Here is a 144,179-nt window from a genome sequence, read left to right as displayed (position 1 = left end):
AGTAGTATAAATATACCTATGTTGCCAATGAAAGTGATTGTACTACTTGAAAAAAAAAAGTTTTATCCCTTCACGCACCATATGCAAATGAGCTTTGGAGTATCCGGTAAGCCAGGATGTATCGTAAACTGTCCCCATTCCTTCCCCATCTGCTGTTGATTGTTTTTTGCCTGGGAATTATGTCTAACAATGAGTGAAGTATTTTGGAATTTCTTTTCTTTCGTTTTGGGCCACCGGACAGCCTCTTTAAAGGGTTTGAATAGTTTAGAGAACCCATTTTCATCTACCCAATTAGGGAATTGAGTTAATAGAGAGGGTCCTCGGTTTAGGATCTACATATCTTGACTAGAGTAGAGTGCGCTTTCAAAGAGTGTCTCTCGCTCTGGAGGATCTGCCCTGTTCTGTATTACACAGCCAACTTATTGATTCATTTCCCCCGTGGTGGTGCTATAGGGAAATCGTACTCTTGCTGTCTGGTTTTCCTGCAGCTGATCACTGGACACAGAACAGCCCACAGGTCAGCAAACCCCTCCTGCCACTGCAGGATATTTTGAAGCTTTTGAGACTAAGGTCCAGACCTTAATCCCATCGAAAACTTATGGAGGGAGCTGAAGATCCGAGTTGCCAAGCGACAGCCTTGAAATCTTAATGATTTACAGATGATCTGCAAAGAGGAGTGGGCCAAAATTCCATCTAACATGTGTGCAAACCTCATCATCAACTACAAAAAAGTCTGACTGCTGTGCTTGCCAACAAGGGTTTTGCCACCAAGTATTAAGTCTCGTTTTCCAAAGGGATCAAATACTTATTTCTCTGTGCACGATGCAAATAAATAAATATAATTTTGACTATGTGATTTTCTTTTTTTTTTTATATATAATCTATCTCTCACTGGTAAAATTAACCTAGCCTAAAAATTCTAGACTGTTCATGTCTTTGACAGTGGGCAAACTTACAAAATCAGCACGGGATCAAATACTTATTTCCTTCACTGTAAGTGTTTATTATCATTTGTGGTATATTAAAGTTTTTTTTTAGAGATGAGTGTAAATTACATTTTAGATATTTACATGTATTACTGATTTATGGTAAATGGTTTGTAATTCATGTTAATCAAATCGACAATAGTTACCTACGACGGTAGCAGTGCTCCCAGATTGATTGTTTTTTGTGCTGTATGCAGTCACTGTCAACACGTGCTCTGTCCTTGCCTCAAAGTCCAAAGGCTTTAAGTTGGAGATACTACCAGACTCTTCTCCAATGTAAAACAAGTCAGAGACTTCATTGAAGGAATATAAAATGGCAGCATTGGGCCCAGTGTCTACATCTATTGCAGAAACAGTTAACATCTAAATAAAACAGCAATAAATGACACATTTTAGAACATTTGTATTACTGTAGATCATTATGTGTGTGTATATATAAGAACACACTTTAAAGCAGAATAAATTTGGAAAACTTGTTACCATCGACTCAAAAAATATTATTAAAATATATCTTTCAGCTTTATGTATCTCCTGAAAGATATAGAGGCAGTTATCGTCTAAAGGAAAATCTAAGCACCTGACTTTAAATTAGATTTATTGTTTATGCGTATGCAGTTATGCAACTTTCTATCATACTTTATATCTAAATTCCTAAACATTTTCAGGCTGAAATCTGAATAAGTTCTGCTCGCAGCTGAGTGTTTGTCACATTGTATCAGTTGGATTAATCCTCTGTAAGCTAAACACACTCTTACGTCGTGACCAGACTGCTGAGTCTTGCCTACACTGATACATTGTATCAACCTGCAGCTGTGTGATAGTATAATTGTACCATATTTCAGCCAGTGTATGAAAACAAATTTGTTTTCATTCACTGACAACAATAAAAGTGTTTTGTGGTGTTTAACATTGATGGCCTAATCTTAGGATAGTCAGGCAATGTGCGACCGGTGGGATGGAACCAATCAGCAGGACAAAGGGGCAATGTAGCTCGCTGGAGTACTGTGGCTTATTCACTGCAGTATCCACAATGTCCATGCAGCGGCGTCTGCTACTACAGCTTAGCCCCAATTCATTAATTATACAATTCTGGAACAACCCTTTAAGCTTTATTTACATTGCACCAAACAACTCTTTAAGATGATTTTACACCTGCTATGGTATTTCAAATAATGTTTTGATAGAAGATGTATTTAATAAAAAAAAAATTGTATTTATCATCTCATTTAATTCCAAATATATCCTGGAGAAACTGCCAATATTTCTACTTATAATATGTATTTATAATAATGTATTACCGCATGAGGAGGTTGGTTCTCTTTGACTGTAATATTGTATGGATTCCTTTTGAAAATTGGACTATTATCATCAACATCCTGAACCTCAACATGGATCACTGCTGTAGAAGACAATGGTGGGGTCCCAGAATCCTGAGCCTGTAAAGACATAAACTAAGTAAATATCAGTTCTCCTCACAAGTGCATGTAAATATATATTTTATATTATAACTCTCCATCTATAAATTATCTATTTGTAAAATAATTTAATTATACATTAGGCATTGTCATTAAAGGGGTTAATTTGTGGGGGTTCTACCGGTGCTAGGAACGCAGAATACCACATAGTCTCCTGGGCCACATGGTCTGTCAATAATAGTCAATGGCTAACTACCATGTCTGGAGAAAGTCAAGTGCAGTCAATAGATTAAGTGACGTTGAGCTTTTCTAGCACTGCTGCCATTTCGTTCCAGCGATCAGCGAGGGTCACAGCAGTCGGACCCCCGCTTATTGGATATTGGTGGCATATTCTAGTGATATGTGTCTTCCTGAGATAATCCCTTGAAGATTTATTCAGTGTAAAAAGTAATTAAGAAATAAAATATGCACTAGCAGCTGGGCACATCCCAACACTTTAGTCATTTTGTCATCTAGCATGGCCCTTCTCTGCTATAATGTATACAAGAATACACCCTGAGCATTTAGTACTCACTATTACTGTAAGATCATAGCTATCAGTTTTATCTGCATCCAATGGCTTTATATTCATTAATATCCCAGTAGAACTGTTAATATAGAATGTTTTATTAAAGTCATTTTCCAAAGAATATGTTATGGCACTGTTTTTTCCAGCGTCCAGGTCAGTAGCAGTAGTATTGGCCAAAACCAGGAATTTCCGGTTTTCTAGACATGTGACATTTGAGATTATGAGTGGTGAAAAAACTGGTAAGTTATCATTCATGTCCATTACGTTGATTGTGACCTGGGAAGTAAGAGAACAGAAATTAGAAATTAATTATAAAATGAAATATATATTGAAAACGATATTTTAAAAGCATATTAGTTCTTCAAACGACCTCCTACACCTCCCCCATTAGAGCTAAATGGGCTATGTCCTCATGTTTTTTTGGGGAATAAATCTTTACTTTATGAAAATGTGTCAATATGAATTTGGAGGATTCTTGTTCCAAGAAGTGGTAAAGTGAAGTTAGGCAACGGGTTATTCTGGGTCATACATTTGAGGTTTCCATAATGATACTTCCGCAGACACACTGTAATTGCCGCGGACTGCCGCCTCCCCTTATCGGCTGACGGCCGCGACAGCAGACCTCCCCCTGTGGAAGACGTCTCCTTCCCCGGAGAAGTCAGCGCATCTGGCCGCTCTGTCCTGTAATGTCCGCTGGGGGCGCGCACATATGTAATTAATTAATTATTTCCCAGATCACCTGGGCTATAAAAAGGGCCCTGCCCTTTCACTCCTTGCCTGAGCGTTGGTGTTAGCTATCCATGTTCGTATTGCAAATGGTCCCTTAGTTGTATCCTGCTCCCAGTGTTCCCGTACCCTGCTAATTGTATCCTGTATCCCATGATGTGTTTGTCCCTGTGCCTTTCTAGTGTTGGAGTCGTGTTGTGTTGCCGCCACGCCTGCTGTTATACACCACATCTGGTGTCACCTGCCACGCCTGCTATTACACCACATCTGGTGCCATCTGCCACTCCAGGTATCATCCGCCACGTCTGCGCTACTTGCCACGTCAAGTCCCATCAGTACCAAAGCCTCTGCTACCTTCTGGACTATCTCAGGTACCCTTGTGCTACGAACTTTGTATAGACTTTGCATAGACTTTGATTGGTCAGCTGCCATTCCGCTATGGCGGAACGGCCTAGTGGGTCCACATACCCCTGGATCATGACACACACACAAAATCATTCCCACTCTTCCTTAACTTATTCCACATTGTAACGGTCTTCTTCTGTTTTCTTCAAAGCAACGTATAACTTTCTGTTTAGGATGGAATAGTGCAGCTTTTGTTTGCCACCTTGATTTCCAGAAATGACTGTCAGTTGAGTAGCTCTGGTAACTACATGGCTCATAATGCCATGCCCTGGCATCACAAAGGTTGTTGTTTCCATATCTCATATAGCAGAAGCTATACACAAACAGATTGTCTAAAATGTTAAACATGAAGCAGGTCTAAAGCCTAGGAAAAGCACAGGAGAGGCAGCAGGCTGTGCCCTATGCAGCACCATGCATGTTACAGGCAGTAGCAAACTGCCCACTGCGTAGATGGGCAAAGGCGACTGGCTGGCAGGAGCCTTACATCATGCACAGTAAATAGCACGCAGCCTAGTGTAGATTCAGTGACAACAGTAAAATACACAGAGCTATATGGATTTTCCGTTTTCACCCTATGCATTGATGAATTGTTGTTATGCAACAGCCCAGGCATGTTCTGCCTTACATTTTATTACGCAAAAGCCTACAAGGAGACTGCAAAGGCATCAGACATCATGATACAGGTAAGGCTCCTCATGTGAAACTATTATTTTCACTGGAGCTTCCTTTTAATTTCACTGGAGCTTCCTATTAATTTCACTGGAGCTTCCTTTTAATTTCACTGGAGCTTCCTTTTAAGTTTTACGTTTCCAGTGTATCAGATGAACACTATTTCTGCATTGGGTGGAACTAAGAATTCCACTATTATTTCATAAATGTATTCTCTGAGTAATTTCTGAAGATTTCTGTAATAAAATCTCACTCCTAGGGTTGACAATTGCACCAACATCTGCAATAAGATGTTTCATTCTAGCACAAGAACATATAGATTGTCAATAATAATAAAATACCTCTTACCTCTGTAGCGGTTGTATTAGGAGGATCCTGTGAGTCCACAGCCGTCACAATAATATTATAACTGTCTTGTTCCTCTCTGTCTAATATGACACGTGTAATAATTGTACCTTTCTCTGTAATGGAGAATACTGCTGTATATGTTTGAACAAAATACATTAGTGTCACATGTGGTCCAGCAGTGACCTCAACAGAGCCAACTTCACTGCCTTCTGGCATCCCTTCAAGAAGACTGAAACTATAGTTGGAATTCACAAACTCTGTTTGGCCTTCTGAAATTCTGATAAGTACAGCAGCTATAATGAAAAAAAATTCAAGAATATTTACAGTATTTTAAGTCATTGATGGAATATAGCATGGTTGGCACATTATAGCGAAATGCCAACCATGCGACCTCTGAGAAAAGACTGATGGAGGCAAAGGGGCCCGGTGCATCCCAAGTACGGCTACATAGGCGAGGGACACAGCAGTTGGACCCCACTGATCGGACACTGATGGCATATCTTAGCAATGTCTTAAGTGAAAAAAAGGCCATTTTATCAGCAATATTATAAATCTAAAACAAATCTAGTGCTTACCAACCGCATCTCTACGTCTAAACATATTTTTATGTTTACACAGATATAAAATGTACATATAAGGTTTATAAACTGAGCAAGTAAATCGATTTATAAATTTGAAAGCCAACAACTAGGTTATGCGGATGGGAATTCTGCATTGTTTTCTTGCCTTCCAACAGTTTAAAGGTTGGTGATTGAACTGGTCAATAAGACCTGTGGGTGGTTCTCACTTTGGGGGTAGGAAGAACCTTTTTCACCACATTATAGGAAGGTAATCTTTAGTATTAATTGCAGGCAGCCACCCACTCTGTCCCTTATGACTAAGGTTAGAAGAAAAGAACAGAACACAAAAAAAATACACTGGCAATGGATGCTCAGGCGTGTCAAGGAAATACATCATGTAAAATTTCAGAACTGTATGTATTTCCATTACTGTTGGTGTGACGCCAGAATTCTGGCCTAGGTTACACCTTCTTTTTGACACAAATGATTTTAAACAAATTCATTAATGAGATGCGGCAAAAAAGTGGACTAAAATAAGCCAACCAAGAGGTGGTATAAAGTTAGGCAATAGCGTCTAAAGGTGCACCAAATTTATCATCCAGCATGGCCCAGTTGGTGCATCCAGACTAATTCTAAGCTGTCTGAATTTAAGACAGTATTAATAAATCTACCCCAATGAAATACCATTTTAGTAAAAATTGGGAATAACTTACCAGTAGATGACAAAGCCGGTACACCATGATCAGTTGCAATCACAGCAATTTCAATATTCGTTTCCATATTAATATTGAATGCATTACTTGTCAAAAAGATGTCTCCATTTTTTGCATTAATATCAAATCCTCTTTGAGAGTGCGCAAACCTGAAAGTATTTTCACAACTTCATTCATATGTTAACTATAACTAAAAGAAGGCAATGATAATAAAAATGACACTAAACCCAATTTAATTTAGATAGAGGAATGTAAAGTGCTTTAATAGCCTTACCTGTAAGAAATTTGTGAATTATTCCCAATATCCGGGTCAGTAGCCGATACTGACATAATTGTATCTCCTGCTTTTACTTTATTTAAGATGAGATCCACAGAGTATTCTTCTTTTGTGAAAGTTGGGACATTATCATTAATGTCCTCTACGACAATCACAGCATCTGCAAAGCTCTATGGAAGTAAATCAATAACATGTTGGTTTCTATAAAACAATGTTAAAAGATGTGTACTTTTGCAAGTATTTTTTTTTCTTTTGTTCCAATGAATAAAATAAAAAGTAGTGCAGCTTCACAGGTGTACAGAGTAGAAGGGGGAAAACACAATGGGGTTTAGAGGTTGTCACGGAGCGTACCACGGCATCTTAAGGCACATGGTTTCGCAATTTAAGTGCGTGTGGCTTGATGTCAACAAGAGGTGTCTCTCTCAGTCAGCACTTGGCAAAAGTCATGTGAGTGCGAGAGACTGGTATGTAATTTAACATCATGTGTGTGTGAGGTCCTGTGTATGATTGGCCTGTGTGCAAGATGTGTCCTATGTGTGAGTGTCCCGTGGGCAGCATGTGAGTGGAGCAGATGTGGCACGTGTCCTAGGTGTAAGTGGAACATGTATGGTATGTGTCTGACTGGTGAGTGGTCCATGTGTAGCACACTTCCTATGTATAAGTGGTAAGTGTCTGGCATATGGCCAGCATGTGAGTGATACAAGTGTGTGACATGTGTCCAATGTGTAAGTAGCGAGTGTGCGGCATGTGTCCAGTGTGTGGAAGGCACTTGTGTGGCATGTGGCTCAGTTTACTTATGGCCTTGACTTTTATGCAGGGAGCCAAAGCGGGGAACTAGAGGAGAACTGTTAATGAAGACATGTACGTGTACTGTGCTAGTGCTATTGAATGAATAGGTCCCATGACCTCCCCATGTGACCCATGTACATGATGTCACTATGGACAACACGTGACAGGTCATTTGATTTCTGCAGGTGCCACAGAGGAGACCATGGAGAAAACTATTAATAAATACATATGGGTGAGTGGACTCATTTTATACAGCACAATTATGAGTAAATAAAAAAAAATTGATTTCTGGGAAATCCCGCTTACAGTTTTAACCATTTATTAGACTATGGTAAATATATACTTCTACATATGTACTGAATACTAATGAATTTCTGTATATACTTTTCTCTACATTTTAAATTAGGTGCATAAATACATTTCATGAAGGTAGACAGAACACATCAATTTCCAATGTGAGGCAACAAAGATATTGACATTATTATATTATTACAACTATTAATGTGTACAAACTAGAAATCTTATATGAGTGCAGTGTTTTCCTACCAGGTTGCTGCAGAACAATAGGGTTCCCTGAAGGGACATGCATGGAGTTGAGATAGCCCCATATCAAAAATAGGGACACTTTCTTGTTCTGGATAACATATGGGACAGTAGGACTTGGTTTTGTGGACATATTTAGGGATTATGGAGTGGGGGGGGGGGTCCAGGCAAAGGTTCTCACCACCCATTAAACTACGGATGCTGCCAACCTGGATTGGGTCCCTCTCTCCAGGGGCCCTATAACAGCCACATGAGCTGCCTCTATGGTACATAAACCCTTAGTTCCCTGGACAGCAACAGCAAGAGTTATATATTTTACAACAGGGATGGGGTAGCTGTGGGGGGTTCCAAAGGAGGGACAATTTTTCCTGAATTACGAGCATGCAATGCTTTGAAAATATTCGGAAGGTTGCTCTTAACATCTTTTACATATAATATTCACAATACCTGTCTGGGTGGACTTCCTTTATCTGATGCTATTAAAAACATTACATATTTATCCTTCACTTCTCTGTCCAGCGATCCTTGAACAAAAATCTTCCCGTTCTACAATACAAATTGCAAGGTTGAATCAAATGTGGAAAACAAAGCATCATATATCATATCAGGTCATGCTCAGTTTGTAATAAATATTTTGTTAATAATAGCTACTATAATTTTTAATAAAGGAGAAATTTGTGACGCTCAGTTGATGGTACTGTCATTAGTCCTCACAAACTTTCTAACAGGTTCCTTCTTTATCATAGTTTATTTATTGATTATAAATACTGTTAATAGCAAAACTAAACTAATACTAAACATATAAGGGTTTACATATATAAATACATAATAATCAGTCAATACTGATATCCTGATACCTCCTCAGTCACTGTCTGCATATCCATGCCAATGATGGGACAAGCATGACACACATAGTAGAAACAATGTCTGCTGAAAGAGTCCAATTTGCACTGAAAAATTTCTTGAAAATCAGATATACAGCCAACGAGAAATACAGCCAATAAGAAATCATACAACATAGACCATAAAACAGATGGGAAAAGAAACCCTTTGCTTTTGCCCCTTTTATCCAAAAGCAAATAAAATCGCAGCAATGCAGGAGGCAAAAAAAACCTTTCACAGCATATATATATATATATATATGCATATATATATATATATATATATATATATATATATATATATATACACACTACCGTTCAAAAGTTTGGGGTCACCCAGACAATTTTGAGTTTTCCATGAAAATTCACACTTATATTTATCAAATGAGTTGCAAAATGACTAGAAAATATAGTCAAGACATTGACAAGGTTAGAAATAATGATTTTTAGTTGAAATAATAATTTTCTCCTTCAAACTTTGCTTTCGTCTTGGAATGCTCCATTTGCAGCAATTACAGCATTGCAGACCTTTGGCATTCTGGCTGTTAATTTGCTGATGTAATCGGGAGAAATTTCACCCCATGCTTCCAGAACGCCCTCCCACAAGTTGGATTGGCTTGATGGGCACTTCTTGGGTACCATACAATCAAGCTGCTCCCACAACAGCTCTATGGGGTTGAGATCTGGTGACTGCGCTGGCCACTCCATTACAGATCGAATACCAGCTGCCTGCTTCTTCCCTAAATAGTTCTTGCATAATTTGTAGGTGTGCTTTGGGTCATTGTCCTGTTGTAGGATGAAATTGGCTCCAATCAAGCGCTGTCCACAGGGTATGGCATGGCGTTGCAAAATGGAGTGATAGCCTTCCTTATTCAAAATCCCTTTTACCTTGTACAAATTTCCCACTTTATCAGCACCAAAGCAACCCCAGACCATCACATTACCTCCACCATGCGTGACAGATGGCGTCAGGCACTCTTCCAGCATCTTTTCAGTTGTTCTGCGTCTCACAAATGTTCGTTTGTGTGATCCAAACACCTCAAACTTCGATTCGTCTGTCCATAACACTTTTTTCCAATCTTCCTCTGTCCAATGTCTGTGTGCTTTTGCCCATATTAATCTTTTCCTTTTATTAGCCAGTCTCAGATATGGCTTTTTCTTTTCCACTCTGCCCTAAAGGCCAGCATCCCGGAGTCGCCTCTTCACTGTAGACGTTGACACTGGCGTTTTGCGGGTACTATTTAATGAAGCTGCCAGTTGAGGACCTGTGAGGCGTCTATTTCTCAAACTAGAGACTCTAATGTACTTGTCTTGTTGCTCAGTTGTGCAGCGGGGCCTCCCACTTATCTTTCTACTCTGGTTAGAGCCTGTTTGTGCTGTCCTCTGAAGGGAGTAGTACACACAGTTGTAGGAAATCTTCAGTTTCTTGGAAATTTCTCGCATGGAATAGTCTTCATTTCTAAGAACAAGAATAGACTGTCGAATTTCACATGAAAGCTCTCTTTTTCTAGCCATTTTGAGAGTTTAATCGAACCCACAAATATAATGCTCCAGATTCTCAACTAGATTAAAGGAAGGTCAGTTTTATAGCTCCTCTAAACAGAAAAACTATTTACAGCGGTGCTAACATAATTGCACAAGGGTTTTCAAGTGTTTTCTAATCATCCATTAGCATTCTAACACAGTTAGCAAACACAATGTACCATTAGAACACTGGAGTGATGGTTGCTGGAAATGGGCCTCTATACACCTATGTAGATATTGCATTTAAAACCAGACGTTTGCAGCTAGAATAGTCTTTTAGCACATTAACAATGTACAGAGTGTATTTCTGATTAATTTAATGTTATCTTCATTGAAAAAAAACTGTGCTTTTCTTTCAAAAATAAGGAAATTTCTAAGTGACCCTAAACTTTTGAACAGTAGTGTATATATATATATATATATATATATATATATATATACATATATCTATATATATATATACATATATATATATATATATATATATATAAAATATTCAATATACATACAAATATGCACTGATATGCAAACATCAAAGAGAGGAGCAGTTATTGGCTATGGCTCCATGAGGATAAGAGGACCCTATGCGTATCGCTGGACTACTGGCTTTGTCAGGGGTTTACATCATCAGAACTAGAGTAACATGACTGAAAAAAACATTGTGTAATATGTATTGCGCCACCACTGTAATCCCTCTATTTAACACATGCATATATGTCATAATTTAATATTAGGTTAATGCAGTGATACCCATAGCAATCAACACACATTTTTTTATTTTCTAAAGTGCTACAGAGAATTGGGACATGGTCTCTAAATGGTTGCTATGGGCAACAAGGACTTTTTTTGACAGTTTTGATACACAAGGCTCACTGGTGTGACATCAAAGGATGACATCACAATAGTGCAGCTTGTGTCCTATAATATGATGTCCTATATAATTTGGAGTATTATGGGATCACAGGTCAGATCAGGAGCTTGGACTATAAGAAATTAATTTCTCTAGCAGAAGCCATACGAGAAAAATTATTGCATAACTACCCTGTATGCAAATGGAGCACAACTTCCCTGGACACATATTAAGTAAAGCCACACCGCATGCAAATTGAAGCTTAGCCACCATGGATGCATGAGTCACAGCTGCCCTGGACACAAAGTGCAGCCCTCTTTGATGGCCATAATTTATATCTAACCTGGATTCAGAGAGCTGCACTGCCAACAATGCTATCCATTATATTCAATATCAGGTGAATTAACACTATAACAGAACACAATACAATCATCAATAATACCATCAATAACATAAACATTAATGCCACACAGCTCTATACAACCCTTATACAAAGCCGTTACAAAAACACCAAGGGCAGTATTATGATTTTCTGAAACTATGGGTGAGTACACACTGTAGATTTGGTGCAAATTTGTACTGTGAATTCTTCTTAAAAAACATGCATCAAAGTATAGTAACTTTATGTAGCTAACATGACTTGTGTATTTTTCTACAGACTTCACCTATTGTAAAAATTTGCATATAAATCTACATTTTAATACATATGGACTTACATGTAGATTTATATGCAAAAATATTGGAAGAAAAAAGCTACCGATATTTTCTGTACTTGGGGAATGTGGCCTAATACATTAACCTGAATAAACCTTAGTGCTGTATAAAAATGCACAACAATATTGTGCAATATCTTATAATATTAAAATGATCATACAAAAGGATTTGTAGAAGCAGCCGTGGATAATTTCTACACGTGCACCTGTAACAAGGAGCCTCACCGTGCTCCTATCATATACACAGTCCAATAATCAGATTTGTAGCAGGATATGCACAATAACAAGTAATAAAAAGACGTACTCACAATTGCAAGTCTTTTCAATAGGACAAATTCCAGTCCTTTTTTAATTTTTCGATGTACAAAGCCGAGAACGCTGGGATCCCACGTCTCATGCTTCCTCACCTTGCCACAACGTTTCGAGAGGCCAAGCCCCCTTACTCATGTGTGAACACATAAGGGGGCGTGGTCTCTCGAAACGTTGTGGCAATTTGTCCTTTTGAAGCGACTAACAGCGGGAAACAGAGCAGGGGACTATTACATCCATATACCCTTATAGCGCATGCGAATATGGGTTGTCATATCAAATTAATTTTATTGCTGCTTAACCAGTTCAGGTCTGGGCTATTTTGAGCCTTCAGGACCAGACACGTTTAGGCCTTTTTAGCACGTGTTAGTTAAACAGCTATAACTTTTTTATTTGTTGGGCTAGCGATGTGGTTTTTGTGATGCATTCAGCGCTGTGTAAAAGTGATGAGAGAATATAGAAGCAGCGACTGCTAGAGACCCGATATTCAGCTGCCCGACCGCTTGGGCAGCAAGCTAAAACCTGCGCCGTAAATAGTATAGGGCGCGGGTTTTAAGGACACTGACCGCTGTCCATAAATACACAGCCGGCAGTCGGGAACCAGTTCATAAAATGATAATATTTCAATTTAAAATAAGCAATAATAGCCAATGAAATGAAGGCTAAGATCTAGTAATAAACTGACCCCCTAATGATGTACAATGAAATTAGAACATTAAAAAGGTTGTCTCTCACTTTTAAAAAAGAGGTCAGCCACACATTTTCCCTGTAGCGGCCACTAGAGCACAAATTAATGACCTCCCATGTAATAAAAGGATGCGTAGATTTCGCCAGAGTACATAGAGGGGGTCTCAGGCCAGGGACCCCCTGCATTTGACGTATACGGCCTATTAGGGAATATGGACAGGGGTTGTCTTGATGGGACAACCCCTTTTTTTCAGAGCAAAACAAAATAAGCTTTACTACCATACAGTACTAATACCGGGTAAAATAATGGTCAAAAATTGTCATTATTCATATACCATGAAATGTACAATAATGCTGCATAAAAAAAATAGCATTGTATTTAAATGATGAATGCACAATAATGTATAACACTAGTATACATAAGAACATTAACATTATTAATAATTAGAGGGGTTGTCCCATCAAGGCAATCTCTTTTCTAAATGTAATCACACTGGAAATCAGATGATCACTTTTGGTCCAGTAGATAAAAACTTTCGGCTGTCCCCACTTTTCTCTTGCAGACTAAATCTAGTGTAATTCAATGAATGGGCAACAATGTAATACGCGGTCACCTCCAGATCAGGAGTTTTTCGCAGCGGCTCTCCACTGTAGCTAATTGAGAGGATCCTGAGCAGAGAAACCACTGACATTGTTTATTAAAGATTGATTAGGAATAAAAATGATAATAAAATATATAACTTGTGTTGCCTAATACAATTGCAGTTAAAACACATAATAACATTAATATCGCTTATTAAAATTAGATAATAGATAATAGCACTAATACCACATGATTAAATATAATACTGCAAAATAAGATGAACATTGAACCCAATGGCATGTTATTGCTCACTAATACTACATAATAAATGAAATCTTAATACCAAATCAAACATGAATCACGTTTATTTAGACATTTACTAAAATATTAGCAAAAATACATAAAATGATCACTAATACATTGTGTAATTATGTAAACATTAATATTGCTCTCTAAAATGAACACCGACACCGTGCAATTCAATTAACATGAATACCTAATAATCTAGCTGTATTACATAATAAAATACACTAATAATGTACAAAACATCAGTATTATATCAGTCAACTTTACACGTATACAGAAAAATAAAATAAGGATTAATCCACAATAATAACATCATAATAAAAACCACTCACCAACACCTAATAATCTAGCCTTACCATATAATAAAATGCACTAAAAACTTGCAAAACAATTCTATCAATATTGCACAATAGAATTGAACAGCAAACAAAATTAATATCAATTCACCATAACATGATCATCAATGATGAGCAATATAATATACATTAAAGCAAAACATTGAAATAAAGGTGTATAATAATACGTTTTCAGCAAAAAAAAATGCAGTAAAATAAACTCTAATAGCACATAATAAATTGAGACTAGTACACATTAATAAAGAATGCAATTACTGTATAATAAAATGAATCATAACTCTAAACTCTAAAACCAACATTAGAATATTATAACAAAATAAACAGAACAGTCAAACATTAAAAAGTAATAATACTGTTAAAAAAGATAGACACTAAAACAGATAAGAAAGGGCCGGAGCCATTGCATCCCGGACCCTAATGGTGACCAGTGGAATTCATTGAGTTTATTGGGTTCTGTTGGGTTTCCGTGAGGGTGTCATCGTATTACCAGAAGAAATAGTGCAGCATGCTCTGCTATTTCTTCCAGCATTTTTCACTGGAACTGTGATGTGAACAGAGCTTCAATGAGCTAATAAACCTAACAATAATAACCAGTAATAAAATATATAGTAACACTGCGCTAAATGTATTAATATAATAGAAAACAGGCATAAAGAGACCAATAATAGAGTGTAACAATATAGACAACAGTAACAGTAATAAAATGTACACTAATATTGAGTAATAAAACAAACACAACTATAATATTAATAGCGCAAAATAACGCATCAAATGTAAACTAATATCACTTATTAGTATAAGCATTAATACTCACAATGTAATAGTCATGAAAATGACTAAGGCATTAAAATATGAAAAATAAACTTTATTAACACTTAAAGGGGTATTTCCATATAAGACATTTATGGCATATCCATGGGATATGCCATAAATGTCTGATAGATGCTGATCCCAACTCTGGGCCCGCACCTATCTCAAGAATTGCGGTCACTCGACGGCGTAATAAAATAAACACCTATACTATGGGATAAAATAATACCACCTAGGCTGAGTTCCCATATATCCGTCAATTTGGCAGATTCCCTCCAGCTTGGTACAGAAACCCCTGAGTGAAATGGATGCCAGAACTAATCCCATGCTTTCCTATGTCCGGCTATAGTCCGGCTATGAACGCCTGACCCGTGCACAAAGTGCACAAAAATGTCATCAGTTGTGTCCGGCTAAGGGAAAAACAACTAGCTGAGCGCAGCTGATATATGTGAACCCAGTCTTATACCACATCATATAATAAACACTAATACAACCTAATTAAATAAACACTAATATCACGTTATATAATAAACACTAATACCACGAAACATAATAAACATTTATACCACATAATATAATAAACACTAATACCAGATAATATAGTAACAATTTTCTTATCTTGTCATTTTCATTTCCTCGAATCCAAGGCAGCACAACAGGGATATTTTGCTCCTCAATGCCCATATTAGGACTGCACACCTAGCAAAAACAAACTAAAAAAACAGCCATTAGCTCATTGATTGTATTCACAGGAAGTATAAGAGACAGGCACGCCCAGCACTACATGTGTAATAAAATAGTCCGAATTCAATGTACAAATGTGAAAATTTATTGGGAGGGTTATCTGTGCTGCCTTGGACTCGAAGAAATGAAAATTTCGGAAACACAACAGGGAATCTGAATAGCAGAACCTAATGGAGGGTTTAACTTTTAAGCACGGATTTGAGAACTTCTGTGCCGAAGACTGAATCTCTGGATGCTGAGACATCAAGCCCGTAACACTTTGCAAATGTAGAGGATGATAAACAGGGGGGCAAAACTTGCGTCTTATCTGCCCAAAAAGTGGATTTTGATCTAGTAGAATGGGCTCTTAAAGAAAATGAGGAGGCAGATATTCCAACTTATATGCTTATGTGATAGTCATTCTTATGCATCTTGCAAGATATTCTCTAGATGTAACACAACCCTTTCTGGATCCGGAAAGATTGAAGAGGTTTTCAGAGTGTCGGTAATCTTCTGTTCTGGACAATTTACAGCCCTTTTAAATGTGGTTGGTTAAGGGCTTCCTCTTATTCGTTAGCTGGATGAGGGAAGAACACCGGCATGAAGACTTTTGTTGATATTTTCTGTTGAAGCCACTTTGGGGACAAAGGAAGGGACTGTCCTAACAAGAAGACTATCAGGCACCATCTTCAGAAAAAAAGAAGATAAAGCTTGCAGCTTTCCCACTCTTTTGTCTGATGTAATTGCGACCAGAAAAAGGACTTTAAAAATGAGAGCCACTTGTTCTCTACGTCTTCCAATGGTTCAAAGAGGGACAGGGTTAATCTGTTTAATACTAGACACAAGTCCCAGGTAGCCACTGGATTTCTGATACTAGGTCTAAGATTTCTCAGAGCCTTAGGCTGGGTTCACACGTGGCGGAATTTGACTTGAATTCCGCTGCGGACACTCCGCAGCGTTAATCCGCAGCGGAGCCGTTTCTCCATTGACTTCCACTTCTATTTAGAAGTGTTCGTTTAGACGATGCGTAAAATTCCGCTGCGGAGCATAGGCTGCGGAGCGGAATTTGGTGTCCGTAGCATGCTCTGTCTGTTGCGGACCAGTGGCGGACTGGTTGCGAACTCATGGCGGAATTTCTCCATTGACTTCAATGGAGATTCTAAATTCCGCAATGAAGTCCGCAGCTTTCATGCACATGTTATGTGTGCTGCGGATGCGTCTTGCTTTTTTGCCATGACATTTCTTCATTCTGGCTGGACCTATGTATTTCTAGGTCTACAGCCAGACTGAGGAAGTCAATGGGGCTCCCGGAATTACGGGAGCGTTGCTAGGAGACGTCAGTAAATAGTCACTGTCCAGGGTGCTGAAAGAGTTAAGCGATCGGCAGTAACTGTTTCTGCACCCTGGACAGTGACTACCGATCCCAATATACAGCAACCTGTCAAAAAAATAGAAGTTCATACTTACCGAGAACTCCCTGCTTCTGTCTCCAGTCCGGCTTCCCAGGATGACGTTTCAGTCTAAGTGACGGCTGCAGCCAATCACAGGCTGCAGCGGTCACATGGACTGCCGCGTCATCCAGGGAGGTCGGGCTGGATGCCGAAAGAGGGACGCGTCACCAAGACAACGGCCGGTAAATATGAAATTCGTTTATTTTCACTAGGGAAAGTGCTGTCCCTTCTCTCTATCCTGCACTGATAGAGAGAAGGGAAGCACTTTTCCCGCAGTCCGCAGCAGCTAGTCCGCATCAATTTACTGCACATTTTGGGCAGATCCGCCGCAGAATCTGCAACGCAGATTCTGTGTGGCATTGATGCGGACAGCTGCGGAGGAAATGCGCCACGTCTGGCCGTGCCCTAAAAGAATCTTGCAATTAGATGCTGGTAATGAAAACTTCCTGTAGGGGGGAAGGAATTTATGGCAGTCATATGGACTCTCAAGGTGTTTGCTTTGTGGCAGGAAGAATGCTGTAGCCAAGAAGAAAACGTACTCCAGATTCTTGAATAGAGCGAATTAATGGAAAGTTTTCTGGCTACAAGAAAGATAGAGAACTGTTTCTAAAAACCCTTTCTCTTCAGATACCAGGCCGTCAGATGTAGTCTGTCCAGGAACAGACCTCTCTAACAATAGATCATTGTTTAGGGGCATTCTCCATTATTCTACCCTCGAAACACGTAACAAAATGGAAAAAAACAGACCCTTCAGGGCCGGAAAGGAGCCAGTAAAATTGGAGTTGACTGCTCGAACATATCTTGGCCCAAATTCTGTTTAGAAGACACACCGGAAGAAAAATGTAGTGATAGTAGTTCTTCCTGCTGACTGAGAACGCATCTATTAGGCCTGGAGTCGGATCTGCTCAGGTAGCAAAAGTATTCTAATTTTAAATTAGACCTGGTGGCCATCAGATCTATCTGAGGAATGTCCCATTTGTGCGTCAACTGCAGAAAATTCTTCATGTTCAACTCCCTTTCTCCAGGACTTAGTGTTTTCCAAAGCAGAACATTCAGAGTTCCCCTGATGTACAGAGCACCCAGATCTAGAAATTTCAGTATCTTCTTGCACTCATTCAAAAATGATGAAGAGCCAATTTAATGGTCTTCAGCTCCTTCAGGTTGGAAGAGGGTCATTTGTTCTTGTAATGAGTCCCCGAGCGCCACTGGAGGCATCCGTAGTGAGGACAACTTGGTCCAACATTATAAAGCATCTCTCTATGACAGAATTTTTTGTCTATTAACCACCATTGATGAGTATCTTGAATACAGGAACTTATCTGGAGCCTTTTATGGAGGTTGAGAGGGTTGCGATCCCAAACTGATAGGATCTCTTGCTAGAGTTCCCACATGTAAGCCCTTTGCCCAAGGCACGGCCTCAAGAGATGCTGAAAAATTCCCTAGCACTCTCATAGGGGGCTCTGATCAGGTGAATAATTACCTCTTTGATTGTGGCCATTTTGTCTGATGAAAGAAAAAGTGTCTGACTTACAGCATTTTATGACACCTGACCAAGGACTCCTCTAGTAGTGTGCGCCATAGTGGTATTTATTTGCATATAACATACCTGACTAGAGACACCTCTGGAACTGCGACATTCTCCAGTACTGTATGGCATAAGGCAAACTTGACCAAAGACACCTCAGGTACTGTGCGACATTCTTCAGTACTGTGCGGCATATGGCAAACTTGACCAGAGACATCCGTCTGGAATTGAGATCCATTAGGTAAGAAGGCCATCTCTAGGAACCCCATCTTGGATGTCATTTTAAAAGAAAATTTTCTTCAGACACCGGCGTCTCGGCCTCGGAGAAGATCACTTCACCCTCCAATAATTCAGTGTCAGATACAAAGGGGGTGGGGTACAAGTCATAGTCTCTGTTTACAGCTATGTTTTACCTCCTTAGATGTAGATGGCTTCACTTGTGTCTTGAGCCATGAAAAAACTTATTAGCTTCATATCTCTTGGCTGCATCACTGCCATGAAAAGAACAATCAGCACAGATCTTAGTCAAAACCATCAGGCAGTGGCTGAATACAACGGATGCATAAACTGAGCTTGGACTTGTGGTTCTTCTTATGACTCTTTGAGGGGAGGCTTCAAACTGAGACATGCACAGATCACAGGTTTCCTCAGGTAAATCAACAGCAGAGGCTGAATACAACTGATGCATAAACTGCGCTTCTCCTTTTTGAAAAAACTAAGGTGGGCAAGCAGTCGAGTAACACTGCACCTGCCAGAATGAGGACAAAATAAAACACATGTAGTACTGGGCGTGCCTGTCCTTTATACTTCCTGTGAATGCAATCAATGAGCTAATGGCTGTTTTTTTAGTTTGTTTTTGCTAGGTGGGCATTCCTAATATGGAGATTAACGAACAAAATATCCCTGTGGTGCTGCCGTAGGACGAAGCGGAAAATAAACACTAATGCCACATAATAAACACTAATACCACATAATATAATAAACACTGATACCACATAATTTAACACTAATACCACATAATTTAATAAACACTTATACAACACTAATACCACATAATAACCACATAATATAATACTAATACCACATAATATAATAAACACGAATACCACATAATATAATAAACACTTATACAACACTAATACCACGTAATAATCTCATAATATAATAAATACTAATACCACATAATGCAATAAACACTAATAAAATAGTATGAAACACATTCATTATTGAATAAAGAGATTGTCCAGTTGGCAGTCTGCTGTAATCGCCAGGCAAAGCATGGGCTACCTTGAGCTGCTCTTTACAGCAGATCTCCACTCTAATTAGTTGAGGGGAACCCCTCTATGACATCTATATGCTCCCTAATAGAATAAATGGACGTGGATTGTACTAAATGGACAATGCCTTTCATAATAACACTACTTAGTAAAATGAACATGAAGAAAACACATACAAAACGTTCATTTATAGTGATTAATAAGAACACTAACACTGATCAATAACATAAACATTAAGACTTTTTAATAATAGGAACATCAATCCTGTGCAATGAAATAACCAATAATAGGAACGTGCAATAAAATGATGCAGAGTAGTTATATCAAATCCTATATGTGAAAGAAAATGTACAGATTGCAAAATAAAATTAAAGCTAATACTGTACAATCTGTAACTTGTACTGACAGTTTGATCCAGGGTTTTAGAACTGTTCGCCTTTCCTGGGGTCAAGAAGGAATTTTTTCCCTCATGACACAAAATATACAAAGGTGTCCAGGTGTTTTTTTTTTTACCTTCTTCTGGATCAACTGCTTTAGGCATGTGGATGTCATGTACATCAATAAAATATATCTCATTAAATATCACGATTCTCTTGTGTTTTATCTTATTTCTGGATAGATTTTAACGTCCAATGTACAGTGTTATGTATAGGTTTTATGCAAGAGTTCAAAAGGCGACCCTAGGTGGGTGGTAGGGAATATTTAAATATTGAGGTACATATTCCTCACAAGCTAACTTAAAACATATATTTTATTGCATACATTTAAAATTCAAAAAAATTCCCTGTACCATATTGTGGTGTTGAAAATGTGCTGTCCCTGCCTGTCCAAAATGATACTACTGGTATTGTTCAATATAGTTATATTTAAAAACTCTGTAACTAAGCAGCGCTATGATAAATATTTGGTCCCTGTTAGTGCGGTGTCTGTAGTACACACTAACACCTATAGATTAGTATTTAGTACATTAGAGGACAGCTAGGACGCATTGTTGAAACAGTTGACTAACCAAGCTCCCCCTATGTATACGTTTTAGGCACTGTTCACATCTGCATTCGAGTCTCCTCCACCACAGATTCCATCACATTTGCCAGAAAAAAGATTGCAAATAAAAGATTATAATTAAATAGGGGTCCATCATGGGCCGTTGGTGTCCATCCTGCAACGGATCTGGCACTCTTATACAGACAGCGAGCCTACAGAAATAAGAGGGTACCGTCATCAACACACAGGGAGGAGGGAAAGCTCCTTCTCCTGAAGTCTGTGTCAAAGAGTCATAGCAACAAAGGCAGCTCCGAACTTCCGGGTCCACGCCACAAAGACAGAAAACTTGCAATCCGTGCAGGTTTGAAAACTAAAGTATATTAGAAAGTTTCTATATTTTACAAAAGCAAAATGTATAATGTTTGATGACAAACACCATGACAGAACCCGACGGGACCCTGTCATAAGTCAATGGGTCCATCGGGCGCTGGTGGTATCCGTTGAATAACGGATCAGGCATATCGTTGTGGCTTCTATCATGAATGGAAGTTACAACGCAAGTGTGAAGATAGCCTAAATACTGCACACTCTCTCTTCATTATCAGTGTGTATCTGTGCATAAAAGTAACTGTTTCAGAGTCAGCCACAGTGTCAGATGTCACACCCCCATGAAACAAGCAGTCACAATGTACCCATAACTCTGTGTTTTCTTAGGGAGACTTTGTCACTATGACATACATATTAAAACAAGGAGACCAGCATGATAATGGAGTGATACTAGTGGTTACAATTCCATCCACTAAACCCCCCTCCCCCCAAAGTGCCACACAGAGGGACTGAAAAGAAGAGTACTGTCTGGTTCTATGAAGATGTATCACATGATCCCTCTCAGACAATCATTAGCCCAAAGTGGGGTACTCGCAACCGCTATCCCCACAATTGTTTAGGGGTTTACAAAGGTGTAAAGGATATTATGTACTAGTTAGAACAGGTAATGGATCAAACTTATGGGATGTAAGGATAAACGGGTAACAGTGATGGAATTAGTTCTTAACATCAATGAGACCCTGCTCTTGGACTCCTAACCAATGTGACTTTTATGACACATTTTATTGTCATAAAAGTCTTTGATTAGAAAAACCATTTAAGTGAAAGTCCACTTTTTATTATTGAGTTCAATGTATAAACAGTATGGAGTAAACTCCCAAGCTCCCCCTAGTATAGTAGATATTCACTTTAAATAGTTAAAAATAAATTATATATAGTATTTCCACAATTACAACAACTCATAGAAAAAAAGAGCTTGTAATTTAAACCACATTGTGCATGGTGTTAAAAAACGCCAAAAAATAGCTTTTTTATCCCCGATTCCCACTACATAAAAAAAGATAATAAAAGTAAAACAATAAATTACATGCACCCCAAAATGATGCAAAAAAAAAAGTGTCAAATACTACTCATCCCACTAATAACAATCCTTCATATGTTGGTAGAAGAATTAAAAAGTTAGAAGTCTCAGAAAGTTATGTCCCAGATATATTTTTTTCCCATGAAATATGCTTTCTATTCAGCAAAGTACCGTAATAAAAAAGGGGGAAAAAACTATGTAAATTTGGTATCATCATAATCATACATACTTATGGAATAAATTACATGTTATAAAAGTAAATCAATAAATTATATGTACCTTAAAATGGTGGCAATAAAAAATGACAACTTATAGTTACAAATTATAGTTTTTGGAATGCGTTGATGAAAGAATGAAAAAAAAAATCGCTTGGTCCTAAAAGCCTAAAGTAGACTGGTCCTTAAGTGGTTAACCCCTTACCGCTATGTGACATAATAGTCCGTTACAGGCGTTGTGCTGTTAACGCAAACTGATGGACTATTACGTCAGAGCATTAACAGGGTACTATGTCTGCCGGCTCCAGGTTTATGTGGGCCCTTGGGCGACACAGACTTAGTAAGCTCCTTTGCGTGGGAACTCACGGCGACAGTAAAATGGCATGAAATGTCACTTTGTACCCCCATATAGACGTTAGGCCCTGTTTATGCCCCCATATAAAGGTTAGGCCCCCAGTTTGTACCCTCATAAATTTAGTGCCCTCTGTAGATAGTGCCACACAGCACCCTCCTCCCAGGTAGTGCTACACAGCCCCCTCCTCCCAGGTAATGCCACACAGCCCCCTCCCTGGTAGTGCCACTTAACCACCCTCCCTAGTAGTACCACCACATAGCCACCCTCCCTGGTAGTACCACCACATAGCCACCCGTAGAGCCTTTGGGGTTCCCTCTAGGAGTGGAATCCCCAGCCAGAGCATTGCAATTGCTCTGGCTGGGGATTCCGCTAGAGCAGAAACCCCTGACGCCACTGTCCATATATGGATAGTTTTGTCAAGGGCAACCACAGAGCCATAGTCCCAGGCAGAGCACTACTAGTACTCTGTCCGGACTCCTGCTCTGCTCCTGACATCACTGTCCATATATGGATAGTGATGTCTGGAGCAGAGTTGAAGTCCCAGGCAGAAAGCTAGGAAAGTCTCTGCTCCGGTACTCCTGCTCTGGGGAAGCCCCTGACGCCGGCCCTGGTCTGCAGACACAGCTTTAAAGCAGTGATAACTTAACGCTATCACTTCCTCAAGGCCAGGACCTGAGCTAGCCTCCGATCCGGCCGATTAACCCCTTAGATGCAGCGCTCAATAGCGAGCGCTGCATCTATGGTGTTTACAAGCAGATCGGAACCCCACAATGAAATAGCGGGGTTCCAATGACTGCCCGGGAGACTGGAGTCCTAAAAATGGCCTTCAGTCTGCCAAGTATGGAAGCCTGCTAGGTCCCGCCCAGAGGCGGGGTCTAAAAGGTGTCCGGCCGCGGTAACAAATGGCGCAGGCTCAAAAGCTGAGCCTGCGACATTAGCCGCTGGTGTCAGCTGTACTTTACAGCTGACACCTTGCTGTAGCGGCAGGTAATGTAGCTAGCTCCAATCCCTGTCATTAACCTCTTAGATGCCGCAATCAAAATCGATCGCAGCATCAAAGTGGTTTGTAGCAATCGGCATCGACGCGATGCGATCGTGAGGGTGCCGATCGTTGCTATGGTAACCAGAGGCCTAACAATGGCCTCCAGTTCTGCCACGTACGATAGCCTAATAGGCTCCACCCACAGACAGGACCTTATAGGCTTGCTGTGAGTGAATGACTGACAGCTCTAATGCATTGCACTACGTGCCAACTAGTCCACGTCCTTAAGAGGTTAAAAAAAAATTATATATTTTTATTTTATTACATTATATTGAACGTTTTTTTCTCTTTGTCCCACTAGGGGACAAGAAGATGCGATCCTTTGATCGCTTACATAATGCTTAGTATTCCAAAGTTTTATTGCCTGTCAGTGTAAAACTTGACATGGCCTAATAGGCATACGCCTCTGGCTGATCTGGGGGCATTTGTCAGGCTCCCCACTGTCATTGAAATGTATCCGCACCCCGCAATCTAGTAGTGAGGTGCCAATAGACTGATAGAGAGAGAGACCCTCCCTCTATCAAGCTTGTTAGATGCCGTGGTAACTATTGTCAGCATCTAAGGGGTAACCAAGCAGATCAATTATGTCCACTCCGCTCATTTTCTGCCACTGTGTCCGTATTTGCAGCTGGGAGTGAGCAGGATGAGAGAAAACCAGGAACTGCTCCCCATGGGGCACCAAAGTACCCTTATTTACGCCCTAATGGAAAGTGGCCTTGGGCGCCCATAACCCTGTCGTCAGTTTACCGGTTGTCTTTCCTTGGACCACTTTTGCTATGTACTAACCACTGCATAACATGTACACCCCACAAGATCTGCTGTTTTGGAGATGCTCTGACCCAGTCGTCTAGTATTTACAATTTGGCCCATGTCAATTTGGCCCAGATCCTTATGCTTGCCCATTTTTCCTGCTTCCAACACATCTGTTTTGCGCCAAAATTGTGACCTTTTTTTTATCTTACGCTGCTCTCAAGGCTGTCTTAAAAAGTGAGTGTGGCTTAGAAGAAGGGGACAAGACCACGCACAGGCTGACAAATTTACTATAACTTACACTAGAAATTGGCAGAAATTATTGTGGAAATCTACGCCAGCTCGAAGCTGGCGTAGATTTCAGTTTTTGGTGCACAGACAGCCCAAGATGCACAAAATCTATTAAGAGGAGTGTGCCTCTTAATACATTTAGTGCATCTCACTCCAGCGAGTTTCTATTTAAGGTAAAGTTCCCCATAATGTCTGACCCAAGAAATTATCGTAATGAAGAAATCATCTTACTTCTTGCACTCTGAAAGGCTTGTCTCCGTTTTCAGCATCTGCAGTAATTGTAACATCTCCATTCAATCCTGTATCCAAGTCAGTTACATTTAATATAGCCAGTAGGACGGGTGTTGTGCCTGTGTAGTCCCCTTCAGGCACCTTATAATGGAGAGGCAGGTTATGAAATTCTGGGTTGTTATCATTGACATCAGTAATGTTTATGATGACCTCTGCACTAGAATTCAGGCCACCTGACATTGCATCAAACACCCAGACCTGAAAGACATGCCATAGATTCTTATACTAACAAACAAACAAACAAATATTGGGAAATTGTTGTAATGTCACAATAAACATTTGTAGGTAAATGTCTAGTGTAATGGTCGAAATATTTTCATAATATTTAGCTGAATTTGTCATACGAGGATAAATGTATGTGAACTGTGACCAAACTGCAATGGTAAGACCAGTGATGAAAAAACCTCAAGGTGCCCAAGGCAAAGTAGGCGAAGCATTGACTAATTGTCATGGTTTCTGCCAGTTCTGTAATAACCCAGGGAGCAGTGTTCAGTCCTTCTTGGTCCAGTGAAGCACTGTCTAGTCCCTGGTGATCCAATGGGGCAATATCCAAGCACTAGTCCCACAGTGCAGTTGTATATCTTTCCTATCCATATTGGCAGAGTTCCTGGCTACTCAATAGTTTGCTGTCCAATTCCTGTTAACCCCTCTTTAGTTACTGGGAGCTAGTATTACTATGTTCAGTCCCTAGTGAATTACACCTCTATTATCCAGAGTAGAAAGCCACTGCAAAGAGTGGTTACGACTCTGAAGGACATGGCCCAAACGTGTATTACATAGTCACCCATTAATTTCAATGGGCACCATTTAATACTACATTTCCACTCTGATGGCTGTCAGCACATTCCTTTTACTATAATTGTAAACACATGAAATGTTATGTTTATGAGACTGTATGCTGCGAGAGGGGAAGAGGAGCAGCAAGGGGCAGACACATCATAGTGATGTGTACAACCGTAACTTTAAACTAGAAAGTGCTACTAGTATAATCAAAAACTTACCTGGACATGAATTCTTGGAGTTAATTCTCTGTCAAGCTCGCCATGAACAAAATACATCACCCCATTTTTGTCAACAGTGAACAAGGTATTATTAGTACGGAAATATCCCTTAGATAGTCCATCCTAAAAATGAAAGTTGTTGTTAGATAGTGAAGGTTTATTCCTAAAAACGTACTTGTTATTAGAACACAGGAAGGGAGAATGGGGTCTTTGTCAACGATTGAAGAATCATTATGATAATGAAGGATATATTTGTTGGGACTTTTCTGTATCAGATCCTCCAATGACTATTTTATAGTAAGGTCCTTTGAAATATTATCTCTACCTAATCAATATACGATTTACTATTCAGTGTATGGGATGCAGACTTACACACTGCAACAATAGAAACATTAAAACCTTAAGTACAGTGTATTTTTTTTCCCCATCTTTTGCATACCTGCATTCCGAGAGCCATAACTTTTCCAATCGCCAAAATGTATGAGGGCTTGTTTTTTGCCAGATAACTTTGTATTTTTAAAGCACCCATTTTGGAGTACATATAATATATTGATCAACATTCATAAACTATTTTTTGGGGGACATTGGAGAAAAAAACAGGGGGTCCTGTTTTGGGTGTCCACCAGCTATGACCTTAACTGATACCAAGAAAAGACTGGTTTCTATTCCTCTATATACAGTTGGCCATGCATGCTTGATTCCTTTCCATTAAAATGAGTGGGAGTTATGAACACCTATAGAGAGCACATGTAGGTTTCCTTAAATGGAATATGTCCCCTTGACAAACCCTTATGTCATCCAGTAGATGCTACTGCACCACTGGGGCTCTGCAACCAAATTAACCCTGTATGTATGAGAGAGATAATTGTACCTTGTCCTTGTCACTGGCCTTAAGAACAAGAATCATTGATCCAGGGGGTGAGTTTTCAGGTAAAAATGCTTTATAGACGGATTGTGAAAACTGTGGTGTGTTGTCGTTTTCATCCAGAATGGTTATGATCACCACAGAATCTGCACTTTTAAGATGGTTATTTTCTTGAACAGCCTAAGGCAAATGATAAAGTCATTATGTATTCATGCTTCAAGCCAGGAGAGAACAAAGAAATCACAGGGCCCCATAGCAGAATTCACATTTGCCCCCTGCCCAAATAAAAAGTCAAGTCACAGACTCATGTTTGAAAACTTCACCGATTGTAGTCATTTGCTTTATTTGCTCTACATCTGCCCCAGATCTTCATCAAGGCTTCTTCCAACTTCTGCCTGATGCTCCCCCTGTTATTGCTCGTGCTACTGCCCCATTGCACCTGCTGTCTTACCCTAGTACCCTCTAACACTGCACCCAATGTACTGCCCCAGGTACCCTAATAGAGAATCTGCTGTGCTGTCCCAGGTGCCCCTAATATTGCACCGGCTGTGCACCCTTGTACGGTCTGCTGTGCCCCCTTGCATTGTGTCTCCTGTGCCCTCTTGTACTGTGTCTGTTGTGTCCCTTGTAATTTGACTCCTTGTACTGTGCCTACTGTGCTCCTTATACAGTGGCCCCATGTACTGTGCCTACTGTGTCCCATGTATTGTGCCTGCTGTGCCCACTTGTATATTTCCTGCTGTTATGCCTACTGTGCCCAGATGTATTGTGCCTGCGGTCCCATTGCACTGTGCTTGGTTTTATGATAATTTCTACTGTTTTAAGATATTATTGGATATTTATCGTTAAGAAAAATACATTACCTTAATTTCCACTGTGAGAAGGCTGACATTTTCTCTGTCTATTTCCTTATTAAGAGAAATAATTCCTCTTGAACTGTCAATGGAAATAACATTTCTAAACTCGGTAGGGTAAACTGCAATAGAAAAACAAATATTGTATCATGTGAATGTTTACTGTCTATCCCATGTGAAAATCACATTGTGTTATAAGATGTGGAGATGCAGTCTTCAAATCATGAGAAATGTCTGGAAGTCGATTGTAACTGATTCGCTTTGCCTACTTAAGAAAGTTCTATAACAGTGGACGGACTTTAGTTGCATGATAACTCTGCCTAGAAGACTGCTCATAAGGGTAGAGGCTATGTAAGGAAATTGACCACCAATATTGGTGTGTCCTTAGGTTGAGACTGTAAAAGAGAGCAAGCTTTGGCACTGAATTGTGGAAAGAGCAAAGGCAGAAGATTTACGTGCTGCGTTCTTACAGAGACTTAAGGACCTTTTACATCTGCCGATATTCGGCCGGGGCAGCGAGTGCTGATCAACAAGACATCGTTGATCGGCGCTCGTTTGCTCCTGTCACACGAAGCTATGGATGGGGACGAGTGGTCGTTACACCGATCGCTTGTCCCCATACATTATTATCGTGTCGGCAGCATGTCTCCCTGTTTACACACGGAGATGTGCTGCCGACAACGATAATATTTTACTTTTTTTAAATTATATGACCAGCAGATGATCAAGCATTTGCTCATTCATCTGCTGATCGTTGCCCTTTTTACGCAGGGTAATTATCGTCAACGAGCGTTCTATGAACTCTTGTCTGCACAATAATTGCCCTTTAGTATGGACACAACACAGCCATAGAGTTAATTCAATAACACTACGGCTAGGGCTCCACATAATATAGCACTGCACGCAAGTTGCCATAAAATTGCAGCATTACCGCGTCTAACATTGCAAGTTTAATCTTTTCTTATGGAAAAAAAAAACGACAAAAGCGACCTTATCAACATTGCAAATGGGTGTCAGGTTGGTGTCCTGCTGCTGGGTACTCAACAATCAGCTTTAATTTGAATGACAACTTGGCAGCAAGTGTTCGATTTCATTCAGCATAGCCATGGAAGATATTAACCACTACATGGTGATAATACAAATCAATGGGCTGTCTGAGTAAAGCACGGACAGGCCATATTCTCTACAAAGAGGGAGACTCTCTGTAAAACTGCTCTCCAGTCAAGGTAATTGATGGAGGTCCAGACTGAAGGACACCTTTCTATTAACTCTGAATGCCCCATAAGGGTAATTGAAAATTGGTTTTCTTAAAGAGGATCTCACCAGATTATAAGTGCCCTATCTCCTACATAATCTGATCGCTGCTGTAATGTAGATAACAACAGTGGTTTTTATTTTGAAAAACAATCAATTTTGAGAAAGTTATGAGCAATTTTAGATTTATGCTAATTCGTTTCTTAATAGACAACTGGGCGTGTTTTAACAACTGGGCGTTGTAAAGAGAAGTGTAAGACGCTGACCAATCAGCGTGATTTCGCGAGATCATGTTGTGCTGTCATTCACAGCAAGATTTGGCTCTGCTGTAAGTCCCACAGAAACTTTACCGAAGTGTCGGGAGTGTGAATAGACATTGCGTCCTGGCTGGAGGCGATGTCTATTCACTCTCAAGACACTTCGGTAAAGTTAATGTGTGAGTAGGTCACAGCACAGCATGATCTCGCTGTGTGTGCTGTGAATGAAGCTGGGCTGGAACGATGAGAAGTGTATGTCACTGATTGGTCAGCGTCATACACTCCTCTTTACAACGCCCAGTTGGTAAAACGTTAAAAAACGCCCAGTTGTCTATTAAGAAAGTAATTAGCATAAATCTAAAATTGTTCATAACGTGCTCAAAATTAATCGTTTTTTTAAATCTGGTGACTGAGCCTCTTTAACCAGACAACCCCTTTGTTTTTATCAGCGGCAAGGTTATTGTACATCTCTGAGAACACTTACCCCTGCTGATAGAGTAGTATACAGTCTCATTCAGACCAAGATCACCATCAACAGCTTTTATTTCTTCTGGGCGGGTAGATAAGTTGCCTCTCTAGAAATAAGAGATGATCAATAATTTTATGAAAAAGGTATGAGAAATATATTTGTTGAGAAAAATAATGTCTCACCTGATTTTCTGGAATTGAGGCTTCATATATAGGAAAAATAAAATGAGGATTCATAGTATCCACATCTTCTATGTCTATAATCACTGGCACAATGCTGGAAAAGCCCATTGAATCCTAATTAAATATAGATAGTATAATTATAAATAAATGTACACTTAAAATGTGTGATAAATATTGATATAACTTATCATTATTATATATGGGATAACATAACCCCCGGTTTTATGCTTCATCTCTGTATAAATGAAAAGTTTTACAACTTTTACTAAAACGGTCTTAAATTTAGACAACTTGGAAATAATCAAAATTGAAATTAATCAAAGTTGCTCATGCTGGATAATAAATTTGGCGCATCTTTAGAAACTTTTATCTAACTTTATACCACCTCTTGGTTGGCTTACTGTAGACCTATTTCATGCACTAAAATTTTGGCACAATTTAATTCCAAATGACCACGTTCCTTTTCAGCCACACACCCCTTGTCAGATTAGTCGTAAAAAAGTGTCTAAGACACTTTATAAATGTAGCACACAGCATGTGCACCAGAATTCTGGCGCTTTATTAATAAATCTGCCCCTTTGTGTTACAATTCTTCGTCATATTCAACATATTTGTTAGCCTTGAGTAAATAAAAACACTCTTATTTACATTCAGAGGCAGCAAACTTATACATACAATTGTATCCAGTCTAGGCAATGCTCTGTGAGCTAAATAACCAGAAGGTCAGACTGATACATTGTAGCAAACTAAAAATAAGATTTGTGCAGCTGTTACTATTGTGTTTGGCTCACAGAGCATTGCCAAAATTGGATACAATTGTCCACTATCTTGAAAATGCTTTATTTATATAGTGATTAAGCTTTATTTACATGAAAAAGAAAACCCTTTAATTTGAAGAATATTAGAAGCCCCATGGAATACACGCTATCGTTACATCTGTGGATATCTTACCTCCGCACTAGCACTAAGCTTGTATCTGTTAATTCTGTTGTATTCCAACTCTTTGGCCAATGTTATGACTCCATTCAGTGGATTCATATGGAAATACTCATTGTTTGGTCCCTGTAGTAAAGAAAGAAATATTCTAAGCATGGTTGACCATGATTTGGATCACAAATGCTTCAATTATTTGAACAGACCCCTATTAACCAGCCTCTGCCCACCTGCTACACGGAGTACACTGTACTAATGTCCAGGATTAGGTGCCAGCACAGCCTCGCGGAGGAGGCTTAGACTATGCTATTCCCTTTATGGTCCATGGTCCATGCAAAGTGGTAGCCTTTAGCCACTAGTGCGATGTGACTGAAGATTTTTTTTCATACAGCCGACTAATAAAAGCTAATCAATACATTACACGTACCCCAAAATGGTACCATTATAATATAACTTGTCCTACAAAAAAGTCCTCATACAACTATGTCGACCGAAACATTCAGCTTAAAGAGGCTCTGTCACCAGATTTTGCAACCCCTATCTGCTATTGCAGCAGATAGGCGCTGCAATGTAGATTACAGTAACGTTTTTATTTTAAAAAAACAAGCATTTTTGGCCAAGTTATGACCATTTTCGTATTTATGCAAATGAGGCTTGCTAAAGTCCAAGTGGGTGTGTTGAAAAGTAAAAGTACAACTGGGCGTGTATTATGTGCGTACATCGGGGCGTGTTTACTACTTTTACTAGCTGGGCGTTGTGTATAGAAGTATCATCCACTTCTCTTCACAACGCCCAGGTCCTGCATCGTGTCGGCACCAGAGGCTACAGTTGATTCTGCAGTAGCATCAGCGTTTGCAGGTAAGTAGCTACATTGACTTACCTGCAAACGCCGATGCTGCTGCAGAATCATCTGTAGCCTCTGGTGTCGATGTGTCCTCGCTCGTCTGACACGATGCAGGACCTGTGAGTGACGACACAGCGTGATCTCTGGAGAACACGGCTGTGTCTGCACTGCCAGAAGCTGGGCGTTCTGAAGAGAAGTAAATGATACTTCTCGTCAGAACGCCCAGCTAGTAAAAGTAGTAAAAACGCCCCGATGTACGCACATAATACACGCCCAGTTGTAATTTTACTTTTCAACACGCCCAGTTGTACTTTTGCAAGCCTCATTTGCATAAATACGAAAATGGTCATAACTTGGCCAAAAATGCTCGTTTTTTAAAAATAAAAACGTTACTGTAATCTACATTGCAGCGCCGATCTGCTGCAATAGCAGATAGGGGTTGCAAAATCTGGTGACAGAGCCTCTTTAAGAAAGGCCATTTAGCCGATAAATTTCTTATATTTGTTGCTTGCCGCATACAACAAGAAAATAAAGGCTTAAAGGAACCTGCTATCTTAGTACTACTTGTTTGTTCGATATTGCCACGTCATTCATGGACTGCCGGTTCCAAAGTACGCAGGAATTGAGTTGGGGTGGTGCTGAGTAACTGGTGTTTGTTTCGACAGAAACATTGTCTCTCAGAATGTCCTGAAGACCCAAAATAGTCTGCGTCCTTAAATGGTTAAGGGGGTTATCTGGGATATCAAATTAAGGGCCAATCTATAGTATTGGCCCTCAATGTACGATTGTGAGAGTCTAACGTAAGCAACACCTATGAATGGATGAAAAGGGTAAAATCTGCTGCGAAAATCAGCTGCAAATCTGCAACACATTAGGTATACTATGGATTTAAATATTTGTGGCATAGCCTCATATCTGCAGCTGAAGAATCTGCTACATGTGAATGGGGTTTTGGAAACAGATACACGCCCCTGTTGGTGCCCATTGTTTATACGTTAGAAACCTAAAGGGTAACTAAACTTTCAACAAAATTCTGACATGTCATAGTGACATGTTAGAAGTTCTGATCGGTGGGGGTCCGAGTACTGAGACCCCCACTGATCGCTGGAACGAAGCGGCAGAAGCACTTTTTTGGAAAGCCTATGTAGCGGTGTACGGGCTCAATAGTAAGTCCATGAGCCCGTACACTGCTACATTGGCTTTCCCGAAAAAGCCGTTCAGAAACTAAGCGGCTCAGCGCTCATCCAAGCGCTTCTGCCGCTTTGTTCTAGCGTTCGGTGGGGGTCTCAGTGCTCGGACCCCCACCGATCAGAACTTCTGACATGTCACTATGACATGTCAGAAGTTTGTTGAAAGTTTAGTTACCCTTTAACATGTTTGCGTTAAAGCAATGTAATATATAGCTCTGTAAAATGTTCTATATGTTATAATAGGAGTATGTGACCAGCACACTGTAGACTGGAGATGATGTAAGTACTTTTCCCACTTTGCTTTCTAAAACAGATTTGGTTTATTGGTTGATACCAACACATTTCTGAATGATCTACATGTACAGTGTAATTCAGAAATTTGCCATGGATTTGGTGCAGTTTCATGCCCAGTGAGAAGGTCTAGACAGGATAGTATTATCTAACATTCACTAGACTGCTAATAATAATAATGGAGAACTAAATACTATACAATTACTATGGTTGTAGGGGTTTTCCTATCTGCATTTATGGCATATTTCTGGAATAAGCCATAAATGTATGGTCCAATAGGTAAAACAAAAACGGCCGCAGCGGCCCTCCAAGAGCCAAGTTGCTTCTGTTCCCATCAGTTGAGCTCGGCTTCCCTCAGGATACACATGAACTACCCATAGTATATAATGGGCTAACCATGTGCCTACCTGAGAAAAGCTAAGCACAGCAAACAGGAGCTGAATAGGCTTAGCGCTCAAACAAATGCCACTGTGCCTTCATTTTAGCGATCTGTGAGATCTCCTTGGTTGGACCACTACCAATCATATATTTAAAACGTCCTAATGATATGCTCATATGTACCTGGCTGGATAACCCTGAAATATTTGACATGTTTGCCTATTATCTGAATGACCCATTCATAAATATTTTACAATACAATTATTATAATACAGATAAAAGACTTACCGAGAGACTGTACTTAATGAGAGATGTAGGTTTGTCTTTGGCCTCTACTTTGAGTACTGTAGAATTTAATTCACAGGTCTGTAAATAAAACAAATAGTAACTAATATTTTACCTATTAAAGATTTCATTTTGGTTTCAGCAAATACATAATATTCTTTGTAAAATGAAAAATTATAACATTTTCTCTATCAATTAGTCACAGTTTTCCTCTGTCATTCAATAGGGTTCCAGCCAGGGAATACAAAATCTGTCCAGGTCCTGTGATGGACACAAGCTCCTCGTTTTGTTATCAGACACAGTTCTGATAACAGCCTCAGTGTCTCCATCACATGATTAGGACAGATTTGTATCCACCCGAAATGAATAAGGAAAGTTCCTATTGAATAACTGCAAGCAGAGATCTTAAAAACTGTGAGAAGTTGATGCAAAAAGTATATTTGAAAATTATTTAAAAAAAATTATTATACAAAAAGAAAATACATTTTTCTAAAAAGACGAATATTTCTTTAACTGGAAAATAATTTATAGGAAAATGGATTCTTCATAGGGTATTGGTGAAAACTAGAATGAACATATTTGGACCTATTTTCTATTACATATTGGACTCATCTCCTGGCCTCATCTTGGTAACTTGTAAGTTCTTTTACTAATTATTGCCGAAACGAACAGTTTTTGAGTGAGCATGTTTGGAACACTAATCCCCAGCTGCATAACGATGTGCTAATGGTTTAGTGGCTACAAACCTAGTGACAGGTTCCCTTTAAGTCTCCTAGAAAGACATACTTTGTTTTTTAGGTGATATTACGCCTAAAACGGGTCGTCTCATAAAGACAACCTCTTTTTTTATGCCCTATAGAGGGGATCCCCGCTTGTGTCCCCACTCTTTGAGCCAGAGTTGAGGGCCGCTTAGAGATCAGTAGCCATTATAGGATAATGTATAGGTGGCTGCAGTTTTCCCGGCGATTACACCTGATCGCCAGGATTTTATGAAGCCAGATGAAGCCAGTGATCAGGTGATCGCTAGGCCAACATCAATTTATAAAGGATAGTTCATCAATATCAAATCGGTGGGGGTTCAAAATACGGCAAACCCGCGATCAGCTGACTGAAAGGGCTGCGGCATTCGTCGCCATGGCCTCCTCAGTGTTTATCAGGCACAGAACCCAGAGGCGTAACTAGGTACTCCTGCACCCGGGGCAAAGATTCTGCTTGGTGCCCTCCCCCCCAAACTCTTTCCCGACATCTCCTTCCCACTCAAATGTTTGCTTTCTCTACAAATCAATGAGGTGTAACTTTTTTTTCACTTTTATTTTAATGTAACTGAAGCATAAAGCCATTTGTACATTTTACAAGCAGTATAGTTCTATGTGCGGTCCTTGTTTCGCGGATCCGTGATATGCAGCCGTATAAATGGCAATGGATGTGTACTTGAGGTCTTAGGCCTCATGCCCACTTCAGTTTTTTTCGTCAGGGTGCTATCCGTTGTTTGAACTGATAGCACCATGACACATTCATTTCAATGGGGCCATGCACACTTCCGTTGTTTTAACTGAACAGTGCCGCTGTTCCCTCAAAAATAGGGCAGGTCCTACTCCTGTCCGTTTTTGACAGAACAGTCTCGGCCTTTGCATTGATTTGGTCCGTGAAACAACGGACTGCACATGGAAACCATCCGTGTGCGGTCCGTGATTCACGGAACCGTCATTAGCGGCCATGCCACGGCCGACGGAAGTGTGCATGAGGCCATACAGTCAAATCCTTTATCCCCACAAAAACAATTTATACAGAATCCCCTCACACTACACATAATATTTACAGTCAAGTCCCCCCTCCCACACAAAAACAATTTATAAAGAACACAAACACACACACACACACACATGAGGGGTCACACGTTGCAGGCAGGAGGAGAGCTGTGTAAGACTGCTCCTCCCCAGCCCTCTCTTCCTCCATCCTCCCTGCCTGTCTGCTAGCTGGGGCTGAACACTTCACTGGTGTTCTCCTCACAGGCAGAGTGTATGGCCGGCTGCATTATATGACATCACATGTTATAAAGCAGCCGCCCGGAGCACACACGCTCTGCCTGTGCAGGAGAACATCGTGCATTACATTACACAGCTCCCGCTCCTGTCCCATGCCCTGCCCCAGCTTTTTAATAAATTTAACAGCAATGGGTGACCATGGCATTAAACGTCTATGGGGGTACCGGCCAAGAGGGCACATGCCTCCACTCCCCTGGATGGAGCCCCCCCTTCCTTCCCTTGTAGTTGCACTCAGGGCACATGCCCCCCCTAGCTACGCCCCTGCGGAACCGTACAAATCCGTAGTGGCTGTGCCTGGGCTTGCAGCTTTTTGCAGCTTATCCCAGGCACAGCCACTATGGATGTGTACGGCGCTGTGCCTGTAAACTGTAAAAACGCAGCAGCACCATCAATCAGCGGTAGAGGTGTGTCGGGAGTTGGACCCTTACCGATCTGATATTGATCACCAATCCTAGGGATAGGCCGTCAATATAAAATGCCCAGAGAACCCATCTTATAATGAGGCAAAAAAGCTGATATAAAAGATAAATTAGTTGACAAACTATTTTTATAGAAAAAAAACTAAATTACATACCTCTAGAATGGACGTTCTGTAACTGTGCTGAACAAATATGGGCACTTCATCATGAGTATCCTCGATGCTTACATTCTGAATCTTGATAATGTTAAGAAAATAAGATGTGGTTAAATTTTGATCACATTTTCAAATACTTGAGCATAATACAACAAATACGTTTGTAAATGACTTTTTCTCATAAAGTGATCTTCTAAAAGGAAGGAAACTTTCTCTACAGCTCCATTTGAAGATACATGTAAGTTAATGTCCCTTTGGACAGAGATGGATGATTCTGGTTATAATAATAACAACAACCAAGTCATGTCTTAAGACTCCTTCTGGAGTGCGACACTAATTTACAAGGTAAGCAATCCACGGTCGGTGCTGTTTGGAAGAGATCTATGTGCATACGTGTCTCGTAGTCACAAGTAGTCTTTGAACAGCATTTTACAATGTGCAGCATATGTAGATAATGGGGGAGATTTATCAAAACTGGTGCAAAGGAAAAGTGGAGTAGTTGCCCATGGCAACCAATTAGGTTGCTGCTTTCATTTTAAAAAGGGCCTGAGAAAAATGAGAGGTAGAATCTGATTGGTTGCCATCGGCAACTACTCCACTTTTTCTTTTCACCAGTTTTGATATATCTCCTCCATAAAGTGCATGAAAATTTGAGTAACTTTTTTGAAGCTATTGCTTGACTTATCTTGTACTAAACTATTTACAACCCCAAACTGCAATTACAAGTTTACTCAAACTAGAGTAATTATAAATGAAAACAAGGGTTGACATTTGCTTTAAGTCCTCCTGATGTTCCAGTGAGACATAAAAAATTAGAATTCTGCTCTGTGCTAATGAGGTCCCAAAGACTGAAACAGTCCAGGAGTGAACTTGTTAGCTAGTACTCAAATTTTGTCTTAAAAGGGCTGCCGGGATTGTTTTCTTTTAGCATTGCCCATTGACGGCCATTATACTAAAAAATTAACTCTCTAATTTAACTGAATTAAAGATTCACTTGCACAGCCCATATTTGCCTCCCACCCTCAATGTATCCGTACATTATACAGAGCACAGTAATAGATCTGATGCTGTACAAATACAGTGCCAGATCTATGGGAGGAAGCAGCCACATAAGGTTAGATGAACCGGCCGCTGCAGGGGAAATGTAGTATTGCATGGTAGCCATTCAGATGAGCTCTTTGTTCTGGCTCAGAGGGAAGTCCTGAGCAGGGGACCCCACTCTATGACTTCCACATGCCCTAATAGGGACTTTGAACATGGGTTATCTTCATGAGATAATCCTTATAGGCAATCTACTTATGTTGGGTTATTGACTCAAATAGTTAGAATTGTGTGTGTCGGTAATTTAAAAGGTTGTCCAAAAATAAAATAGACTTCTGGATATTTCGTAAAAATAAATGAATCCCTTGCAGTTCCAGTGCCAATGCTCCGGTGGGTGATCCCTGCCAGTCTTTGTTTACTTGTCCTTCAGTGTTTACATGCTGTACATCCATGTGACAGCTGCAGCCAATCACTGGCCTCAGCAGTCATGTGCCATTCTAGCATCAACACTGAGGCCAGTGATTGGCTATAGCAGTCATGTGAATGTACGGTATGTGTTTACTGGGGGACAAATAAACAAACATCATCGAGGACCACCGGAGCATTAGCGCTGGAGCGGCAGGGGATTTAACAGTCGAGTATTGTTTCTTTTTTTTATGCTGTAACATATTCGCAGCCTATTTCATTTCTTAAAATCTTGGCCAACCCCATTAATGGATCAGGAAATAAAATTAAAACACTATATATGCTGGCATTTTTATGATCTAACATGATTCATATAGTAGTAATGTTAATTTTGAGAGCTGGAGAAGAGTTTCTACTACAAAATGACAGGGGACAGCCATGGTTAGCGCCAACAATATTTTGTTTTATACACAGCAGCTCATTTATATTCAAACATTTCTGAAAACTGTTCACGTAGATATAATAATAAGTGCAAAATCTGCAAAAGGGCCATTAGCTATCCTGGCAATAATAACACTGGTGTCTTTTCTTGTAGCAGAGGGGCCTTTTGGGTTCCCCCTCAGCACGTGTGCTTGGGTGCGACTACTACCTCTGCATCCCCTATAGCAACAACCCTGGATATATTGCTGATGTGTTTCTAGATTTAATTTGTCTTTATAGGCTCATTCATATAATTACAAGGACTTCATACTATTGTTTCAATCACAAGGACTAGAAGCCAAGAACACAATATGGCGCCACAGCTAATCTAAAGCCCGCCATTCACTTAAGATAGCGGTCGGCTGAATGATCGTTCAGCGAACAGCTATTCCTCCCGACTCCCCCATATACATGCATGCTCAGCTCGGCCAAACATGTATGTGATTTCAATAGGGAGAAGGGAGAAAGCTGCTGCCAGAATCATCTGGCAGTCACTTATCTATTTGCAAACAAAAGGATTCGGCGTGTTGAAATTCAACATGCCTAACCCCTCTCTCCCCCGACATCTCTAAGTTGGGACGCCACCATATACATTAGATATTTGGCAAGTCGGCCGACATACATCTAATGTGTATGGCCAGCCAGTGTGGACATCGTTGGTGGTTTGCCGGTCCTCAGACATTAGTGAACTAGAAAGTTCCAACAAAAGTCTAATGTCTATAAAAGTAAAATCTGTAACAGTAGGGGGAAATTACCGGCTTATACGCATCCAAAGGATCCTCGGTACTGACAGTAGCATTATTAAACATTGTATAATCCAAGGCCGTTGTTGTCTGATTTCCTTGTAAATGAAGAGTTGAATTCTGGGGGGAGCGTGGTAATTGATGACCGCCACCTACTGGGATAAAACACACATATGAATAACATGACCACTTAAATAAAGAATCATTTCCCTACAATGTGCTTCTCAATTTTCCTTAAAGCGGAAGTCCATTCTTAGGTAAATAAAGGTTATTTATTGTAAAATGAAGAGTTAAGGTACATGGGCCATGTAAACGAGCGCCAATTACACGGAGCAATGATTGGACATGTATAGGAACGAGCGTGCGTTACTACAATCGCTCGTCCCTATGTATTTTCATCATGTTGGCTGCGCATCTACCTGATTACACAGGGAGATATGCTGCCAACAACGATGATTTTGAAAGGTGTTGTCCACTATCATTGGTGCGGGTCTGAAACCCGGACCCCGCACCAAACAGCTGCTCCGGTTACCTGCGGGCACCTGATGTTATTGCATACAATAACAATGTGTATGGAGCTGGAAGCAGTTGACTCTATACATTGCATAGTGGCCAACTATGCAATGTACTTCACTTGAATAGGAGCAGAGCTGCAGTACTGTAGCTTGGCAGCTATTCCATGAACGGAGCCAACTGCTTCCGGTATTGATGTCCGGTGGACGTCCGATGCCCAGAGGCTGCCAGAGCGACTGATCATTGCGGGGTCCAGGTGTCGGACCCCACAGATCATGTACTCATGACCTATCCGGTGGATAGGTCATCAGTTGTCCGGTTGTGGAACCCCTTTAACGCTGCATAAAAGAGCAGATCAGACCAATGAATGAGTGTTTGCTCGTTCATCGGCTGATCATTGCCCTTATTACACAGGACAATAATCGGGAACGAGCGTTTATATGAACGCTTGTTTGCCCGATCATTGGCCTGTGTAATAGCGCCTTTAAGCTACTTTCTTTGTGTTTCAATACTTCACCATTTACAACATGTCTTCTCGCTATCACTTGCATTCTAACATTTGACATGGGACATTTTAAGTCCCATCTTAGTTACGCTCAGGAACACAAAACACCGACCCCTTGAGGGGTTTCATTCATGGGCAGAAAAGTAACCTCAAGATTCTGGGCCCCAATGCAAAATCTGTAACAGGGTTCCCACTTTCCTGTGCCATTTATAATGCTGGTGTCTTTTTATGTGGCAGAGGTATCTTTGGGCCCCCTCAAAAACAAGGGCCTGGATGCGACTGCAACCTTTGCACCACCTATAGCTACGCCCCAGTTCTTAAGGCAGTCCTGCAAAATACGGGACTGTTAGGAGGTATGCTATCAAAGAATGGGAACATTCTTGTTTAAATTCAGATACTGAAAACATATCCTGACCTGGTCCTACTTTCACACAGTTGTTATTTGTAACAATTTATCAGTATAGGTAATCCCTTTAAGCATAGAGTCCAGGACAAGAAAGTGATTTGCACTGCTGCTACAGTATATTTAGCTCACAGAGGGCTGCCTATACTGATACATAGTAACAAACTGCAGCTATGACCAGTACCGGCCTCTAAGGCCCCATCCACACGACCGTGCCTGTAATCACAGCCCACGATTGCGGGCAAGGCAATGTATAGGAGCACAGCCCATAAAATACCAAAAACAGGACATGCTCCATAATTCCCAACACGGTTCTACGGCACGGACAACCATCCGTAGCACTACGGAAAGGTGTCCGCAACCAATAGAACCGAATGGGTTCGTAAAACCGTGGTACGGTACGCGGTTTTACGGTCGTGTGCATGGGGCCTAAATGTAAATTATGGCTTCCATTCACTAATAGCAACAAAAAAAACACTGAGATCTTAAAATTGGCTGAAACACAAATGATAATAGAAGTTGCAGAATTTCCATTATACAATGATAAAGCTTTATTTATATAAAGGAAGGCATATTTGTTGTAGTGTATTTGAACGCATGAAACTTTGTAATATATCTCATCAGGGGAAAGTTTCATCTTCCTCACCATCCAGTATCCTGTAGGTCTCCTTGCCAAACCAGCCGGAACTCTGTAAATGTGGAGAAATCCTATCAGTCACTAAAAAGTGACTGAAGACACAATGAGAGAAAAGGGTTGGGAGAGGATGGGATGCTGCTCCAGTTTGGGATTTTTTCTTGTAAGGATGGGTACTTTTTAATGTTTAACCTTGATTACACGCATACAGATTGAAAACAGTCCTGCTGTTGGCAAATAGTCTGAACCCTTTTTTTGTTGTGGTGCCCTAAATCATCAAATTCCATATAAGTTCCCAGATTCAAGGCCTTAGGCCCCATGCACATGACCGTATTTTTCATCCGTAATTACGGACCCATAATTATGGCACGGACTCTCCCATAGAAGCCAATGGCGTTTTCGTAAATACGGGCGGCTACAGATGTGCATCCGTAAACTGTCCGTATTTATGGAAGTGTTGCTATGCAACATGTTGGTGACATCATTTGCAGCCTCCCTCTTTTTTTCTACGGATCCGAATTTTCAGACAGTATTTAAGGATAGATGAAAATACGGTCGTGTGCATGGGGCATTACTAGAAGTGTTTAGAATGCGTAGTGCACTGACCTTTAAAGGGAACCGTCATGACGTTCAGCTCCCTAAACCGTCACCATGTCTTAATACCTGACCTGCATAGGTTTATAAAAATGACCCAATATACACTGGCTGATGCAGAATAACCTAGAAAAACAACATATAAAACAGCGTGTGCTCTATGCAAATTACCTGTGAAGAGTCATCTGGGCGTAGCCGCAATGCTGAAGAGTAAGGAGGCCGCTCTTCCCGGCTTGATTGAAGTCCCCCAGGCCGCGCTACGTCATTACAAGTTATTATACAGGCTCCAACTTGGAGGTTGTACGGAGCTGTTATTAAACTTTACAGTGGCATATATGGTGCACGTGGCATAATAAATTTGGCACCATTATGGACATTTTTCTTTCTTGTGGCTGGTGTGCATATACCCCAATATTTTGTACCAAAAATTTGCACATCCATAATACATTCTGAGTACTTATTTTTATAAATATAATAAAATTGTCATTAAATATTTTTAGAAAGCATAAATGGTTTATAAATTTCGCACACGTCGCTTGCACTATTTTACGAAGAATGATGCGTGATATTTTGGGGACCCTGTTAAAAAGTTTGCATTGGGGCCTAGGAGCTTCAGTTCAACTCTCAGAAACTTTCCGTGCTAAACAGTAATAATCTCATTATTTATAAAATCTGTAATATGCTTAGAAGGACCGATGTGAGCATTGATGATCGCAGTACAGCGCTGCAGAATATGTTAGGACTATATAAGCAACCGGAAATAAATAAGGTTTGAAAAAGACTCGAGCTAGGAGCTGAAACGTTGCTACATTAAACATGGCTGAATAAACTACATATGAATTGTTAATATTTAGGAGTGCTGCCCCTCTATCGATATTGTGTGGATTATCGGCTGTGGATTATACAGGTCCGAGTGGCTTGCACCCAGTTGTATCATGTAAAGAACACAAGGCTGCTTTCTCTCTGTGTTTTTAGGAAAAAAATACAAGGTGTAATCCCGAACAGACAGCAGTCATCATGTGGAATTTATGATTTATGTGTGGTTTGCCACTACTCCAATATCCTTCCCTCAAAAAGTAAAATAAAACAAGTAAAAAAAAAAAACGCGCGTGCACCCCTAAAATGCAAACACGCTGTTTTGCAATAACAACCCACGTACTTTCCTGTAAATCTTGTTGCAATTGCAATTATTAAGGGAAAACAGAGGAAATCCAAATAAAGGTAATCTAAATCATCTGTAAATTTAGTCATGTGTCCTCTCACTCTTTAATTATATTAACAAAATATTATTAATCAAATAATATTAATCAATCACAATTTATCAAAAGTTATAAAAAAATATTACCATAGAGTATATAAATAAGGCTTAAATAAAACACCTTCCAAGAAAATACAAGATGATATCGGACATACATCATTTTACTACCAAACTAACAATTACCTACCTTCAGCCCAGAGGTGCAAAGTAGCAAAATATAAAAGCACATAATGTAGCGATTGTCCGAGCATCTTCATCGGTCAATATTGAACAATAAGGAATCTCTTCTCCTGAGTTCACTTAATTATTAGTGAAAATGATTAAAAATCAGCTTATTGTAATTATGATAATCCCAATGGATAAGAGACTGGAACACTTGTCCATGCCGTCCATATAGCCCTAGAAACATAGGGATTAGGGACAGCAACCCATCTATTGATAGTTGGTGATGCCCGCTGTCCAAAGTCAGGATGGTTCTTTTCCGGTCACAAGTTAAAAAAAATGTAGGGTAGACGACAGTTCCTTCATATAGCCCGGTCATAACTTTCTAAAGCTCATGATGACTGATAAACGCCTTCAGCACGGTGTCTTCGGTAAATATATTGGATCATACGTCTGCAAATATTTAGATTTTAATTTGTTTGCTTTATAGTGTTTACTTGTCAGAAATTGGCGTCTGTCCAATTCTTCTAGAAGCTATTTCTAGATTTTTACCCCAGAGTTCCATCTAGCCCCCAAGTAATGATGCTGCTCCACTGCTTCCTGCTGTGGGAAACCAATGGTGGCTGAAAACTGTATTACAATATTCAAAGAAACAGGTTAAATTGGGCAAAAAAGAAAGCAGCAGTATAATAATAGGATTGGGTTAAATGGGTCGTACAGGACTAGAAAAACATACCTGCTTTCTTCCAAAAACAGCACCTGACCTGTCCATTTGTTATGTGTGGTATTGTGGCATACATTTCAATGCAGTTGAGCTGCAATACCAGATAGAGCCCACGGACAGGCGTGGTGCTCTTTTTAAAAGAAAGCAGTCATGTTTTTCTGATCCTAAACAACCCCTTTAATTTAATTCTGCTGCTGGAGCTTTTCTTTAAAATTTGAGGAGACTTTTGGACATAATTTAGTAACAAATTCATAAGTACTGTGGTTCCAGCAGCAGAAGTCGTTTAAACTAAAAAAAAATTAATGAAAGAGACAGAATTAATTTTTTTGCATTCCGTTGTAGTTCCGGTGTTGGTGACTGAAACACTAGTTTTTTTTGCCAAAAACACTGGAACCTTCAATGGAAACCTGACAAACCCTATAATAGGTCAATGGAATCCATCTGGATTCATTGAGATATTGTATTTACTTCCTGTCGGCTTCACATCAGACGCCATCTTGAATTTTAGATTTCATCCAGTTCGGTCTTCCTATGTGGTGATTTGCAATCCCATGATGCCTCAGCAGAGCTTCACATGAGCAGGTGGACCTAGTACCATCTTTGCCTGTTGTCACTGCCTGAGGAGGAGAGTGTGGTTGTACTTCCTTCAATATTCTAAATACGTTTAGAGTATATATTAAGGGGGGCTGAACTGTGATCTTCTCCATTATAAATGTGTGACAAGGATCTGTCTAATCATCAGCAGTAACTGTGATAGATTGAATATCCAGAACATATCCAGGTCAACACTCACTCGTAAAAACTGAAGGACAGTTCTGCTTTTGTTGCACACAGGGGTGAATTAAGTGTAGAGAGATACCCCTGGACAGGGGGGTGGCAGTAGATTAAATATACTGTTAGATTTCTAAAGCATTTGATATTGTTCCTCACATATTGAACAAGTTAAAGGGATTGTTCATTTTATAAGCAAATTAAAGTTATTTTTTGTGTAATGAAAAGTTAAAACATTTTCCAATATACTTTCTGTATTAATTTCTCATGGGTGTCAAGATCTTTGCTTGTTATTCAGTAGGAACCTTCATTGTTTACTTCCAGTGGATAAAATTCTGTCCATGGTCATGTGATGGAAGCAGGTGCTGGGATCGTTAGAAGACACAGCTCTGATACACATACTGTAACTTTAACGAGCCGTGCACCTGTGTGTCCATCACATGATCATGGACAGAATTTTATCTGGTTTCACTGGTAGTAAATAATGAAGATTCCTACTGAATAACAATAAGCAGAGATCTTGGAAACCATAAGGAATTATTACAGAAAATGTATTAGAAATTTGTGTAACTTTTTAAAATACAAAAAATAACATTAATCTGCTAGGGTTAGTTTAGGAAAGAGATTATCCAGAGAAAAAGGTCAAAAATAAAATGAAAATGGGGTTCCCTTCTGGTTATACCATGACAGGTGAGCTAGATATAGGTTTACCCCTCTTTCAATCACTTGTAAAAGATCTTAGTGATTTTCCCACCCCTCGTTACTGAACGTTGTATTGCTTGCGAATAGGGATGTCCTATGACCTGCACAAGTTGAGTCCATCCATGAGGAAGGGAGCTCTGGCCAACATGGTATGGGGCTCAGATCTTCCTAAAGTTGCAAGGTCTGCCTTTTATTAGGCCTAAGGGTATGTGTACACGACCTATTTTCAGACGTAATGGAGGCGTTTTACGCCTTGAATTCCGCCTGAAAAGACGGCTCCAATACGTCGGCAAAAATCTGCCCATTACTTGCAATGGGTCTTACGATGTTCTGTGCAGATGAGCTGTAAAGAAGTGCCCGCGTCAAAGAAGTGCAGGACACTTCTTGGGACGTAATTGGAGCCGTTTTTCATAGACTCCATTGAAAAACAGCTCCAATTACGTCCGTAATGGACGCTGCGAAAAACGCGTGCACTTGTAATAACGTCTGAAATTCCGGAGCTGTTTTCGCCTGAAAACAGCTCCGTAATTTCAGACGTATTTTGCGTTGCCGTGTGCACATACCCTAACTGGTGCTGAGTAATCCGCAGTAAATGCAGATTCTATAATAGCAGGAAATTATGAATTAAATAGCCTGTTGCCAAATGAAGAACAATTCAGAGCCCACTGCCTGGTGAACAATCTATAATACGGAATCAAGTTCTCAAAATCCAGTGTGCAGTACAGAGTTCAGTGTCTGGTTGTAAATGTACAATATTCCTCCATTGTTTCTGACTAGACTAGATCTTTTTCCTAAAAACTGAACAACAGGAAAGACTAAATAGCACTTTACTTTGTACTTAAAAGGGCTTTCCACTTTATACAAAAAAAGTGTGTATATTAAATAACTTACTAATATACATTATGTTTTCATTCTGATAAAGTCCCTTATTTCCGAATACTACAATATGGCTGAGGGGACGGTGGTTAAGCCATCACATCACAGATTACTAGGAGAGCCCCTAGAACATGCATGCACAGAGCCCAAGACATGGACAAGGTGTTTACATGATTGAATCACTTGATGGCTCATCGGTGACATCACATGTATGAGCTTCATCCATGAAGTATTGTGTGTATTGCTTGTCAGCTCCTGGGTCTAAACGAAAATGTTTCAATCCACAAGAAGAGAAAATCGTGAGGAATCGAAACACAAAGTAAAGTAGAAAGTTGCGAAACTTTTCATTATACATTGATGGGTGAATAAATCCAAGCACACTGAAAAAAGCCATCTATGTTTCTCAATACACGGTTAGGCATTTGATCTTCAATGATATATGAATGACTGGGTTTATTTGAAGTTTTTTTAGAGTTCATTCTTGATGTAGTAGCCTGCGGCGGGGCAGCATGCTTGTCTGTTTCGAACCCTTCACAAGCTGAAATGTAATAACAGGATTGTTTGACTTGCAGACTGTTAATGTGCTCTCTCTTTGATCCAAGGTTTAAGAAGAAAGGAGATGTATTGTGTATCATGTAGCCGAGCACTGCTCCTGCATTCGGGCAGTTGCTAGGGAACCCTTTGACATCAATAATGACATAACAGGGATTCCCCGTGCAAAGCGGGTTTGGAGGCATGCAGAGAAGACGCGATCGCTGTCTTCTCTGCTTGTCTCTGTATACAGATCGCTGGTAACAGTCATCAAATTGTCTGTTACCATTAAATAATTGAATCATTAAATCATTGTTATCTGTGCTGTATATGGTAACAGCAAGGAGCACATAGATAATGTGTTCCCTGCTAGCCTGTGTCCCATAGTAAAAAAAAAATTATATATATATATATACACACACATATATATATATATATATATATATATATATATATATATTAATTAATAAATGAATAAGTACAGTAAAATGTAAAATAAAAAGTTAAAAAATAAAAGAAGCCCCTTCCCCCCCCCCCCCCCCCCCCCCCCCAAAAAAAGTGCACACCTTTTTAGACATTTTTGTTTTTCATGGGTGTCAGGTGCTCAGGCATTAATACTTTCCTATCATGCAGAATGAACATTACCCTAACCATACAATAATTACCCCGGCCACCAATTTTATTCTGTTCTACCCCGGCCCTATCAAGTTTTGCACCTTTACTATAAAATTTATTTACTTGGATAATTATCATCCATAGTTTAAACAATGTACACATATTTGTAATCAACATGCATGGGAGAATTAGATGTCTAGTTTTTGGGGTAAATATTCATTGAACAAACTACAGTAAAACAGAACATGAAAAAATTTGAAAAAAAACTATTTTCCTGTTTTTGACTCTTTTTATCTAAATAAGATTTACAAAATGAATTGATATACAGTATGCTCTAATTATAAATAAGAAAGTCCTATGTGTACAGCAAAAAACAAAACATTTTGGGGTAGACTAAGAAAGAAAAAAATTACTTTTAAGATGCAGCATTCCAAATGTCCGCCAGCGCTGTAGAATCACATTATATTCTACAGTGCTGGTGGCCGAGAGCCATCGAGACCGAGCAGGACGCTCTGTCTCCTGATGCAAAGTTATGAGCAGCCGTCAGTCCGTGCTGGAGTTAGAAGCAGAAATGGTAATACAAGTTGTTTAGAGAATGATTATTGTGCACACTTCTGCACTAGAATCGTTTTCTATATAATATCTGTGTAAGGGCCTGTTCACATCACCGTTCATTTCCGTTCCGGGGTTCCCTCGGAGGGTTCCGTCGGGTGAACCCCACAACGGAAAGTGAAACTGACAGCACAGCTTCCGTTTCAGTCACCATTGATCTCAATGGTGACGGAAACATCACTAATGCTTTCCGTTCGTCACCATTCCGGCTGGTTTCCGTTTTTCCGACGGAATCTATAGCGTAGTCAAACCATCCGACGGAACCCCGGAACGGAAATGAACGGTGATGTGAACAGGCCCTAACTGGAGGTACTTCTTAACGGATATGTCATGAACTCTTCTTTAACCCTTTTCATGATTTATTCGGTAAACGGATACCACTATAGCCTATGGGTGACGGATGCCACTGTTAGGCATCTGTTTAACTTATCCGTCACTAATAGGCTAGAACGGCAACTGTTTAATGGATACATCATGAAAAGCTATTACAAAGCCCATGATGTAAACGTTAGCAATACGGTGGCTACCATGTTAAAGTTTTTTTATTACTGGATGCCTCTATTCAGCAAAAAATTGTATATCCGAAGTATGCCGCCCAACGGCCGTTAAAATAACACTCTTTAGACCTCCATCGGTAAAATGGGAGCCTATATGTACATTTTACATTGAAAATGTAGTGCGAGAGGGTTCTTACAAGGAACCTGGACAGGTTCCTTGTAAATACATCCCCAACATTAACTATTGGGAAATATTCCTAATGATTGCGCATAGAAAATATATATTTTCTAGATGTAATTTTCTCGTAGGGAGCATAGCAAGTCCGACTTGTTCTAGATGCAGGGAGAGCAAAGTGGACCATTACCATTTCCCAAGGGCATATCCCCAGATACAGTTGTTCTGGAGGAGAATCCCTAACCTTCCTTCCTGCCCATACTACTAACACCATAGAACTTACTCCAGCCTGGGCTCTTTTGGACATATTACCAGCATCCGATATCCTTATCTCCTCACTCATAAACAACTGGCAGAGAAAGCGTATTTCGCCCATAGCACTCAATGGGCGCAAGCGAAAAACGCCTTAGACCTGGAGACCCTGTTTAGAGGGCTGACTTTCCCCTCTGCTATCTTTTGGATATGCATTTTTTTTAGATTGAACGGGTCTGTACGTCCCCCCCAATCCCGTCCACTCTCCCGTTACTCCACACATTTTTCTTGATTTTTGACTTTTTCTTGAATTTGGACTACGGTCTTTCTGGATGATTGGCTAGCACCTCTCCATGGAGTTCCTACGATACCCGAGATACCTTCTTCAACTATTTACAGAGTGCAAAAAAGGGGACTTAGTGCTCCGCTCCTCTTGGCAAAAAGTCTTGGATAGGAATCATCAACTCTCTCCTTTATGTTTTAATGTACCAAAAATGATGTTGAAAAAAGTTCAACTAAAAACATTGTCAAAAAACTGGATAAAAAACTATTTCCTCATCGTCCTACGGCAGCACCAATAGGAAAATCCTGACCTCTTGACCCCGCCCCCTAGAAGACCAATAATATTAGAATAATGAATTGCTCTTAGTATAAGAACCTCCTCCACAGACAGTCCGAAGTGGGTTTTGTTTGTCCTCAACCTAGGCCGTGCAGGTGTTTGTTTTCATCTTTAAAATATTTATTTGTTTCTTTATTTTTACTCTGGGGTGTTCCCAGTAGTTTATCGACTACAATGTAGTGTGCCAGTAAAAGCAAGCTCATGGACAGAGCGGCTTGCTCTGGTACATATGCTTTATGCTGCCGGACTTTCCTCCATGTATGGTAGGCTGGAGAGAAGCTGGCAGTTCACAGCTGCATCATCAATTGACTCCTGTTAGAGGCGGAGCTGGAGCGATGACTGTTCTGTGCGGCTCCGCCCATGTGCATTCCATGTGCTTCCCTAGTGCCGGCTTTTTGAGAGTTGGGGGACTAGAGGCAGGAGGGACTTGTGCCAGGCAGCGGAACTACTAGTCTCTGTAATGTAAGTGCATGGTTTGTATGAGTTTCTGCAGTGCTGAACAGTTTGTTACATAGTTCGTACTGTGGTAAAAAGACACATGTCCATCAAGTTCAACCAAGGAATGGGAAAGGGGAAGGGATTCATTCATGGGATTCTTTGCCAGTGGTGTGTCTCTGGTTATAATGCAGCATTGCCAGTGGTGTGTCTCTGGTTATAATGCAGCATTGCCAGTGGTGTGTCTCTGGTTATAATGCAGCATTGCCAGTGGTGTGTCTCTGGTTATAATGCAGCATTGCCAGTGGTGTGTCTCTGGTTATAATGCAGCATTGCCAGTGGTGTGTCTCTGGTTATAATGCAGCATTGCCAGTGGTGTGTCTCTGGTTATAATGCATCAGCAAATATATCTTCATTCCAGTGGTGTGTCTCTGGTTATAATGCATCATCAGCGGTCACGTCATTACCAGTGGTGTGTCTCTGGTTATAATGCAGCATTGCCAGTGGTGTGTCTCTGGTTATAATGCATCAGCAAATATATCTTCATTCCAGTGGTGTGTCTCTGGTTATAATGCATCATCAGCGGTCACGTCATTACCAGTGGTGTGTCTCTGGTTATAATGCATCATCAGCTGTCACGTCATTACCAGTGGTGTGTCTCTGGTTATAATGCATCATCATCTGTCAAGTCATTACCAGTGGTGTGTCTCTGGTTATAATGCATCATCAGCTGTCACGTCGTTACCAGTGGTGTGTCTCTGGTTATAATGCATCATCAGCGGTCACGTCATTACCAGTGGTGTGTCTCTGGTTATAATGCAGCATTGCCAGTGGTGTGTCTCTGGTTATAATGCATCAGCAAATATATCTTCATTCCAGTGGTGTGTCTCTGGTTATAATGCATCATCAGCGGTCACGTCATTACCAGTGGTGTGTCTCTGGTTATAATGCATCATCAGCTGTCACGTCATTACCAGTGGTGTGTCTCTGGTTATAATGCATCATCATCTGTCAAGTCATTACCAGTGGTGTGTCTCTGGTTATAATGCATCATCAGCTGTCACGTCGTTACCAGTGGTGTGTCTCTGGTTATAATGCATCATCAGCTGTCACGTCGTTACCAGTGGTGTGTCTCTGGTTATAATGCATCATCAGCTGTCACGTCGTTACCAGTGGTGTGTCTCCGGTTATAATGCATCATCAGCTGTCACGTCATTACCAGTGGTGTGTCTCCGGTTATAATGCATCATCAGCTGTCACGTCATTACCAGTGGTGTGTCTCTGGTTATAATGCATCATCAGCGGTCACGTCATTACCAGTGGTGTGTCTCTGGTTATAATGCATCATCAGCGGTCACGTCGTTACCAGTGGTGTGTCTCTGGTTATAATGCATCATCAGCTGTCAAGTCATTACCAGTGGTGTGTCTCTGGTTATAATGCATCATCAGCTGTCACGTCGTTACCAGTGGTGTGTCTCTGGTTATAATGCATCATCAGCTGTCACGTCGTTACCAGTGGTGTGTCTCTGGTTATAATGCATCATCAGCTGTCACGTCGTTACCAGTGGTGTGTCTCCGGTTATAATGCATCATCAGCTGTCACGTCATTACCAGTGGTGTGTCTCCGGTTATAATGCATCATCAGCTGTCACGTCATTACCAGTGGTGTGTCTCTGGTTATAATGCATCATCAGCGGTCACGTCATTACCAGTGGTGTGTCTCTGGTTATAATGCATCATCAGCGGTCACGTCATTACCAGTGGTGTGTCTCTGGTTATAATGCATCATCAGCTGTCACGTCATTACCAGTGGTGTCTCCGGTTATAATGCTTCAGCAGCTGTCATGTCATTACCAGTGGTGTGTCTCCGATTATAATGCATCATCAGCTGTCACGTCATTACCAGTGGTGTGTCTCCGGTTATAATGCATCATCAGCTGTCATGTCATTACCACTGGTGTGTCTCTGGTTATAATGCATCATCAGTTGTCACGTCATAACAGTAGGCGTCTCTGTTTATAATGCAGCAGTAACTGTTCCGTGAGCTTTAGAGGTGTTTTTTTCTGGGAATTATTTTAACTGTCTCAGCAATTATAATAGTTTGTAAACTGCTGATTTTGCTTCATTACTGTTTCGAGTATTCCTGATTAAGATAGTGCTTACCTGCAAGCTTAAGCCAAGGAGTTTCCTTGGTCAGCCTTGTTTTTGTTTTTTTAGTTAGGTCATAGATGTCGATTCCATCCAGCATGTCCTCTGGAAAGAGAAAGCGTAAGTCCAAACACAGACTCTGCAGATCTTGTCAGCAGCCTCTTCATGATGAAACTGCATCAGAGATTTATATTATGGTCTTCAACAGACTGATGAACTAGATCTACCACCTACTCAGGTGTATCAGCGGTCTCGAAACGTTACCAGCAGATTGCTTGTCTAATATATGCAGTTATTGCTCCCCTGCTGACTTAGATGAGGAGATGAGGAAGCTTGTCTCAAAATTCTTCTACGGGCTGAAATCAAATGAGCCAAAGTCTTCCAAGACTTCTGAATTACCTGAATTAGGCCGCAAGAAGCGGAGAGATTATTCATCTTCTTCTGTATCGTCTGACTGTTCTGAACTGAACTTTCAAGTTCTGAATCTGAAGCTCCTATTGCAAAAGAGAATTTGTTGTTCAAAAAAGAGAATGCAGAATTTCTGGTTCAGAAAGTCACAGAGAGGATGGAATCTGTTTTATTTTCCTAAGAAAAAGGCCAGAGTGTTTCCAGGTCACCCTGTCTTAACATCCATCATAGAGAGGGAATGGAAGCAACCTGACAAGAAAATGCACCTGGGTTCCAGATTCAAGACCATATACAGGCTAGATCCAGCAAGTTGGCATCTTCCAGCTCGTGTTGACACTCCAGTCACCAAGCTGTCTAAACGCCATTTCTTTCCTCCTGATGATTCAGCTCTTCTCAAAGACCCAATGGATAAAAAAGCGGATATTATGCTGAAAAGAACCTATACTAATATTGCTACGCTTAGTAAGACTACCAAGGCCTCTGTGACACTGTCCAGAGCACTCAGAATTTGGTTGTCAATATTATTTTGTGATATCCGAGATGGTGTTCCAATAGAGGTTTTGTTAGATCAAGTCGATACTTTGAAGATTTCAGCTGATTTTATGTGTGACTTCCCCCTTGATGTTCTGAAGATTTCTTCAAAGACCTTGGCCCTTTTAAACTTAGCCAGCAGAGCTATTTAGTTGAAACCATGGGCCGGTGACACAGGATCTAAGGACAATTTCTGCTCTTTTCCATTTTAGCCTGGTCATCTTTTGGAGAAGAAATTAAAAGATTTTAAAGGCTAATAAAGATGGAAAAAGTTCAGCTTTTCCCCAAAAGAGAAAACCCTGTGTTTTTCATGGCCAAAGAGGAGCAAGAACTTCAAATAGAGGTTTCAGACGACAATTCAACAGAAGGCATCAAAACCGTAGATTCAGAGGAAGATTCCCTGATAAGTCTAAAAAACAGAAACCCTGGTCAGTCCAAAACAGAATTATGATGTCTGACCTGTAGCTGTGGGAGCAAGATTGACAAAATGTTAAATAAATTGGTGCAAAATTTCTTCAGACAAATGGCTGCTCAACCTTATAAAAAATGTCTACATTCTCGAATTTCATCACCTGCCACGCAACAGGTTTGGCGAGTGAGAGGAAATGATTGATGAACAGTGGCCTATCCAACTCCTTGGTGGACATCTTGTTACAATCCAGAAAGCCATCTAAAAACAAGGTCTATTCAAGATTATGGAAGAAATTTACCAGTGGATGGTAGAAGCTAGTCATATCTCCATTACTGTGCCTGTTATACTTCTGTTTCTACAGGAGGGCTTCAAAAAGGGCTGCAATTGAACACATCAAAGGTTCACGTATCTGCAATCAATTGCATGACTGACAGTAAATTCTCCAATCAACCATTGATTACTAGATTCTTTAAAGCCATAAAGAGCATTGGGCCAGAAGTTAGACCACCTATTCCATCTTGGGACTTACCAATTGTTCTTAAACATCTGACAGAACATTCATTTCAACCCCTTACTACTGTTGACATGAAGTGGTTATCATTTGAAGTCCTTTTTCTTGTGGCAGTCACCTCTGCAAGAAGGTTGGGATAACCTCAGGCCTTGTCATCTAAACTTCTGTACCTGAGATTGTTGCCAGGAGGGGTTGCCTTAAGGACTTGGCCATCATTTATGCCAAAAGTAGCATCTTCTCAAAACATTATTAGAGAATCATTTCTGCCTGTTTTCTTTCTGAATCCTGTAGATGAAGTTCAAGAAAAACTCCATTCACCTAATGACCCAGGAGGGGTCTTAAAGTGTGTAAAGACTCTCTAGCTCGATGCCTCAAGTCTACCATAATGGAAGCCTACGATCTGGAAGGTTCAGCACCTCCTTTTCCGGTCAGAGCTCACTCAACACGCTTGACCGCTACCTCAGAAAGAGCAGAAAGAGCTCAAGTTTTTCTTTTGGAGATTTGCTCTGCAGCTCCCCGGTCTACACCGTCAACATTCGTCAAGCACTACAGGGGTCCTTAACGCAGTTCTTCATGAGTAATCACCCCTTTATTTTCTATTCAATTCCCATTGGTGCTGCTGTAGGATGATGAGGAAAGTTAAAATTTGTTACCTGTAATTTTGCTTTCCTCGAGTCCATAGGCAGGACATGTATACCCTCCCTATAAAATTGTTTTCAGCAATATTTTGGTGGTTTTGTCTCTATTAATTACTCATAGGGCTGTCTGTGGAGGAGGTTCTTATACTAAGAGCAATTAATTATTCTAATATTATTAGTTTTCTAGGTGGGCATGTCCTAGGACGGGATCAAGAGGTCAAGATATCCCATTGGTGCGGCCTACGGACTTGAGGAAAGCAAAATTACAGGTAATACATTTTAACTATACAGGGTAACTGGTATGTAGAATGTTGATGGAGGGTTCTGTCCGATTACCAGAAGGGATCAGAAAGGGGTGTTTCCAATTTATGGCAAATTAGTCTATGCCATTCAAGGGTGTCTTTTTTATTTAATCTTCCACTGGATCAACTGGGGTTTGTAAATATAAAACATTGAAGTTTTGTCTTTATTAACCCACTATGCAACTATGTCATGGACAGGTGCATGGGGACAGTAACTCAGAAAAGCATAGATGTAGTAAAACTGAAAAAACAACAACACGCCGTTATATTTAAAATAAGTTTAATTTAAAAAAGAGCATATAAAGCTAAATAACATATTAGCAAATTCATTTTAGCATTTTCCAAATAGCAAGAGCTTGCCAAGCATAAATTAAAAGTATTAATAAATATATACCCTGTCCATTTGGACAGATCATTAATGTTAATAAATTCTTAAAAGCATACATACAGGTATAAAGACCAAACTTATGTTGGCCGTCCAATCCCAAAACGAGGTTTAGACCTGCAATAAAACACATGCATATGTTACCTGAAATATTACTGGAATGGATATTTGAAATATACCGTATAATAAAATTGCTATTTTGCTGGATCTTTATTTGAACTATGTCCATATATAAGTCATGAGAAAAAGTAAAGACACCCCGTATAAAGTTTTTTAGATCCAGACTATAAACTCTTGGGTAACAGTGTCCCATGATTGGATGGCTAACTTAAATGTTTCACAGTGTCACTTGGGATAAACTGTGATATCATAATCACCTTTCACACATTCTATTTAGTATATAGTATAGTCATGTGAAAAAGTAAGGGCACCCCATGTAAAGGTTTTTTTTTAAACATGTGGACATATCAATATTTGATCTTCGTTTAAATAGTATATAAAGGGTAATTGAACAAAAAAAATTAACAAATTTATATTGCCATAATTTATTAAACAAATAATTCACAGACATGTCCACATATTTTTTAATCTGATAGAGTTCTTAATTCTGTGCTGATTAATTTCTTAATATATCTTTATAGTTGTCGATTCAGAGCTCCAAATACCCTGCATAAATATGTTTTAAATATACCTTGCTGGTTATGTGCAGCAGCCACTAGAGGGAGCTTATGATATTACAGCATACTGTTTATACATTGAACTCTATAATAAAACATTCCCTAAGCTCCAAAGCTCCCTCTAGTGGTGGCTACAAGTAGCCAGCATGTTATGTTGTAAATCTATGGCTTTGCAGCTCTGTACCAGAAAAATAGAGCACCGACCGCTATAAAGATATACAGTATTTAGAAATTAATCAGCACTGAATTAGGAACCTATAAACAACAAGGTGTTAAACGGTAAAGATTCGCTTTAAAGATCAAAAATTAGAATCAGGTGTTACCAGTTTAGGTGAAAATATTTTTTGTGCCCGTACACTTAGTGGTGGTGTGCCACACAGTTAAACTGTGGCCACGTGGTTTTTACAGGTGAAACACTTTAAGAACATGTGTATCGCCTGTAAAAAGCGCAAGGCAAAACAATGCTGCAATTTGGGCTGAAACCATTTCTCTCCCTAAATAATGCTACAAATACGTGAAAGGTGATTATGACATCACAGTTTCTCCCAAGCGGAATTATGCACTTAGAAATCATGGGTTGCTAGCAGGGGCGCATGGGGGTGTTGTAAACGATGGTGTACACAAGATACACATACACACGTTATATCACCATAACCTGCTTCGGGTTTTATGGAATGAGTAAATTACAAGACATGTACAAAGTTGAGTCACATTATTATGACCACCAGCTACTATCCAGAGTAACCGCCGTGTGCAGCACGGACAGCAGCTAGACGGGCTGGAAGTGACTCAATAAGGTACTGGTCAGTTGTCTCCGTTATCTGGAACCATGCTGACTGCAGTGCATCCCACATTTGCTGGAGGGTGCGTGGGCTAAGATCCATCGAGGGAACAAGAAGATCGAGGTGTTCCCACAGATGCTCAATTGGTTTCAAATCTGGCGAATTAGGGGGCCAGGGAAGTACTTGGAAGTCTTGGTTGTGCTCTTCCAACCACTATCTAGCAGGGGAGACAAACAGCATATATGGGGGGGGGGGGGACACGTGATCTGCAACTATGGATTCATACACAAATCGGTTCAGAGTGCCTTCCACATGGATGAGTGGGCCCAGAGAATGCCATGAAAACTTTCCCCAGACCATAACGCTGCCGCCACCAGCTTGTGTTATTCCAGCAATGGTTGCAGGGTGTTTGTTCTCTGATATTTCTCACCTGACACGCCAACGTCGATTTGTTTGATGAAGCAGAAAACGTGACTCACTGGAGAAGACAACCCTTTGCCAATCATCAGTGGTCCAATTCCGATACAGCCGTGCAAATTGAAAACTTTTTTTCCAATTCACCTTTGTTAGCATAGGAGCAGTGACCATCCGTCTGCTTCGGAGCCCCAAACGCAGTAGGGTTCGCTGAACTGTTGTTTTAGACACACGTCTGGTAGCCCCCTGGTTGATTTTCACAGTGACCTGCTCCACTTTAGCGTGTCGTTCGGCCCTCATGCACCTTCGTAGCCGATGTTCACCTCTCACATCAATAGTATGCGGTGCTCCACAGTCTCCACGTCGGTTATTCCCAATGGTGCCATTTGTCCACTCACGATACACTTTCACTACAGCAGCACACGAAGAGTTCACAAACTGCGCTGTTTGAGAAATACTGCTACTCTTGGCCCAAAAGCCAATAATCATCCCTTTTTGCAACTCTGATAAATCTCCCCTTTTACCCATGGCAACAACGAGTGATAGGTGTTCAGACAGCCTATCGCACACCTTATATACCCACCAAGCCCACAGCACATCACTTCCTTCACGGGCTACGCACTGCCGACATCGAAAGTAGGAGGTGGTCATAATAATGTGACTCGACTGTGTTTATCAGATGTACAAGTTACACATGTAGTCATACACAGATAATCATATACAGTACCTAGGGTTCTTCTCTGTGTTACTTTGCCGGGTATTAGATGGAACAGAAGTTTTGATTTGAGCTTCAAGTCTGGAATAAATTCCACCTGCCTGCTAAAAAAGAAAGACTTTTTAACATTTTGTGTGGGACGCGTCATATCTTTTAATAGAACCATTTTGGGGTACATATTAGTTATTGATTAACTTTTTTTTGTGGGTGTGGGTGGAAAAAAAAGCAATTCCGCCATTGTTTTTTGTGGGGTTTTTTTGTTAGGCCCCCAGCTGCCATGGCAAACCATGGGTGCTCCGCGATCACTTCTAAGGGGTTAAACGGCCAGGATCAGAGTTATCTCTGATCCCAGCCGTTGCAGCAGGACGTCGGCTGTATATTACAGCCGGCACCCGCTACTGATGGAACGGACACATCCCCATGATAACATCCGTACAATTAGTATGTAATGGTACGTCCACTTGCAGAAAGTGGTTAAAATGGCCACATATCACAGTCCATACTATGGCTGCAATATCCGTACTACCACAGATCTACTGTACCGAACTTAGATCACCATAGCACCATGGTGATCTAAGTTCAGTCCTACAGCTGCCTTCTGAAACCGATATAAGACTCAGATTATTAAAGAGGCTCTGTCACCAGATTATAAGTGCCCTATCTTGTACATAATATGATCGGCGCTGTAATGTAGATTACAGCAGTGTTTTTTTATTTAGAAATACGATAATTTTTGACAGAGTTATGACCTATATTAGCTTTATTCTAATGAGTTTCTTAATTAACAACTGGGTGTGTTTTACTTTTTGGCCAAGTGGGCGTTGTACAGAGGAGTGTATGACGCTGACCAACCAGTGACCAATCAGCGTCATGCACTTCTCTCCATTCATTTACACTGCAGATAGCGATATAGCTATATCGTTATGTGCAGCCACATAAACACACTATAACATTACTGCAGTGTCCTGACAATGAATATACATTACCTCCAGCCGGGACGTGATGTTTATTCAGAATCCTGACACTTCGCTAACACAATCCCAACACTACAGCACAGCAAGCGTAATCTTGCAAGATTACACTGTAAACTGTCATTTCAAACGAGATTACGCTTCCTGTGCTGTAGTGTCGGGATTGTGTCAGGACACTGCAGTAACGTTATAGTGTGTTTATGTGGCTGCACATAGCGATATAGCTATATCGCTATGTGCTGTGTAAATAAATGGAGAGAAGTGTATGACAAGGATTGGTCAGTGTCATACACTCCTCTGTACAACGCCCACTTGGCCAAAAAGTAAAACACCCCCAGTTGTTAATTAAGAAACTCATTAGCATAAAGCTAAAATAGGTCATAACTCCGTCAAAAATGATCGTTTTTCTAAATAAAAAACACTGCTGTAATCTACATTACAGCGCCGATCACATCATGTACAATATAGGCCACTTATAATGTGGTGACAGAGCCTCTTTAACTGACATATACATTGGGTTAAAGTACTTGTACACTGGCCCATTTTGGCCGGTACAACGAGATAGTTTGCTCCTTTCACAAAGAGCGCTTGATACTACGATCATTCGCCCCCATACATTATTATCATGTCAGCAGCACGTCCTGTTTACTAGTACACAGGGAGATGTGCTGCCAACAACCAGGATATTTTAGGCATTTAAAACGATACGATCAGTAGATGAAAGAGCGTTTGCTAGTTCATCGGCTGATCATTACCCTGTGAACGCTCATTTACACGATAATTGGCCAGTGTAAAAGGGCCTTTAGTTTGAAGGGTTTTCTTTGACTGGATTATACTGTTTTAGTAAACAAACCCCAGACGGTGGTGATAAGATTATCTGGGTCAAAATGAAGGGAAACAGATGGATAAGGGAAGATCCTGACAGTTTGTAAGGATATATGTTGGATAGGCTTCGTTCCCATCTGCGTCGGGAATCCAAACACAAGGGTTACACCCTTACACAACGGTGACAAATGGAATCCGTCACCATTGAAATCAACGGTGATGCAAACGGAAATCTATGGTTACCGTTTGTTTCAGTTTGGATTCCGTTCATGGGTTCCCCTGACGGAAAGCTCAGACGGAACCCATGAACGGAGTCCCGATGCAGATGTGAACGAAGCCTGTGGTGCACTTACTTCCTTTCCATCTTTGGACTTGATACGATCCAAGTCTCCTAGTCTTATTTTAATTAAATGACCTGTGATTTCTGTCATTCTTCTCTGATCTACAGCAGGGGAAAAAATATGAAGGGTGTTAATACTGTTTACTTGCAAAATATAGAGTGATAAATCTGTCTCATTTTGTTTTAAAGCAACCATGATTATCTATCCACACAGGATTATACAGTTGCACGAATAGAATCACACACCTTCTTCCCTTTGAGCATCCTGGTTAAACCTCAGGGAACGAGATGCATCCCACTTACTTCTCTGCACACTCACTCTGTAAAGAAAAAAGTCAAAGAGTATGTAAATAAAAAAATGTAATGGTTCAGAAAGTTTACAGACAGATGTCATGACATACTCACGTAAATGGAGAAGAGTCTCGAGATGGCTGAGGAAAAGAGAAAAAAAGTAAAGAAAAATGGGACTTTAATCGTATTTATACAAAGAATCAACATTATATCTCAGTCCTAACCACAAAACACTTCTTCAAGGATCACACATTTCACAATGATATCATTTTGAATGATACAAAAGAATCCGGACTACCACACTGCAGGTGGACCGCTGTTATTATTGCTATCAAAGATCCCTTTCTGCCTAGCTGAAATGACAAATCTTTCACGGCCCCCAAAAAAAGGGCATTCGGGTGGCAATATGTGTTGGTCCTTTTAGTCATCTCATTGACATTGCATCTCTTCTCCCTGATTTTCTTTAGGCCTCCTATTATTCCTTAACCCCTTCACGCAAAATCACGTAACTGTACGTGATGAGGGTTAAGGGAAAGTATGGAGCGAGCTCACGGGCTGAGCTCGCTCCATACACAGCGGGTGATGGCTGTTACACGCAGCCGACACCTCCCTGCAATGAGCGGAATCAAAGTTAATTTTGATTCCGCCCGTTCAACACCTTAATTGCTGCGATCAATCGCAACCGCGGCATTTAAAGTGTTAGAATCAACCTGTAGAAGGTGAATATGTCGTTTTTACCGCCTGATGGACGCCGTAAAAACAAAACCCCCCAAAATATGACGTAATCGTTGTTTTTTGCCCATTTCACCCCACAAATAATTTTTTTCAGCTTCCCAGTACATTATGCAGTACAATAAATGGTGCCATGAAAAACTACAACTTGTCCTGGAAAAAAAAAAGCCCTCGTATGGCGATATAGACGGGAAAAAAACTAAAAAATCATAGCTTTTGAAAGGTGGGGAGAAAAAAACAAAAGTGAAAATTTGAAAAAGGGCTGCGTCCTGAAGGGGTTAATAAGCTAAACCATCTAACCTACACATATTTTTCCTTAGTATCCTGCTAGGACCCTGTCTGTGGCAAAAACAACCAATGCTTTCAACTTCTCTGCAGCGCCACCACAGGGGAAATTAAGCATTACACAGTGCCCATTCAAATCAATGGGATGTCTGTGTAATGCAGGATAGGGCAGGTCCTCCAGAGCCAGAGAGACTCTCTGTAACCGATCACCACTTTGGCCAAGAGATTAAGATCCTAAACAAAGGACCCTTTCTATTAACTCAGAGTTCCCTAATAGGGTATATGAAAATGTTTTGTCTTTTTAAACTGGACAACCCATTGAAGAATTCTCTCATCTACAAAAATCAAGTCATGAGGGTGACTCCAAAAACATACTGTGGATTATGGACTTTCTATGAACTTGGCCCGTGTGTGTGTGTGTGTGTGTGTGTGTGTGTGTGTGTGTGTGGGTGTGTGTGTGTGTGTGTGTGTCAGGGAAATTAGATTGTGAGCCACATTGGGGATAGTGTCTGAATGGTAACCATCTCTGTACACCGACAATAATATGGAATATGCTAGCACTACTCTATATAACCAATAGGAAACAAATAAAATAGTGCAGAGTACATATTTACCTTTTCTTGAGGCCTTTCTTTTTTATGAATACTTGGTGAAGATGTGTGTTTTTTTGGCTGTCTATTGGACTTCTTTGGTTTTTCTTTTCTTCCTGTTCATGAGAAAATAAATAGCTGAAATTGTAATATTTAGTATATTGTTTACATGGTTACATTTTGGACAACTAGAAGAAGATGTGTCCATTAGTAAACGTTTGTTAGAAGAAATAAATATCTGCAGGCAATATTAAGGGGCCATGTTCCAATAGTTCACTTTTGGAAAGCCAGGTTTACCGAACTTGTACAGAAGGTCTCCACTGTTCAAGAACCGTGTGTTCTTGGATGTAATCTACTTGTGTGCGTTGACAAATTCTATAAAATTTAAGATGTCGAAGTTTAAATCTATCAATGCTGGGATGTGGAAATATGTAGTTCATATTATGATCAGATATAACCACCGATCTCAATGTATCTGCTATACAAAGAGGAATGGGGTAAACAAACCTGGTTTTCTCGACACTTCTTCTTCATCTCCAACCTCATCTTCTGTCACCTCAGATCCAGTAGTGTAGTCTTCATCTTCTGATAGCAGTGACTGTTGCTTCTGGAACAGAATAATTTTTTTTTAGAAATTCTACGACTAGTAATGCTATGAATAGCTATTTACATGTGAACATTGCTTCTGGTTCCATGAAAAAAATGGTTATTTTTAAGGTTTATTCCACCAATGCAGAACAGAACTAATTCTCCTCTTCTTGTAGTCAGGCTAGTGGCTTGACAGAAGGGAAGGAATCCAATTGAATATTACAACTGTAACCCAGAAGGTAGTCAGTTACATTAAATATCGAGGGCCAGTTTTTCCAAAAATAAACATTACTGTTAGCCACTTATATAGTATAGCTCAGCTTCCAAGCCCCATAGGAATATTCACGGCCAGAGAGTTGGCCACACTTGCATGGTCACGCTTTATAAAAATGAATAGGCGCGTCGAAAAGTGACTGCACAAGTGCGGCCAATAATAATATCATTCTATGCAGAAGCAATCTAGTAATACAGGAGGGAAGCTGAAGGGTTTCTATCAGCAGACAATCAGTTTTATAACAGGTTAAGGTCAATGGCAGCCTGTATTCTGCTGATAGACAAAACTCGTCTGACCCAATTCTTGTAATTGTTAGCAGATGACGAGTAGCCAAACTGTAAAAGTTGCAGCTCCATATTAAACGGAGCAGTTTTACATGATTAAGGCTTCGTTCACATCTGCGTCGGGACTCCGTTCATGGGTTCCGTCGGAGCTTTACATCAGGGGAACCCATGAACGGAATCCAAACTGAAACAAACGAACATCATAGGTTTCTGTTTACATCACCATTGATTTCAATGGTGACGGATCCAGTGCAAATGGTTTCCGTTTGTCACGATTGTTTAAGTGTTCCGTCGTTTTGACGGAATCAATACCGTAGTCGACTGTAGTTGGAATATACCGTATTCGGAAATCAATAATGATGCAAATGAAAACCTATGGTTTCAGTTTGGATTCCGTTCATGGCTTCCCCTGATGGAAAGCCCCGACGAAACCCATGAACGGAGTCCCAACGCAAACGTGAACGAAGCCTTACCTATTTAGGGAAACTTATGTACCTTGCTGTTTAGCTATTTTATCTGTTCCTTTTATCTAGTATCAGTGGGAACCATTGCCAAGTTATCAAATATTTCATATGTAACATAGACAAAAAAAACAAAGATCCCTTTAGAAGCTCAATAAAAATTAATCAGCAGCTCAAAATAAAATAATACGGACCTAAAATGTGCAACTTCTACTTTGTTTTTTTTAATGATAATAAGCCGTCTATTTGGTTACCTCCACTCAGTCTTCCATTATCTTCCAAGATACTGAGTTATCCAGCAGTTCTATGTCGATAGAGATGAGCTATCTGTATTGCCAATCCATAATGTGCTGGATTAAAGGACTTTTACTGCACATATTCAATGCATTAGAGAAAGTACTAGCACGTTGATGACGTCACTATGTACTCAGAGGTTAGCAGCTAGTGAAACAAGCAAAATGTAAGCAATACAATCTCACATAGAAAAAACGTTTTGTCTTTTCTACTTACCAGCTGGAGACTGAAGTTTTTTAATGCAAGAAACTAACCCACCAAAAGGGTAAGAGGAAGAAAGACATGAAAGAAAAGACGAGACAGAGGGGTAACAGGCATTAGACAGGGGATAAATAAATATCACTGTATACTGAAGTGACTTTCCTTTAGTTTTTATTGCAAAGTAAATACTGTTCACAATATTCCCGGTCTGAAATGAAGGGAGTATATCGAGAATTCCTTCCAGTATTTGGTAAATATATCCCCTTTTCACAGTCCCTTTTCATTAGATTGGTCACCCTGATCAGAGATGCCTCCAGCAATCATCTGTGGGTGTGGGCCTGGCAGCATGTGTTAACTTCTCTTCAGCGCCACCACAGGGGAAATGAAGAATTACATGGTGCCTTTTGAAATCAATGGGCCTTCTATGTAATGTATGGACGTGCTGGGCCCTTGAGAGAGAAAGACACCCTTTGTAGCTGCTTTAAGTAGTGGCTTATTGATGAAGGTCATGAATGAAGAATTCCGCTTTATTAATTCAGAATTCCAGACAACCCCTTTAACAACAGATGTAAAATTATAGGGCATCTCACAAACGCAAGGTAAAAAGGCTGGCCGACAACAATCGAAATTCCCCAAAGAGTGACTACCACTTCAGCCCTCAGCAGCAGTAATGTCATCAACGCAATTTGTGCCGAACAGCACGGCTGACTTTGGACAAAGTGAAACTAAAGGAAAAAAGTCAGTTTGAGATAAAAATATTCTGTGCTTAGGGCAGAGAATTAGGGTCCTTGTTCAGTCCCCTTGCCCTTTGCCACTTTCTATAATGCAGCCCTCGCCTTTTTAAATCAAGTCATTTATTATGTCAATACATTTAATCTTTTTTGTGGTCACGTAGAGGTTACAATAATGTTCTGCGTGTTTTTTCCTTGAATGCAATAAGTCCAGGAAAACGAAAAGTCAGAAACTCACAGCGTTGATCTCCCCAGTCTTCTGTCCGCACGCAGTGCTCGGCTCTATTTGGACATCACATTCGAGACTTTTATCCTGATTTAGGCTAATCCCAGAGTCCCTGTAGAAGTACAACACTGTAGTATTAGCCACTGTAAACAATTCATACTAACAGTCTGTGATAATGCAGCCAATAAAATGATTTACCCATTCGAGTCTTTAGAAAAAGGCACCGCTATAATATCCCTTCTCTGCAAGAGGTCGCTTAGTAAGTTCATAGAAGGACTCTTTGATGCATCTCCTCCTCCAGGTAAACCAATAACATGGTCTCGGACTTTACAGCCCTGGTAGGCAAGAAAGCACATTTTAATAATCCTTGTTTCGTAGCTAACTCATACTTCACAAAACGAATATTAAAAAACAATGTATATTTTTCTGATTGACATTTACTTAAATATACTTTTGGCAAGTGAAAATATATAATCTAAAGTCCTCACTAAAGGTCAATGACAATTGTCAAAATTCTAAAATAATTTATAACACTCTGTAGTCAGCGTATATATTCTACAATGTCAAATATTCTCTTAGAGAACCATGCCATGCCAAAACCTCCATCACAAATTTGTCACTGAATTTGCTTACATTGGAAAATTCTTTACCTGTTCCAAATACTTAGTGCATACTGTGCTGTACGCTAGTCAATATTTCTTGTGTACAGGCAGGGCACAGGTTCAATGGACTTGATACAGTGATAACATGGACAGTGATAACATCCCTTCCCCCACCTTTCTCTCTCGGTCGTGCATAGTGCATTATTTAGGAAACAGAAGGAGAATGTCAAATTGTAGAATCTGAATAATATCTGAATAATACTCAGACTCCCACATTTCTATTGAACCAAACTAGATCACCATAGAAGGTCCGTGTATTGAAGCTACATTACAGCCGTCAGAAACCAGCCTAAAAGACTATTTTAAATCTGATGTAATTTAGAACAAAAAATATATATGAATCTATTTTTATGTATCCACCGTTTTTGAAAATACTATTAAATTGTACCCCTACTTTTTTCAAATCTGTCACGAAACTATGTGTAGTGGGATATTAGACGACTCTTCATAAAGAGAACCACCAATTCTTAGAGGGATGAAGGAAGTGGAAACTACTTTGTACTCTGCATCAGAACTGGAATAGATTTAATGGCATTATCGCCCTGCAATGTGGGCACATAATGAAGGTGTTCTCACAAATGAACAGACTTGCAAGTCATCTCCTTACAAGTGAATTCATTTATTTTTACATTTTCTTAACGGATGTTTTCACATATTTATATTTGAGTGTACGACCGCATACATAGCTTGTAGAGTTTAATGAAAAGGGGTGGTCTCATGAGAACGACCCCTGTCCATATACCCAAATGGACATCATAGAGCGGGGGGCTTTGGCGGACTCAAGCCATACATGTGTTACATGAACAGCCAATCACATGGCTCCCATGCAATGCTACATTGCTGGGGAAATGTCTGGCTGGTTGCGGCTTCCCCAAGCAAAATCAACTGTTTACCAGGGATGCATAGAGACGGACTGCAGTGATCAGTTGATTGCCGTGGGTCCAGCCTCCGACAAAGGAGACAATCCCTTTAATTTATAACCATGACAATTTATTACACATTTATTGCTGTGCTGGGAGTGGACCAGTTCAGTCACCTGACCTGAGTCACCTGACCTCACGTCACGGACGTGGCCACTCCCAGACTAGCATGCACCGACCTCACTCAGACCGCCGCTGCCTCATTCACTAGTAGTGAATGACACGACTTGGCTCCGTCTGTCCTCCTCCTGCTCCTAAAATTTAGAAACTTAGCTGAGGCCTCATGTAAAGTTAGGACCTAAATGCATTTGCCGGAAGCTGCTGCCTACTCAGACCGCCGCCGCAAAGCAAAATAATCGCATAGCTGGCGTCACACACACTGGATAGTTATTAAAACTTAAGTGGTGTGACATCCTACAAATGGCGACTACAAAGAAAAGTTGATGCGGAGTGTCGATCTTTCCACGAGAAATAATAATTTTTTATTTGTTGAAGTCAAAGGCAAATCAGGGGTGAGTTAATAAAATGTTTGACCAAATATAGCAGGCTCATTTTTAAGGTTATAATTTTGTATGGCCCGCGAATAATGTTATAAATATCCAATTGGCCCTTGGCAGAAAAAGGTTCCCCACCCCTGACTTAGCGCTATATGTGCCTGGTGTGCAGTTATTGAACTATGACACATGTACATGATGCATCAACATGGAGCACACATTCTAGTTATCAGTACAAGAACTTTAACCTTGGGAAGCTGTGCAGGGTCAAATCTCAGGACTTTTTGGTTGCAGCAGGGATAAACTCCAGTGCCTGGGGAATCGAGAGAGTACAAAGCTGGCTCAGGATGATACTGACAATGGGACAACTCATTTAACAGGAACATCTGAAAATGTGACATACAAAGAATTATTATCAATCTTTTCCGCAATATATTGTGTAGCACCATAATCTTATTCATAAAATACAATGGAGAAAAGAGAAAAAAAGACACCAACATTCCTATTAAAATAACACACTCATTACAATACCCCATACTAGGGTTGTCACGACACCAGAAGTTGCGCCCACCATGTTCTGTCTTCAGTGCCGCCGCTCATTAGTGCAGCGCTGGCCGCATCACCTCATGCTGACCGCGAACACTTGTCAGGACTCAGGAGCGGGGCAATGGCTGTAATACACATCTGCAGCCCCGCTCTCATACATTCATGTGTTACAATGCTAAGCAGTGCGGCGGCACAGCTTAGTATCGAAAATACGTGAAATAATGGTATCGAACCGTTTGAGGGTGCACGGCATCGAAAAAAGTATCGTAGTTTCGATGCATCGTGCATCCCTACCCCATACATTTACAAAGTTCTGAGAGTGCAGTCATAACATGCTGTTGTGGGGAATGTATAGGATGGACAATAAGGATTGTTTTTTGTGTCAATTCTAAATGTATGATGAATAAATGGGTTCTGTTTTATAGAGGACTATCAGGTTGAACATGTCCCACTGTAACGTCTATGGCCACGGCCCGTCGATCGGTCGTTAACCCCGACGGCCGTGGCCATGGACAGCTTACCTGCCTGCAGCGTCGTCCCCCAGTCAGGCACTCTCTTCCGGGTTCCGAGTGTCTCTGGCGGGTGCGCGCGCCCGCGCGTGCACGGCCTTAAAGGGCCAGTGCGCGCGTTTTGCAAAAACTGTAATCTGGCCCAGGATGCCCTGGGCTATAAAAAGGGCTCTGCCCTCTTGCCCTTTGCCAGAGCGTTGTTAGTTTTCCCGTTGTTCGTCTTGCTTATGGTCTCCCAGTGTCTTCCAGCCTCCCAGTGTACCTTGCTCCTGTATTCCGTATCCCGTATCCTGTTTCCGTGCTACCTAGTGCTATTGCCGTGCTGAGCTACCTACCGTGCTGTGCTACAGTCTACGCTACCCTGCTACGCCTCACCGAACGACTTCCCACCGCCTGGTTCTGGACGTGTTCGCCTCGCCACTGCCTACGATTGCCTCAGGTACTCTCGCTGAACCATTGAACTGTGTACTTTCCGGTTTGGCCAGCTGCCATCCCCGCTACGCGGTACGGCCCAGTGGGTCCACACCCCGCATCGTGACAGTACGCTCTGGCCATGGACCCCGCTGGCCAATTCAAGGGCTTGACACCCTCCCAAGCCATGCAGGCGGATCTGCTGGATCTCCGAGCTAGGCAGGACCAGCTCCTCGTGGCCGTGGACTCTATAGCGCAGCAGCTAGGGACGCTAGTTGTCTCCATTCCTGCTTCTATGCAAGTTCCTCAAGCCGACCCTCCTGTTGCTCCTCCTGGCAGTTCCTGTACGGACCCTCGGTTCTCGCTGCCATTGCCCTCTCGGTTCGATGGAGACGCCAGTGCTTGTCGGGGGTTCCTGAACCAATGCCACATTCATTTTACCCTGCACTCTCGGGCATTTCCGTCAGATGGAGCCAAGATCGCATTTATCATCTCCCTCTTGACCGGCAAGGCCCTGGCATGGGCTAACCCTATCTGGGAACGTCAGGGACCCGAGACTTCCAGGAGTTCGCACGAATATTCCGAACCGTTTTTGAGGAGCCAGGACGAGTCTCATCAGCCGCCACCGCCATCTTCAACCTTAACCAACAGGACAACTCCGTGGGCGAGTATACTATTCAGTTCCGGACTCTGGCAGGAGAGCTATCTTGGAACAATGAGGCATTTGTGGCATCCTATTGGCATGGCCTGTCGCTCGAGATCAAGGACGAACTGGCTGCTCGAGACCTGCCTCCCGCGTTGGACGACTTGATTCTGCTTGCCACTCGGGTTGACATAAGGCTGAGGGAGAGATCCCATGAGGTTCTTCAGGAGCGCCGGCGTCCTAGACTGGCGCCCAACTTTCAGCAACCCCTCTTGCCTGCTTCTATCGCTTTGCCCGAGGTTCCGATGCAAGTTGACCGACTAAAATTATCGGTTCAGGAGAAACAGCGCAGGCGCACCTCTGGACTGTGCTTATATTGCGGCCTCGCTGGCCACGTCGTGCGTCTGTGTCCTCACAAGCCAAAAAACCCCAGCGCCTAGGCTTGGTTGGAGAGACAACCCTGGGCGTCAACACATTGAAGCAAACTATTTATCCCTGTAACCATCATTGCTGGCGAGAGGTCTCATCAGGTCTCCGCATATCTGGACTCCGGCTCTGCAGCCAACTTCATCTGCCAGGATCTTGTGGATCTCCTACAGTTGCCCACTATCCCGCTTGAAAGGCCGCTGATCGTTGCCTCGGTGGATGGACTGCCATTACCAGACCCAGTTGTGTCCGTAACCAAGCCGTTGAAACTCCAAGTGGGAGCCCTTCATGCTGAGATCATCTCTCTGTTCGTCCTGTCCAAGGCCGTCAACCCCGTGCTGCTGGGGTTGCCTTGGCTTCGTCTGCACGCCCCCGTCCTGGATTGGAACTCTGGAGAGGTTCTCCAGTGGGGTCCGAAGTGTCTTGACCGCTGTCTGAGTCACATCCAGTCGCCACAGCCCGCTCCTCTTCAGTCGTTGGCAGGTTTGCCCCTCTGTTTCTCCATGTTCGGCGATGTCTTCAATAAAAAGGAGGCAGAGACCTTGCCGCCACACCGGGCATATGACTGCCCAATCGACCTAGTTCCGGAATCGTCTCCTCCTCGTGGTAGAGTGTATCCTCTCTCCTTGCCAGAGACCCAGTCCATGTCGGCTTACATCAAGGAGAACCTGGAGAGGGGTTTCATTCGTAAATCTTCATCCCCGGCCGGAACCGGGGTCTTCTTTGTTAAAAAGAAAGATGGATCATTACGACCTTGCATCGACTACCAAGGCCTAAACCAGATCATGGTGAAGAACAGGTATCCTCTGCCTTTAATTTCTGAACTGTTTGATCGCATACGGGGGGCAAAATTTTTTTCTAAACTGGACCTGCGGGGGGCCTATAATCTGATCCGGATTCGTCGAGGTGACGAGTGGAAGACTGCCTTTAATACTCGTGATGGGCATTACGAATACTTAGTCATGCCCTTCGGCCTGTGAAACGCTCCCGCAGTATTCCAAGAATTTGTCAATGACATTTTTCGTGATCTCCTGTATGTTTGTGTTGTGGTGTATCTCGATGACATTCTGATTTTTTCCCCAGACCCAGTAACGCATCAAAGTCATGTCCGCCAGGTGTTGCTCCGTCTAAGAGAGAATCGACTTTACGCCAAATTGGAGAAGTGTGTGTTCGAGAAGAAGTCTCTATCCTTCCTGGGCTATATTATCTCTGATCAGGGTCTCAAGATGGATCCCCAGAAGGTAAAGGCCGTCCTGGAGTGGCCACGCCCCCAAGGCTTAAGGGCCATCCAACGCTTTCTAGGATTCGCCATCTTCTACCGACTCTTCATCCCCAACTTCTCATCTTTGACAGCACCTATCTCCACCCTCACTAAGAAAGGTATGAATGCCAAGATGTGGACCCCGGAGGCTGAAGCCGCATTTGATCCTTAAAGAAAGCCTTCACATCTGCCTCCATTCTGCACCATCCGGACGTATCCTTACGGTTTTCGTTAGAGGTGGACGCCTCCTCGGTGGGTGCTGGTGCACTGTTGTTCCAGAAAAGACCGAAAGGCAAGGCCGTGGTATGCGGCTACTATTCCAAGCTGTTTTCTCCCGCAGAGCGTAACTACTCGATTGGGGACCGGGAGTTACTGGCCATCAAACTGGCTCTGCAGGAGTGGAGACACCTACTGGAAGGTGCGGTTCACCCTATCCTGATCTTCACGGATCACAAGAATTTGACCTACATACAGACGGCCCAGCGGTTGAATCCTCGTCAAGCCAGGTGGTCATTGTTCTTTGCTCGGTTCCGGTTCGAACTTCACTACCGTCCCACCGACAAGAATGTGAGGGCCGATGCCTTGTCTATATCTTTCGAAACCGAGGACGCCATGGAATCTCCACAGAATATCATTGACCCATCCTGTATCTTCTCTGTGAATCCCCTGCAAGTCAGAGACATTCCTCCGGGTAGGACTTTTGTGCGTCTGGTTGACCGAGGAAGAATTCTTCGCTGGGGTCACAACTCTAAGCTGGCAGGTCACGCAGGTGCTCGTAAAACCCAAGATTTAATCACCCGTCAGTTCTGGTGGCCCACGCTGCCCAAAGATGTCATGGACTTTGTCTCCTCTTGCACAGTCTGTGCAGCAAATAAAGTTGCTCACTCCAGACCTGCGGGCCTGCTCCAACCACTGCCCGTGCCCGTTGCCCCGTGGCAACATGTCGCTATGGACTTCGTCACGGATCTACCTCCTTCTGCGAGTTGCAGTGTGATCTGGGTGGTGGTGGATCGATTTTCCAAGATGGCTCACTTCATCCCGTTGACCGCTCTGCCGTCTGCTACGCGGTTGGCTGACCTCTTCATACAGCACATCTTCCGTCTGCACGGATTGCCCCTGCATATTGTCTCGGACAGAGGTGTCCAGTTCACCTCGAAGTTTTGGAGAGCACTCTGCAGGCTCCTTGGTGTGAAATTGGACTTCTCTTCGGCCTATCATCCCCAGTCCAACGGGCAAGTCGAGAGAGTTAACCAGATTATGGAGAACTACCTACGTCACTTTGTGTCCAGGCGCCATGATGATTGGGTGCAGTTGCTCCCATGGGCAGAGTTCTCCTATAACAACCACACCAGTGAGTCGACCACATCCAGTCCATTTTTCATCGTCTACGGCCAACATCCTCGTATACCTCTTCCTGTTTCTACAATGTCCCAGGTGCCTGCAGCCGACTCCACCTTCAGGGACTTTCTACAGATATGGCAACAGACCCGATCTTCTATCCTCTTAGCGGTGGACCGCATGAAGAGAAAGGCAGATACAAGAAGATGGGTTCCTCCGCAGTTCCTTCCAGGGACTAAAGTCTGGCTGTCTTCTAGGAATATCCGGCTGAAGGTGCCGTCATGCAAATTTGCCCCGAGGTTCCTTGGTCCCTTTGAAGTCCTGCTACAAATTAACCCGGTATCCTACAAGCTGCGGCTCCCCCCCACTCTCAGGATTCCTAACTCCTTTCACGTCTCCCTGCTAAAACCGGTGGTCCTGAACTGCTACTCCAGGACTCCTAGTCCCACAGTGGTTCCTGGCGGCCCATCTGGGACTTTCGAGGTAAAGGAGATTCTGGCTACCAAGAAGGTGGGAGGAAGGACATTTTATTTGGTGGACTGGAGGGGGTTCAGCCCAGAAGAGAGGTCTTGGGAGCCAGAGGAGAACATCGATGCCCCTGTCCTTGTGAGGAAGTTTCTCTCTCGCTCTGGTCCCAAGAAGAGGGGGCGTAAGAGGGGGGATACTGTAACGTCTATGGCCACGGCCCGTCGATCGGTCGTTAACCCCGACGGCCGTGGCCATGGACAGCTTACCTGCCTGCAGCATCGTCCCCCAGTCAGGCGCCGGCACTCTCTTCCGGGTTCCGAGTGTCTCCGGCGGGTGCGCGCGCCCGCGCGTGCATGGCCTTAAAGGACTAGTGCGCGCGTTTTGCAAAAACTGTAATCTGGCCCAGGATGCCCTGGGCTATAAAAAGGGCTCTGCCCTCTTGCCCTTTGCCAGAGCGTTGTTAGTTTTCCCGTTGTTCGTCTTGCTTATGGTCTCCCAGTGTCTTCCAGCCTCCCAGTGTACCTTGCTCCTGTATTCCGTTTCCGTGCTACCTAGTGCTATTGCCGTGCTGCGCTACCTACCGTGCTGTGCTACAGTCTACGCTACCCTGCTACGCCTCACCGAACGACTTCCCACCGCCTGGTTCTGGACGTGTTCGCCTCGCCACTGCCTACGATTGCCTCAGGTACTCTCGCTGAACCATTGAACTGTGTACTTTCCGGTTTGGCCAGCTGCCATCCCCGCTACGCGGTACGGCCCAGTGGGTCCACACCCCGCATCGTGACACCCTCTATCTGGGACTATAAATCTATGGCACCACTCGGTGATACAGCCTTTCATGTAGGAGCTTATGCATATATATATTAAATTACAGGTTACATTATACATTACAGGTTATGCCAAAGTTTTGCCCAAAACTCTATATACCAATCGTCTCAACTCTTCCTGCTCTATATGTTGCCCATAGATTGAACAACATGACAGATCACCTTAAGTGAACTAGTATGAGAATGTACAGAACAATTCAGAATCTACCCTGATAACCCCATGTGCTCTGGATGGTTACTTCACAAATACATCTACATGCCATCCCCTTGGGACCCAGTGCTGCTAGTCACATCTACTCTCTGAAAATGCCAGACCATCAGATATTTCCAGCTTATCTGTCATAGGGACTGGGACTTTTTATTTTGCAGGATTAGCAGGAATTCTGAGCCTCTGGGAAGAACTGGCTGTATGGGTTGGGCTTCCCTTTAAGGGTAAAGGCTGACCAATTTGACGTTCTTCGATAATCACTTACAAAAAGAAGACTTCCATGAGATTATTGAGGTTCATTTAAGGTGCTTTTATATGGCCCGATACTGGAAGGAAAACGGTGCACCAATCGACGATTGAGAACTCCATTCACAAGGAGCAACATTCGTTAAAGTGTAGCTAAACCTCTGACAAACTTCTAACATATCAAAGTGACATGTCAGAAGTTTGGATTTGTGGGGGTCCGAGCACTGATACCCCTACCAATCGCTAGAACGAAGCAGCTGAAGTGCTCGTGTGAGAGCTCAGCCGGTTTGCGTCTGTTCGGCTTTTTCCGGAAAGCCGACGTATCGGAGTACGGACTCAGACTTTCAATACATTTATTTCCGGAAAAAGCCGAACAGACACGAAGCGGCTGAGTGCTCACACGAACGCTTCAGCTGCTTCATTCTAGCGATTGGTGGGGGTCTCAGTGCTCGGACCCCCACCAATACAAACTTCTAAAATGTCACTATGACATGTCATTAGTTTGTGAAACGTTTAGCTACACTTTAAAATTATCATTCGACCCCATGAATTTGCATCTTGTCCACAGCACATCTCCCGATTTACATAGAAAGACGTGCTGCCGACTAGCGACCATTTTTTTGGGCTCATAAAATATCCGACCAGTCGATGAACAAGTCATCTGAATGTGGTTGTTTCTGCAGCAGGTGTATGGATTTCTGCAAGTTCTTTTCAGATGAATGGAAGTGACTTTCAGTCGCAGAAATTTCTGCAACAAAATCTGCTGCGTGTGACTGCGCCCTTACAGCTCAACCTGTCTGCACGGTGTGGAATTGTTAACTTATTTCCAGACAGCACGGTTTAAAGGGAGCAGTGCCTGTGTGTGGTATACTGTCAAAATCCAGCAGTATGCAAACTAACTTACAATGTGGTCAAGACGTACTAACACTCACCTGCTTACACCGGGAGCAGTTAAGCCAATTTATAGTGCCCCACAAACACCAATAAACATCTCGCCAAGACTTCAGCTCCTCAAATAAACTTGTCAGGTATTCATGAACATCCCAAGTTTTGTCCCTGTAAACCAAACAAAACATTTCAGGCATGGTGACCTAATTATGCCATGTTAAAGTATATGGCACTTCTAACCCACATTCATCAAAAGTGGCAAAATTTCTGCCAATGTCTAAGGTAAAGGCTATGTACACCTTTGAAAACTTTTTGTTTTACTTTTAGAGATACAGCTGCTTTGTATCCTGTATATAGAGCAGCTGTATCTAGCGCTGAATCCTGTATCCGTCAAGTTGTGAACTTAGATGTGATCGATAACAGATCTGGCATGCTGTCACAGAACCAGTCAGTGCAGCGACATGACGGATTCAGGTCTCAGCGCAAGTTACAGCTCTGTATAGAGGATACAAAGCAGCTGTATCTCAAAAAGTAAAAATAATTTTGTAATAAAATAATTAGAAAGTTGCACCATACACACTGATATTTTTAATATATATATATATATATATATAAAAGTTCTAGTTCTACATAGCCTTTAAAGCTAGACTGTTTTATTGACATATGTTGCGACAAACTTATGACTGAATTTGCCCCTTTGATAAATCTGTCACAACACACACCACTGCCATGCACTTTCACACTGGCTAACATTACTCCACTTTTTCTACAACAGGGACTGTTGGAAGCAGAAATACAACTTTTTTTCTCATTTGCAACTTGTTTTGCAACTTTTTAAAAAAGTCCTTTTCTAAATTTGTCAAAATCCTGGCCAATGGGGGGGGCGTGGCCAGCTATGGGAGAGTGAAGACGTGCTCTCTCCAGCTCCTCAACTAGCGCTACTAAATTGGCTTACATCCACTCCCAGATATGGGGAAAAATTCTAAAAAAGCAAGGGCAGCAGCCCCTACATGTCCCTCATCGCCCCAGCGCGATATCGGGGATTATTTTGGGCGACAGCCCCAGATGCAGCTGCGGGCTGCGGCGCGGGCCGAGGCTGGAGGTCAAAATGGCCGCCCGACCTCTCCATCTCCAACGGACCAGGGCCCGGAGATGACGGCAGGACATATCCACTCACCCTCTGAGGTGCAGACCCTGGAGTTCACCGATCCTCTGTCTCCTTCCCGGGCTGCGATGGATCGTGCGGCCCGTGCGACAACGCCTCCAGCTTCCCAAGATGGCCGCCGGGACCACGAGGCTGGCGGATGCAGGCCTGCTCTGGAGAGCACGGCCCTCCCTTCAGCTGCTCCGATAGAGAGCGTGCCAGCACAGGACCCAGAGGCATTGGATCCCCGGTCTTGCTGGGAGACTTCGGAGACCACTGTAGCGGCGGATGCCGTTCCCCGGTCACAAGAACATGTGGCCTCTCAAGATGGCTGCCATCCTCCATCGTCTCTGCTTTCATGGCCTGCGGGCCCTCTTCTTCCGGGATCCGACTGCGGCCTACTACCAGCCCCTGGAGTGAGAGACACCGCATCTGCCCTGCCTGCAGTTCTGCAGTTGGAGGAGTTAGCGAGGAGGCACAGTGAGTACCGAGGCCCTGAGCCTCCCATCATCCAGGTCACCTCACACCCCATGGGACGGATAGCCCCAACTCTCCCCCTTCCATCCAGGGATCCGGGGCTGGTGGGAACCTCTCCCTCTCGGCCCTCCAGCTCCGCACGGCACGGATACCCCAATGCCCCAATGATATTAACCTCGACCCTGCTTATGGGATCTCCCCAGCACCCCGGGACTATGCCTGCACTACCTGCAAGTGGCCAAGGTCCTCAATTGCATCCACTCCCGTCTCCTGAAGTGGACACGCCAGCCAGTAGTGGATTAAGTTTTACCGACCCGTTGTCTGGATCTATGTGTGAAAATCGGCCGGCGACTCTCTCAGATATCCGCCAGCTTGTTCAATTGTTGCCTACTAGGGCTGATATGACTTCCTTTGCCAGACAGATCGTGGAAGAATGCAAGCTGGAGTTTACACAGTTTCGTGCGGAACTTTCCTCACTTTCTACGAGGGTGGACACTCTTACGCAGGATCGGGTTGCTGAAAGTGCCACTATTGCAGATATCCAATCCACTATCCAGCAGCACTCAGCTCAGTTGTTCACCTTGCAGCAGCATCTTGATGATATTGAAAACCGTAATAGGAGGAACAACCTACGTGTTCGAGGATTGCCCGAATCTGTTCCTGCGTCTGATCTGTTTTCGACTCTATCCACCATCTTCAATACTTTACTAGGCCGTCCGCCGAATACCCATATAGAGATCGACCGGGCACATAGAGCTCTCCGCCCTGTAAGTATTGACGATCCTCGGCCGAGGGATGTCATTTGCCGAATACATTTCTACGCAATCAAGGACTCTATCCTCCAAAAAATCAGACGGCAACCCATCATTCTCCATCAAGGCACGCAGTTACGTATTTTACCGGATTTATCTCGACATACGCTGGCGCAAAGAGCTGCTCTCAAACCCCTGCTGGAGGTACTCCGAAGCCGGGACATCATCTACAGGTGGGGCTTCCCGTTTGCCCTGATGGTCCGACAGGAGGGCCGTACCTACACTGTGCGATCCCCGACCGACCTGCCTGGTTTCTTGCGGGACTTGAATCTTCCTCATGTTGCATTACCGGAGTGGCCCTCGTTGTTATCCTCTGCTGGCGGGGGATCACGGGGGAGACGCCCAATCTCTGGGCCCCTAGCGGTGGTGGAGGGACGCCCTCCGCGTGGACCCCGGAGACGATCTAGACGCCGACAAGAACATGACCCTATTCCACCCATGGAGACCGCCCGTTCGGCGTGATGACCCGGACGGCCGTTCTTGGAATTCCTCCTTTTATTTACTTGCTGCTGTCTGTTTTCAAGATTGCTTGTTGCTTTTTTACCGTTACCTTCAGATGCCTTCCAATGTCTTCCTCTCTTATTATTTAAAGTGTGCAAATGATGTTAAAGCTGTTAATACCTATATTATTGTACGCTAGGGAGGGCGGATAACTCTTATGCGTAGTTGTCACCTTCCCCCTGTAGGTTTTGGACCGAATTTTCGGTCTTCCGCAATAGTGCGATTAGCTTGTGCGGCAGTTGTTTTTCTACTGCCTTTTCTGTTTGATTTTATGTCTGTGTTTTTTTCTAATGCTCTGTTCTTTACTCCTAGCTTGTTTCCCTCCTCTACTTCCCTCCTGGCGATCCTGGACTCCGATCCTTCGTGCGTTAGCCGGCATACCTCAGCGAGCCGTTTAGTCTGCATCCATGGCTGACCTTAATATTGCCTCCTTCAACGTGAAGGGGCTGAATGTTCCTGAAAAGCGGGCGCAAATTTTACACCATCTACACAAACGTAAGGTACACATCGCATGCTTCCAGGAAACACACTTTAAGGAGGGACATACCCCTACTATCAGGCACAAACACTACACTACGTGGCATTTCAGTAATAATCCCCTTTCCAGATCGTGTGGAGTTGCCATAGCCCTCCACAAGTCTCTCCCCCATCAGGTTGTCAATCTTGTTGCGGATCCCGATGCGAGATACCTCATCTTAGTGCTTAATATTGGTGGGAGGGAATTTACGGTGATTAACGCTTATGCCCCTAACCAGGGTCAGGTGCCCTTCATTCTTCAACTAATAGAAACCGCCCTTCCAGTGGTCCGAGGGACTGTGGTGCTGTGCGGAGACCTTAACCTTACTCTAGATCCGACGGTGGATAATTCTACTGGTCGCTCTAGTGTTGCATACGGTGCTATTAGGCGGGTGAGGCGTGCTCTCCTACAGCTTCAACTGTGTGATGCATGGCGCATTCAACACCCCACGGATAAGGATTATAGTTTTTACTCCCATCCGCATGGCACCTACAGTCGCCTGGATTACATTTTCCTTCAGCAACATGCTCTCCCCTGGGTGGCATCTACGTCCATTGGCAGTATCCTGTGGTCTGACCATGCCCCGGTATATTGTACCTTACATCTCCCCTTCATCACTAAAGGCCCCTGGACTTGGAGACTGAATGAGTCCCTGCTCCTGGATGGGGTGTGCCATGCTGATTTGCTTCAAACGGTGGAAAATTTCACTATTGATCATGCCCAGGACGACACATCCCCCTTGGTTCGTTGGGAAGCTCTTAAATGTGTTCTCAGGGGGGTCCTCATAAAACACGGGGCGCGCCTTAAGAGGGAAAGGGCCCACTCCCTTAAAATTGCTCTCCAAAAAATTAGTGCTCTTGAACTGGCTCACAAACGTGCGCTGTCTCTCCCGATTTTACGTGAGTTACAGATTGCCCGACAGGACGCCAGACGGCTGTTGGACTCTGCCCAGCAGCGCGCTCTTCAAGTCTGTCGCAGTAAATTCTACGAGTTTGGCAATAAGAGCGGACGTATGTTGGCCAGAGCTTTAAAAACCAGAATTGCCCAGTCACACATCCCAAATACTAAGGCCCCTTCTGGCCAAGTTGTTCACACGACCCCAGAGATAGCGGAGTGCTTCCATAGCTTTTTCTCTGAGCTTTACAACCTTAACCCTCCCACCCCCGCCCCCTCCCATCCGCCGGGACGGGACTCTTTCTCATCTCCCTTCACACCGTTGTCTGGGGAGATGGCTGAGGAACTTGATACGGACTTCACTCCCGCGGAGCTCCTCATGGTTATATCTGATCTTCCTGGGGGAAAGAGTCCTGGCCCGGATGGTTACACTGTCAAGTTTTATAAGGTGTTGGCGGACCGGTTGCTACCGCTTCTGTTGTCAGCTTTCAACTCTATTTCCCCGGAGGTCCTGTTTCCCCCTAGCTCCACCTTGGCTCATGTCGCGGTTATCCCTAAGCCGGGTAAAGACCCTCAACTCTGCTCCAGTTATCGTCCCATCTCCCTGCTCAATGTAGACTTAAAAATTTACGCCAAATTGCTCGCCAATAGACTGAATAAATACCTGCCAGATCTAATTCACCCGGATCAGGTGGGGTTTGTGCCTGGTCGGGAGGCCCGTGACAACACCCTTAAAACTTTTGATATCATTCACCACGCCCAGGCTAACCGAATCCCGCTCATGATCCTGTCCCTGGATGCTGAAAAGGCGTTCGACAGAATATCGTGGTCTGCCCTTTACCAAACCCTTCGACATGTGGGAATAGGACCATCTTTTTTGGCAAAAATTATGGCATTGTATCGTACACCCTCGGCCCAAATAAAAATAAATGGCTCCCTTTCGGCACCTTTCCCTATTTACAATGGCACACGACAGGGCTGTCCCCTATCCCCCCTGTTGTATGTCCTGGTTATGGAACATCTCATGGCCTCCATTCGGAACAACTCAGATATTAAGGGTATTAACATTGGAGGGAAGGAATACAAGTGCTCGGCATTCGCTGATGACCTATTGGTCTATCTCACAGACCCTCATGTCTCTCTCCCTTCACTGATGTCCGAGCTGTCTCGTTTTGGAACATGGTCTAATTTCAAAATCAATTTCTCTAAGTCTGAGGCGCTAAATGTTTCTCTCCCGGGCCCATTAGTGTCGCTTCTCCAAAGTAATTTCCCCTTTTCATGGCCCTCCAGAGGTATTACATATTTGGGTGCCCGTATAAGTGGGGACCTTACACAATTGTTTACAAATAATTTTATCCCCCTACTGGCCAAGTTTCGTACTGACCTTAATTCCTGGCATAAGACTGAGTTTTCCTGGTTTGGCCGTATCAATATTATTAAGATGTCCCTCCTCCCCCGCTTGCTTTATCTCCTGCAGACGATCCCCATCTCTATCCCATCTTCCTATTGGTTGCGGCTTCAGCGATGCTTCGGCTCCTTCATTTGGCCGACTGGTCGCCCACGTCTGAGCCGGGCTCTTCTGACTCGTTCCAGGGGTACGGGTGGGGTTGGTCTGCCGGATTGTCGGCTCTACTATTTGGCATCAAATCACGCACGGGTTTTAGATTTCTTTCATAACCGTGAATCAAAACTATGGGTTCGTTTAGCTCAACAACTATGTCCCAGTACCCTATCATCCCTGCCGTGGATCCTGCCCGGGAATAGACCGACTCAAGCCTCCTTTGTTGTTTACCATACTCTCATGGCGTTGAGGTCCTTAGGGCCTGGAAGTACGCTTGTAGACCCCCTGGGTCCTTTAACTCCTATCACAGATAATCCAGCCTTTCCTGCTGGTAAGGCTGGTCGCTCCTTCCTAGGCAGGCAGTCCACCAACCCCATGTATTTTGCCCAGGTCCTCTCCGCTTCCTCTCTTCTCCCTCTAACCTCCATCTGCCCCGATGCCGTGCCCCTCACTCGCCATATATATGAGTATGCCCAGTTAAAACATTTTTATGGAGTGGTAAACCGACGCGCACATCTTCACAGGTCGTTGACGGACTTTGAGCGCCTATGTGTCTCCTCCCAGCCCCCTACACATACCATATCCACAATATATAAATTACTCCTTTCGCTGCGTTCCCAACAACTCCCCTCCTTCTGCGGGGCCTGGGAGAGAGAATTACATACTACATTTACTGATACACAATGGAAGCGGTGTTTCTCCCTCTCACAAAAAGCCTCTATAGCCGTTAGGGCCCAGGAAACTAGTTATAAAATTGTCTCTAGATGGTATCGGGTCCCGGCTGCGCTTCATAAATGGTATCCGTCTGTGCCTGATAATTGTTGGCGCTGTGGTGCTGTGGGAGGTTCCATGTCTCATGTTTGGTGGAGTTGCCCCTTGTTGAGGAGTTTTTGGGATGCGGTACTTAAATTGATATTGGAGGTTACTGGAGTCTCTGTCCCCAACTCTCCGGAGGCAGCTCTCTTATTCATGTTCCCGATGCCATTACACATTTATAAAAGCTCCCTAACTAGACATCTGCTTCAGGCGGCAAAGTCAGTGATCCCGCGCAGGTGGAAAACGGCAATGCCCCCAACATTAGATGAGTGGTTTCGGGAAGTTGCCTTGATACAGCGAATGGAACACTTGGTGGCTCACTCCCCGGCAGCTGTGGTAAAATACACGTCTACATGGTCTCCTTGGATAGTGTTTCTTTCTTCGCCTTCCTACCTCACGGTTGTAGCCTGAGTCGGCCTATGCCCCTGTGAAACATACTACGGCTCTTGCTCGCTGCTGATTTTTTACTCATAATACGCTGGAACTGGAGTCCAGGATCCCTCCTGTCCTCTCCCCTCCCCCCTATCCTTCCCTCTCGTGGGGCCTTTTTCTGTACTTTCTTTCCCCCTGACTAGGGCTAAGTGCCTCTCCTTCTCTGTTTGAGTTAAGTGATCTCATTGTACCTTTTGATGATTATGCCTTTATGATTATTCATGCTACTGTTGTACACTGATAATTCTGTTTCATGTCAAGATGTGATGCACATTATTGATTTTTCCCTTTTTTTTTCTGTATGTTTTTGCTTTGGTCCACTGACCTTGTTTGTTCTTTTAGTTATGGGTGGAGGCCTTCTCTCCCATATGTTTTGTAATTTTGTGTTCTAAAACTCAATAAAAATTTTTGAATAAGAAAAAAAAATCCTGGCCAATTAGTAATCCACGCCAACTTTTGCTAACCGAAGTGCAAATGCCTTTCAATTCTGCCGCAGATGGTTGATAAATATATCACAAAGCAGACACTATTTTGGAGTAAAATGCACCAATAATAATAAAAACAAAAGGTGCAAATACATTGATAAGTGTAGGCCTATGTATCCTATAGGTTATCATGAACCATTGCAGTACATGGAAAGTAGAATTAGTAGTTCAGGCTTCAGAAAATTCTGTGAATTCGAGAATTTAACATATCTAATCTATATATACAACAATCAGAAGTAAGGCAAGCATTATCCTCCAAGAATGTGAATTGACCCTGTGATCTTGACAGAGAATTGACCTCTAAAATACAAGTCCGAAACAATTTGCAATCTCAGTTCAGCAGTAGAACTGTCAAGACGAGGATGAAGTCTGTATCAGGTTTGTTATCCACTTTAACTATCGCTCCAAGTTTATTGCATATTAATTTTGAAAATCACTGTGTAAAGCCTGAAATGAATATACCTTATGTGAAAGTAAACAATATTTCCATACTGGTCGATGTTGATTTTCCCAGCTAGACAGGCAATCTTCTGCTCAACGTCCTTTGTCAGGAGCTTCTTACACAAACAGCATCTAAAAGGGAATATTTACACAGTCAGTCTTCAGAACAGCGAATATACATTTAAGCAGGGAACCAAAAAACTAGTATTGTATGCAAGTATTTACCTGTATAGTGTGCCAGCATTGGCTGGAGAATCTGGATTTTTGTACTCTTGGTCAAACAGTCTTTCAATTTTCTTGCTGAATATTTTGCTATAAAATAAAGTCAGATTGTAAGCTTAGAAAAGTTCGCTAAATGCTTAAATTTGGGGATATATAGGTTAATATGATTTGATTCAGTGTTTCATGTAAAAAGCTGTCTAAATGCTACCAGATAAAGCCTGCGAGTCCCACTTCTCCATCCTACACAGAGTAATTAACAGGTTTTTCTGTGTGAGCAGGGGAGGGGAATAGGACTCACAGTCTTTCTCTAGGAGTCCTGGCAGCATTTAAATGGATATTAACTTTTCAAACAATTTACGGTTATATAAAAGTATACCTGATATAAATCAACTTTGTGATTTACTTACTGTTAAATTTAGTTGTTTTAGCCATGCAAATTCTGTGTGAAGTTACAGTCACTAGGTGTCTCCCTTCCCGTAATATTCTGTCCACCCCGTATTTTAAGCAAAATCCAACCATAGTTACAGAGCAGAGGAGATGGACTGCAGGAGGTAGGGATGTGTGTTTTCACAGGCTGTCCATAGTAGTCTATGGATAGGGAAAGCAGGAGCAGAGAAAGACACAGACACGCTCTCTATAGAAGTCTATGGAGAGGGGAGGGGGAGCAGGATGTGGGAGCAGAGACAGATGCTGCTCATAGAAGTCAATGGAGAGGGGGAGCATATAAAGACAGACACACACTTGAGTGTCTTCACAGCCTGCCCATAAAAGTCCTTGGGGAGGAGAGGGGTGGAGCAGAAAGAGAGAGACACACACAGAAGCTGCCAATAGAAGTCTATAGAGGGCAGAAAGAGTAGAGAGAGACATAGAAACACAGAGACGCTGCTGCTCATTAAAAGTCTATGGAATGGGGAAGGGAGAGAAGAGAAAGAGAGGAGACAAAGAATGCTGGTAGGAGTTACATCTAATCCCAGTACAGAATTCACAGCTACACTGCTCATTAATGTCACTGCTGTTTAATGTCCTCCATGCTGCTGCAGCTTCTATGTATATTTGATAGATAGAGATCAGAGAGCAGGATTCTCCTATTTCTGTGTGTACAGTGTATAAAATACATGATAGCGGTTAGGTTCTAGCCACTAGTTTAGGGAAAACCGGGATTTAGAGATAGAGACTGCAGAGGGGATAGAGCTGTCTTATGTGTGTTATTCCTCATGTCCACACATAAGGCAGCTTATTCTGAAAAGACACCTGAGACGTAAGATATGCTTTAAATAGATTAATTAATGAACGGTTTTTTTCATAAAAATATTGAATCAAATTATAAAAAATTATATACGTCTGAGCTCTACATCTCCTCCTTAGATATCGTAGTTTAGGAAACCTGACAGCCCCTTTAGGTTCCGGAAAAACATGCAGATTTATCAATAAAATTATACAAGGGATATGTTCATGTGCCGTAACATAGCCATGGCTACCAGAATGAAACCAACCATTGTTTACATTGCTAGCCTGCCCATGGGAGACCAGGCCAAACATCTCTCCTCCATGCCCTGGAAGTCCCGTGGTACCAAAACTGTCTTTTTAGAGTCTACTGATAATGTATAAATGAGAAGTTCCTAATGTGATATGAAAATATATTTAGTAAAATGTCATAACACTCTAAAAACAAATGAGACTGCATGAATGTTTTTGTTTATACTTCTTAAACTTGTCTTTTTTGTCTTTTATGTCATCTGCTTCATTGTGCGTGAAGAGATCTGTAATCCTAGTTAACAGGTTTGCATTGATGCAGTTCATATTGCATGGAGTAGCTACAATAGCGCTCATGTATTTGTGACAGTAGTGAATGCATTCCTCCACCTATACAAATAGAAAAAAGGAAAACATTAGAAATACTGCTAACACTAGGGGATCTCACTAAATTTAGATTTATACAGCTCCCATTGAAGTCCATAATAAACCTGTCTTGTATCATTTAACTTATGCTTATGTAAAGGAAAGCACATTTGGAGCTCAGTAATAGATAAACAAAGCACTATCCCTTATAAAATATATATTATGAAATAATTCAGCACAAATTTTTTTAGATAAAATTGAAAAATTAGTTACCTTTTAACCGGTTAAGAACCATGCACTTTAGTCCAGGGCTTTAAACCCGCACCACTGTAAATGTATAACGTGGGTTTAAAGCTGTCGCAATTTTGGTGCTGCCTCTATTGGACCCAATAATCATGTGATTGCATTGGCATCGCACAGCTGCTGGCTCTTAGCAGACCCAGTGTCAGGTCTGTCAGTGACTGATGTCACCAGAAGGGGCTGTTTTCCCCTGTAACTTGGGTCCATTTGGATGCCCCAATTACAGTAGAAAACTGCATAATAATAAAAAAAAAAAGTGTGAATGTCCCCCAGAAATCTTTTAAGACCATTTTATTATTTATAAAAAAATATATCTGAAAAATGAAAATACAAATAACAAAAAAAAAACGCACAGCCTGCACCAACCCAAACTTTCGCAATATCTGCACCAATCACCTGATACTATACATATTATATATCAAAAATGACCAAAACTAAAATGTGTGAATTTAAAAATTTAAAAAAGAAAGAACTATACATTTAAACAAAATATTTTTTATTTTTTATAATTTATCACCGATAAAACTAAAAGAATAAAAACATGCATTACCGATTTTAAAAAAAAGGTATGAAGAAAATAGCACTGTGTCACGAAAAAAAAGACAACATACTAATTATTTTGGTAGCCCAACAAATAAAAGTTAGGGTCATTAAATAGCCATGTGTGTAAAAATCACTAAAAAGTGTCTGGTCATTTAAGGCCAAAACACCCGGGTCATTAAGGGGTTAAAGTGGTTAAAACAAGAAAATAAATGGAATAAAAATAGTTTTTAAAATTACGCATCTAATTTCATCATCTTCTCTACAATAAACCAAGTACTTGCACATACAGCAGTCAGCCTTTTTATACAGAGCTAAATGTCATATTGGGCTACAATAAAATAACCTATAAATGTAATAGATACAAACATATGAATACAGTTTATATACAATATTTTGTGCTCTATTACGACACAAGGCTAATTATAAAATTCTGCTGGTTTCCTGTTAATAGGTAGCAGTGCATTGTGGGAGCTCCGTGGCCAGTTCCCGTTACTTTCACATTTGAGTGTGGATGGTGATCAAAATATCATATAGTTCAAAATATGTACAGAATAAGCAACGGAAACCATATACAAAGTTGCTCAACATTTTCTGTAGAGTTTAACCGTGAAATGCATAGATCCTCATACTTGATGTTCTAAATCTCCAACAAGGGAGAAAAAGGAGATAGTGCACTACCTTTTGGAAACTACAAATTCCACGACTTTATTCCATACTTACAAAAATAGATATAGATAAAAGCATAAGATAAGCTCTTGTAACACGCCAAATAATGCAACCCGACCCTGGGTTTCGCCCTTCTGGCTTCCTCTCCCTTGTTGGAGATTTAGAACATCAAGTACGAGGATCTACACAGCAAGCAGTTACATTTCTGCAGTTTCATTTCCGTGTGGAACCACAAGTACCAGCGAGATATACACACCAGTGGAAATTTGGATCGTTCTTTCTGCATGCTAGCTGGGGGAAGGTCAAACCCTTGATGGACGCTTCAGACTTTACATCTACAACCGTCTGAGCGGTAAAAAACTATCATTTTGTTGAACGTTTAGTTTGTTTAGATTGTTTTAAGCCTTTATGAACATATTACATAAGCCTATTCGAAGGAATCATATAAAAGTCAAGGAACGTTAGGTTATTAAGCCTTTATTTACTTACTAATGAATCCATCTTTAGAAATTCAGATGAAATAAGTATCGAAATAACATTTCCAGGTTCTGTAATAAAAGAGATATAGTTAGTTCTTTATTAACATATGTTTTTTCTGTGGATATGCTAGAAATGTCTATGGTCGAAAACCCCTTGGATTTATAGACTTAATTTATACTTATATCCTTGTGAGGATCTTGGTCTGCTGTTCTTCTACCTAAGCCTTAAAGAGGCTCTGTCACCAGATTTTGCAACCCCTATCTGCTATTGCAGCAGATCGGCGCTGCAATGTAGATTACAGTAACGTTTTTATTTTTAAAAAACGAGCATTTTTGGCCAAGTTATGACCATTTTTGTAGTTATGCAAATGAGGTGTGCAAAAGTCCAAGTGGGTGTGTTTAAAAGTAAAAGTCCAAGTGGGCGTGTATTATGTGCGTACATCGGGGCGTTTTTAATACTTTTACTAGCTGGGCGTTCTGATGAGAAGTATCATCCACTTCTCTTCAGAACGCCCAGCTTCTGCCAGATCACGCTGTGACGTCACTCACAGGTCCTGCATCGTGTCAGACGAGCGAGGACACATCGGCACCAGAGGCTTCAGTTGATTCTGCAGCAGCATCGGCGTTAGCAGGTTAGTCGATGTAGCTACTTACCTGCAAACGCTGATGCTGCTGCAGAATCAACTGTTGCCGATGTGTCCTCGCTCGTCTGACACGATGCAGGACCTGTGAGTGACGTCACAGCGTGATCTGGCAGAAGCTGGGCGTTCTGAAGAGAAGTGGATGATACTTCTCATCAGAACGCCCAGCTAGTAAAAGTATTAAAAACGCCCCGATGTACACACATAATACACGCCCACTTGGACTTTTACTTTTAAACACACCCACTTGGACTTTTGCAAGCCTCATTTGCATAACTACAAAAATGGTCATAACTTGGCCAAAAATGCTCGTTTTTTAAAAATAAAAACGTTACTGTAATCTACATTGCAGCGCCTATCTGCTGCAATAGCAGATAGGGGTTGCAAAATCTGGTGACAGAGCCTCTTTAAAGGGAACCTGTCATTTAGCTTTGGATCCACAAACCCACCAGCATTTGGTTATGTAGCTGGGGTCTCGCGTTACAAGCACATCTATGTCAAAACCGTCTCATTTGTCAATAGTTAGTAAAAAAAAAAAAGTTCGTAAAAGAACTTTGTACTTGTATATGTTATACATATTTTTATTTTAAAATAAACTTTAGGCAGATTTCCACAGACTTCCTACCCTGCCCACCCCTTGCATGGATTCTGTGCATAATATTGTTAATACTAAGGGCTCTCTACTCCATTTCAGCTGCTTCCTGCATTTAGATCAGTACACAGGGAGAATTGCCTGAAAGTGAGCAGAGAGCTCTGAGTATTACCAGTATTATGTCCAGAATGCATGCAAGGGGCGGGCAGAGCAGGAAGTCTGTGAGACAAAGCTTAAGCCAATAGCTACAGAGCAGGAAGTGATGTCAGAGAAAGGGGCGTTGTTTTGGAAACATCTCATGTACAGCCCGGTAACATGCAGCAGTTTTGTTATTCTGATAATTTACACGAAGTTTCACATTAAACATATATTCCGAATGTAGTTGGTTAAAAGTGATGTGCACAGAGTCTAAGGCCTCACGCCATTGTTTCCGGCCGGATCTGTGTCCTAAGGCCCATATCACACAGAGTTTCTTGGAAGGCAGAATTTAAACAGCCAGTGCTGTTTTTACGCCTTTTTATTTTTTTACACGTTTTTCGCTGCGTTTTTTTGCCCGCGGCCACTGCATCTAAGCAACAAATGCGAGCAAAAAATGCCACAAAAAACACTCAGAAACGAGCGACGCAGGTTTTTATGCCTCCCATTGACTTTAATGGGAGGTCAGAGTCGGAAACTGGGCCAAGAAAGAACATGCCACTTTTTTTCCCCACAAAAAATAGCCTCTGCCTCCCATTGAAATGAACCGGGGGGAGGGATTTCGGCTGTTCTTTGGTGCGGATCCTGATGCGGTTTCCATAGCAAAATCAGCAACAAAGGCCCAGTTCACACAGAGTTTTCCGACGCTGATTTTGAAGCGGAAACCACGTCGGAATTAGCGGCAAAAAACGGATGAAACCGCCTCCTATTGATTTCACAGGGAGGCGGAGGCAGTTTTTTCCGCAGAGTATTTTTAGACGCTCGCGGTAAAAAAGAGGCATGCTCTTTCTTGCCGCAGTTCTGCTTCTGACCTCCCATTGAAATCAATGGGAGGCAGAGAAAGCGTTTTTCGCCGCGTTTTTCTTCCCAAAAGTCGCGGCAAGAATTTGCAGGCAGGTCAAAATCTGCCTCAAAATTCATGAAGGGCCTTAGTGTATGGACTTTATGTTGTATGTATGTTTTATGTTATTTGTATTTTATTTACTTTGTATTGTTAAAACAACAAAAATAAGAAAAAAACAACAAACTAACCCAGCTTTGGTACATCTTGCTTGTCGCATTCATTTGAATTCCGCTTGACATATTTTATCAGCCAGTTAAAGATTTGCACATCACAATGGACGGAAATGTCAACCTCCTCCCATCGCTGGGCATCTGTAGATAAATATTCTGCAAAGTACTTCATCTCAGATATGAGCAAATCCCGTGGGCACCCAAAGTCTTCTCTTAGGTTCTTGGCTTCATCACATACATGAATGACCATGTTTGGCCTTAGAAAGGGAAACATAAGAAACAGATCTTACCCATCCCATGCTAGATTTATGGAGGTTGTATTCATCTGGAGAATGCAATTGGTCTCAGTTGACTTTTCATACTGATAAAGATGCAATTGGACGCCATTATATAGAACAAAACTGGAATTGTGTGTCTGTATGTTTGGGAGTCCAATGTGTGACTATTGTAAGGGCTAATAGTAGTATGGTTATATACACACATACAACTGAATTACACGTAATATGATGATGGCATTTTATGGTCATTACAGATAATCTGCAGGAAACTACAAACAAAAGTGATCAATGTGAATACAGTTTAATGTGTTATCTAAAAAGATAAAATGATAGGGATTGGCTTTGAATAGATTTCTTATGTTGAATGTCTCTAAAGGAGTTTCATGGAACAGAGCAAAAGAAATGACAATTATGGGCTATCATGTATTATTTTGCTTGTATCAAACGATGGCATGAAAAAAATAAACAGAAATATAATAATATATACACATTTAAATAAAAATAAATATATTTTAATGTAAAACCAAACATAGAGCAATGGAAAGGGGTTTTCCCATCAGAGACATTTATGACATATCCACAGGATGTCATAAATGTCAGATAGATGTGGGTGCCACCTCTGGGACCCGCACCTCTCTCTACAACCGGGCCCCCTAAACCTCGTTCTACTGCTCTGTGTTGTAGCTGAAGCTGAGCTACGCTGTTTCCGTAAATCCCATAGAACTGAAAGGTAGTTACGGAAACAGCGTAGCTCGAATGCTACGCTGCTTCCGTAACTGCCATTCACTCAGCGAGCTACACCGTTTCCATAATTCATGGTCGGAAATCACACGCTTCCGCCACAACACAGAGCAGTAGAACGGGGTTTAGGGGGTGCCGTCCTAGAGATAGGTGCGGGTCCCAGAGGTGGGGCCCGCATCTATCTGACATTTATGACATATCCTGTAGATACGTCATAAATGCCTCTGATGGGAAAACCCCTTTAATTCTAGTCTCCCCACTAGTCCCCATAACCTAAAATACTCCAAAGAAGAACTTCTAGCTATTTCAGTTAGTAATCCACACCTAGTTCCTCTAGATTAGTGCTTAATGCCTTACCCCTGACTTCCTTCTGTACTTTCTTTATCCATAGAAGAGGGGGATTTACCAGTTTCTGTAGGACACTTTCTTGTTGAAGCAGCACTAGATCGTCCTTAAATATAATAAAAACAATTGCCATGTTTGATTTTGTAACTGGTGTATTTAAATGTAATAAATTCTCTGCTGGATTATAGAGAGGGCAAAATGGGCAATTGCTCAGGGGCCTCCACCACTGAGGGCCTCCACCTCTCAATATCCTGCAGTGCTTCCCAGAAAAGACACAAATGTGGCATACAAGGGAGATTATGCAGCTTTTACCAATATATATCTAATATGTATAGTATATGTAGTAAAAATAGGGACTCAATTTTCCTTGTTCATCTGCCTGCACCGCTAACTAGATGAAATCCGGTAAACAAGTGCGCATGTTTATTCCCATACATGTCACTGAAGTTGAAGGTGACCGGCAGATGCTGTGGATGACATGATCATGTACCTCGGTGAACAGGGAGGGGACAGAAGATTCGCAGTGAAGAATAGAGAGGTACATATATTGTAATGCTTGTATTGTGCACCCTAAATAAGCATTTTTTTTTAAATCCTCAGAAAATCGACATGGTCACTTGGGATAGGGCTCCGACTAAACTTTTTGTTGGGCTTTCACCAACCTTGTTCCGGTCCTGAATATACTAGAAGCTAACACAAGTAGTAATTAGATACTGTGTCATAACATCCACCGTGTATATTACCGGAACAGGAGCATCCGAGTGTTGTTTAAGTTTGAGAATAACTGCTAGGATATAGAGAGAAAGAGCTGTTCATTCAGTGTATGGACACAGAACAGTTCACAGGCTTGATGCAGAGACCATAAGGCCATGTTTACACAGCTGATTATCACACGTATTTCGGCACGGAAACTGCACGCAGAAATACGCATGAAAACCACTTACAGCATCCAATTTATTTTAATGGCAAATCGCCCAATTGTTCATATGGGGCAGAATTTTCAGCACACGGAGTTGAAAACCACGTCATGGGGAAAAAAGGAAGTAACATGTTACTTCTTGAAGAAGTATCCGCACACAAACTGCGTTGGGTAGCCACACAGAGATTATCTCGATTAAATAGACAGAATCTGCGTGCAGATCCCCAGCAAATTGCAAATCCGATTCTTAGCCAAATCTACGTTGGATTTTTCCACTTACAAAATATGCTGTGTGAACATGGCCTTAAGGGAAAGAGCAGAAACAGGCTTTTTTTTTTATTTACAACCCATTAGACTGGGTAAGGCTCTGTTCACATCACGACTTGGCTCTACTTTTAGCGTGTATGTCAGAAAAGCTCCCGACATAAATGCTACATTTATCCATAGGGCTCCACTGTCAGATGAAGGGCAAAAGAGAGTCCTTTTGGCCTCCGTCTGGCCAGTATACCGCAAAAAAAAAAGTATTGAATAGCGTAGTATACTACGCTATTCCATCCTGCAGAGTCCAGTAAAAAACATATGGTTTATTTTTAACATAGTATCCTATTTGCGATTCATTCCACTGTATGGCATCCATCACTGGCATCCATTAAAAGTACATGTCATGAGCTTTACAGTAGCTTCTTTGACCTATCCGTAAAACGGAAACATTATAGCCTAACAGTGGCATCCGTCACCTACAGGCTATAATGGTATCTGTTTAATGGGTCATGAGAGCTTATGACGTATCCATTAAAGGGATAACATTATAGTCTATGGGTGACAGATGCCACTGTTGACATCCATCACAAACTACGTCGGGAGATTTTTCCTGGCATATACGTTAAACGTAGGGCAAAAACGTGATGTGAACAGAGCCTAAATCAGCAACAGGTAAATTTTGCAGGTCTCATTTCTGCACACATTTCTACAAGAATTACAGCATTTTGTGACGACTCCTCCTTACTGAGAATACCATTTTTTTAATGAAAAACTTTACAATGTTCAGTTCAGTTCTGGGCTCCAGTTCATAGAAAGGATTCCCTTTGAATACAAAGTAGAGCAACTTAACTAATAAGGGACATGGAGAATCTAAGTTATGAGGAAAGATTAAAAGAATTAAACCTATTTAGCCTTGAAAAGAGACGACTAAGGGGGGACATGATTAATTAATATAAATATATGAATGGCACATACAAAAAATATGGTGAAATCCTGTTCCTTGTAAAACCCCCTCAAAAAACAAGGGGGCACTCCCTCCGTCTGGAAAAAGAAAGGTTCAAGCTGCAGAGGCGACAAGCCTTCTTTACCGTGAGAACTGTGAATCTATGGAATAGCCGACCGCAGGAGCTGTCACAGCAGGGACAGTAGATGGCTTTAAAAAAGGGTTAGATAATTTCCTAGAACAAAAAAGTACATCTGCTATGTCAATGTGTAGATCCAATCTAAACGCCACTTGGTATCAGGGGGGAAAATTTTCAATTTTAGGGAAGATTGGTTAAAGGCTACGTGCGCCTTTGAAATCGTGGTGTGTGTGTGTGTGTGTGTGTGTGTGTGTGTGTGTGTGTATGTGCGTGTGTATGTATGTATGTATATCAGTGTGTTTGGTGCAACTCTCCAAATACTTTTTATTAAAAATAGTTTTTGATTTTTGAGATACAGCTGCTTTGTATCCTGTATGCAGAGCAGCTGTATTTTTTGCGCTGAAGCCTGTATCTGTCATGTCCGCAGAACTGACGGGTTCATTGACAGCGTGTCCTGTGTTTCTCTGACATGCAGGATCGAGCTGTTACCGATCACATCTAAGTTCATTACAGGTGGATCCTGCGTGTCAGAGACACACAGAACTAGCTGTCACTGAACCTGTCAGTTCCGCGGACATGACAGATACAGGCTTCAGCGCAAAGTACAGCTGCTCTGCATACAGGATACAAAGCAGCTGTATCTCAAAAAGTAAAAATAATTTTTAATAAAAAGTATTTAGAAAGTTGTACCAAAAACTATTATACACACACATTATATACACATCTATGTATATATATATATATATATATATATATATATATATATATATTCCAAAGACAGGCAGCACTCCAAGTTTTAGTGAAAAAATTGCTTTTATTTAGCCCTGATGCAACGTTTCGGCTCAGCGTATGGAGCCTTTTTCAAGCATACAAAAAGTGTATAAAACAGTGGTATATGTGGGGATCAGACACATGATGCCATTAACGGGTGATTAGCATAAACAGTAGATAAAAAGCAGTAATACAATCATTACAATTTTAAAAAAACATACATGTGAATACATAGTGATCAATGTACAGCGTAAACCAGACGAATATAAATATCGCTGGATGTATAAGGAGCATAAGTAAACATACTATTAAACCCTCACATGTGTAAATCATAGGAAATAATTAAAAACAATACCATGTGGTACTGTGGATCCGTTCCAGTGTGTATCCGGCATTCTAAAAGTTGATGGGCGTTGTCAGTGACGCTGGTCCATGTATTTCCATGTATCAGCGGCGCATTTCCGCGCATGCGTATCACGGTCTCGAAGCCGGCAGTTATAGTTAAAAGGAATATATTTCATATTAAGTGTCTTATGTCACTGTGCACATGGTGCGTTTTTGACAGCGTTTTTTCAGGAATTTGGTGCATTTATTCTTTACACTTATGCCTATGAAATATATTCCTTTTAAATATAGTAAAATTATACATCTATAGAAATATCATTGAGTATTTCTTTAATCATTCCTTCTTATATATAGAATAAATCCAGCTTTGAATTGCTTATAATTTAGATATATTGGTGATAGATCCCATTCAGGGAGTTAACTTTATGTATGCCCAGTTGCGAGGAATTCGCTGTCTGAAGCGCTCTGCGCGTGCGCGTCTGATACCCTACAATAAACCCTTATGTAGATTTCTTCACCAAGATGGCCACTGCTGGTTTAGAGACCGTGATACGCATGCGTTGAAATGCGCCGCTGATACATGGAAATACATGGACCAGCGTCACTGACAAGCGCCCATCAACTTTTAGAATGCCGGATACACACTGGAATGGATCCACAGTACCACATGGTATTGTTTTTAATTATTTCCTATGGTTTACACATGTGAGGGTTTAATAGTATGCTTACCAATTAACACTTATGCTCCTTATACATCCAGCGATATTTATATTCGTCTGGTTTACGCTGTACATTGATCACTATGTATTCACATGTATGTTTTTTTAAAATTGTAATGATTGTATTACTGCTTTTTATCTACTGTTTATGCTAATCACCTGTTAATGGGATCATGTGTCTGGTCCCCACATATACCACTGTTTTATACACTTTTTGTATGCTTGAAAAAGGCTCCATACGCTGAGCCGAAACGTTGCATCAGGGCTAAATAAAAGCCATTTTTTCACTAAAACTTGGAGTGCTGCCTGTCTTTGGACGACTATACTTGGATTTGGAGCAGTGATTAAGCTCTCAGGGCGCGCACCCATTCACAATTTTGACTGGTGCTGCTGGATTGTGGACTTTATATATATATATATATATTGGATAATTTGTATTTATTTATCTATTATTATTTTTTTAAAACCTTCCTCTGGAACAATAGGGGTAAAACAAAGTTCTATAATTTCTCCTATCCCTTCCCTTACTCCCATCCCTTGGTTGAACTTGATGGACACAAGTCTTTTTTCATGTAATGTTGGGATGTGCTGTATACACTAGTTTTACTGTGTAGACTCAATGCAGTTTACCTGTGACAGAGGTTGTGCCTTGTCCGGCTGCGACATCCTCTGGTTCCTCAGCTGGGTCAAGCAGGGAGGATTTGATATACGTGGCCAGGCTTTCCAGGGGTATTCCTCCTGTTGCCAGAAGTGGATTGTACTGATTGTCAACAGGTGATGTGCCGCTACTTTTTATTTCCTCAAATCTTTTGGCACACTGTGAATTTAAATACATCTATCATTACTAAACATTCAGCCATGTTGATCCTGAAATATAATTAGGAAACAATCTTATGATAATCGAGCAAATTTTACTCAAAATTGTAAAGAAAAATAACATATAGACGCAAGGAATGTAAACATAGGCAAAGATTTACTACGAAGACTGACGTTGCATATGTCAGTCTTAAACTGAAGCCAGCTAGAGTATAATGCGACAAATGTATTAAAGGGGTTTTCCAGGCATTTTATATTGATGGCCTATCCTTACTATAGGTCATCAATATAAGATCGGTGGGATCCAACTCTTGGCACCCCTGCCGATCAGATGACTAAAGGGGTTCACTTTACGAGGCACAGTGCTGTACACCTCTGTAGCGGCTGTGTTAGGGATTGCAGATCAGTCCCATTAATTTAAATGGGACCGGAACTGCAATCGCAGCCACTACAGAAGTGTGCAACACTGTGCTTCGTAAAAACTAAAGAGGCCGTGGCGACGAAGGCCGTGGTCCCCTCATTCAGCTGATCGACGAGGGTGCCAGTAGTCGGACCCCCACCGATCTTATATTGATGACCTATCCTAAGGATAGACCATCAATATAAAATGCCTGGAGAACCCCATTAAGAGGCACAAGCCCCATAATAAATTTGTTGCATCTTTGCAATCCGTGCACCACAGAGTGAAATCTACACTAGCTATGAGCAATTTCTAATGCAAATTATGGTAAATTTGTCAGGCCGCAGATGACCCCCCCCCCCCCCCCCCAACGTCTGTTGCCAAACCATGCCCACGTTTTAAAGAAAGAGTGGCATAAAAGTGTAAAAAAAAATAATTACACAAATCATGCATGTGCCAAAATTTGTGACTGTTTTCCACCGCTGAAGTGACGTAAACCTCTTATTAAATTCCCCCATAGTCTTTTTTTGTCACAATAGCATAGATCTGACAATGCAATGCCGGAGACGTCAGAATCCAATGACTCACAACCAAGATCCAAAAGACAGGCAGTTAAATATAAACTCCAGAATTTGACTCTCTTCACTAAAGTACTTTATAAGAAATGTAAAGGACATTACATGGATGACACAAGTAATATTCATAGTCCTCCAACAGTAAAAAGGGACTATTCTGTGCTATTCTGTAAAATTATTCAGACATTTTTTATATTATCTGGACACCTTGCCACAACCTTATGAACGTGTCCTTAACTTAATTTTTCACTAACTGCCTGTAACGATGGGATGGTAAATCCTGCACTGTGGTGCAATGGGCATCACAACAGTTCTATGATTAGCACTGCTGCCCACGTAGCACCGGGCAACATCTGCATATTTTATATGTTCTCCCTTTAGTTTCACCAGGTACTCTGTATTCTTCAAACACTTGTCATTTCATAGAAGCCATAAGTGTGTGCACGTGTTTCAAACAGGGAATATGGATTGATGCTAGCCAGAATGTGAGCAGCACAGTGGGATACATTACTGCCAGTTATAGCCCTAAAAGTTTCTAGTCTAGGACGTAGATAGTTACAGTAGACATTTTTAGTAGAAGGGGTATTCGTTTTGTCATAGAAATGCATAGCGCCTACTATATCTTTCACCTATCTTTTATGTGGCTCCTACTATTATGCATCACACTAAATTCTATGAAGTGTCTGATCTATGGCAGTATGAAAAAAAGATGCTAGCAAATTCAGCTAAAAACATTATACAAAACTATAGGGTTTTAAACCAGTATCTTGAGGGGGACACAAATTTATATGGCAATGACTGGAGATCCTTTTAGGGTCTAGATATTTTACAGCCTATACTATAAATATCTAGACCCTATACAGCCTATACTATAAATATTTAGACCCTATACAGCCTATACTATAAATATCTAGACCCTATACAGCCTATACTATAATTATCTAGACCCTATACAGCCTATACTATAAATATCTAGACCCTATACAGCCTATACTATAAATATCTAGACCCTATACAGCCTATACTATAAATATCTAGACCCTATACTATAAATATCTAGACCCTATACAGCCTATACTATAAATATCTAGACCTTATAATATAAATATTTAGACCCTATACAGCCTATACGATAAATATTTAGACCCTATACTATAAATATCTAGACCTTATACTATAAATATCTAGACCCTATACTATAAATATTTAGACCCTATACAGCCTATACTATAAATATCTAGACCCTATACAGCCTATACTATAAATATCTAGACCTTATACAGTCTATACTATAAATATCTAGATCCTATACAGTCTATATTTATAAAATACCTGTGCCTCCGTAAAAATAATTTGACAAAGATGATCTGCAAAGGATACAGATGAACTATTATAACTGATGAGCAATATAACAGATATGCAGCATACATATAAGACCCAATGACTAAACATATTACATAATGGATGTGGCTGAGTACTAGTACCATCACTGAAATATTATGGACTATTCAGCTATGTAAAACTTAAGTGCGCACAACAAAGGTTGTAAAGACATTTGGAAATGGATCCTTACGGAATATTGGAATATATCACCCAGTACAATTAAACTAGAGAAAAATATAGTCTACCCCGAGTGATCCACAGAATATAAACCTCTTAGACTAAGCAACACAGTGTGTAAATTCACGTTTCTAATCTAAAATTCAAAACGAAAAATAAAAACGCACTCCATTCATTTTAGTACAGAACAAAATATGAGCAAACTTGAATTAGATAGATAGATAGATAGATAGAAATAACTTGAATGTCTTACCCAAACAGGGAATTGTATGCTGTTTGTGTATGTCTGTAGAGAGGACTTGCTAGTTAATAATGTCCTATGATTACAGCAGCCTCAGCACTGATTCAAGCAGGCAGTCTCTGCAGTGTGAGGGGTGTAACCATAGGAACGTACTAACAGGGGATAGGGGACTGGCAAGTGTAATGTGAGGTTCCAGGCTTGTAGAAACGGTGACCATGACCGGACCTGCAGCACCACTGTATCTGTAGCATAGAAGTCAATGATCACACTTTCCTGTTAGTGAAATGGGAAGAAGACGAGATCTACAGCACAAATAATAAGTTTTGAAGGGAGAGGCATTACTAAGAGCACTGTAAAAGTTAAATGTTTAACTAGAGATACACCTGAGTTTCTATGGTCTAGTGGCCGTGTAACTCCTCTGCACCAAATCAGATTTTATCCAATAAAATAATACAGGCATAATTAAAAAAAAGGAACGATCAGCAATAAATCAAAACAATAAAATTCATGTTTCCTCATCCCCCATTAGATTAGCTGAAAAAGAAGCACATTACCATCAAAAAAGCAACAATTCGTGACTTTTTTTTTTCTGGTTAACTGAATTTACTATTGTCTTGTTACCTCTTTTGATGAATATCCTGGAACAAGTCTTGCAACACTGTCCCAGTTAATAGGCTGAGGAACTCCGACCAGTGAATACAGAATCATGTCCAAAACCATCTGGTTATTGTCATAGGGAAAATTATTGTTCTCTGAATATCTGCGGCTCATCTTGCCTGACAGCAGCCAGAAAAGGTATAAAAAAAACAATAAAAACATAATTATTACTGTAAATATACAAGTTTAGTATGGCTTTATATGACTTGATTTTGCAAAATGCTGTAGACTTGGTAAAATAATATGCAGTTTTATTAAAGAACACTACAGAAAAGACAATGGTAAAATAGTTGACTATAGTAAGGTTACCTGTGCAGAAAGGAAGGTGCGGTGCTGCGAGAAGAAGGATAGCACAAGATCCCTGCAGTAAAGCAGAGGAAGGATGTGAAGGTTGGTGCTGCAGACCGGGGAGGATGCTGGCAGGGTGGCACTCCCGGCTGCTTCATCCAATCACATGAGCCCTGTCTCCACAAGCCTGGGATGTGAAAAAGGGCAGAAACTGTTTAATTCCAATTAGTGCTCATATATAATGTAGAGAGGATGGCAGCACTGGGCTCCTAAATAACGCACCCGCTGCCAGGCTTGCATAACCCTTTTGATGCCAAGACAGCTGCATTGCAGAAAAAAAAACATAGAATGGACAAAGAAAGCTGGTACATTAATAAAAATGCTAATGTTTCTTATTGCACAGCAGTTCTCATGGACGTAAGACTGCATATGTGAATGTGCCTCTATATTAGCGTGATTTATGGAACGGCACGTCTTAAATGCAGACGGCATTCCAGTAACCTTGTTACAGCATTCATCTCTAGGATCTGAATAGGGGAGAGGATTACTTTCCTTCTCATCATGAATGCGCTCTCTGTTTTATCATTGATGTTTGTGACTTTTACAACACCCTGTGGATTATATGGAAATGTATACAGATACCAAATAAAACATGGGACTATTAGTACTATAAGGAAATGAGGAAAAAACATCTATTTTGATCAGTATTTAAAGGGAATGTATCATCAGAAAAAGACAATATTTAAAGGAGTATTCCCATCTTAGGCCTAGTTCACACTGAGATTTTTGCAGGCAGAAAAAAAATCTGCCACAACATTCTGAATGTTGAGGCATGCTTTTTTGCCGCATGAGGACCGTGGGCAAAAAAAGGCAGCGAAAAACGCTCCGAAACGAGCGCCGCGGGTATTTTCTGCCTCCGATTGACTTCAATGGGAGGTCAGAGGCAGAACCACAGCAAGAAAGAACATGCTGCTTTTTTTCCCCGTGAGCGGATAAAAGCCACCAGGGGAAAAAAAAAGTCTACCCCCCATTGAAATCAATGGGGCGATTTCGGCCTTTTTTTCTGGTGCTGATTCCGATGCGGTTTCCACGTCAAGATCAGCGCCGAAAAACTCAGTGTGAACTTAATGCTAGGATGTGCCATCACCATCTGTTCAGTGAGGGTCTGACTGCCAGGAGCCCCACGATCCTGGGAACGAAGGGGGTGAAATGGTTTAGTGCTGTGGCCCCTTCGGGGTGTTTTCCTGCACAATGGCGCCCCTGTCCACCGACGTCACTTGAATGGAACTGTGCTGCAGTTCCCTACAGAGCTGGTGGCCGGGGCCACCATTGTGCAGGGAAAAACTTTTAAGCGGCCACAGACTTAAACCAACGATGCATCCCCTTCATTTTCAGAATGGGTGAGGGTTTCCCACAGTCTGACCACACCAATTGGAAAGTGATGGCATATCCTAGTGACCACTACTAGTACAACATTAAATCCTACACCTAAGGCCGGGTTTACACGAGCGTGTGCGTTTTGCGCACGCAAAAAACGCTGCATTTTGCGTGCGCAAAATGCACTTAACAGCTGCGTGTGTCATCAGTGTATGATGCGCGGCTGCGTGCTTTTCGCGCAGCCGCCATCATTATGACACTCCGTTTGGATGTTTGTAAACAGAAAAGCACATGGTGCTTTTCTGTTTACATTCATACTTTGACAGCTGTTGCGCGAATCACGCGTGTCCCACGGAAGTGCTTCCGTGAGGCATGCGTGATTTTCACGCACCCATTGACTTCAATGGGTGCGTGATGCGCGAACAGCGCACAACTATAGGACATGTCGTGAGTTTTTCGCAGCGGACTCACACTGCGCAAAGATCACGGACTGTCTGCACGGCCCCATAGACTAACATAGGTTCGTGCGACACGCGTGAAAATCACTCACGCGCGTTGCATGGACGTATATCACGCTCGTGTAAACGAGCCCTAAAAGTGACACAATGGGTGATAGTCAAGTTGAATAAAACAAACGTAATGGAAACTTTTTTTTTTTTTACATAGAGTCGTGCTTAATTGAATTCCAACTATATCGGAAATTCAGCCTAACAAAACTGGTAGGCAAAAACCCACTTGGGCTCAATACTTGAAGCAATAGAAACCTCCCAATTATAGAGCTTCCAACGTTTGGGTAACATCGCAGACCTGGATACCTTTCAGGGTCTGTAGAAAGCTGGGTGACAACCCATGTGATGGCTGCCAAATATAGTTTTTATATTATATAATATTTTTAATTGGCTGAACTAGGAAATAAGAGACAAAAAGATCGGTACCATAACACAGTAATGCTCTGAGCTGCAGAATGTGCGCCTAAAAATGCAATAAAATAGGTGCAGAGGGCAATGATAGAAGTCGAGTGAGTGCTGGACAAAGCCCAGTCACCAAGCGCTGTCGAGTGCATTAAACCGGGCTGTCACTAACTGCATCCAACTCCATCTGTCTTGGCAGAAGAAGGCCATGACACTCCTGCAGTGCAGAGTGGACAGATAATAAGTGCTCCTCCTGCATCTGTCTCTGTTGATTGATGCAGAAATGGGAAGTCAAATACAGGAACTGATAATAAGAGCTCACATAAAGTTTCCTAACAGATGATGGCACATCAAGGGAGCATTCTGGAGGCAAGTGTATAATGGACTACAGGGGGAGGGGGAGAGGGGAGAGAGGCGTGTTGCTATAACAGCAGGAAAGTAGATCCCTGCTGTGACTAATGGTGGAAGGGGGTTCTTTCTGTTATTAATGGGGGAAAAAATGAGGGAAGCCCTGCTGTGACTACTGGAGAACATGTAAGAAGGTCAAACCTGATGTGACTACTTGGGAAAATGGAGGGAGTTCCTGTTATGACTACTAGGGGAAAGGGATGGAGGACCTGCTGTGGCTCTTAGGGTAAGACAGAAAGGTCTTCGAATCTAAGAGGAAAGGGAGGAAGGCCCTGCTGTGACACCAAGGGGAAAGGACTTGCTGTGACTCCCAGGGATAAGGGAAGGCCCTGCTTTAAATCCAAGGGGAATGTAGGGAGGCCCTGCTGTGACACTAAGAGGAAAGGGAGGGAGACCCTGCTGTAATGCCTGGGCATAAGGGAGGAAGGTCCTGGTTTTAATCCAAGAGGAAAGGGAGGGAAGCCATTCTGTGACTCCAAGAGGAAAGGGAATGAGACCATGCTGTTACTCCAAGGGGAAAGGGAATGAAGCCATGCTGTGACTCCAAGGGGAAAGGGAATGAAGCCATGCTGTGACTCCAAGGGGAAAGGGAATGAAGTCATGCTGTGACCACAAGGGTAAAGGGAATGAAGTCATGCTGTGACTCCAAGGGGAAAGGAAATGAAGCCATGCTGTGACTCCAAGGGGAAAGGAAATGAAGCCTTGCTGTGACTCCAAGGGGAAAGGGAAAGAAGTCATGCAGTGACTCCAAGGGGAAAGGGAATGAAGTCATGCAGAGACTCCAGGGGGAAAGGGAATGAAGCCATGCTGTGACTCCAAGGGGAAATTAAATGAAGCCACGATGTGACTCCTGGAAGAAAGGGAGGTCATGGTGTGACCATAGGGGGAGGAGGTGGTAGACACTGCTGTGACCACTCAGGAAATAAAAGGGAACAAAGGTAAGGGGAGGAAAGTCCTGCTGAGAATACTGGGGGGAAAAAAGAGAATGTCTTGCTGTGACTGCTGGAGGTGAGTGGATGTCACTGCTGTGACTACTAAAAGGGAGGAATGGAACACTGCTGTGGCTACTAGAGAGGAGAGGGAGAGCACTGCTGTGAATACCGGAGGGTAGAGGCGGACACCCCTGTAATTACTGAAGAGTATTTTTGGATACACCTTACACTGTTAGAGGGGGCACTGTTTTTAGAGGGGGCACTGTTTTTAGAGGGGGCACTGTTTTGACTTCAGTAAAAGGGGAGCTCTGCTGTTACAACATTTAAGGTTATGCGTGAGACCAACTGTTTTTAAAAATAAGTGCAAAATGACCCTCACTCAACCTGGTTGCGTGAACGGCTCTATGATGTCTCAATAGTGTATCACCGCCGGCATCTAGACCTCAGTAAAATTTGTCTAGACCTCAGTGAACTAGTCAAACATTCAACAAAACATGGACGAGCCGGAAGGTCTGTGGATAATCCAACATGACCTGGAAAGGGTTTAATTGATTACAAATTGGGGAAGATATTTATTAAAACAAAAAAAATCACCAGGAAGAGAGAAGAAAAAAAAGTTCACATAAGAACGGTTAATATTTTGAAAGGATATTACACTAGAAGGAATTATTTGCATACCCAGGCAGAATTTGTAAGATGGAGACCAATTTTAAAATAAAAGGTAAGTGATCAGTCAAAACAAATAATAAACTGGTTCTGTTCAAAACCCCTAGTTCTTAACCCCTTAAGGACACAGCCTATTTTGGCCTTGTGGACACAGCCGATTTTTGCAAATCTGACATGTGTCACTTTATGTGGTAATAACTCCGGAATGCTTTTGCCTATCCAAGCGATTCTGAGAGTGTTTTCTCGTGACATATTGGACTTTATGATACTGAAAAAATGTCGTCGTTAAATTCAATATTTTTTTGTAAAAAACACCAAAATTTAGAAAAAATATGCAAAAATCTGCATTTTTCTAAATTGTAATGTATCTGCTTGTAAAACCGATCGTAATACCACACAAAATATTTACTAGTTAACATTTCCCATATGTCTACTTTATGTTTGCATCGTTTTTTGAACGTGCTTTTATTTTTCTCGGACGTTACAAGGCTTAGAACTTTAGCTGCAATTTCTCGCATTTTCAAGAAAATGTCAGTAAAAAATAGTGTAGTACCGTGTTAGCCAGAGACAATATTATACTTTTGTCTTTTTTGACACAAAAGTATTTAACATTTCAAGAAAATGTCAAAAGGCTATTTTTTCAGGGACCAGTTCAGTTCTGAAGTGGCTTTGAGGGCCTTATATATTAGAAACCCCTATAAAACACCCCATTTTAAAAACTGCACCCCTCAAAGTATTCAAAACCACATTCAGAAATTATTTTAACCCTTTAGGCATTTCACAGGAAATAAAGCAAAGTAGAGGTGAAATTTACAAATTTCTATTTTTTTTTACGAAATTCATTTGTAATACAGTTTTTTCTGTAACACAGAAGGTTTTACCAGAGAAGCGCAACTCAATATTTATTGCCCAGATTCTGCAATTTTTAGAAATATCCCACATGTGGCCCTAGTGCGGTAATGGACTGAAATACCGGCCTCAGAAGCAAAGGAGCACCTAGTGGATTTTGGGGCCTCTATTTTATTAGAATATATTTTAGGCACCATGTCAGGTTTGAAGAGGTCTTGTGGTGCCAAAACAGTGGAAACCCCCCAAAAGTGACCCCATTTTGGAAACTACACCCCTCAAGGAATTTTTCAAGAGGTATAGTTAGCATTTTTAGCCCACAGGTTTTTTGCTAAATTTATTGGAACTGGTCTGTGAAAATGAAAATCTACTTTTTTTCTGAAAAAACATATGATGTTTTAGATTTTACAAGGAATAAAGGAGAAAAAGCACCCCAACATTTGTAAAGCAATTTCTGCCGATTACGGCAATACCCCATATGTGGTAATAAACTGCTGTTTGGACCCACGGCAGGGCTCAGAAGGGAACGAGGGCCATTTGGATTTTGGAGCGCAGATTTTGCTGGAATGGTTTTCGGTGCCATGTCGTGTTTGCAAAGCCCTGGAGGGACCATAACAGTGGAAACTCCCCAAAAGTGACCCCATTTTGGAAACTACACCCCTCAAGGAATTTTTCTAGGGGTATAGTGTGCATTTTGACCCTACACGGGTTTTGCTGAATTTATGGGAATTATGCCGTGAAATTGAAAATCTAAATTTTTTCTAATAAAATGTCGTTTTAGCTCAGATTTTTTCATTTTTACAACAGATAAAGGAGAAAAAACACCCCAATATTTGTAAAGCAAACTCTTCTGAGCACAGCAATACCCCATATGTGGTAATAAACCGCTGTTTGGACACATGGCGGAAGTTAGAAAGGACGGAGCGCCATTTGACTTTTGGAGCTCAAGTTTTCCTGGAATGGTTTTCGGCCCCATGTCACATTTGCAAAGCCACTGAGGGGGCAAAATAGTGCAAACCCGGCAAAAGTGACCCTACTTGGGAAACTATACCCCTCGTGGAATTTATCTAGCGGTATAGTGAGCATTTTGACCCCACAGTTTTTTGCTGAATTATTGGGATTATGCAGTGAAAATGAAAATCTACATTCTTTCCACTAAAATGTTGAATTGTTTTCATTTTCACAAGGAATAAAGGAGAAAAAGCGCCCCAACAATTGTAAAGCAATTTCTCCCGAGTACGGCAATACTCCATATGTGGTTATAAACTGCTGCTTGGATACACCGCAGGGCTCAGAATGGCAGGAGTGCTACTTGGCATGTAGATTTTGGTTGATTGTTTTTTGGGCGCCATGTCGCATTTGCAGAGCCCCTGAAGTACCCGTACAGTAGAAACCCCTGAGAAGTGACTCCATTTTGGAAACTTTACCCCTCAGGGTAATCATCTAGGGGTGTACTGAGCATTTTGATCCCACAGGTGTTTCATAGATTGCATTAGAATGAGGCAGTGAAAATGAAAAATTATTTTTTTTCCCAAAAATATGTAGTTTTGCACCCAATTTTTTTTCCCACAAGGGGTAATAGGAGAAAAAACAACACATAACTTGTTACCCAATTTCTCCCGAGTACAGCAAAACCCCATGTGTGGCCCTAAACTGCTGTTTGGGCACATGGCAGAGCTCAAAATGGAAGGAGTGTCATGTGGATTTTAGAGCACAGATTTTGCTGGACTGGTGTACGGGCGCCATGTCGCATTTGCAGAGCGTACTTAGGTACCAGAGTAGAGTGTAAAACCATGAGAAGTGACCCCATTTTGTAAACTACACCCCTCAAGGCATTTATCATTTGCCTGGACATATGACAGGGCTTAGGAGTGAAAGGCGCATGTGAGGCCTATTTTGGTGATTTTCGCAGCATTAGCCCACAACGGCAGGACTCTGGGGTCAAATAGTAAAACAAACCCCCAAGTAGTGATCCCCATTTTGGAAACTGCACCCCTCAAGGCATTTTGACCACACAGGTTTTTTTTTTCTATTAGAAATGAATGCTCAGTGGATGGTGCAAAGTGAAAATTGAAAATTTCCACAGGTATGTGCCCTATTTAATGCACAATATTTTGTGCCCAGTTCGTGCCACTGAAGACAAATACCTCAAACTGTTAAGCGGGTTCTCCCGGGTATGGCGATGCCATATATGTGGACGTACACTGCTGCTTGGGCACGCTGCAGGGCGCACCATTTGGCTTTTGGAGCGTGGATTTTGCTCGCTAGTTGTTTTGTTTGGGGTTTTGCTGGTATTTCAGTTATGATGTGGGGGCATATGTAAGCTGTGCGGAGAACATCAGGGTATAATAAGAGAGTATAATAATGGGGTAAATAAATAATTATCCACAGATGTGTGGCCGGTGTCGCACTGATAAATGGCGCCCGATCTTATCCACTTTTGGACACTTGGCACATTTTGCATCGCCATATTCTGAGAGCCAAAACGTCTTTATTTTTTTCTCCACCGGAGCCGTGTGAGGGCTTATTTGTTGCGGGACAATCTGTAGATTTCATTGGTACCATTTTGGGGTACATGCGATTTTTTGATCACTTTGTATTTCATTTTTTTGGCAAGCAAGGTGACCAAAAACCTGCAATTCTGATGTTTTTTATTATTTATTTTTTTACGGCGTTCGCCATGCGCTATGAATGACAATTTTACGTTATTCTGCGGGTCGGTACGATTACGGCGATACCATATATATATATATATATATATATATATATATATATATATATATATATATATAGTTTTTCTTATGTTTTGCAGCGTCTGCACGATAAAATCACTTTTGTTTCAAATAATTTATTTTTGGTGTCACCATATTCTGAGAGCCATAACTTTTTTATTTTTCCGTCAAAAAAGCTGCGGGAGGGCTTGTTTTTTGCGGGACAGGCTGCGTTTTTTAATGGTATAATTTTGGGGTACATGCAACTTTTAGATCCCTTTTTTTATTCTGTTTTCCGAGAGGTAGCGACTAACAAACAGCGATTCTGGACAAGTTTTTTATTAAAAAAATTTACGGTGTTCACCGTACGGGTAAAATAGCGTGATATTTTTATAGTTTGGGTCGTTACGGTCGCGGGGATACCAAATATGTGTACTTTTTTTTATGTTTTTTGTTTTTTCCTATAATAAGACTTATTATAGGAAAAAAGGCTGTTATAGTGTTTTTTAACATGAAACTTATTTTTTTTAACTTTTTGACAACATTTTTATTAACTTGTTTTAACTTTTTTTTTTGTCCCACTAGGGAACTTGAAGGCATGAAGCCCTGATCGCTATTCTAATACACTGCACTACCTACATAGTGCAGTGTATTAGAGCTGTCAGCTATTCACTGACAGCAAGCCTATTAGGCTTCGCCTCCCGGCGGGGTCTAATAGGCTTCCGTACTAGGAAGCGATTGTTAGGCTATGGTTGCCATAGCAACCATCGGAACACTCGCGGGTGCCGATGGTTGTTATTAGCAACCATAGGGTACGATCTAATCACTTAGATGCAGCGATAGCTGCATCTAAGGGGTTAATCGGCCGGATCGGAGCCTTGCTCCGGTCCTGGCCGTTAGGGCACGATGTCAGCTGTGACAAACAGCTGACACCCGCGCCCGTGGCAACCATCGTGGTTGCCGACAGGCTACAAGCCACTTCGATGCATCGATCACGTTTATCGATGCATCGAAGGGGTTAATCGGCCGGATCGGAGCCTAGCTCCGGTCCTGGCCGTTGCAGAGGGGCGTCGGACAGCGGATTCCCGGCGGTGATAACGCTGGCTCAGCTTCTGAGCCAGCGTCATCACATACCCACGTCATAGAGCTGTGATTGGTCAGTCTGCTTTGACTGACCAATCACAGCGATCGCCGGCAGGAGACCGCTGTGAATGGTCCCCTGCCGTCTTACTGTGCCGGTCAACTGTCATAAACAGTTGACGGCACAGTTCTGTCACCTTGTCCTTTGACAGGGTGACAGTTTTTAGCCAGGACGCACCGGTACGTCCCTGTGGCTTAAAGCACTTCAATGCAGGACGTACCGGTGCGTCCTGGTGCGCTAAGGTATATCGCCTGCTTTGACTTATTGAAGGCTTGCGGTCTTGTGATAATTTTGAATTCAGCCCTTTATTTCCTTCCATGATAAAGCTGCCCGTTCCTCTTGGCAAAAGACTCGAGATCCTGTAAATTCTTTGTTGTCTGGCCTGAATTATATCTATTTGTTTTCTCCATAGTTGCTCAATGATGTTGAAGTCAGGAGATTACGATGTCCACTCCAGAACCTTAAGACCAAATGCACACAATGCGTATTACGTGCGGATTTACTGTGCGGATTTTCGTGCAGCGTAATACATTGCCAGCAAAGTAAATACACGTTACGTTGTATTTTAAAATCCGCAGCATGTCAATTTATCTTGTGTTTCCACTTGGGAATTGTATCGGACTAATTTTAAAAGAAAACGCACCAAAGTCTGCAGCATAAAAACACATAATATTAGGTGCGGAACTACCTGCGTATAGCTGCGGTTTTGAAGCAGATTTTCTGCACTAAATTCTGCAACGTGTGCATGTAGCCTTAGCCTCACTCTCTTCTGCGGCAGCCTCTGAAGGGTCGCTTTATGATTCAGATCATTGCCCTATTGGAAAGTCCAACTGCACCACATCCTCCCTGTGCTACTGAATAACTACACCTAAGGCCGGATTTACACGAGCGTGTGCGTTTTGCGCGCGCAAAAAACGTGGCATTTTGCGCGCGCAAAAGGCACTTAACAGCTCCGTGTGTCAGCCCTGTATGATGCGCGGCTGTGTGATTTTCGCGCAGCCGCCATCATTATGACACTCTGTTTGTATGCTTGTAAACAGAAAAGCACGTGGTGCTTTTCTGTTTACATTCATTCTTTTACTGCTGTTGCGTGAATCACTCGCGTCCCACGGAAGTGCTTCCGTGTGCTGCTCTTGATTTTCACGCACCCATTGACTTCAATGGGTGCGTGATGCGCGAAAAACGCAGAAATATAGGACATGTCGTGAGTTTTACACAGCGGACTCACGCTGCGCAAAAATCACGGACTGTCTGCACTGCCCCATAGACTAACATAGGTCCGTTTAAATCCGCCCTAAAACAGCAGACATTCACCTCCATGATTGTGTGACCACCACACCATTCAGCACTTTTTTTTATTCCAGTCTCTCTGTGTCAGAGAAGCCAATATTTCACTAGAAATTTCTTGTAGGTTTTTTTTGCATCCTGACAAAATTTTCCGGCAGTTGCGTCTGAAATCTTTCTATGGACCTGTTCACATCATCGTCGGGCTTCCAGTCATGGGTTCCGTTTGACCTTTCCGTTGGAGGAACCGATAAACGGAAAGCCAAATGGAAGCAAAAGCAGTCGGCTACGCTAATGTTTCCACTAAAAAAAGGGAAACATGATGGAATGGAAACACGGAAACTAACTGCAACGGAAGCATTAACATTGAAATCAATGGTAATGCAAACAGAAGCGATAGTTTCAGTTTGGCTTTCCATTCATCTGTTACTCTAAGGGCAGATTCACACGAGCGTTGCGTTTTTGCGCGCGCAAACAACGCAGCGTTTTGCGAGCGCAAAAACCATTTGACAGCTGCGTGTGTCATGCGTGTCTGATGCGCGGCTGCGTGATTTTCGCGCAGCCGGCATCATAGAGATGAGGCTTGTCGACGCCCGTCACTGTCCAAGGTGCTGAAAGAGCTAAATCTTTCAGCACCCTCGACAGTGAATGCCGAACACAACAGCGAAAAACCTGTAAAAAAAAGATAAAGTTCCTACTTACCGAGAACTTCCCGGCCGTTGCCTTGGTGACGCGTCCTTGGTGACGCGCCTCTCTTGACATCGGGCCCCACCTCCCTGGATGACACGGCAGTCCAAGTGACCGCTGCAGCCTGTGATTGGCTGCAGCCTGTGCTTGGCCTGTGATTGGCTGGAGCTGTCACTTGAACTGAAGTGTCATCCCGGGAGGTCGGACTGCAGGAAGGAGACAGGAGTAATCGGTAAGTTAGAACTTCGTTTTTTTTTACAGGTTCATGTATTTTGGGATTGCAAGTCACCGTCCATGGTGCTGAAACAGTTTAACTCTTTCAGCACCATGCACAGTGAATGTCTCCCGACGTCGCGGACCGGAAAATTTTTTGGCCGGGTTCGGCCAAAACGAGTTTGGCCGAACCCGGTGAAGTTAGCTTCGGTTGTCGGGGTTCGCTCCTCGCAAAGACACTCCGTTTGGATGCTTGGAAACAGAAAAGCACGTGGTGCTTTTCTGTTTCCATTCATCCTTTTGACAGCTCGTGCGCTGTTCGCACGGAAGTGCTTCCGTGCGACCTGCCTGGTTTTCACGCACCCATTGACTTCAATGGGTGCGTGATGCGTGAAATACGCAGAGTTATTGAACCTGTCGCGTATTTTGCACAGCGAACAAACGCTGCGCAAAATACACGGACTGTGTGTACTGCCCCATAGACTTCTATAGGGCATTGCGTGCCGCGCGAAAACCACGCGCCCTACACGCTGCCAAATCACGCTCGTGTGAATCCCCCCTAAGGCTGGGTTCACACGAGCACATTAACGTCCGTAATGGACGGACGTATTTCGGCCGCAAGTCCCGGACCGAACACACTGCAGGGAGCCGGGCTCCTAGCATCATAGTTATGTACGATGCTAGGAGTCCCTGCCTCTCTGCAGGACAACTGTCCCGTACTGTAATCATGTTTTCAGTACGGGACAGTAGTTCCACGGAGAAGCAGGAACTCCTAGCATCGTACATAACTATGATGCTAGGAGCCCGGCTCCCTGCACTGAGTTCGGTCCGGGACTTGCGGCCGAAATACGTCCGTCCATTACGGACGTAACATGGTCGTGTGAACCCAGCCTAACGGAAAGGTTGAACAGAAGCGATGAACGGAAGCCCGACGCTGATGTGAACGGTCCTTAGAATACGTAACTGAAGCTCGGTATTAACAGAACCCATCATTTTCCAATTCTTCATCAGAAATTCAACAGAACGTTTTAGCATTTTCAAAACTTTATATATCATTTTCCTGATTTGTGACGTGAACTACTTTTGCCCGCAAATCCTTTGACAGTTCTTTTGCTTTCCCCAGGCTTCAGTAACCAGCAAAATCAGTGCAGCCTGGATGAAATGCACAAAAGTTTCCCAAAAGCTAAGAAACTCATTGACTATTTGCACAGACACTAATTAGGCCTCATTCACACATTGCAGATTTGGGCAGTATTTTGCATCACTATTTTGAAGCTCAAACAAGGAATGGAGCCTAAACACAGAGGGAATTGAAAGGAAAGATTTCTACTTCTCGCTGCTTTGCATCCAGTGCCCGATTGGGACTTTAAAATTCTAATTAAATCTGCCATGTGTGAATAAGGCTTTACAATCAAACAAGGCAGAGGTGTGACTACATACCCTTTATTGCCATATCAACCCGTGCGTCAACTTGAGTGCATGTTCCAAAAACATTCAAGGTTATGTAAAGTCTTGTTCAGGGCAATCTGTGAGATTTCAGTTATCATTAGGATTTTTTTTTAAGGGTGGCCGTACACTGTGCGAAGCGGTCCATTGCCGCGGGTTTACAGTACGTTTTCAGGTGGCATGTACAGCTGAACCACATTCAAATGATGTGCATCACCAGTACAAGCCACGCAGCCAAAAACCTCAAAACCACAATGTGGCGGCACCCGATGCTGGAGAGGACACAGGAGCAAGGAGGGTTAGTATATATAGGTTTCTGGAATCTGAATTAAATTAGGGGGTCTAGTCTGGGGTCTGAGTCTGGTCTGGAATCTGGCCAGTGTACCCTCACCCTAAGTTTCATGGAGCTCGTATATGCTTTGTTTGCTATGAGGTTTAGCATTTTCCAGTTACACCCGGGATTACAACTGTATCCGCGGCACTTATTTTGGCAGTATAGTATTTAGCAGTATTGGACATCATTGTAGATACAGTAATGGGGGCACCTGGGGTAGCAGCAAGAACAGTATGGGTGGTAGCAGTGGGATGGCAGTGTTAAAGGGGCAAGCACCTCACCTGTGAATCACAGGATTTGTTATATATTCCGTCTGTGAGTGGGTCTGATCAGTACTATATTCTCCTATATACTCTGCAGACCGCTATGTAGAACTGGTATCAGATCACGATATGGTCACTGTATGGCGCTATTATTGGTTATATTGGTCTTTGTATAGTGTACACTTGTCTCCGACTGGAAGAGCATATGTACACCTGGCCTTGTGTGATTAGAGGTTTCTGTGTTCCACTTTAATGTTCCTTCAGGGGTGACAAAATCAAGAACCCCCCTAGATTCTGAGCCAAGTACACAATTCTGTGTTGATAAATATCATCACCTGACTGATATTCCTAAAATAAAACATGATATTTTGCTCATCACTCATATTTTCCAAAAACGGTACAGATTTAACTAATTCTGCCTGGGCATGGAAAGCTTTATGAGCATAACTGTATATAACCATGCACAGAACTTGCTCCGCATTGCTGCCTTACTCAACAGTAGCATCATCACCATTCTGCCCTATACCTGTATGTCATCAAAGGATAACTCCACCTAACACGCCATAGGTCAGACTAATAAGAGCCATAAAAGTCTCCAGTAGAAGAATTTTGTTTAATAGCCGGATCAGAACCATGGACCTGTCAAGGAGTCATCTTGGGATCATCAGGATGACAAGTAGTTTCCAAATATACTTGTTGTTTTGAAAATGCCGCCCCTTTACCGCCATGGCCCGCGCTCGCTCCCGTGACACATCAGGAGACCAATAACGCCACAATACTTGGAATTCTTATGTGGGCACAATAAAGAAAATTTCAAGGTTGATCCTATTTTTTTCAGGAAACCCCTTTAAATGAAGGCACATTATAACGGCTATTCCACTCACTAGTGACGCCTGAGCTTCCCCGGAGACATAAAGGCTGCTGTATTATAAGGAACATTTTCGCATTTCCCTCTTACCCAATTGGCCATAAGTGATTGGTGCCCATACTACACGAATGCAGTCGTGGGCAGGCCACATGATCCCTCCAATAACTAGTATGTCTGTATTCTGGGGACTACACCATGAAATACTTTAGCAAATAACAATCAATGAAATGAGATTACTGAAGTGCAATATTGTTCATTTCCATTGACTTCTATTAAGCAGAACCATGTCAGATGGCACAAAAGGGGCAATCAATTGGCAAGTCTAAAATGAGTGGACATGACCTGTTCACCAGGTGTAAACATACATGATCATTGTGTGCGACACAGTACTATCCTCTGCCAGGCTGGCATCTTACCTCTTGCCCTGGTCAGTAGGTCCCTGAACACTGCCCCTGCACCCGGGGACAACCAAAGAGCCGGTGATACAGATTTCCATGCAACAACCTACCTCGCTGTACCACACCTGTCATCCAGTCGGCCAATCAGCGTTAGGAAAGTCAAAGATACTAACCAATAAGAAGGCAGGGATGCTTCCGCTGCCAAGACGGACATTGAGAAATCTTCCAGGGAGCGTTGGGATATTATGGAACAGAACGTGACGTCATGTAGTGGGGTTGGTTGCACAGTGTTTGGTTGCCTTGCCGCAGTGCAGCGGCTATCGTGCAGCGTCCTCTCGTGTCCTAGCAACTAGGACAGGGCGGAGAATATCGCCGCGTTATATCCAGGGCACACCCAGGACCCCCGAGGCCGGTATACGTGGGAGCACACAGGGAAGGGGGTCGTCATGTTCTGTTGAACTTCATGTCCAGGCTTTTATCTGGTAATACAAGCTGTGACTTATACTTCTATAGGAGCCGGTAGCCATGCCGGGACACTACCGCTAAAGTCTAGCTCAGAGTCATCCCATAGTGCAGTTGAATGCAGCCTATTGTTCTCTGGTATCAGCCATTTCAGGCAGAGTAGAGGCTGACTGTAATGTTCTTCTTTGTGATCACTGACGTGTTCCTGCCCCATGGTCATTATTGTCTAATTAGTCAGAACTACAGATAAGGGGCAACTCCAAGTCATGAAATGTATAGACGTCTATGGCGCTCAACCCTCCGTACGTTTACGGACAGTAAATCGGGGACTTTAGTCCAGCGCGTAATAAAGAATAGATGTTTGTGATTTTATTTTAACCCCTTAATGACCGGGCCTAAAAAGGGCCTTAATGACCAGCTACACGTTTTCGTTTTCGTCTCTCTGCGTTTCAGCAGCCGTAACTTTTTCATTTTTTCATTGCTGCTGCTATATGAAGTCTTGTTTTATGCGGGAGAAATTTAATTTTTTTCCTGCAGTTTGGGAATACAAATAAATGACTGTCATTTATTTTTGCAGCGTGAATATAGAAAAAAGTGATTTCTTTTTTTTGCCATTGTTTTTTTGTTTACTTTTTATTTCGTTCAAATAACATGTTCAATTAATTCTTCAGGTTATTACGCCCATATAGATACCTAATATGTGTAGGTTTCTTGCTAGGGTCAATAAAATACATTTTTTGCTAAATAATGACTTTTTTTGTGGACATTTCTTTAATTTTTTTTTATTATATTTTCCTTAATCCCATGAAGAAATAACTTTTTAACACCTTTTTTTTTTACTTATAATGTATCAGCATACTCCTGTATTCTAATACATTATACTGTATCACTATCAGGCATACTGAATGGACATCCCTGGGGTCCTTTCTAGGTCCCCAGGACTGACTGCAGAGAGTTCTCCCAGGCTCTGATCGCATCACTGGGTTAACGGTGAAACGATCGTAGAAGGGAGTCCCCTTTGATCGTGCCACGGCCCTGGACCATGGCGATCAAAGGGTTAAACAGCTGGGACCGGAGGTACCTCCGATCCCAGCAGTATTTAGGAAGCTGCTGTAAGTTCAGGAGCTGTTAGTAACAGCTCCTGCTTAGAGCATGAGCGCTCAGAAGCCTTTTCTACAGTGACGCCAAAAGACGTTACTGTATACTCTTGGATCTGCACTGCCCGACTTCAAAAGACAGTGAGCGGTCGGAAACGGGTTAAGCATTAGCAAAGTGTACTGACTTACATATAATTTTTATAATACAGTCAAAACGATCTTCATATATTTTTATAGATACATGTTAGAAAACCTAAACATAGTGCCATTCAAATAAATGTGTCAGATGTTTCAGCAGAAATCTCTGTGCAGTACCAAAGGGGTCTGAGCTCTCTATAGAACCGATTCATTCTGGAAATCAGGATCAGTCAATGATCTTCTCACGTGTATCTATAACATCAGATCGTTTTGACAGGATGTCCCCTTTAAGTGGACATGAATAATAAAATGCTATCTACTTAAGGTAGATATACTGTATGGTTAACGTTATTGTCCTCGAGCAATTCTCCCATCTACACAACCTATAATGAATTCTTAATTTACCCCCTACAACTGTGAAGAGCCATCGATGCTGTGCGGAAATGACAGCCAGGCAGAAAAGGGACCCAAAAATGACTGGAAGAGTGTCCTCAGATCTGGGACCTGTAATGCCACACTTAAGACGATCATTGTATACAATCAGGACAAACAAGTCAGAAAGTCTCCCCAGCATCGCGGGCATAGGTTTGGGAATTCAAGATGTCAGATCAGTGAGTAGTGTGGCGGTCACTAAGACATCCAAAAGCTTTCCCACCATTGTGCAAGCTGAGAAACCTGGGAGGAGTGTTGTCAGCAAAGCCGTTCAGGTAAGAACCTCTCGTGGCTTTCTTACAACCCCGTCATATATAGGACTATATGTCTCCTAAGCTGGAAGGCCAAGAACATATATCAGATGTGACAACTTTATTGATACAACCTAAGCAAAGGCAGAGTCATACAGAGGGCCCTATACTTTACCATTCTGCCCGGCATCTAGGAAGTAATGGGTGCATGTTTACCCTCTGCCCCAGCTGGTTCCTTCCTGTCTTCTTAGCTAACATTGTGGAGGATGAGACCAAACTGATGGGGGCCTCTTTCTCTGTAGAGCCTGTAGACAACGCTAGATCTTTGCTCTTTTCTTTAGACAACACATACAAGCCCTTACCACCGCCTGACGCCTCCAACTCAAAAACAGTTCCCGAATCTGCTCCTTCCTCATTCATCAACCAAATGCTTGTCCACTCCCTGATGTTATCTCGCATAGGCTACTTAAACACCCTCCTCGGTGGCCTTGCCCTAAACTTGCACCCCTTCGATCCATCCTCAACTTTGCTGCCCAACTATTACATCTCTTATCCTTCCAGCACTGCCTCTCCCTACAACCTGGCCCCTCCATGTCTCTGCATTTGTCTCCAGATACCACCCCACACTTATTCCCAACTTTTCATAATTACACTTGCCTTCTCCTTACATTCTCACCTCTAGGACCGTACGTCCACTTTTCTGAAAGAACCCCAGAATATATCACATTCTCCTATTTTTCAGGCTTTAAAAAGCTTCCTATAATTCTTCCCTTTGCCTGTTCATCTTGGTGCTTTTGCTGATAGTAACCCATGTTTTTGTAAAACGTATACGCGTTGGTTGAACCAAAGCTAGACTTGTACTGATTGAGGAGCACTGTAAGCCACATTGCTGGGTCCTCTCTGCTTAGCGGACAGTGTGTCAGCATATCCGGAGCTGTGGCATCACCATGGATACAGGATGCCATGGCTCTCTCCAATCGCAGGATCAGACCCCGACGCAGCATGTGACATCATTCTCCCAGGCCCTTAAAGGTTAATTGCTATAACAGTGCTTGGTTATCCGCCCTGGTGGTGAGGTTCCTGGCATCTGTTCCTGTTATTCTGTGTAATTGTCCTGTGTTAGACATGGCGTTCATCTTGACTCCGCTTGATCTGATTCATATGTGTACCGACACCTGGCCTGAACCTGGTCTCCTAAATCCGATTTCTGGAGAATGGCCTAGCAGTGACAGGAGTATTGCAGTGTATTATAAAAGCAATCACATGATCGCATAGTGGGACTAAAAAAAGTTTAATAAAGTTATTAACAAATAAGTAATAAATAAATTATTTTCCTATTTTCTTTATTTATATTTAATTTAATCTTTTTTTTTTCCAGCGCGGGAGCTTGTGGTAATTTGGTTTGGGAAGAAAAAACAAGGTTAAGGAAAAAGAATAGGGAAATAATTATTAGTTCTATCTCGGTTATATAATTGAACGACATCTTCCCTATTTTATGCTATTACTGTAAATGTACTCTTCTGTGATGTACTGGTTATTATGCTGTAAAACTTTTGGAAAAAATCTTTTAATAAAAAATCTCTTTCGCTTTAAAAAAGAAATAAAAATCCCAAGTTAAAAAAATGAAAAGCCCACATTCTCCCCTTACAAAGTAAAAAGAAAAAGTTATGGCTCTTAAAATATGGCGACACAAAAACAAGTATTTTTAAAAAAAAAAATAAAAGTGTTTTTACTGTGTAAAAGTAGTAAAACATAAGAAAACTATATAAATTTGGTATCACCGCAATCGTAACGACCCGCTGAATAAAGTTATTATGTTATTTATGCCTCACGGTAAACGCGTAAATTTAAGACACAAAAAAGAATGGTGAAATTTCTGGGTTTTTTTTTCCATTACCCCACAAAAAAGTTAATAGAAGTTCATTAATAAATCATATGTACCCCAGAATGGTGCTATTAAAAAATACAACTTATACATCTTTGTCAACGGGAAAATAAAAAAAGTATAGCTCTTTGAATGAGACGATGGAAAATCTTACAAAATTGCTTCGGTATTAAGGGGTTAATAAAGCGGGCACGTCTGATAATAAACACTCATCATTATTACTTATAAAGCCAGTATATATCAGCAGGGAGACCAAGAACCTTTTTCTTGTCCTAGGTATCCTATAATGAAGAAAATTTGTTCCTTAGAAAAATAGAAGCTTTAGAAAAGGAAATTCTCTCGATGAAATCATCTCTTAAAGAGAAAGACGATACGGTGACAGAGTTAAATGAAATCATGAAGACCAAGGTATAGCAGAATTACAGATTATGAATTTGTTTTTAAAGCTCTCCTGTGGTTATCATTTATCTATCTATCTATCTATCTATCTATCTATCTATCTATCTCATATCTATCTATCTCATATCTATCTATCTATCTATCTATCTATCTATCTATCTATCTATCTATCTATCTATCTATCTATCTATCTATCTATCTATCTCATATCTATCTATCTATCTATCTCATATCTATCTATCTATCTATCTCATATCTATCTATCTATCTATCTCATATCTATCTATCTATCTATCTATCTATCTCATATCTATCTATCTATCTATCTATCTATCTATCTATCTATCTATCTCATATCTATCTATCTATCTATCTATCTCATATCTATCTATCTATCTCATATCTATCTATCTCATATCTATCTATCTATCTATCTATCTATCTATCTATCTATCTATCTATCTATCTATCTATCTATCTATCTATCTATCTATCTATCTATCTATCTATCCATCCATCCATCTATCTATCTCATATCTATCTATCTATCTATCTATCTATCTATCTATCTATCTATCTATCTATCTATCTATCTATCTATCTATCTATCTATCTCATATCTATCTATCTATCTATCTATCTATCTATCTATCTATCTATCTATCTATCTATCTATCTATCTCATATCTATCTATCTATCTATCTATCTATCTATCTATCTATCTATCTATCTATCTATCTATCTATCTATCTATCTATCTATCTATCTATCTCATATCTATCTATCTATCTATCTATCTATCTATCTATCTATCTCATATCTATCTATCTATCTATCTATCTCATATCTATCTATCTATCTATCTATCTATCTATCTATCTATCTATCTATCTATCTATCTATCTATCTATCTATCTATCTATCTATCTATCAAAACATCTGAAATGCATGGACAGTCATCATTTTGGATCGGTGGGTTTGACCACTAGGACACCCACTCATCTCTAGTTTGGGGGACACTAGTCCTTGTTGTTTCCCGACGAGCAGAACCGGAGAACCCGATTGCACTGTCTTAGCTGGTGACATCCAGATTCTAGACATTTCTATACAGACATACAGATCATGTCGCTGCTTCCATGAATAAGGTTTTATATCATATATCTTAGAATAAATAATGATTCATGACGCAGGCGGGTGCCTTGGGTTGTCGGAGACTTGCATTGTTTACAGTCTGAATGACTCAGCATTGGTCTACCGATGTTTTTCTAAAGAAATTCTGAAATGCGTAGTTGGCGGTGTCCGGGGTCAGCTTTTCTATGCAATTTTAATATAGAATTATTAGTAAACGTTTTCCAAGCGTTAGAGGAAAGTGATGAATAATAGTCTGGCTTGATGATTCAGTAGTATCGTCAGCCATTATTGATTTCATTTTTATGAAATGCTCCCAAGGGATAGGCTAAATATGGCCCATGCCATTATTTTTTATTGTAAATCAATATAAATGGAGTTATGACATTTGGAGCTTCCATTAACCATGCACAGCTAACCTCATTCATCAGCAGGATACTTTCCGAAACCCAGTTCTATGCACTATGAGCAATAACCCATTCAGTGCTAGCTCTTAAGGTGGTCCTATACTCTAGATAGCTGTTGGGCGTACGCTCCCCCAAACACGTGCACGCTCTGGCATCAGTTATCTCCTGGTGGAACAAAGGATCCGGCGTGTTGAAATCTAACATGCCCGATCCTTCTTTCCCCCAACATCTGCCAGGTTAGGACACGCCCACACACTACATCGTCGACCTATCCTGACGAAATTGGCCAACTGTCATCTTCTGTGTATAGGCACCTTTAGGCTCTGCTCGGATTTTGTAAAGAGTTAAGAGGAGGGATAAAGCTTTGGTTTAATTATTTTATTCTCATGCAAGAATAATCTAAGTGTTGAAGTCATTATCTAAGATCTTTAGAGAATTGTCTGTATCTGATCTTTTTGTCTGTTAAAATTCTTAACATCTATGTCCAGCTTAGGCTTCGTTCACATCTGCGTCAGGGTTCTATTCGGACGTTCCGTCTGAGCTTTCCGTCAGAATTTGAGCCCCGACTGAAACAAACGGAAACCATACGGTATTGATTCCGTCAAAACGACGAAACCCTTGAATAACTGAGACAAACGGAAACCATTGGCACCGGATACATCACCATCGAAATCGATGGTGATGCAAACGGAAACCTACGGTTTCCATTTGTTTCAGTCAGGGTCTCGTTCTGAAGGGAAGCTCCGACGGAACGTCAGAACGGGACCATAAAACATTTTTTTTTTTTCTACTCTACTTTCTGTTTTTATTTTTTTGATTGTAGATTTTTTTAAATTCTATTTTCGGTCTATGATTATTGGGGAGACATCTTGCCTGAGCTGCTGTTAACAGCATTTTCGAGATATGTCTTACAGCAGCCACATGGACCACATAAGAAAATAGTCTGGATCTGACCCATTGACTTCTATGGGAGAGTTTTGTAGGCATGCTCTGTGGCCTGTGCAAAGGTCATTGTGCAGGGAGGGAGTAGGAGGAGAGTTTCGTCTATCAATTATTATCAATGGTGTATCCTGTGTTATACAGCCTGTGATGATAATGAGATAACTGCTGAGAAGTGATCTCTCCAGAACAGGAAGTGTCAGTCTATTGTGAGGCTCAGTGGCCAGAGTGAGAATTGCAAGATTTTAGTATTATTTGCTAATAAAAAATAATGACATAGAAAATGTAAAAAGACTTCACCAAATATTCTTAAAAAATATGTTTAACGTGATAACTTTATTTAAAGCATTACCTGGTGACATTCCTTTTAAGACCAAGTTCACAAAGTGTAGGACCTTTGATCTAGTTTGCACTTTCCACCGTGTAAAAAAAACCCGCACATGGCGGATGTTATAAAAATGAGAATTAGTGCCCATAACAACCAATCAGATCACAAGCTGATTGACTCTTAACAACACATCCATTTTGTTAGTCTGTTTACATGAGGCCTAGAGAGTGGAGAAGTTGCCCATAGCAATCACTTGATGTTCTTCACTTACAGGAAAAATGGAATCTGGGTGCTAAGGGCCGCTGCTCAGCTATTTTTTGGTATTTACTTTATTTGTAATGCCCTTTTCTTTCTTTGCAGACTCTGCAGTTTACCAGGGACATGGAGCATGAAATAAATACCCATAAAATCACCAGGCAGACACTGGAGCAAAGCCGGCGGACAGTGGAAGAGAAGGATCAGCTATTAGAGGAAAGTATCCAGCATTATGAAAATGTCAACCAGGAACTGAAGGATCAAGTATGTGTAATAGGTCACATGTCACCTTTATGTATGATATTAATAAATTAACGTGCCATTGTTCCTCCTTTATGAAGTATGAAGAGACGCTCACATCACTCCGGGAGCAAAGCCGAATAGAAGTAAACATAAGGGATGATAGGATTAGTAAACTGAAGCAGCAGATCTCAGAGCTCTTCAAAGACAAGTCATGGTACAATTCACACAACATATATTTTGTCTCAAATGTTCAATTACATTTCTAACACTATACAACAACGAAGGTGCAGTGACAGAACAAACCATCGCAGGCACTACATTTGTGATTGGCATTTATGGGGGCTGAATATGCACCTTCTGATGGCGCCAATTGACCATATCTTTATGGAATAGCATCCTTCCAGAGTGGTAATACAGTATGTTTATGTAGTATATACACTTGCGTCATGCCTTCCAACGTTTGCAATGTAGCACCAGCCATGTCTCTGACCAACTGCAATATCCCCCATTGACTAAAACTGTGACATTGCCACCCCTTGACGTCACGTCTATGGCATCATTACCTGTTATTGAGCCTTAAGGGGCCACTGTGGGGGGCATCACGCTCCCCTTGGTGTCTGCACCTGGAAGCAGGGAAGACCATGTTGGATGGTCCTAGAGGTAAATTAATCTGGCGGGGGGACGACGACGACACCCATTTTGGGGTCACCACTCATCGCGCATCATACTGTGACATCATGATTTTTTACTTCACTACCTATTCTGGGGCCTATGACATTACTACCCTTATACTGTCATCACATGCACTGCTGCCCTAAAGGGCACCCACCATCCCATTTCCCTGTTAACTCCCTTAATCATCTGCTACAAAGCTTTAAAGAGAGAATATAACATCTGTGCAGTTGCCGTGGCCATCTAGCAGCTGTGGGTCCTGCAACTCAATTCATTGTGCTGGCACCCTTTGTGACGTCAACACCCACCAGACCCCTACTTGTGACATCAGCCCACATTCTGGGTCCTTAAAGTACACATAAGATATTGTCACTGACTTTACCTATTATGACATCAACCCTGTGACATCATCACATGCACTGGTACCCAAAAGGTAACCCACCAGCGCATTCCACTGACAACTCCACATCCCATTATAAGTGGGGATATCACAGTGGTCATTTTAAAACATATGTTTCCACCTCTCTAGACGCTTAAAAAGAAATCTGAAAAAGGGGCGGGAATAAGCAAAAAAGGTGTGTCTTAAAATGTGCCAAAAATCAGGCAAAATCAAAGGTGGTATAAGGAGGAGAAAATTGTCTACCAAGATGCACCAAATTAACATACAGCATGCACCACTGTGATAAATTTGTTGCATCTTCTGAATGCCTGGTCTACACTGTCTAAAACGTACAGTTTAGTAAATCTGCCCCATGTCTTTATGGGCCTCGCTATGTACACATAGGAATAGGAAAGCACCCCCCTTCACAACTGTTGCAACAAAGTTGCAGGGACACAGATGATCATTCTCTCCCCCTACATCTGACGTTGGGGGAAGTGTCAGGACGCCGCCATACACAGAAAATGGTTGTTCGGTCTTGCCCGAAATTGGTGGGTTTGGGCACACATCGAATTTATATTGTGCTTCTCACAATCCAATAATCCCAAACACATTCCATAGGTCTGGAGACTTTGGTTTCCAATAGTTTTTGGTCTGTGGACCTCTGAATCGCCCTGTATTTTGAATGAAGACATAAATTGTTACTTGTGTGTCTTCATAGGGAACATCAGAAGCAGATAGAAGAACTCCGGAAGGAACTGAAGCGGTTAGCAGAGGAATCTAATGTGCTTCAAGGACAGCTGAAGAGAGATAACGTTTCAACCAATGTAAGATCTCCACCAGTGCTTACCAATGTTGTCACTATGGATGTTTCAGTAATGTGATCTGGAAATATTATTATCACATTCTGTATAGGATATGCGGAAATCAATTATTCAGGAAAACCAGATTAGTCAGTGCATGGCCATTGTGTACATGGTATATTACATAGTGAGCGGGTGCTATAGAAGAGCGGGGATTCTCAATCTTTTCCTACTGGGGCCTCACCAGCGAGAACAAGTTGATGACTGGACCTTACCATTGGTGGTAGTTCTTGCAACATTTTTAAAGATTACCTCAATTTATCTTAAAATGTGTCTTTTGGACCCAGTAGAATATTACAATAAGCACAATTGGAGTCCGTTATATTACTAAACCAAAGATTGCTGCAACCATACAAAGGCAATCACTTCTGTCAAAACTGCCGTCAACAATTGAGTCTCAGAAGCAGAAGCCCAGGCTCTTAACTTGCGGGACATGCCATATCACTTGGGTATACTCACACTGTGCTTCTGCTCTGCTTTTAATAGGCAGCACAGTGTATGATTATAGCTTTGTTTTTTTTAATGTAATTTGTCTGAGTAGGAGGTACTTTACTTAGAGAGACTCTGCTTAGCAGTACTTGTCTGTGAAAAAATTGCTTGCCAATTAGATCCAACAAGTAATTTAGTGAAGTATTTTGAATAGTTGCAGGTGATGAACATTTTATTGATGGGGGTCTGATCGCTGGGATTGATACCGATCACTAGATCGGGTGATCACAATCCTCTGTCCCTCCCCACCAGCCCGTTTTTTGAGATCACTCAACTTAGAAGTAAATTATTACAGGTAAAACTGGATTTATAAGAATGAAGATTATAAATATTTGCAATTTTACCAGTAGATGTATGTAGACAATATAGTGCATTCAGCTTAAAATATCATTTCTATTCTTACAGGAATGTAAGAAGTGTGAGTCATTGATGTCAGCCCTGGAAGACAGCAAATTCCAACTAAAATTAAAGAACAGGACAATAGAAGAACTGCAGTCAATGTGCCAAAGATTTCAACATCAACTCCAGGAACAAGTACGTCACAAATATTTAGCACGAAAGGCTGTAGGGCGGCACACAGAGTCCTGTGTGGGACTCCATGTGTCGTGGTACATTGCTCAGTCAGGTGCCATATGTGCAGAACTTTGATCATCTAGAAGCATGGTCCATTGGAGCATGCCACAACATGCCTCTGTATGAATTCGAGGTACAGTAAGACACCATGCATTTCTATGGGTGTCCAATTATGGCCGTTTGCGTGAAGCCTTAAAGAGGCTCTGTTACCACATTATAAGTGGCCTATCTCCTACATAATATGATCGGTGCTGTAATGTAGACTTTCTTAATGAACAACTGGGCGTGTTTTACTTTTTGACCAAGTGGGCGTTGTGGAGAGAAGTGTATGACGCTAACCAATCAGCATCATACACTATGTGCAGTCACTTACTCACATATTAACGTTACTGAAGTGTCCTGACAGTGAATAGACATCACTACCAGCCAGGACGTGATGTCTATTCAGAATCCTGACACTTTGGTAACGTTTGTGTGAAATTTACAGCACAGCAAGCGTAATCTCGTTTTAAATGAATTTACAGCGTAATCTCGTAAGATTACGCTTGCCTTGCTGTAAATCTAACACAAACATTACCGAAGTGTCAGGATTATGAATAGACATCACGTCCTGGCTGGATGTAATGTATATTCACTGTCAGGACACTTCTGTAACGCGCGCGCGCGCGTGCGTGTGTGCGTACTCGCGCACATAGTGATCTAGCTAGATCACTATGTGCTGTGTGAATGAATGGAGAGAAATGTATGATGGTCACTGATTGGTCAGAGTCATACACTCCTCTGTACAACGCCTACTTAGTCAAAAAGTAAAATACGCCCAGTTGTCCATTAAGAAAGTCATCAGCATAAATAAAAAACACTGCTGTAATCTACATTACAGCGCCGATCACATCATGTACAATGTAGGCCACTTATAATGTGGGGACAGAGCCTCTTTAAGGAAAGGTTTTCTTACTTTTGTCTTATAATTTCTGCTCTAATTTTTGGCAAAAAAACAACAATATAATTGTACTATAAATGAGAAAATATAGCCTTATTTCATGGAAGTGACAGTTAGAAGACATTCGCTGTCCTCTTTCTACCACTACACTGTAACATATGTATGATGCATAAATCGCCACACATTATAAACCAGTATACTTTACCACAGGGTCAGACTGGCCGACCAGTGTATCTGGTGGTTCATGTTCTGAAACAATATGTGATGGGTCCTATGAAGTTTAGGGGAGGACAACCACGCTTGTGGAAATCCAGGTTCCCACAGCGCAGTCTTTGATACCATCTTTATTTTAGCCAAAACAAGTAGTGGATACATAAACAAGGAAAAAATATATACTTTTCCAAACTTTGGGATTCGCTTCTAGCTTTGGCTTAAAAAACCCCAAAACACTTAAAAAGTGTCCTGTATGAATCCGGCCTAGTTATTTACTTTACAATTAACCTACCAATTTTTAAATTATGATATGGGCAATGCTAACAACATAATTTACAATGTAATTAAAAGCTCAGATCCATGTGTTCTGCACAACAGTAGGGCGGACCCTATGCCTAGTATATTTATGAAAAAAAAAGCAGGATGACCCCATGATTTTAAAGGTGAAATATTTTGTTTATATAAAATCACAACCACAATTGGAGCAAAAACTCCATGTATTTACATGTGGCTTATGTGGTGCTGCCTTCTGCTGCATTACTACCTGTATGTGTGAAAGTGATCCAAGACTTAAGTGGTTGAAATGTGAGCTTAATTCAGACCTGCACGTTACTCTATTGCCTGAAAAAAACCTGTGTCCTATATTGGTTAGCTATATATTCCAACTTTTTTGTTGATTATTATTCATGTATTACGTTGACGTACATCCTAATAGAGGAATTCATCATCTGTTTTTTGTTTTCTCAAGGAAAAATTGCAAATCGTGGACAAAAACAGGGACCAGAAATGACACCAAAAAAGCCAAAAAACAGCATGGACTTCATTGCGCAGAAACGTATTGCAGCGGTTATGTTTTTATGACTATGTAATAATTTGTACAATGTTCCTTAAAGAGGCTCTGTCACCACATTATAAGTGCCCTATATTGTACATTATGTAATCGGCGCTGTAATGTAGATAAGAGCAGTGTTTTTTATTTAGATCATTTTTGACAGAGTTATGACCTATATTAGCTTTATGCACAGAAGTGTATGACGCTGACCAATCAGTGGTCAATCGGCGTCATACACTTCTCCCCATTCATTTACACAGCACATAGCGATATAGCTACAGTGGAGGAAATAAGTATTTGATCCCTTGCTGATTTTGTAAGTTTGCCCACTGTCAGAGTCATGAACAGTCTAGAATTTTTAGGCTAGGTTAATTTTACCAGTGAGAGATAGATTATATTTAAAAAAAAACTGAAAATCACATAGTCAAAATTATATATATTTATTTGCATTGTGCACAGAGAAATAAGTATTTGATCCCCTACCAACCATTAAGAGTTCAGCCTCCTCCAGACCAGTTACATGCTCCAAATCAACTTGGTGCCTGCATTAAAGACAGCTGTCTTAAATGGTCACCTGTATAAAAGACTCCTGTCCACAGACTCCATTAATCAGTCTGACTCTAACCTCTACAACATGGGCAAGACCAAAGAGCTTTCTAAGGATGTCAGGGACAAGATCATAGACCTGCACAAGGCTGGAATGGGCTACAAAACCATAAGTAAGACGCTGGGAGAGAAGGAGACAACTGTTGGTGCAATAGTAAGAAAATGGACGACATACAAAATGACTGTCAATCGACATCGATCTGGGGCTCCATGCAAAATCTCACCTCGTGGGGTATCCTTGATCCTGAGGAAGCTGAGAGCTCAGCCGAAAACTACACGGGGGGAGCTTGTTAATGATCTCAAGGCAGCTGGGACCACAGTGAGGCCCCATGCACACGACCGTGCCCGCAATCACGGCCCGCGATTGCGGGCACGGCCGGCCGCTGACTGACAGCCGCATTTTCGGGCCGTGCTCCCATACAAAGTATGGGAGCACGGCCCGCAAAATGCGAAAGAACGGACAAGTTCCATAATTCCTGGAACATTTCCACGGCACTGACACCCTTCCGTAGTGCTACGGAAAGGTGTCAGTGTTCAATGAAAGTGAATGGCTGCGTTTTTGCGGACCGCAATTGCGGTCCGCAAAAACGGAGGTTTTTTGCTGTCGTGTGCATGGGGCCTCACCAAGAAAACCATTGGTAACACATTACGCCGTAATTGATTAAAATCCTGCAGTGCCCGCAAGGTCCCCCTGCTCAAGAAGGCACATGTACAGGCCCGTCTGAAGTTTGCAAATGAACATCTGGATGATTCTGAGAGTGATTGGGAGAAGGTGCTGTGGTCAGATGAGACTAAAATTGAGCTCTTTGGAATTAACTCAACTCGCCGTGTTTGGAGAAATGCTGCCTATGACCCGAAGAACACCGTCCCCACTGTCAAGCATGGAGGTGGAAACATTATGTTTTGGGGGTGTTTCTCTGCTAAGGGCACAGGACTACTTCACCGCATCAATGGGAGAATGGATGGAGCCATGTACCGTCAAATCCTGAGTGACAACCTCCTTCCTCCACCAGGACATTAAAAATGGCTCGTGGCTGGGTCTTTCAGCACGACAATGACCCGAAACATACAGCCAAGGCAACAAAGGAGTGGCTCAAAAAGAAGCACATTAAGGTCATGGAGTGGCCTAGCCAGTCTCCAGACCTTAATCCCATCGAAAACTTATGGAGGGAGCTGAAGATCCAAGTTGCCAAGCGACAGCCTCAAAATCTTAATGATTTACAGATGATCTGCAAAGAGGAGTGGGCCAAAATTCCATCTAACATGTGTGCAAACCTCATCATCAACTACAAAAAAAGTCTGACTGCTGTGCTTGCCAACGAGGGTTTTGCCACCAAGTATTAAGTCTTGTTTGGCAAAGGGATCAAATACTTATTTCTCTGTGCACAATGCAAATAAATATATATAATTTTGACTATGTGATTTTCTTTTTTTTTTATATAATCTATCTCTCACTGGTAAAATTAACCTAGCCTAAAAATTCTAGACAGTTCATGTCTTTGACAGTGGGCAAACTTACAAAATCAGCAAGGGATCAAATACTTATTTCCTTCACTGTATATCGCTATGTGCAGCCACATAAACACACTATAACATTACTGCTGTGTCCTGACAGTGAATATACATTACCTCCAGCCAGGACGTGATGTCTCTTCACAATCCTGACACTTCTGTAGCGTCTGTGTGATATTTACATCAAGGCAAGCGTAATCTCATTTTAAATGACAGGTTACATCGTAGTCTCGCGAGATTACGCTTGCCTTGCTGTAAATATCACACAGACGCTACAGAAGTGTCAGGATTGTGAATAGACATCACGTCCTGGCTGGAGGTAATGTATATTCACTGTCAGGACACAACAGTAATGTTATAGTGTGTTTATGTGGCTGCACATAGCGATATAGCTATATGCTGTGTAAATGAATGGGGAGAAGTGTATGACGCCGATTGGTCAGCGTCATACACTTCTCTCCATAACGCCCACGTGGTCAAAAAGTAAAACATGCCCAGTTGTCCATTAAGAAACTCATTAGCATAAAGCTAAAATGATCGTTTTTCTAAATAAAAAACATTGCTGTAATCTACATTACAGCGCCGATTACATTATGTACAAGATAGGGCACTTATAATGTGGTGACAGAGCCTCTTTTAAAGAGGCTCTGTCTTGACATTATAAGTGCCCTATCTCCTACATAATCTGATTGGCGCTGTAATGTAGATTACAGCAGTGTTTTTTATTTAGAAAAACTATAAATTTTGACGGAGCTATGACCTATTTTAGATTTATGCGAATGACTTTCCTAATGCCCAAATGGGCGTTTTTTAGCTTTTGACCAAGTGGGCGCTGTAAAGAGAAGTGTATGACGCTGACCATTCAGCGTCATACACTGCTCTCCATTAATTTACTCAGCACATCGTGATCTTGCGAGATGACGATGTGCTGTCACTTACTCACACATTAACGTTACTGAAGTGTCTTGAGAGTGAATAGACATTGCTTCCAGCCAGGACGCGATGTCTATTCACAATCCCGACACTTCGGTAACGTTTTTTGTGTCACTTACTCACACAGCACATCGAGATCACGCTGTGCTGTCATCCACAGCGTGATCTCGCTTGCTGTCAAAGTCCCACACAAACGTTACCGAAGTGTGGGGAGTGTGAATAGACATCGCGTCCTGGCTGGAAGCGATGGCTATTCACTCTCAAGACACTTCAGTAACATTAATGTGTAAGTGACAGCACATCGTAATCTTGCAAGATCACTATGTGCGGAGTACATGAATGGAGAGCAGTGTATGACGCTGATTGGTCAGCGTCATACACTTCTCTTTACAGCGCCCACTTGGTTAAAAGCTAAAAAAAAAACGCCCAGTTGGGCATTAAGAAAGTCATTAGCATAAATCTAAACTAGGTCATAACTTGGTCAAAATTTGTTTTTCTAAATAAAAAACACCGCGGTTATCTACATTACAGCGCCGATCACATCATTTAGAAGATAGGGCACTTATAATGTGGTGACAGAGCCTCTTTAAAGCAGGAAAAAAATCAAGCAACATGAAACTAAATTTTGGGAGTAGTGTAATTATTTGAGGTCTTCGTTCTCGCACAGAAACCTAAACCTTATGCACACGACTGTAATTTTCACCCATAATTACAGATGAAGTTGCAGACCCATTCATTTCTATTGGCCACGGACACCTTTCCGTATATTTACAGGTGTGTGTCCGGGCCGCAGAAACGATCCGCAAATTATAGAACATGTCCTATTCTGGTGCGCAATTGCGTAACAGGCTCGCCCATAGAAACCTATGGCCATTTTTCCAATTGCGGATGGCTACAGATGTGTATCTGTATTTGCGGACAGTAAAAAACCTTACGGTAGTGTGCATGAGGCCTAATAGGGTTTGTCCAGGGGCCCTTTTAAATCTAGTTATTTTATTCATACAGAGTGAGAGAGCTTACCAATTACATGTTTTTTTTTTTTTTAAATGCCCCCTTCGCTCACTAACAAAAAGGTTGTCGCTGCAGCGGCCATGTCACATACTGACACGGCCGCGCCATGGACACACTCTCTGTAAATTGTACAGCATGTGTGTCCCATATATTGCACAGACAGGGAAGGGAGGTGGGGCGGGTGAAGAATGTACAGACCTTAGCACCTTGGAAAGCCCTCTTATGCTTTATGAATAAGAGGGCTAAATAAAAAAAATTAAGGAAGACCCTTTTAAGCTCATTTTCAAGATGGCCACTGCTGCAGGCTGGAACACGTTACAGCAGTGATGTCATGAGCCACTCTTTAAGCGCCACGACCAGTGACCTCAGGTATTTTGTCTACATTACTGGTGTCCATTAGGCTGACTGTACTCCTGTGGTTAGAAGCTGTGTATATGAGTTAACGTTAGACTGGCAGATGACTGGGGGACACTGGGTCTTCCTAATAAGTGATCCAGTAAGTCCATGCAGTGCTGAGGACGGGCATATGATGGAGTCCAGCGCAGCCGGTGGTTATTTATAGACAACAAAATAAACGTCAATCATTTAGAAGGATAAACGGAAAAAAAAAAACAGCCAAGCAACCGTCTAATAAATATTTAGAACATTTATTTCAGATGACAGCACACAGCTATTGTGTTTTTTTGTTTTTTTAATAAAATAGTCTTATTTTTGTAATTCTGATCAGGGAGATCCCAAGAATTGTAATTATTTACAGCAGTTTCCTGACATCACACTGAAGCAGCAAAGAATCTTTTACACTCTGCTGACCAACATCTCCCACGAGGTCCAGGGTTAAAAAGCGACGTTCAGCATCTGCTCCTATGTAGGTTTTTTTGTCGATTGTTGAGCCAGAAACAGCGTTCGAGAATAACAGAAACATTGAAGTCATTTAGCGCCATGTACATATATATCCAAAAAGCAATTCAGTAACTAAATGTAAAACTTTCAATTAGTCTCAAATGAAATGTTTATTGTAAATGGGTTTTAGAGGTCCTGTTAAACGTTGTCCTACTAGTCCGACAGTCGATTCCTAGAAGAACCCCAATGTTACAATCGTGTTCTATGCAGACTGACGTCAGATTGCGTTTTACAACAAAATCATTCTGAATTCGATTTTTGACAGGTTTATTATGCCTGAACCTCCATCATATCTACATGTGATTAGGTCAGGACCTCTTTGAATTATTCAACCTGCAAAATGCTTCAAAGCTCAACTAGTGGAGGACTACACTTACTAAATGTCCCCAGCAGGTCAGAAGAAGTGAGCGTTGCTCCTCTGACTCCTACGGCCCTGTACACACTGCGTTTGACGTGTACGTTTACAGTACGCACCGAGAAATGTCTCGAAAGTTATGTCAAACTTACCCATAGTCTCTTATCATACCGACAGGCCAAACAAAAACATTACACCAAAAGTGCTCGCTGTGTATAGTCAGACAATACGATTGGCTGTAAGTTCTTTATCCGCTCACATCAGGACTACGCTATTCCATCTGTGGAGTCCAGGATACATTTTTTTTTTTTTTTTTATTCCACATGGTAGCCTATGGGTGACAAACGTCACTCTATGACACCTCTCACAGGCATCTGTTATATTTATACGTCACAAGCGTCTCATAGCAGATCAGTTAAACAGATGCCATTATAGCCTCATTAAAGCGTGCCTCAACTTTGAGTTCTTCAGCCCAGTTGCTTATGTGGATCCTTTGCATTGTAACATGGCCTATTTGTACCTTGAAGAGATAAAAGATTCTCTCAACGAGTCTGCCTAACAGTGGCATCTGTCACCCGTAGTGTATTATTCGGCATAAAAACGGTCATGACAGTTCATGACGTATCCATTGAACAGATACCATTACAATCTGTGGTGACGGATGCCATTGTTCGGCATCTGGCCCAGCCTACATTTAATGTATGTCGGGAGCTTTTCCCAGTGTATTCCTTAAATGTAGGCCAAAACACATGGTGAACATAGCCCTAATGGGTTGTGTTTGCGTTCTCATTGCAATTATGATAGAACATCACAGGACTCGCCTCTGCAGCGAAACGGCATTGTTAGCAAAGAAAGGGGTAAAGACCCGGGCCAAGGGTCCTGGAAAGCTTGCGTGGGGGGGGGGGGGGGGGTAATCAAACACCAGGCCCCTCTGTCCTGAGTGCAAAGTCTGGCACCGTAATGGGGGGCATAATTTGATGTTTGCTATGGGGACCCCTGTCTGAATGAGTGATCGTGAGCTCAGTTGCATTCAACATTTCACTCCCGCACAAATATCTGCTGACGACTTCAGACAAAAGCAAGATCTCATAAGAGGATGGAAATTCCAAGAGAAAAGACTTTGGTCGGACTGATAAGAAACACCACAAAGGAACATTTGTCATCTAAATACGGAGTTCCTATTTAATCCCATTAAACCGCAGCTCAGGAAGCTCCACAGCTACTCTACAGAAACAGGCGCACAGCATAGATTTTAGGCACAGAAGAAGTTTAATATTATCTCAAGTGTAATTTCACAAAATCTGATACTTCGCAGCACCTAACCATTAAAAAAGTGCCATTAAGTTATAAAGTCACCCCAGAATCTTTTGTCTCCTGGAAACCTTACAATTAAATTTTACCATTGACATTTTACGGTCACCATTACAACTTGTCTGTAGAAATACATTACTGCCATGTGGCACTTTTTAGGCAACTATGTCAAAAACGAAAGCCGAGCTCCCCTGAAACCCTGAAAACTCAGAGGAGACTCCAGCTATCCCTAACACTACAAAGTCCTACTCAGGGGTCTAGGAAGCAGATCTACTTTAGTGCCATTTCACTGTTAGCTGCCCCCTGTGCCCATTGCATAAACAAGGAGATAAGGCTTCGTTCACATCTGCGCTAGGGCTCCGTTCTGACTGAGCTTTCCATCGGAGCTGAGTCCTGACAGACACAAATAGAAACACAGGTTTCTGTTTCCATCACCATTGATTTCAATGGTGACGGATCCGGTGTCAATGGTTTCCGTTGGTCTCTGTTGTGCAAGGGTTCCATCATTTTGCCAAAATCAATAGCGTAGCCGACCACCATAATGATTTTGTCAAAACAATGGAACCCTTGCACAACGGAGACAAATGGAAATCATTGGCACCGGATCCGTCACCATTGAAATCAATGGTGATGGAAATGGAAACCTATGGTTCCCGTTTGTGTCTGTGTCTGTCAGGGCTGCGTTCCTGCGGAAAGCTCAGATGGAACGTAGCGTTTTTTTAACCCTATAGAGCTATAATTGGTCAGGAAGCAGAATCACCGGTGGCCACCTTGCTGCCTCCTTGTCACAGGTATACACTGCGACAACTACAGCCGTACAGACTGATGGTCCCACCAAACAATCCCTCATGTTCCTGTGAGTAAGCGAAACATTCAATTCAGACTTTTCAGGTACTGAGTGTAGTTGAGCTTTAAATTGGTTGTCCAACAATCAATTGTTTTTCCCAAAAGTACACTACATTTGTGGGAATCTGGCAGCGCGTTTTAGGCTAACAAATGTTTGGCAAAGCTAGTTAGAGATGGGGTAGAGGAAGATATAGATCATAGGGCTTGCATAAGGGTAAAGATAACTTCTATTCCACCGCACGTCGTATGCTAATTCGGTTACTGCGTGCTTCAACTACCCCCCTCTGCAGTTCATCAACGGCTCTGCTTATTTTCATGGTCAGACAGGCAGAGCCGTCAATGAACTGAAAGATGCCTGACACTTTCTCACTGGACGGACTCTCCAGCCTAATTAGCATACGTCTCGCAGCGTTTTTTTTTTTTTTTTTAAGCCTAATGCAAGACCTATGATACACCTTACTCGTATGTACATCTTCACCCCGTCGTTAACCAGCCATTTGTTAGTCTAAAATGTGCCAACAGACTCCCTATAACTTCTGAAAATGAACTGCCCAATGCAAATAACTTTTAGCTTCCAATCGGAGTACTTCGATTCCTCTTCTCCAGTTTGCACTCGGCAGTCCTATTGCTCCTACCACGCGGCCGCCTATCCTAACTTAGGAACTACAGTTCCCAGAAGCGACCAGCGTCTCCTCCCAGATGCAGGCACCTCCCTCCTACCATTAAGTGGGATATTAAGCTGGTTTGTGGGTTACTGCTTGCCCCTATAGATCGATCCTGCTGTAGCTGGCCAGGGATAAACCATAAAAAATAATATTTTCGATATCTGAAAAACTAAGGCCTCATGCACACGACCGTAGCCGTGTGCACGGCCGTGATTTTCTTGGGTCGGCCGGCTGCGGACTGTCAGCGGACTGTCAGCTGCAGGCCGCCCGCAAATCGTGGGACATGCACATGGCCGCGTCCATTGTTTTCAATGAGTCCGGACCGCAGTACTGGGCCGTAATAAGACATGCCCGTTCTTTCTGCGGTCCGGGCTCCCGGGCCGTGCACGGACCGCAAAAACTACGGTCGTGTGCACGGCCCCATAGAAAAGAATGGGGCCGCAATTCTCCCGTGGATTTTCGGGGGAATTGCGGCCGCAAAAACACGGTCGTGTGCATGAGGCCTAAGTGTTGGTAAAGGCCAGGTTATTGCAGCTGCACATTTGTGTACCGCCAGTAATTCACTATGTTCAAGTGCAACTTTAGTGAAAACAAGAACATTTGTGAGACTTTTATACAAGACCAGAGTAGAACGATTACAATGTTCTTCACTTCAAAAGGTTTAAGCTCCTTCCTAGTGCAATGAATTTAAAGATCCATTCACATTAATGCACAAATCCATAGGGTGACTGCTATTTATTTTGTCTGACAATGGATCCTAATTGTGCTTTTTTTTTTTCGGGAAAAGTTTAGAATCCCCTTTAGTGAACCCGCAGATCTACAGTAGGCATGCTGTGCTCCAAGCTGTAGTTAGGGCTGCCACAGATATCAATCTTACAGTATGCTTGGCGATAAAAAGTTCGATAAACACTTGCTAGAATTCTTGCAAATTATTTAAAAATCCTCCAGCAAAAAAGTGTCTCCTATAATTTTGTGTGCCACCATTGTTAGATTACTGAATTATATTACACTCTCTGAAACAGAATTATTTGCAAAGTAACATAGAAAAAGGGTTAGAAATAGATTGTGGTCATCCAGTGTATGACGTTCCTCCAAGAAACCGGCAGACAATCCTGTGAAATGTTCTCGTCAGGGTGGAACATCATTACATGCATGGAAAACAGTACGGGTTCTGAAAAGGGGTTTACAGGGTACATGGGTTTGAAAAAAACCTGTTCCTGCCCAGTAGGAAGGCTTGGTACATCCTTGGGTGGTCTTGATTATCACGTTGATGCCCCCATCGGAGAACCCTCCTAAGAGAATTGTCTGCTTGTTCGACGGCAAAAAAATCGTACCATTTATGGCCAGCTGCGGGAAGTTTTCTATTTCTGTGTAAGTCTATTAAAAAAGGTTTTCCAGGAAAAAATATAGACGAATGTGCGATCGGTCAGGGGACGACCCTAAAAGCCACCGGGCATGGATAAACATTGAAGATGCCGCAGCCCCTTCAATCTGCTGACCCCAGTGAAACCCACTGATCACATATCGATAGTGAATGTTTTTTCTTGGAAACCGCTTCAAGATCACGGCCAGAATTCACTGGTGGCCAAAAATGAGGGATGCATTCTATCAAACATGACGCAGTTTGCCATCACATGCACAGGCAATAAAATTGGTAAAAAGTTGCCCTTTTTGGTCAGTACAGAGACCAAAAGCTTCATAAACACAGTATTGTAAGAAAACATAGTGCAGTTCCCTTTAATTGTTAACTTAGACATCTATAAAACCATGTATGAAGACATCCAGCACCATCAAAGGGGTATTCTCAGAATCCAAAATGATCACCTATCCAGCGGATCGGTGATATTTGCCTGATCGCTGGGACCCCCACCGATCATTAGAACGGGGTTCCCGAACCCCGTTACTCCTCAATGCACACCCCAGAGTGAGGAGGAGCTTAAATGGAGCGGCGGTTGAGCATGCGCCCACTGCTCCATTCAATGTCTATGAAAATAAGGCAAACAGCCTATCCCGTGGATAGGTGATAATTTTTGATTCTGGGAAAACCCCTTTAAAGCTGAACTTACTGTATATGGCTCTGTGCACATTCAATATAAGTTGTGGTGCAGCATCGCAGTGCATTTTTATCAAGACCCACATTTTTCTACAGATCGAACGTATCCCTGCGGCTTATGTTGGGATCAACATCACATACTGTGTTGGTTTCCACAAAGACAGACTCTAGTGCGGCTTCCTGCTCTTCTAATGTAGCCACCGGAGTAGCTGCACTCAGTGCTGTGGTGTTAGGCAACGGCTGCTGCTCCTCCGGTCTCTTCTCAGACTCGGCAGCCTTTTTGCCCTTTCTTTTGCCTAGGATTTTGATGTAATTGGCTGGAACAAATCCGGTTTGTCCAGCCACACTTCCGAGCAGCCAGCCTCTTACTTTAGATTGTTGTTCTGAAAAGAAACAAATACTTTAATTTTAAAAGGACTATAAAATATGTCAGAATACAGCACACTTCCGACTTATTATATATATAACCTCGCTTATGTTGATCCAGCATATTCTGCGACTCCGTACACAAATTGTAATCACTCACATCTATCCTCTGTGGAGCTTGCAACCTAATTTCCTTATCTTATACACACTAGGACCTTTTTCATAGGATGACGATTAAAAGGGTAGTCCGGGATACTACAGTAATGGTCTATTCTTAGGATAGGCCATCAAAGAAAGATCGATGCGGGTCAACAGAATAAAAGGGCAGCGTTGTTTGCTTGAACGTCGTTGGCCTTTAATTGCAGTACCTGGCACAGTAACATATATAGGAGTGTGTCTTTGTCTGGTAATGCAGCGGAGCCCACTCAAGTAAGGGCTGAGCGCGGTTATGATGCAGTACCAGAAACAGCCACACTCGTATGTATGTCACTGTGTCGGTTACTGCTGAGCTTTAGTTCTGTTGATCGATGAGAGTCCAGCTCAGCTGCATTCACCTAAAGAATAGGCCATCAATGTTTTGCTCCTAGAAATTCCTTTAAAAGAGAAACACTGTAACAAGCACAACAAGACTCCACATAGCGATTTCTAATTGGTGCTACTAACTTCTACCATTTTAAATATACATGATCTGAGAATTAGGTCAAAATTGACCCGCCCTGGGCTTATTTACAAACCATGCATTGCTGCAGAGCCGGCTCTTACCTTAATGAGGATCTGTCACCACATTATAAGTGGCCTATCTTGTACATGATGTGATCGGCGCTGTAATGTAGATTACAGCAGTGTTTTTTATTTAGAAAAACAATCATTTTTGACGGAGTTATGACCTATATTAGCTTTATGCTAATGAGTTTCTTAATGGACAAGTGAGCGTGTTTTACTATATGGCCAAGTGGGCGTTGTGGAGAGAAGTGTATGACGCTGACCAATCAGCGTCATACACTTCTCTCCATTTATTTACACAGCACATAGCGATCGATATAGCATACTATAACATCACTGCAGTGTCCTGACAATGAATATACATTACCTCCAGCCAGGACGTGATGTCGATTCAGAATCCTGACACTTCTGTAGCGTCTGTGTGATATTTACAGCAAGGCAAGCGTAATCTCGTTTTAAATGACAGGTTACATCGTAATCTCGCGAGATTACGCTTGCCTTGCTGTAAATATCACACAAGACGTCAGGACACTTGAGTAACTTTATAGTGTGTTTATGTGGCTACACATAGCGATATAACTATATCACTATGTGCAGAGTAAATGACTGGGGAGAAGTGTATGACGCTGATTGGTCACTGGTTGGTCAGCGTCATACACTTCTCTCCACAACGCCCACTTGGCCAAAAAGTAAAACACGCCCAGTTGTCCATTAAGAAACTCATTAGAATAAAGCTAAAATGTCGCAAGGTTTCAGAGGCTGCCTACTGCACACTGGGAGCCTTTTCTGTCTTCTGAGGTTATTCTTCTGAATTAATTGCCTCATTTACATATAGGGGCGGACATTGACTTTTATCTTGTTTTTTTGTGAAATATAATATAATATATATATATATATATATATATATATATAAAGTAATCACAATATTTCCTTATCCTATCTCGTCATGAGATTTATTCAGATGTGATTGGTTCTCTTTAACAACAAATGTTCAGACCTTTAGGAGCCAGGTTGAGTAAATCTCCAGCACGGAAGGAAATCTCTTCTTCTGAAGTAGCTGTGAAGTCATATTCGGCTCTTCCCACCACATGGTCATCCTCCCCACGTGCCCAGTTTACGTTTTCTAGACAAAACATGAATTTTTTAATTAAGTACTAAAAGATGGTAATCCACCTGGTATTAAATACTATTTTAAAGAAACTTTTAAGTAAATCATTATTACGGTTTTTGTTCGGATTTCACATAAAGGCACATAGAGGTTAAAAGAAAATTGAGTCATGCTGGAATAAATGCCATATTACCGACGCAGCGCATTCATTTACATTTCATAGACACACCATTGCCATGTGCATGAGTCCTAAATTATAAGTGACGCTGTCAGGTGAACTGTTACTTTAACTGGCTGTGTTCACATCTGCATTCCGCGTTTCGTTGTTCTGCTCTGTCATAGCAACAAAACAAGAATAGCGCAAGCTCGGGATCCATTGCATGACGGAAACCAACATAGACTGAGAGAACACATTGACTTAAGAGTTCTATGAGGTTTCCGTCACCGTTTCCACCATTTTGACGGGCATAATAGTACAGCAAGGGCCTGTTCACATTTGGATCGGAGGCTCAGTTAGGGGCTTGTCACAGATTCCATTATTTTTACCGGACAAAATAGCACAGCGTGCTGCGTTTTTATGTCCAGCAAAATGATGGAAACCACAACAGAGACCCAATGGAACCCGTCAAAGACAAAGGGATCCATCTGGCGCCATTGGTTTCCGTCATGCAATGTTTCCCGAGCTTCCGTTATTCTTGTTGTTCTGCTCCTGTGACATAGCAGAACAGAACCAGACCTGCAAATGTGAACAGAGCCTTATCTTGAGCACTACAAAGTAAAATATGGCCGATGTGGTAAAATAAAGTAGTCTTTTCTCATATCAGAGGGTTCAACTATATACTCCTATAAGAAAACAGCATCATTTAAAATGGCAAATCTCAGTTTTTACATGAACAATGCAGTTTTTCACAGAAGCAGTGCTAGGTTCGTGTTCCTTATACTGTTCTTTAATAAAACCACAACATGCGTCTAGACTAAAAGAGGTTGTGGCACCATTAGCAGTGATGGCATAATGCTAGGATATGCCATTACTTCCTGATCGGACGATCCGACTGCCAGGATTCCACCAAATGATGGCGGTGCAGCTAATTAAGTACCGTTTCCATCACAGGTCTTCATTGCTGTCTACCCGCGGTGCGGGCAATGACAACATAGACTTGAATGGGGCAGTATTTCAGGAAGGGAGTGCTGCTGCATGCTGTGAGAGTACAAGGGGGAGAAGAAAAAGGGACACATATGATTGCTTCAGAGCACTCAACAGGGCTCTGACATCACACCAGGGAGAGTCCGCCCACTCAGCAACTATGTAGAGAGATGATCAATTACAGAAACCAGCAGAGGGGACAAAAAAAATACCTAAAATATTCTGGTTGAACTACATAGAATATATATTTTCAATGGTCGAAGGATTGTGTTTTGTTTTTTTGTTCAATATTAGGCATGTTTTAATAATAAATAATGAATTTCATATTGCTAGAAATGATGGACGTTTACTATTTGTACTCTGAAAAAAATCGAAACTGGCTGACACTTACCTTCATTAGTTTCACCATTACCAGAAGACAGGAGCTTCCAAATGAGGTAGGGGCCACCAAGTATGACAGCAAAAAATAAGAAAATAGGCCATGATTTGGCCGAATTGGTGCCATCACTCTCTGAACCAACGCGAGCCACAGTCCCAGCACTCTCGGTCCACAAATCCTCGTTTTCTGAACTTTTCCGTAGACCCAAAAGTCTCAGCAAACGTTGGTAGAAAAAACGGATGGTTCTAACCAGTGCAAACGCAGAAAACACCTTTGTAAAGTGGACCTTCAGTCTCGAAAAGTGGTTCGCCACATCCAGAACAGCCCTGAAGCTGTTATAAACAGCAGAGAAGGTGGCGTCCATCATCATGCTGACTGAGGCAAAGGCGTGGACGATGCTCTCGATGGACTGAAAGGCCCCACGGCTACTTTCTTCAGCTTGACGCACAAACCTACTAGGTGGCACTTCATCCGTCTGGAAGCGATTATAGCCAAGTCCACTGTTGTACCCATAGCTGTATGGACTGTAGCCTCCATAATGTGAACTGCCATAATTACCATAGGAGCCAAAGCCGGGTGAAAAGGAGCCATATGAAGGGCGGTAGGTATTAAGTGCGCCTGTGCTAGTCTGCTGAGAAGGTCTAGGTAGGACGGGTGGTGGCACCCTGGTAAGAGTTGGCTGCCCAAGCCTGGTGAATGTACTGGCTCTCAAGTCAGCTGACCTACAAACAGAAATACAAATCAAGATTTTGTTAAAGAGTACGTCCACCTAAATTACAATTAAAGAATAAGCGCTCATTTCCCTGTAACTGCTTGGAAGATGTTAAAAAAAATTGCCCCAAAATTTTTCTTTCATTGTCGCAATTTTAAAGGGGGTTTTCCTGTCTTTAAAACTTGTGTGCCGATGGTGTAAAGGTTCTCCGTCCTGGGCCGTGTAAACGAACGCCGATCAACGAGACAACTTGTTGATCGGCGCTCGTTTGCTCCTTTCACAAGCCTCTGGATGTAAGGCCTCATGAACGCGACCGTGCATTTGGGTGTGCAATTTAGCAGATAAATCGTGGACCCATTCATTTCTATGGCCCCATGCAAAACAATGGTTTTCACTGATCCGTGCTGAGTCCGCGAATCCGGACCGAAAAAAAACCAACTCATGACAAGTCATTTTACAGTCCAGATTTGCGGCTTCACTAAACTGGTAAAATTATTCACGTAGTGTAGGTAGTGGAGGGTAAAGAAGTTCATTTTTACATTGCAGGCGAAATTCCCAACCGCAGGTTTTCTGTACAGGTTACTTTTGCAGGGTTCAGTCGAGGTGGTTCATGGGCCATGGCGAGAATATCATAGACTTGTTAGGACGACGATGACATGATCTATCCATCTGGTCCCCACTTTCGACAGGCCCAGGAAGTCACCACTACCAAGTACAATCTACTATCTGGGGGGCCATCTGGGTGCAGGTGGGCACAGTAGGTCCTATAGGTGTGCAGCTGATGGCAGCCATGTCCAGGCTCAGCGTTGGTGTGTCACAATTAATTTTGCCCCCCAACTATTCAATGTTTTGGTGATTAAATAAAAAGTTGCCAATGCCGCAGCGTACAGTTTTATATGACAGATCTATCGACATCAATGAAGAGCCCCGGGGGCCATCACTCAACAGAACATTATCAAGGAGCTCGTCTAGAAATCAGTAGGGGGGTCTCAGCGATCAGACCCACCTGTTATGTTCTGACAGGAGGCAGAAAAATGTCAGATCACTTATAATTGTAATATTTCAGAAAGTACATAAGACATCTCCATATACGAGATGAGGCTGAGATCAGACAGTCATCCTGTTTACAGGCCCCGGGTCACACTGCTGATACACAGGGGCCCTTTGGACTCCAGTCAGGCCTGCACAGAATGCTGCCGGTTCTGTGCCAGAACACCAGCGGTATACGGCAGGTAGATGGCCGGTGGTCGCCCAGCCACAGGATGACATCAGGACCCCCGGCCATAGTAAGGTCCTGCTGAACATCCAGAACACTGATCTTTGGACCCTACAACGATTTATTCCTCTTGGCCTGACCACCCATAGCGCTACTACCCTCTTCCCGATATCCCCCGCCGCGTGCACTCACTGAAAAGAATTTGTGGGGAGTCCGCCCGGGAACCTCCGGGTTTCCCATGGTTTAGGAGGAGGTGGCTGAGCCGCCATCTCGCTCCGCTGCAAAGCCATGCACAGGCCTGACTAATCCATCAAAGACACTGCTGCGGTGCAAAGCACAGGCCTGACTAATCTATCAGCGACGCTTTGCATCAGAGCCACCCACAGGCCTAACTAATCTAACGACGACGCTTCGCTGTACTGCCATTCAAAGGCCTGCTCAATTAACCTCCGATCGCCCCTTGTTACTCATTCAGAACAGAGTCCAAGATGGGAAATATGTGAATGTAATTTATTTTGAGGTTCCGAACGTATGGACCATTGTCATTTTTAGGGATGAGCTCCACAGTTTGACTTTGAAAATAAAATAGAGATTTTGAAAACAGTAAGATCAGGCACGTAAGGTTGCTGGAACACTTCTTTATGGGAAATATCTATAGCAGATGAATTTGACTGGATTACCCGGAAGCCTGATGAGAAGTATTTATTTATTAAAAGAAAAAAAGAATAGCAATTGTTAAAACCTTAAAGGGAATGTGTCGCAAATTACATTTTTTTTTTACGTAAGTTACTTATTTTTATTATATTTTTAACGTTTTTTTTCTTCCTTCCACAAGGTGGAAAGTATTAAAAATTAAATAATAATTTGACATGTCTTCCTATGTTGGCCACCAGAGGGAGCACTTCCCAGAATTACAGCAAGGTGAATCAGGCAAAGCAGCGGCTGCTGTAAATGTGGGAGGGAGACTCACCCCCCCCCCCCACCTTATTTTTGGCTACAAGCCAGGAAAAGGTGTCTTCAAATTTCCAAGCAGTGTCTAGCTCCCGTTTTGGGAGTGTTTTTTGCAGAAGCTACAGGACACCCCAAAAGGCTAAGGCTGGGTTCACACGAGCATGTTACGTCCGTAATGGACAGAACGTATTTCGGCCGCAAGTCCCGGATCGAACACACTGCAGGGAGCCGGGCTCCTAGCATCAT

General features: G+C 41.9%; 3 protein-coding genes and 1 long non-coding RNA gene across 9 annotated transcripts; 2 read left to right on the top strand and 2 right to left on the bottom strand.

Annotated features, from left to right (window-relative positions):
* The first annotated feature begins 50,271 nt into the window (after nt 1–50,271).
* LOC142760086 (uncharacterized) lies at nt 50,272–61,210 on the top strand. The gene is made up of 3 exons (XR_012883241.1): nt 50,272–50,326; nt 55,127–55,216; nt 60,573–61,210. It is a non-coding gene; the product is annotated as an uncharacterized LOC142760086 (long non-coding RNA).
* Nucleotides 55,572–114,487, bottom strand: SANBR (SANT and BTB domain regulator of CSR). Of its 5 annotated transcripts, none has more exons than XM_075863000.1 (22): nt 114,390–114,487; nt 99,753–99,918; nt 99,408–99,562; nt 95,825–96,011; nt 91,110–91,203; nt 89,752–89,990; nt 87,302–87,360; nt 85,167–85,327; nt 83,468–83,554; nt 83,264–83,374; nt 75,207–75,330; nt 67,640–67,777; nt 65,514–65,650; nt 65,328–65,427; nt 64,374–64,406; nt 62,764–62,863; nt 62,281–62,372; nt 60,764–60,789; nt 60,605–60,678; nt 60,372–60,460; nt 58,235–58,326; nt 55,572–55,751 (listed from the first exon to the last, which is right to left on the bottom strand). In XM_075863000.1, the coding sequence occupies exons 3-22, from the start codon at nt 99,555–99,557 to the stop codon at nt 55,715–55,717; spliced, it is 2,130 nt and encodes a 709-aa protein (XP_075719115.1). In that variant the 5' UTR covers nt 99,558–99,562; nt 99,753–99,918; nt 114,390–114,487; the 3' UTR covers nt 55,572–55,714. The 5 variants fall into 5 exon arrangements, with proteins under 5 accessions (XP_075719115.1, XP_075719114.1, XP_075719116.1 ...); XM_075862999.1 differs by lacking the exon at nt 114,390–114,487 and adding an exon at nt 114,235–114,314; XM_075863001.1 differs by lacking the exon at nt 114,390–114,487 and adding an exon at nt 114,235–114,314 and having other exon boundaries at nt 58,235–58,323.
* Nucleotides 114,471–127,224, top strand: LOC142760084 (uncharacterized). Of its 2 annotated transcripts, none has more exons than XM_075863005.1 (8): nt 114,471–114,628; nt 116,336–116,620; nt 118,758–118,889; nt 122,044–122,202; nt 122,280–122,395; nt 123,954–124,059; nt 124,990–125,118; nt 127,059–127,224. In XM_075863005.1, exons 2-8 carry the CDS (start codon nt 116,357–116,359, stop codon nt 127,098–127,100), a joined length of 948 nt encoding a protein of 315 aa, XP_075719120.1. In that variant the 5' UTR covers nt 114,471–114,628; nt 116,336–116,356; the 3' UTR covers nt 127,101–127,224. The 2 variants fall into 2 exon arrangements, with proteins under 2 accessions (XP_075719120.1, XP_075719119.1); XM_075863004.1 differs by having other exon boundaries at nt 114,471–114,698.
* Nucleotides 127,225–131,830: 4,606 nt separating this feature from the next.
* PEX13 (peroxisomal biogenesis factor 13) lies at nt 131,831–143,314 on the bottom strand. Its single transcript, XM_075862998.1, has 4 exons — nt 143,175–143,314; nt 141,067–141,776; nt 139,421–139,546; nt 131,831–137,717 (listed from the first exon to the last, which is right to left on the bottom strand). The coding sequence occupies exons 1-4, from the start codon at nt 143,270–143,272 to the stop codon at nt 137,425–137,427; spliced, it is 1,227 nt and encodes a 408-aa protein (XP_075719113.1). The 5' UTR covers nt 143,273–143,314; the 3' UTR covers nt 131,831–137,424.
* Nucleotides 143,315–144,179: the final 865 nt, after the last annotated feature.

This window comes from Rhinoderma darwinii, chromosome 4, assembly GCF_050947455.1.
Source record: "Rhinoderma darwinii isolate aRhiDar2 chromosome 4, aRhiDar2.hap1, whole genome shotgun sequence".
Taxonomy (NCBI): domain Eukaryota; kingdom Metazoa; phylum Chordata; class Amphibia; order Anura; family Rhinodermatidae; genus Rhinoderma; species Rhinoderma darwinii.
Note: the sequence above shows the minus strand (reverse complement) of the source record. Positions and strands in the feature narration are given on the sequence as shown.

Excerpts from the sequence above, each read along its gene's own strand:
- SANBR (XM_075863000.1), bottom strand. The coding sequence starts at position 99,557 with ATGAGCCGCAGATATTCAGAGAACAATAATTTTCCCTATGACAATAAC. Across the intron at positions 87,361-89,751 it reads GCAAGATGTACCAAAGCTGG|AACCTGGAAATGTTATTTCG; the intron begins GTTAGTTTGTTG and ends CTTTTATTACAG. Across the intron at positions 85,328-87,301 it reads TTCTAAAGATGGATTCATTA|GTGGAGGAATGCATTCACTA; the intron begins GTAAGTAAATAA and ends CTATTTGTATAG.
- LOC142760084 (XM_075863005.1), top strand. The coding sequence starts at position 116,357 with ATGACAGCCAGGCAGAAAAGGGACCCAAAAATGACTGGAAGAGTGTCC. Across the intron at positions 116,621-118,757 it reads TTGTCAGCAAAGCCGTTCAG|GTATCCTATAATGAAGAAAA; the intron begins GTAAGAACCTCT and ends TTCTTGTCCTAG. Across the intron at positions 122,396-123,953 it reads CTCTTCAAAGACAAGTCATG|GGAACATCAGAAGCAGATAG; the intron begins GTACAATTCACA and ends GTGTCTTCATAG.
- PEX13 (XM_075862998.1), bottom strand. The coding sequence starts at position 143,272 with ATGGCTTTGCAGCGGAGCGAGATGGCGGCTCAGCCACCTCCTCCTAAA. Across the intron at positions 139,547-141,066 it reads TAATGGTGAAACTAATGAAG|AAAACGTAAACTGGGCACGT; the intron begins GTAAGTGTCAGC and ends TGTTTTGTCTAG. Across the intron at positions 137,718-139,420 it reads ACTCAACCTGGCTCCTAAAG|AACAACAATCTAAAGTAAGA; the intron begins GTCTGAACATTT and ends GTTTCTTTTCAG.